General features: G+C 40.7%; 1 protein-coding gene across 1 annotated transcript; it reads left to right on the top strand.

Moving 5' to 3' along the window:
• Window positions 1-32153: 32153 nt before the first annotated feature.
• On the top strand, window positions 32154-89234 carry LOC145394441 ((3R)-3-hydroxyacyl-CoA dehydrogenase-like). Its single transcript, XM_080268303.1, has 6 exons — window positions 32154-32231; window positions 65886-66002; window positions 72146-72333; window positions 72476-72660; window positions 72831-72958; window positions 89073-89234. Exons 1-6 carry the CDS (start codon window positions 32156-32158, stop codon window positions 89162-89164), a joined length of 786 nt encoding a protein of 261 aa, XP_080124429.1. The 5' UTR covers window positions 32154-32155; the 3' UTR covers window positions 89165-89234.
• The last annotated feature ends 54945 nt before the right edge of the window (window positions 89235-144179 follow it).

The following is a 144179-nucleotide window of genomic DNA, read 5'->3' on the forward strand; positions in this document are numbered from 1 at the left end:
AAAGTTGACTGGATCTCTGAAGGATACATTACATACTTTTAGTGCCTCTTAGGTAGTCTGGCTTGATGTAACATTCTAAGATGGTTGAGAAATGTGACTCATTTGTAAATCATATGACTGTATATATATATATATATATATATATATATATATATATATATATAGAGAGAGAGAGAGAGAGAGAGAGAGAGAGAGAGAGAGAGAGAGAGAGAGAGAGAGAGAGAGAGAGAGAGAGAGAGAGAGAGAGAGAGAGAGAGAGAGAGAGAGAGAGAGAAAACTTCATGTCGATTTTCCCTAGAGTTTGACTAGTTTTAACTTTTCTTCCCTTTTTCCCTCTGGGGGTCAGTTTTTCCCTAGAAAAGGGAAATTTCCCTAGACCTGGCAACACTGCTTGCAAGTTACCATGATGGTTTATCGCCGGTTGCCTGAGTGGCTTACCCTAGGGCAGACGGTTCAAGGGCTCGTAATCTTGTCGGTTGAGGAAGGTCCTTAACATTTTCTCCAAAGCGATTTATTTTGTCCTCTTCTGTTTTATATAAATCCTTGCAATATCGCCATACTACCCATCAATAACGCACAAATAGATATTAATCATCCATATTCAGAAATAAATCGTGAAAGGAGGTGGTGTTAGGAATCTTCCTTAGGCGACGAGAATACGTGCCAAGGTCAGTCGGCGTTCAGATAATATACAAGTCTCTTACCAGGTTGACGAATGAAGAAGTGAAGGAACGTTGTGGGGTGGATGTGGATGTGGTTGAGAAGATTAGAAGAAATACACTGAGGTGGTTTGGACATGTGGAGAGAATGGAGAATGAAAGACTGACTAAGAGGGTGTATGTAGGTGAGGTGGAGGGAGGGAGAGGGAGAGGTGGACCGAGGATGAGGTGGAGGGATGGTGTTGAGAGGTGTATGAGGGAAGAGGGAGTGAGTTGGGGGGAAGGTACTCAAATGGTGGGTGACAGAGCGACTTGGAGGCGTTTTGTCTGCGGCCACACTTTGCGGGATTAGGGCGTCGGGCTATAGATAGATAGATAGACTCTTACCAGCCACTGCATGACAAGTTGTTTGAGTCTATTCTTGGTGCTGCCACACGATTGCATTCCACCTGGGAAAGCGCCTTAACACTGAAGGAGTTAATGAATGATATAGCAGACCCTCCGAATCGAAAACTCTTTCGTCAACTCAGTACAATAATGAGACCCATAATATAACAAATTTCTTACTCGGACTGAAGGTGCTAATGATAAAGTCCGTTTGATATTTAGTATAGCTACCGCCAGACGATTTAATATTGCTTCGGGTGATTGAAGGTGATGGATATTCAAACAATGTGCTGATAGGCCCTAGTCTTCTGTTTCCTTGTAGCTGACATTATTTATTGTACAAATTGTTAGATAATTGTATGATGAAAATACCAACACAAGAAGTAAATAATCAGGTGAGAAAGTAGCTTACCAATTAGTGTCTTCAGTAATATGCACTGTTCTGTAGAGTATGAGAAATTGTTCAACAAAATTATATATCTTGAGAGTAACACTGAAAGCTAAAGAATTATATACCAAAGAAAACTAATAATTGGTTAACGTCTTCATGTAAATATAATGTTCGTTTATTACTGTATATGTGACTCATGTATATATATATATATATATATATATATATATATATATATATATATATATATATATATATATATATATGTTGGAAAATATTTCGTAATGAAAATAGTTGAAAATGTTCAATGATTTTAATCCCAGACCCAAAATTATTTAAAAAAAAAAAAAAAGGAAAAATAATAGCAACACTTAAACACGTTTATCATGCTTCCAAAAAGCACTTTTTAGCCTGCCTCTTGTACATGGCGTCAGGTGCATCTCTGCTTGTGGTCCAACAAAGATATGCAAGAAGTGGTGGATTCCGCTTTCCGAGATATAAATATATATATATATATATATATATATATATATATATATATATATATATATATATATATACAATTCTAGACATGTTCTGGTGGAATCTTTCCCCGTGCTCGTCACTTACTATAACACAATTTTCTGGGAAAAAGTTGAGGTGCGAATGTCAGTGTATTTTTAAGGAGCTGCTGCAATCCAATTACCTGTATGCCTGCAACGTGTTTTCGATGAGATGCTGATAGTTTTCATCTCTCTTTGTTTCCCAAGAAGCCTTCAAGAACCAATCGGAAGTCTCCCGATGCTTGTTTTTGCACATCACTCAATATTTCATCAAATCTTTCGTCTCTGAGAAGTCCCCTTATTTATGGTCATACAAACACTCCTGCCTTTATTTTTGCTTCTCTAAGTGTTGTGAATTTCGTTTTTAGATGCCAGAGATCAGCCCTAGTTTTATCCAAGGCTTTGGCGAAAATCTTCGTTAATCCCAGTTTGATAAGCAAAGACGGTAGAAGTATCTTATTAGGATCCACTTGAGGAAGATTCAGCAAGTTTTTCCTTCCAGAATTTAAAGTAATGCAGGGTGGGCAAACCTTCTTGTTCCAGTGAAACCCCCTGTCCCAACTAACTCATTCACAGAGGAAGCAGTAGTATTTAGTGTTGCCAGGTTGCAATACAAGTAAAAGTTAGACAACCTACAAAGCACAATACTGCAGTTAATTATGCTGTCCATATTAATAAAATCCAACAGTTTAAAATTTTCATGTTTCATTCATGCTGACTGCATGTCCTATTAGATTTAACAGTAACTTATTTCCATTGTGCAGTAGAACGGCTTTCAAGCTGTATTTGAAAGAATCAATAAAAAATCTTCAGTCTTCGGCTTTGTGATCATAGTTTCTGTCAGCCCATTTACGTCGTTACATGAAACAAAAGTCCCAACTTTTGTGTAGAATGGAGTAAATTCTTTGTGTCGATTTGTAAATATGGACAAAAGAGTGTAATATTCAGGTTTCAGCCTTGTAGTCATGATCCAAGAATCTCTGCTTTGCATATAGGAAGCTATAGATCTCGAACCAGATCATTCAGTTTACACTATGTGATCATGTGGGTTTCAGTTGTACAGTCAGAAGCATAAGTGGAATCCCCAAATGTAGAAGGCTCAATTATCACGTTGATCTTGCTCATCTTCAGATTCAAACTGTATATAGGTATCTGGTGGCTGTGGAGCAGGAAATTGATCTTCATGGGAAGCTGGGCCTATTGCAGACGGAATATTCTGGTAGTCAAACTGTTTAGTCTTTTTTTTTTTTCTCACATCTGAACACTGACGCACTCGAGACACGAAACAAAAGTAACAATTGCATGAGTGGTCAGTTGGCTCCCTTCAAACTACTGCAATAGCGAAAGGCATCGACTTCCTTTTTTGTTTAGCAATTGTTGGAGGTTTGAAGCACATGCATTGCAACAAACATGCGGTGTCCAGTTCTTGTACTGGTTTCTTACTGCACAGCCGAAATGCTGCATGTTCACCTTCTTGATCATAGGCGTGATTGTCTGCTTCTGTGATTTCAGTGTGACATTGCTACATGTTTTTTTTTTCTTTTATGTGAGGAAGAAGGAACCAAAGGCAACGAGCCTGCAAAACTGTTCCTTGCAAGAGAGAAACAAAATACAAGAGAGAGCCAAATTCAAGATCCGATCATTTCGAAATCCCTGGACACACTGCGTTTGAAAGACTGGAGATCATAGGAAGCAGGAAATACAGACAGAGGGAGACAGTTCCAGAGTTGACCTATTGTATAAATGAAGGACTGGGAGTAACGGTTAACTCTTGCATTAGAGAGTGCGACAGGAAAGGGATGAGAGTTTGCTGCTAGACGGGTGCGTAGCACCCGTCGTAGAGGTGGAGGAATGCATGAAGGCAGTTCAGACGAGCACCTCTGTACCCCCATACCTTCCCTCTAGGCCTCTCCCCCTCAACCCCAACCCACCAACCCCTGTAGTATGTCGTCCACTTACCTCCCTCCGCTCCCCCGCCCGGCTACAGTATTATAAGTCTACTCATGTCCTATGTTATAATTCAATACCAGATTATTGGTTGTGTAACTGCATACACCGATGCACGAAACAATGTGTGGTTTTCATGTTTTTTTAAATGTTTTATTTTCTTTGGGGGGGGGGGAAGCACGTTACTGGCAATATTATGTACCTGCAGAAGGTTTTTTGCATATGCTTATCCTTATAATACTCTTTGTATAGTTTTGAATGGTGAGTTGCTTGAGGAGGTGGAGTGTTTTAAATATTTAGGGTCGCATGTTGCTATGGATGGAAGAATAGATGCAGAAGTGAAGTTTAGAATAAATGAAGTAGGAAAGGTGCTGGGAGGAATGAATAAAGTGTTTAGATGTCGTTCGCTTAGAATGGATGTAAAAAGAAGGCTGTATGAGGGTATTGTGGTACCGACTGCGTTATATGGGGCTGAAACATGGAATATGGGTGTAGCAGAGAGGAAAAGTTTGAATGTAATGGAGATGAGGTGTCTGAGGAGTATGTGTGGAGTGACGCGTATGGATCGAGTGCGAAATGATGAAGTGCGAAGGAGAACTGGAGTTGTTCGGGAGATGGCTGGTAGAGTTGAGCAGAGGGTGTTGCGATGGTTTGGGCATATGGAGAGAATGGATAATGAGCGATTGGTGAAAAAGATAACTAGATCTGATGTGAGAGGTGTAAGGCTGAGAGGGAGATCACGCATAGGATGGATGGACAGTGTGAAGAGAGTGCTGGATGCGAGAGGGATGTCTATTGAGCAAGGAAGAGTGGCTGTGCATGACAGAAATAAATGGAGAGAAATTGTGAATGAATAAATGATGACGCAGCCCTGAGGGGATATTCTCCCGCATTTGGTCTGATTAGCTAGTCAGGTCAGGTGCGAGTAAGGGGATGGGTCTATTATGATGTGGCAGGGATAAACCAGCTCTGCTCTCGGGCCCTGCTGCGGATGTCACTGATTGCACTGCGCAGTTGACCCATTTGTGGTGTGGAGCGGTGAGGAACTGTCCCTTCTCCCCTTTGGGGCTAAGATGTGATTGACTGTGTTTGAATGGATGAGTTAGTGGGGAGTGTGTCGTCCTGTCTCGGCTACCTCCCTTTCCATGGGGGAAGCACCCTAGGTATATAGATAGAATAGATAGATAGATTGTTTATCAAAGCATAAGTCATTGTCTCTGTGGTGTAGAGTTTCAGCTGAGTCTCGGACAATCTTAGCTGTGATTAGCACCGAGGTAATTATCTCCCTTGACCCCGTGACCCCTCCACCGCGTGTGTCAAAAGTTTTACAGCTGTAATTTGCTGTATTTTTTATGTTGAAGTCTATTGGAATACTTTTCCCGGTATTGCCTTGCTAGTTCAAGACAATTTTATTTATTTCCAGCCTCCGAATTGCCCCGTTATCGCTTGTGTGGGAGTGGGCTGTCTTTTGCCGTTACTGTGGCTCACCTCAGGGCTAATTCTCCCATGAGCCGACAATTTGTCCTATGCATTATCCATATATATATATATATATATATATATATATATATATATATATATATATATATATATATATATATATATATATATATATATATATATATATATATATATATATATATATATATATATATGCTTTCCTTTGCAATATCATTGCATTTGCTATATTACATATATGCCATGCGGCCATAGCATATGGCCTGTGTCAATATTGCCGGCTATTTTTAGCCTGACACTGGTGTCCCAGTATTTCGCAATAATGGCTTGTACAGATATGCTAAACTGCTGTTTTTTCATGTCCTTTACAGTGATTGAGGAACACCGACATAATTATTGTGCATGCTATTGTTTGAAAAACACAATGGAGTGGTAAAATTATGAAAGGTGGGGTAGGGGGTAGGGGGTAATGGGGAGGGGAGAAAGAGGGGGGGTGATGGGAGCGGGCGAGGAAGGTCATGGGAGGGGCGGGAAGGAATGAGGGAGGGAGGGGTGGGGGTCCATAGAAAACTGAAGTCGCCTAACTTTTTTCAGTTTTGATGGGCTATAGCTCATGAACCAGTTGGTCTAAAATGCTCTGGTTTGCGGCATAAGGTGTGTAAATTCAAGCTCTAAACCTTGGGCATGAATTTTTTTACTTCTGTAAGAGTTGAAAAAGCGGGTCCATATACTGTACTGGTTTTCAAGGAAGTTCGGTCAATCAAATTGAGTATCCTAGCGGTTAAGCTGTTGCTGTTTTTCCTTCATTTCCCCCATGAAAGCATCTACCTGTCCTTGCATCCTCAGTTGTAATTCTCTCTGTTGCTTCTGTAATGCCTCTTGAAGCTGTTCATTTTATTCTTTTTGTTCTTCACTTTGTGTCTCTAATTGTTCACTCTGTGCCTGCAGTGTTTTGATTTCTTTCGGTCCTTCATTTTGGGCCATTAACTGCACACTTTGTGCATGCAACAGTGTCATTATTGCAGCCAATGACACCTCGTCCTGCCCAGCCTGGCTTCTCGTCTGTACACCTTCTGCCTCCATGTCAAAGGTTTGACTCACTGCAGCACTTTATGATCCACACTCCTGACACCAATGTTACACTGCCACATGTTCCAACAGCAGTAGATTAGTATAAGAAGCTCCAACAGCAGTATATCAGTATAGGGAGGACATTGCCCAGTGAGTTGTTCTTCTTATAGGTAGCCTTTCAGTGTACAACAACACAGCAGCACAGGCACTGAAAATATATATTGGCTTCTAACGTTCACTGTCTTTAATTTCCAGATAATTACACTTAATGCTTGCCATCTACACTTCACTGTTTTCACAAGCACCAAAGAAATACAAACTTCACTAACTGCACTGACACTTAATGCTTCCCAGCAATGCTTCACTATTTTCACAAGTACCGAAGATATACAGAGTTCACTAACTGCACTGCACTGACACTGAACCACATCAACCTGAACTGAAAACTGACTAAAACTGCTCAAGTGTCTTCCCCACCCTTTTATAAGCTCCCTATTTACTAGAATCATTTACTACTCCACAGTTCTCGTGCATTCTCAAGGGAGCAACTGTTACAACCATTACCAAATTGGAGACATCCAAAACATGCCAGAGATTACATACAGTGCATAACACTCAGCTGCATAATTTAAGTCACATAAATAAAACATTACAGAGAAAAGGAGCACAAAAATTATTGTATACCGCACAAAATACTTCCACTCACAAATACAGGCTATCTGGCACTGCGATGCATACCGGAACCACGAGAAACATCGGGAATTCTCCAGCACTACCTAAATAGAGAACCCTGCTTCTTAACAATATATTCTGAAGTATTTCATTCATTACCAAGGGACTCTCCTAAGCTAAAGAAATCGTCTGGAAGCAGTAGCAATGAACTCAAAACAACGTCCTCTATATGAAGTGGTTGATGTTTTAGTCATCATGGCAGAGTTCTCAGTATCACTTGGCCCTGTAAGATGCCATGGCCAGGAGGAAACAGAGGGGTTCGGCCACCATTGTACATTACTGTCCATTACTTCACATTATTGCACTAGCTTTATGTCATACTTCTGTACAGTATTCGAAGGCATTTACAACAGACGCCAACATTACTCTCTCTCTCTCTCTCTCTCTCTCTCTCTGTCTCATGCACAGATTACAGTGCTAAATCATTCCACTAATCCAAAGTTCACGCTGCCCCTTCCTCCCTCCCTAGTGCTGCCACACACACACACACACACACACACACACACACACACACACACACACACACAGACTGGCCTTGTGGCAGTCATGCAGGGTTGCCTGGTTTTCCTTTTAAGGACAGCATCTCTTTGGAAACCTGCCTGCCTTTTTATTTTCCTAAGAAAATGGACAGTGTAAACCTGTCCTTTTTATTCGCTTTCTGCTGTTTACAAATCGACAGTAGATAGTTTAGTATATATTTATGTAGCCAGTGTTGACATGCTGAACTAGCTACTCGTACTAGACGCATCAGAGTGTAGCCATGAATGGCATGTGCAATTAACAGAGTGACGGAGTTGACAAAGTGAGAGAGGCGGGAGTGGAAGGTTGTTGAAGGCATGTTAGGAGGGCATGTTTTCCGCAGGACCTGTTAAGCCATACGATCTGGGGACAAAGGTGTATGATGTCCTCTGTCCCATGCTGGGGAAGTGCAGCTCAACTTATACTTTTAAAACAGGTTATTGCCACTTTTATCTACTGTCTAATTATAATACCTTATACATTCTTCCTCATTTTACAACTTATGTAAATATATTTGCTGAAAGTGTGTGGCAAGACCTACCACCCCCTTTTCTTGTATACTGTACCTGCTTTGCATAATTTTACAGCTAAACCTACCAACCAGCCAATAAACCAACTAGTCATCAACATTCTCTCTCTCTCTCTCTCTCTCTCTCTCTCTCTCTCTCTCTCTCTCTCTCTCTCATACTGTACATACCGTATCTATATTTATCTGTCTATATCTATCCATCTGTCTATATCTATGTCTATCTATATTTATCTGTCTATCTATCTATCTATCCATCTATCTGTATATATATATTTATATATATACACAAGTATATATACATATTATGTGTATAAGCATAAATATAAATACATATGTAAGTCCTTATTTCCCTGAACTTGTCATTTTTTCACCGAGTCCGTCATATTTTGTGCTGCAACGTCTGGCAACCCTGTACTGCCAATATAAGGCTCTCAATGCGGTAGCGTGGCGCAAGTGTGAGCCAGTCGTTATGGAAGCATCAGCAGACACAACCACCATCACTACTTCGCCATGCACACTCACAGGCAGAATAGCTCTCGTCACAGGTAACATTGTATGCACTTCATGTACAGCAGCTTGTCTTCATCTGTTGAATGAAGTGTTGTTAATTCGTTTTTGCTACTTCTTCAAGGCACTGGAGAGGGATGCCTTCATGTGGTGGCACTGATATAACCGTTCGGCTGAATAGCCTGGATATACAAACGTCCCTCAGCTGTATCCTTATCCCTCCGAAGTAGAATGGTGGTCTGTCTGAGAAGGACAAATTCAGCCTTCAGTCCACCAGATTCCCGTTACAGATAAACCTGGGGCTACAATATTTACTACTACTGCTGCTGCTGCCTCAAAATGATTATTTTTAATATGGGAGAGCCAAAATATAGTGATGGGTAATAAAAGTTACATCATACTTCACCATGTCGAAAAATATTCTAAACTTAATGTCTGTAAGTAGCGAGAATATAAGGAAAAGATACGTTATCGGTGTGTACGAAGAAATTCTTCTGGCTTAACCAGCATCATATTTGGGTAAGAGAATTTAACAAATGCCTTGTGCTGGAACTGGTGTAAAATTTATGGTAAGTTCTTCAGTACGAAAAGTCTTCCCTTAAGTGAATAAAATCGTCCATCAGCAGCAAGAATAGTGTCCAAAAACGCCAGCGGATGTAAAGGGTTAATGACTAATTTTTTCATTTACATACTTATTTTTGCAAGCAGTGTCAATATTTTATATTTTAATATTAATCCTTCACTATTATGGCGTATCAATAAATTTATTCTCGCCAACTCTAGATAGTTTAATGCATTTAGGAGAGGCCTTTTGACATGAATGAAGGCTTTATTTCAGACTTATAGTGCGAAAGACCTCGACTAAGAAATTCTTTTAGAAATACAAATAATTTGAAAAATGAGTAAAAAGTATGTTAGTGTAACACGTAAAATAAACTGGTAAGGAAGATGAGGCAGTGAGTGTTGTTGCCAGATCCAGATCTACAACTACCACTAAACATGCATTCACAAACAGCTAGATTCCAAGGAGGCCATGGCAGGATTTTAGGGTGGCTATAGCGGACTAGCGTAAGTAGTAAGTCAGTGTGTATGTGAAATCACACTTGAGTCCTTGCCATTTTCCATAACATATTTACGTGATTCTGCTTTCTCCACCCTTCTACACATAAAAAGTAAAAGCCGAAAGTTGCTGGACGTGGACCCAGATATTAGATGTGCGATGCCAGTGACTTAACCACGAACCAGTCGACTGACTGAAAGCAGTGCCATCCATCCCATTGGTATGTAACAAAATATGTATTCCGATTGATCGCTGTAAGATTTAAAATAATGGAGAACACCATAAGTTTTTTTCTTTTTTTTATAAGGGGCTTGCGAGAAAACTGAAGTGGGGCCACGAGGATGTTACGATCCCCAGAAGTGGGGAATGAAGTGAAAAAGTTTGAAAAACACTGAACAAGAATGACTGTAAATAATAAATAAATCCAGGAAATCTTTAAAGTGCCTACAATCACTGGAATATCGCTGACATTTTGTAGAAATGTCCTGTAGCTAGATTTCATTAATATCTGGATCTAGAATAAAAACGCATAATTGGCAACACCATTGGAGATCTCCGCAGCTGATGATAATACAGGCACTTCTCATTGCCGTATTTGCAAGCAGTGTTGCCAGATATACTCAGTCATATTTCCCTAGATCCACCCTTAATATTTCCCTTTTTGTCGTTAAATTTCTCTAGGTTGCTTTAATTTGCAAAAATTGTGATGATATACTAGTGCATGAATTTACAGAGTAGCAAAAAAGTCACAGCAGAGTACAGTACTTACAATTTAGTGTTTAGGGCCTTAGGTTTTGTAGCCTTTTTGCATCCTCTTAAGATGGCTAGGAAAAATCTTGAAACTGTTACATGAAGCAGGTTCGAAGGTTACTTTTGCATGAAGCAGCCCATTGAGAGTTGATGAGTGTAACTGGTTCCTTGTTTTTGTTTTCATTAAATTAATCTGAGAAAAAAATACTCTCCACCACAGCACTTGCGTGAAGCAAACACATCAGTTTCATCATGAAACTTCCAACCGGGGGAAACAATGGTGAATTATCTCTTTCCTTCATGTTGTTTACTTTCATTCAGAACTTGCACATATTCATATCACTTTCCACACCCAAGTCCGTGTTGCGCAGCAAACGCCATTCAGTGTCAAGTCCATTTATACACCCCACAGGAACCAGGTTAGGAAAGTGAGATGCTAGGGGAACGACAGGCATAACAGTTTTCTTCAGGACGCTTTGAAGGTCCATGGCCTCAAGATTTTGCAGAACTGGGTCAGTTTAAATCTCTTCATTATTTGAGACTCTCCTTCATCATAGAAATCAAGGCATGTTATTCTGAAGTTGTGGACTAGCTGCCTGTGGTCAGGGTTGCCGTAAAGTGACACTGTTACTCGACCACCAAGGTACATTTCCTCCAGTGGGAGAAAGTTGGCTGGATCTCTGAAGCATACATTACATACTGTCAGTGCCTCTTAGGTAGTCTGGCTTGATGTAACATTCTAAGATGGTTGACAAATGTGACTCATTTGTAAATCATATTACTGATTTGTAAATCATATAACTCTATATATATATATATATATATATATATATATATAGATAGATAGATATAGATATATAGATAGATAGATATAGATATATAGATAGATAGATAGAGAGAGAGAGAAAACTTCATGTCGATTTCCCTAGATTTTGACTAGTTTTTACTTTTCTTCCCTTTTTCCCTCTGGGGGTCAGTTTTTCCCTAGAAAAGGGAAATTTCGCTAGACCTGGCAACACTGCTTGCAAGTTACCATGATGATTTATCGCCGGTTGCCTGAGTGGCTTACCCTAGGGCAGACGATTCAAGGGCTCGTATTCTCGTCGGTTGAGGAAGCTCCTTAACATTTTCTCCAAAGCGATTTATTTTGTTTATTACACCTCACTGTCCTCTTCTGTTTCATATAAATCCTTGCAATATCGCCATACTACCCATCAATAACGCACAAATAGATATTAATCATCCATATTCAGAAATAAATCGTAAAAGGAGGTGGTGTTAGGAATCTTCCTTAGGCGACGAGAATACGGGCCAAGATCAGTCGGCGTACAGATAATATACAAGTCTCTTACCAGGTTGACGAATGAAGAAGTGAAGGAACGTTGTGGGGTGGATGTGGATGTGGTTGAGAAGATTAGAAGAAATACACTGAGGTGGTTTGGACATGTGGAGAGAATGGAGAATGAAAGACTGACTAAGAGGGTGTATGTAGGTGAGGTGGAGGGAGGGAGAGGGAGGGGTAGACCGAGGATGAGGTGGAGGGATGGAGTTGAGAGGTATATGAGGGAGGGGGGAGTGAGTTGGGGGGAAGGTAGTCAAATGGTGGGTGACAGAGCGACTTGGAGGCGTTTTCTCTGTGGCCACACTTTGCGGGATTAGGGCGTCGGGCTATAGATAGATAGATAGACTCTTACCAGCCACTGCATGACAAGTTGTTTGAGTCTATTCTTGGTGCTGCCACACGATTGCATTCCACCTGGGAAAGCGCCTTAACACTGAAGGAGTTAATGAATGATATAGCAGACCCTCCGAATCGAAAACTCTTTCGTCAACTCAGTACAATAATGAGACACCCATAATATAAGAAATTCCTTACTCGGACTGAAGGTGCTAATGATAAAGTCCGTTTGATATTTAGTATAGCTACCGCCAGACGATTTAATATTGCTTCGGGTGATTGAAGGTGATGGATATTCAAACAATGTGCTGATAGGCCCTAGTCTTCTGTTTCCTTGTAGCTGACATTATTTATTGTACAAACTGTTAGATAATTGTATGATGAAAATACCAACACAAGAAGTAAATAATCAGGTGAGAAAGTAGCTTACCAATTAGTGTCTTCAGTTACATGCACTGTTCTATAGAGTATGAGAAATTGTTCAACAGAATTATATATCTTGAGAGTAACATTGAAAACTAAACAATAATATACCAAAGACAACTAATAATTAGTTAACGTCTTCATATAAATATAATGTTCGTATATTACATGTGACTCATGTATATATATATTATATGATGGAAAATATTTCGTATTGAAAATAGCTGAAATTTTTCAATGTTTTAATCTCAAGCTTAAAATTAGTTAAAAAAAACAATAGGAATAAAAATAGCAACATTCAAACACGTTTCCCATGCTTCCAAAAAGCACTTTTTAGCCTGCCTCTTGAATATGGCGTCAGGTACATCTCTGCTTGTGGTCCAACAAAGATCTACAAAAAGTGGTGAATTCCAATTTCTTTTATATATATATATATATATATATATATATATATATATATATATATATATATATATATATATATATATAATTGCCCCGTTATCGCTTGTGTGGGAGTGGGCTGTCTTTTGCCGTTACTGTGGCTCACCTCAGGGCTAATTCTCCCATGAGCCGACAATTTGTCCTATTCATTATCCCCATATATATATATATATATATATATATATATATATATATATATATATATATATATATATATATATACATATATATATATATATATATATATATATATATATATATATATATATATATATGCTTTCCTTTACAATATCATTGCATTTGCTATATTACATATATGCCATGCGGCCATATCATATGGCCTGTGTCAATATTGCCGGCTATTTTTAGCCTGACACTGGTGTCCCAGTATTTCGCAATAATGGCTTGTACAGATATGCTAAACTGCTGCTTTTTCATGTCCTTTACAGTGATTGAGGAACACCGACATAATTATTGTGCATGCTATTGTTTGAAAAACACAATGGAGTGGTAAAACTATGAAGGGTGGGGTAGGGGGTAGGGGGTAATGGGGAGGGGAGAAAGAGGGGGATGATGGGAGCGGGCTCGGAAGGTCATGGGAGGGGCGGGAAGGAATGAGGGAGGGAGGGGTGAGCGTGCATAGAAAACTGAAGTCGCCCTGCCTGGAAGGGTAACTTTTCAGTTTTGATGGGCTATAGCTCATGAACCAGTTGGTCTAAAATGCTCTGGTTTGCGGCATAAGGTGTGTAAATTCAAGCTCTAAACCTTGGGCATGAATTTTTACTTCTGTAAGAGCTGAAAAATCGGGTCCATATACTGTACTGGTTTTCATGGAAGCTCGATCAATCGAATTGCGTATCCTAGCGGTTAAGCTGTTGCTGTTTTTCCTTCATTTCCTCCATGAAAGCATCTACCTGTCCTTGCATCCTCAGTTGTAATTCTCTCTGTTGCTTCTGTAATGCCTCTTGAAGCTGTTCATTTTATTCTTTTTGTTCTTCACTTTGTGTCTCTAATTGTTCACTCTGTGCCTGCAGTGTTTTGATTTCTTTCGGTCCTTCATTTTGGGCCTTTAACTGCACACTTTGTGCATGCAACAGTTTCATGATTGCAGCCAATGACACCTCGTCCTGCCCAGCCTGGCTTCTCGTCTGTACACCTTCTGCCTCCATGTCAAAGGTTTGACTCACTGCAGCACTTTATGACCCACACTCCTGACACCACTGTTACACTGCCACATGTTCCAACAGCAGTAGAGTAGTATAAGAAGCTCCAACAGCAATATATCAGTATAGGGAGGACATTGCCCTGTGAGTTGTTCTTCTTATAGGTAGCCTTTCAGTGAACAACAACACAGCAGCACAGGCACTGAAAATAAACATTGGCTTCTAAAGTTCACTGTCTTTAATTTCCAGATAATTACACTTAATGCTTGCCATCTACACTTCACTGTTTTCACAAGCACCAAAGAAATACAAACTTCACTAACTGCACTGACACTTAATGCTTCCCAGCAATGCTTCACTATTTTCACAAGTTCCGAAGATATACAGAGTTCACTAACTGCACTGCACTGACACTGAACCACATCAACCTGAACTGAAAACTGACTAAAACTGCTCCAGTGTCTTTCCCACCCTTTTATAAGCTCCCTATTTAATAGAATCATTTACTGCTCCACAGTTCTCGTGCATTCTCAAGGGAGCAACTGTTACAACCATTACCAAATTGGAGACATCCAAAACATGCCAGAGATTACATACAGTGCATAACACTCAGCTGCATAATTTAAGTCACATAAATAAAACATTACAGAGAAAAGGAGCACAAAAATTATTGTATACCGCACAAAATACTTCCACTCACAAATACAGGCTATCTGGCACTGCGATGCATACCGGAACCACGAGAAACATCGGGAATTCTCCAGCACTACTTAAATAGAGAACCCTGCTTCTTAACAATATATTCTGAAGTATTTCATTCATTACCAAGGGACTCTCCTAAGCTAAAGAAATCGTCTGGAAGCAGTAGCAATGAACTCAAAACAACGTCCCCTATATGAAGTGGTTGATGTTTTAGTCATCATGGCAGAGTTCTCAGTATCACTTGGCCCGGTAAGATGCCATGGCCAGGAGGAAACAGAGGGGTTCGGCCACCATTGTACATTACTGTCCATTACTTCACATTATTGCACTAGCTTTATGTCATAGTTCTGTACAGTATTCGCAGGCATTTACAACAGACGCCAACATCTCTCTCTCTCTCTCTCTCTCTCTCTCTCTCTCTCTCTCTCTCTCATATACAGATTACAGTGGTAAATCATTCCACTAATCCAAAGTTCACGCTGCCCCTTCCTCCCTCCCTAGTGCACACACACACACACACACACACACACACACACACACACACACACACACACACACAGACTGGCCTTGTGCCAGTCATGCAGGGTTGCCTGGTTTTCCTTTTAAGGACAGCGTCCTTTTGGAAACCTGCCTGTCTTTTTATTTTCTTAAGAAAATGGACAGTGTAAACCTGTCCTTTTTATTCGCCTTCTACTGTTTACAAATCGACAGTAGATAGTTTAGTATATATTTATGTAGCCAGTGTTGACATGCTGAACTAGCTACTCGTACTAGACGCATCAGAGTGTAGCCATGAATGGCATGTGCAATTAACAGAGTGACGGAGTTGACAAAGTGAGAGAGGCGGGAGTAGAAGGTTGTTCAAGGCATGTTAGGAGGGCATGTTTTCCGCAGGACCTGTTAAGCCATACGATCTGGGGACAAAGGTGTATGATGTCCTCTGTCCCATGCTGGGGAAGTGCAGCTCAACTTATACTTTTAAAACAGGTTATTGCCACTTTTATCTACTGTCTAATTATAATACCTTATACATTCTTCCTCATTTTACAACTTATGTAAATATATTTGCTGAAAGTGTGTGGCAAGACCTACCACCCCCTTTTCTTGTATACTGTACCTGCTTTGCATAATTTTACAGCTAAACCTACCAACCAGCCAATAAACCAACTAGTCATCAACATTCTCTCTCTCTCTCTCTCTCTCTCTCTCTCTCTCTCTCTCTCTCTCTCTCTCTCATACTGTACATACAGTATCTATATTTATCTGTTTACATCTATCCATCTGTTTATATCTATGTCTATCTATATTCATCTGTCTATCTATCTATCTATCCATCTATCTGTATATATATATATTTATATATATACACAAGTATATATACATATTATGTGTATAAGCATAAATATAAATACATATGTAAGTCCCTATTTCCCTGAACTTGTCATTTTTTCACCGAGTCCGTCATATTTTGTGGTGCAACGTCTGGCAACCCTGTACTGCCAATATAAGGCTCTCAATGCGGTAGCGTGGCGCAAGTGTGAGCCAGTCGTTATGGAAGCATCAGCAGACACAACCACCATCACTATTTCGCCATGCACACTCGCAGGCAGAATAGCTCTCGTCACAGGTAACATTGTATGCACTTCATGTACAGCAGCTTGTCTTCATCTGTTGAATGAAGTGATGTTAATTCGTTTTTGTTACTTCTTCAAGGCACTGGAGAGGGATGCCTTCATGTGGTGGCACTGATATAACCGTTCGGCTGAATAGCCTGGATATACAAACGTCCCTCAGCTGTATCCTTATCCCTCCGAAGTAGAATGGTGGTCTGTCTGAGAAGGACAAATTCAGCCTTCAGTCCACCAGATTCCCGTTACAGATAAACCTGGGGCTACAATATTTACTACTACTGCTGCTGCTGCCTCAAAATGATTATTTTTAATATGGGAGAGCCAAAATATAGTGATGGGTAATAAAAGTTACATCATACTTCACCATGTCGAAAAATATTCTAAACTTAATGTCTGTAAGTAGCGAGAATATAAGGAAAAGATACGTTATCGGTGTGTACGAAGAAATTCTTCTGGCTTAACCAGCATCATATTTGGGTAAGAGAATTTAACAAATGCCTTGTGCTGGAACTGGTGTAAAATTTATGGTAAGTTCTTCAGTACGAAAAGTCTTCCCTTAAGTGAATAAAATCGTCCATCAGCAGCAAGAATAGTGTCCAAAAACGCCAGCGGATGTAAAGGGTTAATGACTAATTTTTTCATTTACATACTTATTTTTGCAAGCAGTGTCAATATTTTATATTTTAATATTAATCCTTCACTATTATGGCGTATCAATAAATTTATTCTCGCCAACTCTAGATAGTTTAATGCATTTAGGAGAGGCCTTTTGACATGAATGAAGGCTTTATTTCAGACTTATAGTGCGAAAGACCTCGACTAAGAAATTCTTTTAGAAATACAAATAATTTGAAAAATGAGTAAAAAGTATGTTAGTGTAACACGTAAAATAAACTGGTAAGGAAGATGAGGCAGTGAGTGTTGTTGCCAGATCCAGATCTACAACTACCACTAAACATGCATTCACAAACAGCTAGATTCCAAGGAGGCCATGGCAGGATTTTAGGGTGGCTATAGCGGACTAGCGTAAGTAGTAAGTCAGTGTGTATGTGAAATCACACTTGAGTCCTTGCCATTTTCCATAACATATTTACGTGATTCTGCTTTCTCCACCCTTCTACACATAAAAAGTAAAAGCCGAAAGTTGCTGGACGTGGACCCAGATATTAGATGTGCGATGCCAGTGACTTAACCACGAACCAGTCGACTGACTGAAAGCAGTGCCATCCATCCCATTGGTATGTAACAAAATATGTATTCCGATTGATCGCTGTAAGATTTAAAATAATGGAGAACACCATAAGTTTTTTTCTTTTTTTTTTATAAGGGACTTGCGAGAAAACTGAAGTGGGGCCACGAGGATGTTACGATCCCCAGAAGTGGGGAATGAAGTGAAAAAGTTTGAAAAACACTGAACAAGAATGACTGTAAATAATAAATAAATCCAGGAAATCTTTAAAGTGCCTACAATCACTGGAATATCGCTGACATTTTGTAGAAATGTCCTGTAGCTAGATTTCATTAATATCTGGATCTAGAATAAAAACGCATAATTGGCAACACCATTGGAGATCTCCGCAGCTGATGATAATACAGGCACTTCTCATTGCCGTATTTGCAAGCAGTGTTGCCAGATATACTCAGTCATATTTCCCTAGATCCACCCTTAATATTTCCCTTTTTGTCGTTAAATTTCTCTAGGTTGCTTTAATTTGCAAAAATTGTGATGATATACTAGTGCATGAATTTACAGAGTAGCAAAAAAGTCACAGCAGAGTACAGTACTTACAATTTAGTGTTTAGGGCCTTAGGTTTTGTAGCCTTTTTGCATCCTCTTAAGATGGCTAGGAAAAATCTTGAAACTGTTACATGAAGCAGGTTCGAAGGTTACTTTTGCATGAAGCAGCCCATTGAGAGTTGATGAGTGTAACTGGTTCCTTGTTTTTGTTTTCATTAAATTAATCTGAGAAAAAAATACTCTCCACCACAGCACTTGCGTGAAGCAAACACATCAGTTTCATCATGAAACTTCCAACCGGGGGAAACAATGGTGAATTATCTCTTTCCTTCATGTTGTTTACTTTCATTCAGAACTTGCACATATTCATATCACTTTCCACACCCAAGTCCGTGTTGCGCAGCAAACGCCATTCAGTGTCAAGTCCATTTATACACCCCACAGGAACCAGGTTAGGAAAGTGAGATGCTAGGGGAACGACAGGCATAACAGTTTTCTTCAGGACGCTTTGAAGGTCCATGGCCTCAAGATTTTGCAGAACTGGGTCAGTTTAAATCTCTTCATTATTTGAGACTCTCCTTCATCATAGAAATCAAGGCATGTTATTCTGAAGTTGTGGACTAGCTGCCTGTGGTCAGGGTTGCCGTAAAGTGACACTGTTACTCGACCACCAAGGTACATTTCCTCCAGTGGGAGAAAGTTGGCTGGATCTCTGAAGCATACATTACATACTGTCAGTGCCTCTTAGGTAGTCTGGCTTGATGTAACATTCTAAGATGGTTGACAAATGTGACTCATTTGTAAATCATATTACTGATTTGTAAATCATATAACTGTATATATATATATATATATATATATATATATATATATATATATATATATAGATAGATAGATAGATATAGATAGATAGATAGATATATAGATAGATAGATAGAGAGAGAGAGAAAACTTCATGTCGATTTCCCTAGATTTTGACTAGTTTTTACTTTTCTTCCCGTTTCCGTCTGGGGTCAGTTTTTCCCTAGAAAATTGAAATTTCGCTAGACCTGGCAACACTGCTTGCAAGTTACCATGATGATTTATCGCCGGTTGCCTGAGTGGCTTACCCTAGGGCAGACGATTCAAGGGCTCGTATTCTCGTCGGTTGAGGAAGCTCCTTAACATTTTCTCCAAAGCGATTTATTTTGTTTATTACACCTCACTGTCCTCTTCTGTTTCATATAAATCCTTGCAATATCGCCATACTACCCATCAATAACGCACAAATAGATATTAATCATCCATATTCAGAAATAAATCGTAAAAGGAGGTGGTGTTAGGAATCTTCCTTAGGCGACGAGAATACGGGCCAAGATCAGTCGGCGTACAGATAATATACAAGTCTCTTACCAGGTTGACGAATGAAGAAGTGAAGGAACGTTGTGGGGTGGATGTGGATGTGGTTGAGAAGATTAGAAGAAATACACTGAGGTGGTTTGGACATGTGGAGAGAATGGAGAATGAAAGACTGACTAAGAGGGTGTATGTAGGTGAGGTGGAGGGAGGGAGAGGGAGGGGTAGACCGAGGATGAGGTGGAGGGATGGAGTTGAGAGGTATATGAGGGAGGGGGGAGTGAGTTGGGGGGAAGGTAGTCAAATGGTGGGTGACAGAGCGACTTGGAGGCGTTTTCTCTGTGGCCACACTTTGCGGGATTAGGGCGTCGGGCTATAGATAGATAGATAGACTCTTACCAGCCACTGCATGACAAGTTGTTTGAGTCTATTCTTGGTGCTGCCACACGATTGCATTCCACCTGGGAAAGCGCCTTAACACTGAAGGAGTTAATGAATGATATAGCAGACCCTCCGAATCGAAAACTCTTTCGTCAACTCAGTACAATAATGAGACACCCATAATATAAGAAATTCCTTACTCGGACTGAAGGTGCTAATGATAAAGTCCGTTTGATATTTAGTATAGCTACCGCCAGACGATTTAATATTGCTTCGGGTGATTGAAGGTGATGGATATTCAAACAATGTGCTGATAGGCCCTAGTCTTCTGTTTCCTTGTAGCTGACATTATTTATTGTACAAACTGTTAGATAATTGTATGATGAAAATACCAACACAAGAAGTAAATAATCAGGTGAGAAAGTAGCTTACCAATTAGTGTCTTCAGTTACATGCACTGTTCTATAGAGTATGAGAAATTGTTCAACAGAATTATATATCTTGAGAGTAACATTGAAAACTAAACAATAATATACCAAAGACAACTAATAATTAGTTAACGTCTTCATATAAATATAATGTTCGTATATTACATGTGACTCATGTATATATATATTATATGATGGAAAATATTTCGTATTGAAAATAGCTGAAATTTTTCAATGTTTTAATCTCAAGCTTAAAATTAGTTAAAAAAAACAATAGGAATAAAAATAGCAACATTCAAACACGTTTCCCATGCTTCCAAAAAGCACTTTTTAGCCTGCCTCTTGAATATGGCGTCAGGTACATCTCTGCTTGTGGTCCAACAAAGATCTACAAAAAGTGGTGAATTCCAATTTCTTATATATATATATATATATATATATATATATATATATATATATATATATATATATATATATATATATATATATATATATATATATATATATATATATATAATTGCCCCGTTATCGCTTGTGTGGGAGTGGGCTGTCTTTTGCCGTTACTGTGGCTCACCTCAGGGCTAATTCTCCCATGAGCCGACAATTTGTCCTATTCATTATCCCCATATATATATATATATATATATATATATATATATATATATATATATATATATATATATATATATATATATATATATATATATATATATATATATATATATATGCTTTCCTTTACAATATCATTGCATTTGCTATATTACATATATGCCATGCGGCCATATCATATGGCCTGTGTCAATATTGCCGGCTATTTTTAGCCTGACACTGGTGTCCCAGTATTTCGCAATAATGGCTTGTACAGATATGCTAAACTGCTGCTTTTTCATGTCCTTTACAGTGATTGAGGAACACCGACATAATTATTGTGCATGCTATTGTTTGAAAAACACAATGGAGTGGTAAAACTATGAAGGGTGGGGTAGGGGGTGGGGGTTATGGGGGAGGGGAGAAAGAGGGGGGATGATGGGAGCGGGCGAGGAAGGTCATGGGAGGGGCGGGAAGGAATGAGGGAGGGAGGGGTGAGCGTGCATAGAAAACTGAAGTCGCCCTGCCTGGAAGGGTAACTTTTTTCAGTTTTGATGGGCTATAGCTCATGAACCAGTTGGTCTAAAATGCTCTGGTTTGCGGCATAAGGTGTGTAAATTCAAGCTCTAAACCTTGGGCATGAATTTTTTTACTTCTGTAAGAGCTGAAAAATCGGGTCCATATACTGTACTGGTTTTCATGGAAGCTCGATCAATCGAATTGCGTATCCTAGCGGTTAAGCTGTTGCTGTTTTTCCTTCATTTCCTCCATGAAAGCATCTACCTGTCCTTGCATCCTCAGTTGTAATTCTCTCTGTTGCTTCTGTAATGCCTCTTGAAGCTGTTCATTTTATTCTTTTTGTTCTTCACTTTGTGTCTCTAATTGTTCACTCTGTGCCTGCAGTGTTTTGATTTCTTTCGGTCCTTCATTTTGGGCCTTTAACTGCACACTTTGTGCATGCAACAGTTTCATGATTGCAGCCAATGACACCTCGTCCTGCCCAGCCTGGCTTCTCGTCTGTACACCTTCTGCCTCCATGTCAAAGGTTTGACTCACTGCAGCACTTTATGACCCACACTCCTGACACCACTGTTACACTGCCACATGTTCCAACAGCAGTAGAGTAGTATAAGAAGCTCCAACAGCAATATATCAGTATAGGGAGGACATTGCCCTGTGAGTTGTTCTTCTTATAGGTAGCCTTTCAGTGAACAACAACACAGCAGCACAGGCACTGAAAATAAACATTGGCTTCTAAAGTTCACTGTCTTTAATTTCCAGATAATTACACTTAATGCTTGCCATCTACACTTCACTGTTTTCACAAGCACCAAAGAAATACAAACTTCACTAACTGCACTGACACTTAATGCTTCCCAGCAATGCTTCACTATTTTCACAAGTTCCGAAGATATACAGAGTTCACTAACTGCACTGCACTGACACTGAACCACATCAACCTGAACTGAAAACTGACTAAAACTGCTCCAGTGTCTTTCCCACCCTTTTATAAGCTCCCTATTTACTAGAATCATTTACTGCTCCACAGTTCTCGTGCATTCTCAAGGGAGCAACTGTTACAACCATTACCAAATTGGAGACATCCAAAACATGCCAGAGATTACATACAGTGCATAACACTCAGCTGCATAATTTAAGTCACATAAATAAAACATTACAGAGAAAAGGAGCACAAAAATTATTGTATACCGCACAAAATACTTCCACTCACAAATACAGGCTATCTGGCACTGCGATGCATACCGGAACCACGAGAAACATCGGGAATTCTCCAGCACTACTTAAATAGAGAACCCTGCTTCTTAACAATATATTCTGAAGTATTTCATTCATTACCAAGGGACTCTCCTAAGCTAAAGAAATCGTCTGGAAGCAGTAGCAATGAACTCAAAACAACGTCCCCTATATGAAGTGGTTGATGTTTTAGTCATCATGGCAGAGTTCTCAGTATCACTTGGCCCGGTAAGATGCCATGGCCAGGAGGAAACAGAGGGGTTCGGCCACCATTGTACATTACTGTCCATTACTTCACGTTATTGCACTAGCTTTATGTCATAGTTCTGTACAGTATTCGCAGGCATTTACAACAGACGCCAACATCTCTCTCTCTCTCTCTCTCTCTCTCTCTCTCTCTCTCTCTCTCATATACAGATTACAGTGGTAAATCATTCCACTAATCCAAAGTTCACGCTGCCCCTTCCTCCCTCCCTAGTGCACACACACACACACACACACACACACACACACACACACACAGACTGGCCTTGTGCCAGTCATGCAGGGTTGCCTGGTTTTCCTTTTAAGGACAGCGTCCTTTTGGAAACCTGCCTGTCTTTTTATTTTCTTAAGAAAATGGACAGTGTAAACCTGTCCTTTTTATTCGCCTTCTACTGTTTACAAATCGACAGTAGATAGTTTAGTATATATTTATGTAGCCAGTGTTGACATGCTGAACTAGCTACTCGTACTAGACGCATCAGAGTGTAGCCATGAATGGCATGTGCAATTAACAGAGTGACGGAGTTGACAAAGTGAGAGAGGCGGGAGTAGAAGGTTGTTCAAGGCATGTTAGGAGGGCATGTTTTCCGCAGGACCTGTTAAGCCATACGATCTGGGGACAAAGGTGTATGATGTCCTCTGTCCCATGCTGGGGAAGTGCAGCTCAACTTATACTTTTAAAACAGGTTATTGCCACTTTTATCTACTGTCTAATTATAATACCTTATACATTCTTCCTCATTTTACAACTTATGTAAATATATTTGCTGAAAGTGTGTGGCAAGACCTACCACCCCCTTTTCTTGTATACTGTACCTGCTTTGCATAATTTTACAGCTAAACCTACCAACCAGCCAATAAACCAACTAGTCATCAACATTCTCTCTCTCTCTCTCTCTCTCTCTCTCTCTCTCTCTCTCTCTCTCTCTCTCTCTCTCTCTCTCTCTCTCATACTGTACATACAGTATCTATATTTATCTGTTTACATCTATCCATCTGTTTATATCTATGTCTATCTATATTCATCTGTCTATCTATCTATCTATCCATCTATCTGTATATATATATATTTATATATATACACAAGTATATATACATATTATGTGTATAAGCATAAATATAAATACATATGTAAGTCCCTATTTCCCTGAACTTGTCATTTTTTCACCGAGTCCGTCATATTTTGTGGTGCAACGTCTGGCAACCCTGTACTGCCAATATAAGGCTCTCAATGCGGTAGCGTGGCGCAAGTGTGAGCCAGTCGTTATGGAAGCATCAGCAGACACAACCACCATCACTATTTCGCCATGCACACTCGCAGGCAGAATAGCTCTCGTCACAGGTAACATTGTATGCACTTCATGTACAGCAGCTTGTCTTCATCTGTTGAATGAAGTGATGTTAATTCGTTTTTGTTACTTCTTCAAGGCACTGGAGAGGGATGCCTTCATGTGGTGGCACTGATATAACCGTTCGGCTGAATAGCCTGGATATACAAACGTCCCTCAGCTGTATCCTTATCCCTCCGAAGTAGAATGGTGGTCTGTCTGAGAAGGACAAATTCAGCCTTCAGTCCACCAGATTCCCGTTACAGATAAACCTGGGGCTACAATATTTACTACTACTGCTGCTGCTGCCTCAAAATGATTATTTTTAATATGGGAGAGCCAAAATATAGTGATGGGTAATAAAAGTTACATCATACTTCACCATGTCGAAAAATATTCTAAACTTAATGTCTGTAAGTAGCGAGAATATAAGGAAAAGATACGTTATCGGTGTGTACGAAGAAATTCTTCTGGCTTAACCAGCATCATATTTGGGTAAGAGAATTTAACAAATGCCTTGTGCTGGAACTGGTGTAAAATTTATGGTAAGTTCTTCAGTACGAAAAGTCTTCCCTTAAGTGAATAAAATCGTCCATCAGCAGCAAGAATAGTGTCCAAAAACGCCAGCGGATGTAAAGGGTTAATGACTAATTTTTTCATTTACATACTTATTTTTGCAAGCAGTGTCAATATTTTATATTTTAATATTAATCCTTCACTATTATGGCGTATCAATAAATTTATTCTCGCCAACTCTAGATAGTTTAATGCATTTAGGAGAGGCCTTTTGACATGAATGAAGGCTTTATTTCAGACTTATAGTGCGAAAGACCTCGACTAAGAAATTCTTTTAGAAATACAAATAATTTGAAAAATGAGTAAAAAGTATGTTAGTGTAACACGTAAAATAAACTGGTAAGGAAGATGAGGCAGTGAGTGTTGTTGCCAGATCCAGATCTACAACTACCACTAAACATGCATTCACAAACAGCTAGATTCCAAGGAGGCCATGGCAGGATTTTAGGGTGGCTATAGCGGACTAGCGTAAGTAGTAAGTCAGTGTGTATGTGAAATCACACTTGAGTCCTTGCCATTTTCCATAACATATTTACGTGATTCTGCTTTCTCCACCCTTCTACACATAAAAAGTAAAAGCCGAAAGTTGCTGGACGTGGACCCAGATATTAGATGTGCGATGCCAGTGACTTAACCACGAACCAGTCGACTGACTGAAAGCAGTGCCATCCATCCCATTGGTATGTAACAAAATATGTATTCCGATTGATCGCTGTAAGATTTAAAATAATGGAGAACACCATAAGTTTTTTTCTTTTTTTTTATAAGGGACTTGCGAGAAAACTGAAGTGGGGCCACGAGGATGTTACGATCCCCAGAAGTGGGGAATGAAGTGAAAAAGTTTGAAAAACACTGAACAAGAATGACTGTAAATAATAAATAAATCCAGGAAATCTTTAAAGTGCCTACAATCACTGGAATATCGCTGACATTTTGTAGAAATGTCCTGTAGCTAGATTTCATTAATATCTGGATCTAGAATAAAAACGCATAATTGGCAACACCATTGGAGATCTCCGCAGCTGATGATAATACAGGCACTTCTCATTGCCGTATTTGCAAGCAGTGTTGCCAGATATACTCAGTCATATTTCCCTAGATCCACCCTTAATATTTCCCTTTTTGTCGTTAAATTTCTCTAGGTTGCTTTAATTTGCAAAAATTGTGATGATATACTAGTGCATGAATTTACAGAGTAGCAAAAAAGTCACAGCAGAGTACAGTACTTACAATTTAGTGTTTAGGGCCTTAGGTTTTGTAGCCTTTTTGCATCCTCTTAAGATGGCTAGGAAAAATCTTGAAACTGTTACATGAAGCAGGTTCGAAGGTTACTTTTGCATGAAGCAGCCCATTGAGAGTTGATGAGTGTAACTGGTTCCTTGTTTTTGTTTTCATTAAATTAATCTGAGAAAAAATACTCTCCACCACAGCACTTGCGTGAAGCAAACACATCAGTTTCATCATGAAACTTCCAACCGGGGGAAACAATGGTGAATTATCTCTTTCCTTCATGTTGTTTACTTTCATTCAGAACTTGCACATATTCATATCACTTTCCACACCCAAGTCCGTGTTGCGCAGCAAACGCCATTCAGTGTCAAGTCCATTTATACACCCCACAGGAACCAGGTTAGGAAAGTGAGATGCTAGGGGAACGACAGGCATAACAGTTTTCTTCAGGACGCTTTGAAGGTCCATGGCCTCAAGATTTTGCAGAACTGGGTCAGTTTAAATCTCTTCATTATTTGAGACTCTCCTTCATCATAGAAATCAAGGCATGTTATTCTGAAGTTGTGGACTAGCTGCCTGTGGTCAGGGTTGCCGTAAAGTGACACTGTTACTCGACCACCAAGGTACATTTCCTCCAGTGGGAGAAAGTTGGCTGGATCTCTGAAGCATACATTACATACTGTCAGTGCCTCTTAGGTAGTCTGGCTTGATGTAACATTCTAAGATGGTTGACAAATGTGACTCATTTGTAAATCATATTACTGATTTGTAAATCATATAACTGTATATATATATATATATATATATATATATATATATATATATATATATATAATATATATAGATAGATAGATAGATATATAGATAGATAGATAGAGAGAGAGAGAAAACTTCATGTCGATTTCCCTAGATTTTGACTAGTTTTTACTTTTCTTCCCGTTTCCGTCTGGGGTCAGTTTTTCCCTAGAAAATTGAAATTTCGCTAGACCTGGCAACACTGCTTGCAAGTTACCATGATGATTTATCGCCGGTTGCCTGAGTGGCTTACCCTAGGGCAGACGATTCAAGGGCTCGTATTCTCGTCGGTTGAGGAAGCTCCTTAACATTTTCTCCAAAGCGATTTATTTTGTTTATTACACCTCACTGTCCTCTTCTGTTTCATATAAATCCTTGCAATATCGCCATACTACCCATCAATAACGCACAAATAGATATTAATCATCCATATTCAGAAATAAATCGTAAAAGGAGGTGGTGTTAGGAATCTTCCTTAGGCGACGAGAATACGGGCCAAGATCAGTCGGCGTACAGATAATATACAAGTCTCTTACCAGGTTGACGAATGAAGAAGTGAAGGAACGTTGTGGGGTGGATGTGGATGTGGTTGAGAAGATTAGAAGAAATACACTGAGGTGGTTTGGACATGTGGAGAGAATGGAGAATGAAAGACTGACTAAGAGGGTGTATGTAGGTGAGGTGGAGGGAGGGAGAGGGAGGGGTAGACCGAGGATGAGGTGGAGGGATGGAGTTGAGAGGTATATGAGGGAGGGGGAGTGAGTTGGGGGAAGGTAGTCAAATGGTGGGTGACAGAGCGACTTGGAGGCGTTTTCTCTGTGGCCACACTTTGCGGGATTAGGGCGTCGGGCTATAGATAGATAGATAGACTCTTACCAGCCACTGCATGACAAGTTGTTTGAGTCTATTCTTGGTGCTGCCACACGATTGCATTCCACCTGGGAAAGCGCCTTAACACTGAAGGAGTTAATGAATGATATAGCAGACCCTCCGAATCGAAAACTCTTTCGTCAACTCAGTACAATAATGAGACACCCATAATATAAGAAATTCCTTACTCGGACTGAAGGTGCTAATGATAAAGTCCGTTTGATATTTAGTATAGCTACCGCCAGACGATTTAATATTGCTTCGGGTGATTGAAGGTGATGGATATTCAAACAATGTGCTGATAGGCCCTAGTCTTCTGTTTCCTTGTAGCTGACATTATTTATTGTACAAACTGTTAGATAATTGTATGATGAAAATACCAACACAAGAAGTAAATAATCAGGTGAGAAAGTAGCTTACCAATTAGTGTCTTCAGTTACATGCACTGTTCTATAGAGTATGAGAAATTGTTCAACAGAATTATATATCTTGAGAGTAACATTGAAAACTAAACAATAATATACCAAAGACAACTAATAATTAGTTAACGTCTTCATATAAATATAATGTTCGTATATTACATGTGACTCATGTATATATATATTATATGATGGAAAATATTTCGTATTGAAAATAGCTGAAATTTTTCAATGTTTTAATCTCAAGCTTAAAATTAGTTAAAAAAAACAATAGGAATAAAAATAGCAACATTCAAACACGTTTCCCATGCTTCCAAAAAGCACTTTTTAGCCTGCCTCTTGAATATGGCGTCAGGTACATCTCTGCTTGTGGTCCAACAAAGATCTACAAAAAGTGGTGAATTCCAATTTCTTTTATATATATGTATATATATATATATATATATATATATATATATATATATATATATATATATATATATATATGTATATAATTGCCCCGTTATCGCTTGTGTGGGAGTGGGCTGTCTTTTGCCGTTACTGTGGCTCACCTCAGGGCTAATTCTCCCATAAGCCGACAATTTGTCCTATTCATTATCCCCATATATATATATATATATATATGTATATATATATATATATATATATATATATATATATATATTTATATATATATATATATATATATATATATATATATATATATATATATGCTTTCCTTTACAATATCATTGCATTTGCTATATTACATATATGCCATGCGGCCATATCATATGGCCTGTGTCAATATTGCCGGCTATTTTTAGCCTGACACTGGTGTCCCAGTATTTCGCAATAATGGCTTGTACAGATATGCTAAACTGCTGCTTTTTCATGTCCTTTACAGTGATTGAGGAACACCGACATAATTATTGTGCATGCTATTGTTTGAAAAACACAATGGAGTGGTAAAACTATGAAGGGTGGGGTAGGGGGTAGGGGGTAATGGGGAGGGGAGAAAGAGGGGGGATGATGGGAGCGGGCGAGGAAGGTCATGGGAGGGGCGGGAAGGAATGAGGGAGGGAGGGGTGAGCGTGCATAGAAAACTGAAGTCGCCCTGCCTGGAAGGGTAACTTTTTTCAGTTTTGATGGGCTATAGCTCATGAACCAGTTGGTCTAAAATGCTCTGGTTTGCGGCATAAGGTGTGTAAATTCAAGCTCTAAACCTTGGGCATGAATTTTTTTACTTCTGTAAGAGCTGAAAAATCGGGTCCATATACTGTACTGGTTTTCATGGAAGCTCGATCAATCGAATTGCGTATCCTAGCGGTTAAGCTGTTGCTGTTTTTCCTTCATTTCCTCCATGAAAGCATCTACCTGTCCTTGCATCCTCAGTTGTAATTCTCTCTGTTGCTTCTGTAATGCCTCTTGAAGCTGTTCATTTTATTCTTTTTGTTCTTCACTTTGTGTCTCTAATTGTTCACTCTGTGCCTGCAGTGTTTTGATTTCTTTCGGTCCTTCATTTTGGGCCTTTAACTGCACACTTTGTGCATGCAACAGTTTCATGATTGCAGCCAATGACACCTCGTCCTGCCCAGCCTGGCTTCTCGTCTGTACACCTTCTGCCTCCATGTCAAAGGTTTGACTCACTGCAGCACTTTATGACCCACACTCCTGACACCACTGTTACACTGCCACATGTTCCAACAGCAGTAGAGTAGTATAAGAAGCTCCAACAGCAATATATCAGTATAGGGAGGACATTGCCCTGTGAGTTGTTCTTCTTATAGGTAGCCTTTCAGTGAACAACAACACAGCAGCACAGGCACTGAAAATAAACATTGGCTTCTAAAGTTCACTGTCTTTAATTTCCAGATAATTACACTTAATGCTTGCCATCTACACTTCACTGTTTTCACAAGCACCAAAGAAATACAAACTTCACTAACTGCACTGACACTTAATGCTTCCCAGCAATGCTTCACTATTTTCACAAGTTCCGAAGATATACAGAGTTCACTAACTGCACTGCACTGACACTGAACCACATCAACCTGAACTGAAAACTGACTAAAACTGCTCCAGTGTCTTTCCCACCCTTTTATAAGCTCCCTATTTACTAGAATCATTTACTGCTCCACAGTTCTCGTGCATTCTCAAGGGAGCAACTGTTACAACCATTACCAAATTGGAGACATCCAAAACATGCCAGAGATTACATACAGTGCATAACACTCAGCTGCATAATTTAAGTCACATAAATAAAACATTACAGAGAAAAGGAGCACAAAAATTATTGTATACCGCACAAAATACTTCCACTCACAAATACAGGCTATCTGGCACTGCGATGCATACCGGAACCACGAGAAACATCGGGAATTCTCCAGCACTACTTAAATAGAGAACCCTGCTTCTTAACAATATATTCTGAAGTATTTCATTCATTACCAAGGGACTCTCCTAAGCTAAAGAAATCGTCTGGAAGCAGTAGCAATGAACTCAAAACAACGTCCCCTATATGAAGTGGTTGATGTTTTAGTCATCATGGCAGAGTTCTCAGTATCACTTGGCCCGGTAAGATGCCATGGCCAGGAGGAAACAGAGGGGTTCGGCCACCATTGTACATTACTGTCCATTACTTCACGTTATTGCACTAGCTTTATGTCATAGTTCTGTACAGTATTCGCAGGCATTTACAACAGACGCCAACATCTCTCTCTCTCTCTCTCTCTCTCTCTCTCTCTCTCTCTCTCTCTCTCATATACAGATTACAGTGGTAAATCATTCCACTAATCCAAAGTTCACGCTGCCCCTTCCTCCCTCCCTAGTGCACACACACACACACACACACACACACACACACACACACACACACACACACACACACACACAGACTGGCCTTGTGCCAGTCATGCAGGGTTGCCTGGTTTTCCTTTTAAGGACAGCGTCCTTTTGGAAACCTGCCTGTCTTTTTATTTTCTTAAGAAAATGGACAGTGTAAACCTGTCCTTTTTATTCGCCTTCTACTGTTTACAAATCGACAGTAGATAGTTTAGTATATATTTATGTAGCCAGTGTTGACATGCTGAACTAGCTACTCGTACTAGACGCATCAGAGTGTAGCCATGAATGGCATGTGCAATTAACAGAGTGACGGAGTTGACAAAGTGAGAGAGGCGGGAGTAGAAGGTTGTTCAAGGCATGTTAGGAGGGCATGTTTTCCGCAGGACCTGTTAAGCCATACGATCTGGGGACAAAGGTGTATGATGTCCTCTGTCCCATGCTGGGGAAGTGCAGCTCAACTTATACTTTTAAAACAGGTTATTGCCACTTTTATCTACTGTCTAATTATAATACCTTATACATTCTTCCTCATTTTACAACTTATGTAAATATATTTGCTGAAAGTGTGTGGCAAGACCTACCACCCCCTTTTCTTGTATACTGTACCTGCTTTGCATAATTTTACAGCTAAACCTACCAACCAGCCAATAAACCAACTAGTCATCAACATTCTCTCTCTCTCTCTCTCTCTCTCTCTCTCTCTCTCTCTCTCTCTCATACTGTACATACAGTATCTATATTTATCTGTTTACATCTATCCATCTGTTTATATCTATGTCTATCTATATTCATCTGTCTATCTATCTATCTATCCATCTATCTGTATATATATATATTTATATATATACACAAGTATATATACATATTATGTGTATAAGCATAAATATAAATACATATGTAAGTCCCTATTTCCCTGAACTTGTCATTTTTTCACCGAGTCCGTCATATTTTGTGGTGCAACGTCTGGCAACCCTGTACTGCCAATATAAGGCTCTCAATGCGGTAGCGTGGCGCAAGTGTGAGCCAGTCGTTATGGAAGCATCAGCAGACACAACCACCATCACTACTTCGCCATGCACACTCGCAGGCAGAATAGCTCTCGTCACAGGTAACATTGTATGCACTTCATGTACAGCAGCTTGTCTTCATCTGTTGAATGAAGTGATGTTAATTCGTTTTTGTTACTTCTTCAAGGCACTGGAGAGGGATGCCTTCATGTGGTGGCACTGATATAACCGTTCGGCTGAATAGCCTGGATATACAAACGTCCCTCAGCTGTATCCTTATCCCTCCGAAGTAGAATGGTGGTCTGTCTGAGAAGGACAAATTCAGCCTTCAGTCCACCAGATTCCCGTTACAGATAAACCTGGGGCTACAATATTTACTACTACTGCTGCTGCTGCCTCAAAATGATTATTTTTAATATGGGAGAGCCAAAATATAGTGATGGGTAATAAAAGTTACATCATACTTCACCATGTCGAAAAATATTCTAAACTTAATGTCTGTAAGTAGCGAGAATATAAGGAAAAGATACGTTATCGGTGTGTACGAAGAAATTCTTCTGGCTTAACCAGCATCATATTTGGGTAAGAGAATTTAACAAATGCCTTGTGCTGGAACTGGTGTAAAATTTATGGTAAGTTCTTCAGTACGAAAAGTCTTCCCTTAAGTGAATAAAATCGTCCATCAGCAGCAAGAATAGTGTCCAAAAACGCCAGCGGATGTAAAGGGTTAATGACTAATTTTTTCATTTACATACTTATTTTTGCAAGCAGTGTCAATATTTTATATTTTAATATTAATCCTTCACTATTATGGCGTATCAATAAATTTATTCTCGCCAACTCTAGATAGTTTAATGCATTTAGGAGAGGCCTTTTGACATGAATGAAGGCTTTATTTCAGACTTATAGTGCGAAAGACCTCGACTAAGAAATTCTTTTAGAAATACAAATAATTTGAAAAATGAGTAAAAAGTATGTTAGTGTAACACGTAAAATAAACTGGTAAGGAAGATGAGGCAGTGAGTGTTGTTGCCAGATCCAGATCTACAACTACCACTAAACATGCATTCACAAACAGCTAGATTCCAAGGAGGCCATGGCAGGATTTTAGGGTGGCTATAGCGGACTAGCGTAAGTAGTAAGTCAGTGTGTATGTGAAATCACACTTGAGTCCTTGCCATTTTCCATAACATATTTACGTGATTCTGCTTTCTCCACCCTTCTACACATAAAAAGTAAAAGCCGAAAGTTGCTGGACGTGGACCCAGATATTAGATGTGCGATGCCAGTGACTTAACCACGAACCAGTCGACTGACTGAAAGCAGTGCCATCCATCCCATTGGTATGTAACAAAATATGTATTCCGATTGATCGCTGTAAGATTTAAAATAATGGAGAACACCATAAGTTTTTTTCTTTTTTTTATAAGGGGCTTGCGAGAAAACTGAAGTGGGGCCACGAGGATGTTACGATCCCCAGAAGTGGGGAATGAAGTGAAAAAGTTTGAAAAACACTGAACAAGAATGACTGTAAATAATAAATAAATCCAGGAAATCTTTAAAGTGCCTACAATCACTGGAATATCGCTGACATTTTGTAGAAATGTCCTGTAGCTAGATTTCATTAATATCTGGATCTAGAATAAAAACGCATAATTGGCAACACCATTGGAGATCTCCGCAGCTGATGATAATACAGGCACTTCTCATTGCCGTATTTGCAAGCAGTGTTGCCAGATATACTCAGTCATATTTCCCTAGATCCACCCTTAATATTTCCCTTTTTGTCGTTAAATTTCTCTAGGTTGCTTTAATTTGCAAAAATTGTGATGATATACTAGTGCATGAATTTACAGAGTAGCAAAAAAGTCACAGCAGAGTACAGTACTTACAATTTAGTGTTTAGGGCCTTAGGTTTTGTAGCCTTTTTGCATCCTCTTAAGATGGCTAGGAAAAATCTTGAAACTGTTACATGAAGCAGGTTCGAAGGTTACTTTTGCATGAAGCAGCCCATTGAGAGTTGATGAGTGTAACTGGTTCCTTGTTTTTGTTTTCATTAAATTAATCTGAGAAAAAATACTCTCCACCACAGCACTTGCGTGAAGCAAACACATCAGTTTCATCATGAAACTTCCAACCGGGGGAAACAATGGTGAATTATCTCTTTCCTTCATGTTGTTTACTTTCATTCAGAACTTGCACATATTCATATCACTTTCCACACCCAAGTCCGTGTTGCGCAGCAAACGCCATTCAGTGTCAAGTCCATTTATACACCCCACAGGAACCAGGTTAGGAAAGTGAGATGCTAGGGGAACGACAGGCATAACAGTTTTCTTCAGGACGCTTTGAAGGTCCATGGCCTCAAGATTTTGCAGAACTGGGTCAGTTTAAATCTCTTCATTATTTGAGACTCTCCTTCATCATAGAAATCAAGGCATGTTATTCTGAAGTTGTGGACTAGCTGCCTGTGGTCAGGGTTGCCGTAAAGTGACACTGTTACTCGACCACCAAGGTACATTTCCTCCAGTGGGAGAAAGTTGGCTGGATCTCTGAAGCATACATTACATACTGTCAGTGCCTCTTAGGTAGTCTGGCTTGATGTAACATTCTAAGATGGTTGACAAATGTGACTCATTTATAAATCATATGACTCATTTGTAAATCATATGACTGTGTATATATATATATATATATATATATATATATATATATAGATAGATAGATATAGAGAGATAGATAGATAGATAGATAGATATATAGAGAGAAAAAACTTCATGTCGATTTCCCTAGATTTTTTACTAGTTTTTACTTTTCTTCCCTTTTCCCTCTGGGGTCAGTTTTTCTCTAGAAAAGGGAAATTTCCCTAGACCTGGCAACACTGCTTGCAAGTTACCATGATGATTTATCGCCGGTTGCCTGAGTGGCTTACCCTAGGGCAGACGATTCAAGGGCTCGTTTTCTCGTCGGTTGAGGAAGCTCCTTAACATTTTCTCCAAAGCGATTTATTTTGTTTATTACACCTCACTGTCCTCATCTCTTTTATATAAATCCTTCCAATATCGCCATACTACCCATCAATAACGCACAAATAGATATTAATCATCCATATTCAGAAATAAATCGTAAAAGGAGGTGGTGTTAGGAATCTTCCTTAGGCGACGAGAATACGGGCCAAGATCAGTCGGCGTACAGATAATATACAAGTCTCTTACCAGGTTGACGAATGAAGAAGTGAAGGAACGTTGTGGGGTGGATGTGGATGTGGTTGAGAAGATTAGAAGAAATACACTGAGGTGGTTTGGACATGTGGAGAGAATGGAGAATGAAAGACTGACTAAGAGGGTGTATGTAGGTGAGGTGGAGGGAGGGAGAGGGAGGGGTAGACCGAGGATGAGGTGGAGGGATGGAGTTGAGAGGTATATGAGGGAGGGGGGAGTGAGTTGGGGGAAGGTAGTCAAATGGTGGGTGACAGAGCGACTTGGAGGCGTTTTCTCTGTGGCCACACTTTGCGGGATTAGGGCGTCGGGCTATAGATAGATAGATAGACTCTTACCAGCCACTGCATGACAAGTTGTTTGAGTCTATTCTTGGTGCTGCCACACGATTGCATTCCACCTGGGAAAGCGCCTTAACACTGAAGGAGTTAATGAATGATATAGCAGACCCTCCGAATCGAAAACTCTTTCGTCAACTCAGTACAATAATGAGACACCCATAATATAAGAAATTCCTTACTCGGACTGAAGGTGCTAATGATAAAGTCCGTTTGATATTTAGTATAGCTACCGCCAGACGATTTAATATTGCTTCGGGTGATTGAAGGTGATGGATATTCAAACAATGTGCTGATAGGCCCTAGTCTTCTGTTTCCTTGTAGCTGACATTATTTATTGTACAAACTGTTAGATAATTGTATGATGAAAATACCAACACAAGAAGTAAATAATCAGGTGAGAAAGTAGCTTACCAATTAGTGTCTTCAGTTACATGCACTGTTCTATAGAGTATGAGAAATTGTTCAACAGAATTATATATCTTGAGAGTAACATTGAAAACTAAACAATAATATACCAAAGACAACTAATAATTAGTTAACGTCTTCATATAAATATAATGTTCGTATATTACATGTGACTCATGTATATATATATTATATGATGGAAAATATTTCGTATTGAAAATAGCTGAAATTTTTCAATGTTTTAATCTCAAGCTTAAAATTAGTTAAAAAAAACAATAGGAATAAAAATAGCAACATTCAAACACGTTTCCCATGCTTCCAAAAAGCACTTTTTAGCCTGCCTCTTGAATATGGCGTCAGGTACATCTCTGCTTGTGGTCCAACAAAGATCTACAAAAAGTGGTGAATTCCAATTTCTTTTATATATATATATATATATATATATATATATATATATATAATTGCCCCGTTATCGCTTGTGTGGGAGTGGGCTGTCTTTTGCCGTTACTGTGGCTCACCTCAGGGCTAATTCTCCCATGAGCCGACAATTTGTCCTATTCATTATCCCCATATATATATATATATATATATATGTATATATATATATATATATATATATATATATATATATATATATATATATATATATATATATATATATATATATATATGCTTTCCTTTACAATATCATTGCATTTGCTATATTACATATATGCCATGCGGCCATATCATATGGCCTGTGTCAATATTGCCGGCTATTTTTAGCCTGACACTGGTGTCCCAGTATTTCGCAATAATGGCTTGTACAGATATGCTAAACTGCTGCTTTTTCATGTCCTTTACAGTGATTGAGGAACACCGACATAATTATTGTGCATGCTATTGTTTGAAAAACACAATGGAGTGGTAAAACTATGAAGGGTGGGGTAGGGGGTAGGGGGTAATGGGGAGGGGAGAAAGAGGGGGGATGATGGGAGCGGGCGAGGAAGGTCATGGGAGGGGCGGGAAGGAATGAGGGAGGGAGGGGTGAGCGTGCATAGAAAACTGAAGTCGCCCTGCCTGGAAGGGTAACTTTTTTCAGTTTTGATGGGCTATAGCTCATGAACCAGTTGGTCTAAAATGCTCTGGTTTGCGGCATAAGGTGTGTAAATTCAAGCTCTAAACCTTGGGCATGAATTTTTTTACTTCTGTAAGAGCTGAAAAATCGGGTCCATATACTGTACTGGTTTTCATGGAAGCTCGATCAATCGAATTGCGTATCCTAGCGGTTAAGCTGTTGCTGTTTTTCCTTCATTTCCTCCATGAAAGCATCTACCTGTCCTTGCATCCTCAGTTGTAATTCTCTCTGTTGCTTCTGTAATGCCTCTTGAAGCTGTTCATTTTATTCTTTTTGTTCTTCACTTTGTGTCTCTAATTGTTCACTCTGTGCCTGCAGTGTTTTGATTTCTTTCGGTCCTTCATTTTGGGCCTTTAACTGCACACTTTGTGCATGCAACAGTTTCATGATTGCAGCCAATGACACCTCGTCCTGCCCAGCCTGGCTTCTCGTCTGTACACCTTCTGCCTCCATGTCAAAGGTTTGACTCACTGCAGCACTTTATGATCCACACTCCTGACACCACTGTTACACTGCCACATGTTCCAACAGCAGTAGATTAGTATAAGAAGCTCCAACAGCAGTATATCAGTATAGGAAGGACATTGCCCAGTGAGTTGTTCTTCCTATAGGCAGCCTTTCAGTGTACAACAACACAGCAGCACAGGCACTGAAAATAAACATTGGCTTCTAAAGTTCACTGTCTTTAATTTCCAGATAATTACACTTAATGCTTGCCATCTACACTTCACTGTTTTCACAAGCACCAAAGAAATACAAACTTCACTAACTGCACTGACACTTAATGCTTCCCAGCAATACTTCACTATTTTCACAAGTACCGAAGATATACAGAGTTCACTAACTGCACTGCACTGACACTGAACCACATCAACCTGAACTGAAAATTGACTAAAACTGCTCCAGTGTCTTTCCCACCCTTTTATAAGCTCCCTATTTACTAGAATCATTTACTACTCCACAGTTCTCCTGCTTTCTCAAGGGAGCAACTGTTACAACCATTACGAAATTGGAGACATCCAAAACATGCCAGAGATTACATACAGTGCATAACACTCAGCTGCATAATTTAAGTCACATAAATAAAACATTAAAGAGAAAAGGAGCACAAAAATTATTGTATACCGCACAAAATACTTCCACTCACAAATACAGGCTATCTGGCACTGCGATGCATAGCGGAACCACGAGAAACATCGGGAATTCTCCAGCACTACCTAAATAGAGAACCCTGCTTCTTAACAATATATTCTGAAGTATTTCATTCATTACCAAGGGACTCTCCTAAGCTAAAGAAATCGTCTGGAAGCAGTAGCAATGAACTCAAAACAACGTCCCCTATATGAAGTGGTTGATGTTTTAGTCATCATGGCAGAGTTCTCAGTATCACTTGGCCCTGTAAGATGCCATGGCCAGGAGGAAACAGAGGGGTTCGGCCACCATTGTACATTACTGTCCATTACTTCACATTATTGCACTAGCTTTATGTCATAGTTCTGTACAGTATTCGCAGGCATTTACAACAGACGCCAACATCTCTCTCTCTCTCTCTCTCTCTCTCTCTCTCTCATATACAGATTACAGTGGTAAATCATTCCACTAATCCAAAGTTCACGCTGCCCCTTCCTCCCTCCCTAGTGCACACACACACACACACACACACACACACACACACACACACACACACACACACACACACAGACTGGCCTTGTGCCAGTCATGCAGGGTTGCCTGGTTTTCCTTTTAAGGACAGCGTCCTTTTGGAAACCTGCCTGTCTTTTTATTTTCTTAAGAAAATGGACAGTGTAAACCTGTCCTTTTTATTCGCCTTCTACTGTTTACAAATCGACAGTAGATAGTTTAGTATATATTTATGTAGCCAGTGTTGACATGCTGAACTAGCTACTCGTACTAGACGCATCAGAGTGTAGCCATGAATGGCATGTGCAATTAACAGAGTGACGGAGTTGACAAAGTGAGAGAGGCGGGAGTGGAAGGTTGTTGAAGGCATGTTAGGAGGGCATGTTTTCCGCAGGACCTGTTAAGCCATACGATCTGGGGACAAAGGTGTATGATGTCCTCTGTCCCATGCTGGGGAAGTGCAGCTCAACTTATACTTTTAAAACAGGTTATTGCCACTTTTATCTACTGTCTAATTATAATACCTTATACATTCTTCCTCATTTTACAACTTATGTAAATATATTTGCTGAAAGTGTGTGGCAAGACCTACCACCCCCTTTTCTTGTATACTGTACCTGCTTTGCATAATTTTACAGCTAAACCTACCAACCAGCCAATAAACCAACTAGTCATCAACATTCTCTCTCTCTCTCTCTCTCTCTCTCTCTCTCTCTCTCTCTCTCTCATACTGTACATACAGTATCTATATTTATCTGTTTACATCTATCCATCTGTTTATATCTATGTCTATCTATATTCATCTGTCTATCTATCTATCTATCCATCTATCTGTATATATATATTTATATATATAAACAAGTATATATACATATTATGTGTATAAGCATAAATATAAATACATATGTAAGTCCTCATTTCACTGAACTTGTCATTTTTTTCACCGAGTCCGTCATATTTTATGGTGCAACGTCTGGCAACCCTGTACTGCCAATATAAGGCTCTCAATGCGGTAGCGTGGCGCAAGTGTGAGCCAGTCGTTGTGGAAGCATCAGCAGACACAACCACCATCACTACTTCGGGATGCACACTCGCAGGCAGAATAGCTCTCGTCACAGGTAACATTGTATGCACTTCATGTACAGCAACTTGTCTTCATCTGTTAAATGAAGTGATGTTAATTCATTTTTGATACTTCTTCAAGGCACTGGAGAGGGATGCCTTTATGTGGTGGCACTGATATAACCGTTCGGCTGAATAGCCTGGATATACAAACGTCCCTCAGCTGTATCCTTATCCCTCCGGAGTAGAATGGTGGTCTGTCTGAGAAGGACAAATTCAGCCTTCAGTCCACCAGATTCCCGTTACAGATAAACCTGGGGCTACAAGATTTACTACTACTGCTGCTGCTGCCTCAAAATGATTATTTTTAATATGGGAGAGCCAATATATAGTGATGGGTAATGAAAGTTACATCATACTTCACCATGTCGAAAAATATTCTAAACTTAATGTCTGTAAGTAACGAGAATATAAGGAAAAGATACGTTATCGGTGTGTACGAAGAAATTCTTCTGGCTTAACCAGCATCATATTTGGGTAAGAGAATTTAACAAATGCCTTGTGCTGGAACTGGTGTAAAATTTATGGTAAGTTCTTCAGTACGAAAAGTCTTCCCTTAAGTGAATAAAATCGTCCATCAGCAGCAAGAATAGTGTCCAAAAACGCCAGCGGATATAAAGGGTTAATGACTGATTTTTTCATTTACATACTTATTTTTGCAAGCAGTGTCAATATTTTATATTTTAATATTAATCCTTCACTATTATGGCGTATCAATAAATTTATTCTCGCCAACTCTAGATAGTTTAATGCATTTAGGAGAGGCCTTTTGACATGAATGAAGGCTTTATTTCAGACTTATAGTGCGAAAGACCTCGACTAAGAAATTCTTTTAGAAATACAAATAAACTGAAAAATGAGTAAAAAGTATGTTAGTGTAACACGTAAAATAAACTGGTAAGGAAGATGAGGCAGTGAGTGGTGTTGCCAGATCCAGAGCTACAACTACCACTAAACATGCATTCACAAACAGCTAGATTCCAAGGAGGCCATGGCAGGATTTTAGGGTGGCTATAGCGGACTAGCGTAAGTAGTAAGTCAGTGTGTATGTGAAATCACACTTGAGTCCTTGCCATTTTCCATAACATATTTACGTGATTCTGCTTTCTCCACCCTTCTACACATAAAAAGTAAAAGCCGAAAGTTGCTGGAGGTGGACCCAGATATTAGATGTGCGATGCCAGTGACTGAACCACGAACCAGTCGACTGACTGAAAGCAGTGCCATCCATCCCATTGGTATGTAACAAAATATACATTCCGATTGATCGCTGTAAGATTTAAAATAATGGAGAACACAATAAGTTTTTTTCTTTTTTTTTATAAGGGGCTTGCGAGAAAACTGAAGTGGGGCCACGAGGATGTTACGATCCCCAGAAGTGGGGAATGAAGTGAAAAAGTTTGAAAAACACTGAACAAGAATGACTGTAAATAATAAATAAATCCAGGAAATCTTTAAAGTGCCTACAATCACTGGAATATCGCTGACATTTTGTAGAAATGTCCTGTAGCTAGATTTCATTAATATCTGGATCTAGAATAAAAACGCATAATTGGCAACACCATTGGAGATCTCCGCAGCTGATGATAATACAGGCACTTCTCATTGCCGTATTTACAAGCAGTGTTGCCAGATATACTCAGTCATATTTCCCTAGATCCACCCTCAATATTTCCCTTTTTGTCGTTAAATTTCTCTAGGTTGCTTTAATTTGCAAAAATTGTGATGATATACTAGTGCAGATGGGAGACGTGGAAGGTGTGTGTAAGATATTTACAGAAGAAATATGTGCAGCATGTGATGTGGTGTGTGGAAGGAAGAGAAGGCGGAGGGGGGTGCAAGGAACAGCGTGGTGGACTGAAGAGGTGAAACAGGCTGTGGCACAAAAGAAGAAAGCATACAATGAATGGGTGAGAAATCGGGGCGTGGAAGAAGTTCAGAGGCAGAAGAGAGAGTTATATGTGGAAAGGAAGAGAGAGGTGAAAAGATTAGTAAGAGAGAGTAAGAAGAGAGTGGATGAGGAATTTGGAAGGAATTTGAGTGTAAAGTGGAGGGACTGTAAGAAAATGTTCTGGAGAGAAGTGAAAAGAGTAAGACAGGGTGGAAGTGAAGTTAGCAGGGGAGTGAAAGATAAAAATGGTAGATTACTAGTGGAGAAGGGAGAAAAAGTGAGCAGATGGAGAGAACACTTTAAGGAATTGTTGAACGTAGAGGATGGAAGTAATGCGAGTATAAGTGGGTGGGGAATGGCTGGGAGAAGGAGGGAGGTGAGAAGACAGGAAGAAATCAGTAGGATAGAAGTTGTGGAAGCAATGAAGAAAGTTAAATCGGGGAAAGCCCCAGGAATTGATGGAGTGTGTGGTGAAATGCTGAAGCATGGGGGAGAGATAGTAGTAGAATTGATGTGGAAGATGTGCAGATTGGCCTGGGAGGAAGGTAGAGTCCCGGAGGATTGGAAGTCAGGTATAATTATTCCCTTGTACAAAGGAAAAGGGGAAAAAGAAGTGTGTGGTAATCATAGGGGCATTTGTCTTCTTAGTACAATAGGAAAAGTGTATGGTAGGATATTTATAGACAGAGTTAGAGAAAGAACAGAGAAATTAGTTGGAGAAGAACAGGGAGGCTTTAGGAAGGGAAGAGGTTGTGTAGATCAGATATTCATTCTTAGATCTTTAGTGGAAAAGTTTCTAGAGAAGGGAAAGAAGTTGTATGCAGCTTTCATGGATTTGGAGAAAGCATATGACAGGGTGGATAGACAAGGATTGTGGAAAGTGTTAAGAATATATGGAGTAGATGGGAAGATGTTGAATGCTGTGAAGAGTATGTACGATGGTGCGAAGGCTGCAGTGCGTGTGGATGGTGAACTAAGTGAATTTTTCTCTTTGAAAGTTGGTTTGAAACAGGGATGTGTCATGTCTCCATGGTTGTTCAATCTGTACATGGATGGGGTAATAAAAGAGGTACAAGGTAGGATAGTGGATGTTGGAGTGGCCCTGGTGAGAGAGGATAGTGTTTGGAAACTCCCTGTACTGTTGTTTGCAGATGATACTGTGTTGTTGAGTGAAGACGAAGGGGAGCTGCAAGGCTTGGTGGATGAGTTTGAGAGAGTGTGTAAGAAACGGAACCTAAAGGAGAATGTAGGGAAGAGTAAAGTGATGGTCTTTGAGAGAGGTGAAGTTAGTGAATGTACAGCGAGGTTAGATGGTGAGGAATTGGAAAATGTGAGTACGTTTAAGTATTTGGGTAGTGTGATGAGTAAGGATGGAGGTTTGGAGGGTGAAGTGCTTGAAAGGGTACAGCATGGAAGAAAGGTTGCTGGTTCCTTGAAAGCAGTGATAAGAAACAGGGAAGTGAGCATGGAAGTGAAAAAGTTACTACATGACAGTATTGTGATACCAACTCTAACGTACGGAAGTGAAGCTTGGACATTGTTGGAAGGACACAAGTCAAGAGTGAGAGCAGTGGAAATGAGTTATTTAAGAGGAGCCTGTGGAGTCACGTGGAGAGACAGGCTGACGAATGAGGATATACAGGAGCGTTGTGGTGTGGATGTGGATGTGATAGGAAGCGTTATGAGGAACACACTGAGGTGGTTTGGCCACATGGAGAGGATGGAGGGTGAAAGACTGACGAAGAGAGTGTATGTGAGTGAGGTGGAGGGGGGAAGAGGGAGGGGGAGGCCGAGGATGAGATTGAGGGATGGGGTGGAGAGGTATAAGAGAGAGGGGGGTGTGAGTTGGGAGCAGGGCAGTGAAATGGCGGGGGACAGGGCGACTTGGAGGCGATTTGTTTGTGGCCACCCCAAACGGGATTGAGGCGTCTGGCAATAGATAGATAGATAGATGAATTTACAGAGTAGCAAAAAAGTCACAGCAGAGTACAGTACTTACAATTTAGGGCCTTCGGTTTTGTAGCCTTTTTGCATCCTCTTAAGATGGCTAGGAAAAATCTTGAAACTGTTACATGAAGCAGGTTCGAAGGTTACTTTTGCATGTAGCAGTCCATTGAGGGTTGATGAGTGTAACTGGTTCCTTGTTTTTGTTTTCATTAAATTGATCTGAGAAAAAAATACTCTCCACCACAGCACTTGCGTGAAGCAAACACATCAGTTTCATCATGAAACTTCCAAGCGGGGGAAACAATGGTGAATTATCTCTTTCCTTCATGTTGTTTACTTTCATTCAAAACTTGCACATATTCATATCACTTTCCACACCCAAGTCCGTGTTGCGCAGCAAACGCCATTCAGTGTCAAGTCCATTTATACACCCCACAGGAACCAGGTTAGGAAAGTGAGATGCTAGGGGAACGACAGACATAATAGCTTTCTTCAGGACACTTTGAAGGTCCATGGCCTCGAGATTTTGCAGAACTGGGTCAGTTTAAATCTCTTCATTATTTGAGACTCTCCTTCATCATAGAAATCAAGGCATCTTATTCTGAAGTTGTTGACTAGCTGCCTGTGGTCAGGGTTGCTGTAAAGTGACACTGTTACTCGACCACCAAGGTACATTTACTCCAGTGGGAGAAAGTTGGCTGGATCTCTGAAGCATACATTACATACTGTTAGTGCCTCTTAGGTAGTCTGGCTTGATGTAACATTCTAAGATGGTTGACAAATATGACTCATTTGTAAATCATATGACTCATTTGTAAATCATATGACTCATTTGTAAATCATATGAATATATATATATATATATATATATATAGAGAGAGAGAGAGAGAGAGAGAGAGAGAGAGAGAGAGAGAGCTATATATATATAGATTAGATAGATATAGATAGATAGATAGATATATAGATAGATAGATAGATAGAGAGAGAAAACTTCATGTCGATTTCCCTAGATTTTGACTAGTTTTTACTTTTCTTCTCTTTTTCCCTCTGGGGGTCAGTTTTTCCCTAGAAAAGGGAAATTTCCCTACACCTGGCAACACTGCTTACAAGTTACCATGATGATTTATCGCCGGTTGCCTGAGTGGCTTACCCTAGGGCAGACAATTCAAGGGCTCGTATTCTCGTCGGTTGAGGAAGCTCCTTAATATTTTCTCCAAAGCGATTTATTTTGTTTATTACACCTCACTGTCCTCTTCTGTTTTATATAAATCCTTCCAATATCGCCATACTACCCATCAATAACGCACAAATAGATATTAATCATCCATATTCAGAAATAAATCGTAAAAGGAGGTGGTGTTAGGAATCTTCCTTAGGCGACGAGAATACGGGCCAAGGTCAGTCGGCGTACAGATAATATACAAGTCTCTTACCAGGTTGACGAATGAAGAAGTGAAGGAACGTTGTGGGGTGGATGTGGATGTGGTTGAGAAAATTAGAAGAAATACACTGAGGTGGTTTGGACATGTGGAGAGAATGGAGAATGAAAGACTGACTAAGAGGGTGTATGTAGGTGAGGTGGAGGGAGGGAGAGGGAGGGGTAGACCGAGGATGAGATGGAGGGATGGAGTTGAGAGGTATATGAGGGAGGGGGGAGTGAGTTGGGGGGAAGGTACTCAAATGGTGGGTGACACAGCGACTTGGAGGCGTTTTCTCTGCGGCCACCCTTTGCGGGATTAGGGCGTCGGGCTATAGATAGATAGATAGACTCTTACCAGCCACTGCATGACAAGTTGTTTGAGTCTATTCTTGCTGCTGCCACACGATTGCATTCCACCTGGGAAAGCGCCTTAACACTGAAGGAGTTAATGAATGATATAGCAGACCCTCCGAATCGAAAACTCTTTCGTCAACTCAGTACAATAATGAGACACCCATAATATAACAAATTCCTTACTCGGACTGAAGGTGCTAATGATAAAGTCCGTTTGATATTTAGTATAGCTACCGCCAGACTATTTAATATTGCTTCGGGTGATTGAATGTGATGGATATTCAAACAATGTGCTGATAGGCCCTAGTCTTCTGTTTCCTTGTAGCTGACATTATTTATTGTACAAACTGTCAGATAATTGTATGATGAAAATACCAACACAAGAAGTAAATAATCAGGTGAGAAAGTAGCTTACCAATTAGTGTCTTTAGTTATATGCACTGTTCTGTAGAGTATGAGAAATTGTTCAACAAAATTATATATCTTGAGAGTAACATTGAAAACTAAACAATAATATACCAAAGAAAACTAATAATTAGTTAACGTCTTCATATAAATATAATGTTCGTATATTATATGTGACTCATGTATATATATATTATATGATGGAAAATATTTCGTATTGAAAATAGCTGAAATTTTTCAATGTTTTAATCCCAAACTCAAAATTAGTTAAAAAAACAATAGGAATAAAAATAGCAACATTCAAACACGTTTCCCATGCTTCCAAAAAGCATTTTTTAGCCTGCCTCTTGAATATGGCGTCAGGTGCATCTCTGCTTGTGGTCCAACAAAGATCTACAAAAAGTGGTGAATTCCAATTTCCTTTATATATATATATATATATATATATATATATATATATATATATATATATATATATATATATATATATATATATATATATATATATATATATATATATATATATATATATATATATATATATATATATATATATATATATATATATATATATATATATATATATATATATATATACATATATATATATATATAGAATATATTATATATATATATATATATATATATATATATATATATATATATATATATATATATATATATATATATATATATATATATATATATATATATATATATATATATATATATATATATATATATATATATATATATATATATATATATATATATATATATATATATATATATATATATATATATATATATATATATATATATATATATATATATATATATATATATATATATAATTCTAGACATGTCCTGGTGGAATCTTTCCCCGTGCTCGTCACTTACTATAACACAATTTTCTGGGAAAAAGTTGAGGTGCGAATGTGAGTGTATTTTTAAGGAGCTGCTGCAATCCAATTACCTGTATGCCTGCAACGTGTTTTCGATGAGATGCTGATAGTTTTCATCTCTCTTTGTTTCCCAAGAAGCCTTCAAGAACCAATCGGAAGTCTCCCCATGCTTGTTTTTGCACATCACTCAATATTTCATCAAATCTTTCATCTCTGAGAAGTCCTCATATTTATGGTCATACAAACACTCCTGCCTTTATTTTTCCCGCTCTGGGTGTTGTGAATTTCGTTTTTAGATGCCAGCGATCAGCACTAGTTTTATCCAAGGCTTTGACGAAAATCTTCGTTAATCCCAGCTTAATAAGCAAAGAGGGTAGAAGTATCTTATTAGGATCCAGTTGAGGAAGATTCAGTTCGTTTTCCTTTCCAGAATTCAAAGTATTGCAGGGTGGGCAATCCTTCTTGTTCCAATGAAACCCCCTGTCCCAACTATCTCATTCACAGAGGAAGCAGCAGTATTTAGTGTTGCCAGGTTGCAATACAGGTAAAACTGAGACAACCTACAAAGCACAGTACTGCAGTTAATTATGCTGTCCATATTAATAAAATGCAACAGTTTAAAATTTTCATGTTTCATTCATGCTGACTGCATGTCCTACTAGATTTAACAGTAACTTATTTCCATTGTGCAGTGGAGCGGCTTTCAAGCTGTATTTTAAAGAATCAATAAAAAATCTTCAGTCTTCGGTTTTGTGATCATAGCTTCTGTCAGCCCATTTACGTCGTTACATGCAACAAAAGTCCCAACTTTTGTGTAGAATGGAGTAAATTCTTTGTGTCGATTTGTAAATATGGACAAAAGAGTGTAAGAAACAGGTTTCAGCCTTGTAGTCATGATCCAAGAAGCTCTGCTTTGCATATAGGAAGCTGTAGATCTCGAACCAGATCATTCAGTTTACACTATGTGATCATGTGGGGTTCAGTTGTACAAGCAGAAGCATAAGTGGAATCCCCAAATGTAGAAGGCTCAATTATCACGTTGATCTTGCTCATCTTCAGATTCAAACTGTATATAGGTATCCGGTGGCTGTGGAGCAGGAAATTGATCTTCATGGGAAGCTGGGCCTATTGCAGACGGAATATTCTGGTAGTAAAACTGTTTAGTCATTTTTTTTTCTCACATTTGGACACTGACGCACTCGAGACACGAAACAAAAGTAACAATTGCAAGAGTGGTCAGTTGGCTCCCTCCAGACTACTGCAATACCGAAAGGCATCGACTTCCTATTTTGTTTAGCCATTGTTGGAGGTTTGAAGCACATGCATTGCAACAAACATGCGGTGTCCAGTTCTTGTACTGGTTTCTTACTGCACAGCCGAAATACTGCATGTTCACCTTCTTGATCATAGGCGTGATTGTCTGCTTCTGTGATTTCAGTGTGACATTGCTACATGTTTTTTTTTTTCTTTTATGTAAGGAAGAAGGAACCAAAGGCAACGAACCCGCAAAACTGTTCCTTGCAAGAGATAAACAAAATACAAGAGAGAGCCAAATTCAAGATCCAATCATTTCGAAATGCCTGGATATACTGCGTTTGTAAGACTGAAGATCATAGGAAACAGTAAATACAGACAGAGGGAGACAGTTCCAGAGTTGACCTGTTGCATAAATGAAGAACTGGGATTAACGGTTAACTCTTGCATTAGAGAGTGCGACAGGAAAGGGATGAGAGTTTGCTGCTAGACGGGTGCGTAGCACCCGTCGTAGAGGTGGAGGAATGCATGAAGGCAGTTCAGACGAGCACCTCTGTACCCCCGTACCTCACCTCTAGGCCTCTCCCCCTCCACCCCAACCCACCAACCACTGTAGTATGTCGTCCACTTACCTCCCTCTCCTCCCTCGCCCACCCACAGTATTATAAGTCATTATTACTATTCATGTCCCGTGTCATCGTTCAATACCAGATTATTGGTTGTGTAACTGCATACACCGATGCACGAAACAATGTGTGGTTTTCATGTTTTTTTAATGTTTTTTTTTTCTTTGGGGGGGGGAAGCACGTTACTGGCACAATTATGTACCTGCAGAAGGTTTTTTGCATATGCTTATCCTTTTAATACTCTTTGTTTATCAAAGCATAAGTCACTCTCTGTGGTGTAGAGTTTCAGCTGAGTCTCGGGCAATCTCAGCTGTGATTAGCACCAAGGTAATTATCTCTCTTGACCTCGTGACCCCTCCACCGCGTGTGTCAAAAGTTTTACACCTTTTCCCAGGCTTTTCCTGTTAGGTCTGTCATAATTTGCTGTATTTTTTATCTTCAAGTCTATTGGAATACTTTTCCCGGTATTGCCTTGCTAGTTCAAGACAATTTTATTTATTTCCAGCCTCCGAATTGCCCCGTTATCGCTTGTGTGGGAGTGGGCTGTCTTTTGCCGTTACTGTGGCTCACCTCAGGGCTAATTCTCCCATGAGCAGACAATTTGTCCTATGCATTATCCATATATATATATATATATATATATATATATATATATATATATATATATATATATATATGCTTTCCTTTGCAATATCATTGCATTTGCTATATTACATATATGCCATGCGGCCATAGCATATGGCCTGTGTCAATATTGCCGGCTATTTTTTGCCTGACACTGGTGTCCCAGTATTTCGCAATAATGGCTTGTACAGATATGCTAAACTGCTGTTTTTTCATGTCCTTTACAGTGATTGAGGAACACCGACATAATTATTGTGCATGCTATTGTTTGAAAAACACAATGGAGTGGTAAAATTATGAAGGGTGGGGTAGGGGGTAGGGGGTAATGGGGAGGGGAGAAAGAGGGGGGGTGATGGGAGCGGGCGAGGAAGGTCATGGGAGGGGCGGGAAGGAAAGAGGGAGGGAGGGGTGGGGGTGCATAGAAAACTGAAGTCGCTCCGCCTGGAAGGGTAACTTTTTTCAGTTTTGATGGGCTATAGCTCATGAACCAGTTGGTCTAAAATGCTCTGGTTTGCGGCATAAGGTGTGTAAATTCAAGCTCTAAACCTTGGGCATGAATTTTTTTTTACTTCTGTAAGAGTTGAAAAATCGGCTCCATATACTGTACTGGTTTTCAGGGAAGTTCGATTAATCGAATTGCATATCCTAGGGGTTAAGCTGTTGCTGTTTTCCCTTCATTTCCCCCATGAAAGCATCTACCTGTCCTTGCATCCTCAGTTGTAATTTTCTCTGTTGCTTCTGTAATGCCTCTTGAAGCTGTTCATTTTATTCTTTTTGTTCTTCACTTTGTGTCTCTAATTGTTCACTCTGTGCCTGCAGTGTTTTGATTTCTTTCTGTCCTTCATTTTGAGCCTTTAACTGAACACTTTGTGCATGCAACAGTTTCATGATTGCAGCCAATGACACCTCGTCCTGCCCAGCCTGGCTTCTCGTCTGTACACCTTCTGCCTCCATGTCAAAGGTTTGACTCACTGCAGCACTTTATGATCTACACTCCTGACACCACTGTTACACTGCCACATGTTCCAACAGCAGTAGATTAGTATAAGATGCTCCAACAGCAGTATATCAGTATAGGAAGGACATTGCCCAGTGAGTTGTTCTTCCTATAGGCAGCCTTTCAGTGTACAACAACACAGCAGCACAGGCACTGAAAATAAACATTGGCTTCTAAAGTTCACTGTCTTTAATTTCCAGATAATTACACTTAATGCTTGCCATCTACACTTCACTGTTTTCACAAGCACCAAAGAAATACAAACTTCACTAACTGCACTGACACTTAATGCTTCCCAGCAATGCTTCACTATTTTCACAAGTACCGAAGATATACAGAGTTCACAAACTGCACTGCACTGAACCACAACAAAATGAACTGAAAACTGACTAAAACTGCTCTAGTGTCTTTCCCACCCTTATATAAGCTCCCTGTTTACTAGAATCATTTACTACTTCTCCACAGTTCTCGTGCATTCTCAAGGGAGCAACTGTTACAACCATTACCAAATTGGAGACATCCAAAACATGCCAGAGTTTACATACACTGCATAACACTCAGCTGCATAATTTAAGTCACATAAATAAAACATTACAGAGAAAAGGAGCACAAAAATTATTGTATACCGCACAAAATACTTCCACTCACAAATACAGGCTATCTGGCACTGCGATGCATAGCGGAACCACGGGAAACATCAGAAATTCTCCAGCACTACCTAACTAGAGGACCCTGCTTCTTAACAATATATTCTGAAGTATTTCATTCATTACCAGGGGACTCTCCTAAGCTAAAGAAATCGTCTGGAAGCAATAGCAATGAACTCAAAACAACGTCCTCTATATGAAGTGGTTGATGTTTTAGTCATCATGGAAGAGTTCTCAGTATCACTTGGCCCTGTAAGATGCCATGGCCAGGAGGAAACAGAGGGGTTCGGCCACCATTGTACATTACTGTCCATTACTTCACAGTCTTGCACTAGCTTTATGTCGTGGTTCTGTACAGTATTCGCAGGCATTTACAACAGATGCCAACATTACTTTCTCTCTCTCTCTCTCTCTCTCTCTCTCTCTCTCTCTCTCTCTCTCTCTCTCTCTCATACACAGATTACAGTGCTAAATCATTCCACTAATCCAAAGTTCACGTTGCCCCTTCCTTCATCCCTAGCTCTCGCGCACACACACACACACACACACACACACACAGACTGGCCTTGTGGCAGTCATGCAGGGTTGCCTGGTTTTCCTTTTAAGGACAGCGTCCTTTTGGAAACCTGCCTGTCTTTTTATTTTCCTAAGGAAATGGACAGCGTAAACCTGTCCTTTTTATTCGCTTTCTGCTGTTTACAAATCGACAATAGATAGTTTAGTATATATTTATGCAGGCAGTGTTGACATGCTGAACTAACAACTCATGGCCTTTGGTTCCTTCTTCCTCGCATAAAAAAAAAAAAAAAAACTCGTACTAGACGTATTAGAGTGTAGCCATGAATGGCATGTGCAATTAACAGAGTGACGGAGTTGACAAAGTGAGAGAGGCGGGAGTGGAAGGTTGTTGAAGCCGTGTTAGGAGGGCATGTTTTCCGCAGGACCTGTTAAGCCATACGATCTGGGGACAAAGGTGTATGATGTCCTCTGTCCCATGCTGGGGAAGTGCAGCTCAACTTATACTTTTAAAACAGGTTATTGCCACTTTTATCTACTGTCTAATTATAATACCGTATACATTCTTCCTCATTTTACAACTTATGTAAATAAATTTGCTGAAAGTGTGTGGCAAGACCTACCACCCCCTTTTCTTGTATACTGTACCTGCTTTGCATAATTTTACAGCTAAACCTACCAACCAGCCAATAAACCAACTAGTCATCAACATTCTCTCTCTCTCTCTCTCTCTCTCTCTCTCTCATACTGTACATACCGTATCAATATTTATCTGTCTATATCTATCCATCTGTCTATATCTATGTCTATATCTATGTCTGTCTATCTACCTATCTATCTAACCATCTATCTGTATATATATATTTATACATATACACAAGTATATATACATATTATGTATATAAGCATAAATATAAATACATATGTAAGTCCCTATTTCCCTGAACTTGTCATTTTTTCACCGAGTCCGTCATATTTTGTGGTGCAACGTCTGGCAACCCTGTACTGCCAATATAAGGCTCTCAATGCGGTAGCGTGGCGCAAGTGTGAGCCAGTCATTATGGAAGCATCAGCAGACACAACCACCATCACTACTTCGGGATGCACACTCACAGGCAGAATAGCTCTCGTCACAGGTAACATTGTATGCACTTCATGTACAGCAGCTTGTCTTCATCCGTTGAATGAGGTGTTGTTAATTCGTTTTTGCTACTTCTTCAAGGCATTGGAGAGGGATGCCTTCATGTGGTGGCACTGATATAACCGTTCGGCTGAATAGCCTGGATATATAAACGTCCCTCAGCTATATCCTTATCCCTCCGAAGTAGAATGGTGGTCTGTCTGAGAAGGACAAATTTAGCCTTCAGTCCACCAGATTCACGTTACAGATAAAGCTGGGGCTACAAGATTTACTACTACTGCTGCTGCTGTCTCAAAATGATTATTTTTAATATAGGAGAGCCTCCCTATAGTGATGGGTAATGAAATTACATCATACTTCTCCATGTCGAAAAATATTCTAAACTTAAGGTCTGTAAGTAGCAAGAATATAAGGGAAAGATACGTTATCGGCGTGTACGGGGTAATTCTTCTGGCTTAACCCCTTAACCGCGGGGCGTCACTTTCGTGACGCTCGGGCGCAATGGGTCATAGTGGTGGGGCATCATTTTTGTTTTTCTGTGTTATTTTGAATTCTCCCAGGCTTACAAGTGGTGGCTTGTATCATCTATCAGTACTGCCAATGTCCAACACTAGTCACCACTCCAAATTTCATCTGTACTCCCATCCATTGTTGACAATTTAGCCATTTTTCCCCCTTCCTGACTCCCCTCCCTACCTCCCCTCCATTACCCTCTCCTCTCGCCTGCCCGGTTGCTCTGCACCAAGCAAATCTTCCCCTGAAATTTCCACTGATTTCATCCATTGAAATAAGCCCTATGCCCTATTCTTATACAAAATATTATATAGCAAAAAAATATAAGGTAAGTGATAGTGCTATACACCTGGAATTGGCTAATTATCACCTGACAACACCTCACGTGCATTTCCCACGGTAATTTCCCCTTTGAAATATGCCGTATAATCTATTCTCATAATAAAAATATATATAAGAAAGGAAGGGAGAAGCTTAAGTGATATTTACATTCACCTGGAACTACCTATTTTTTTATGTATTGTCAAGATTTCCTACCAATCATTTTTTAGCATGTACTGCTAATGTCCAACAATAGTCAGCACTCCTTCTCTCATCTGTACTCCCATCCATTGTTGACAATTTAACCATTTTTCCCCGTTCTTGACTCCCCTCCCTACCTCCCCTTCATTACCCTCTCTCCCCTCCCTACCTCACCTTCATTACCCTCTCCTCTCGCCTGCCCGGCCGTGCTGCGCTAAGCATAGCTTCCCCAGAATTTTCCACTGATTTCATCCGTTGAAATAAGCCCTATGCCCTATTCTTATACAAAATAATATATACGAAAAAGAAAAAAGGTAAGTGATAGTGGTATTCACTTGGAATTGGCTAATTATCACCTGATAACACCTCACGTTCACTATTTTGCTAATTTCCCACGGTAATTTCCCCTTTGAAATATGCCGTATAATATATTCTCGTAATAAAAATATATATAAGAATGGAACGGAGAAGCATAAGTGATATTTACATTCACCATGAACTACCAATTTTTTTATGTATTGTCGAGATTTCCTACCAGTCAATTCTTAGCATGTAAGTTAGCAGCTGTCACCTTGTTGTCACTGTCAACCCTTGCCTGCCCATATTTTCCGCGTCATTCAGTTCCTTGTCGTCCTTTGAGGTCAAACCATGTCGCACTTGGGCCCCGCCATTTCCACCGCTTCTGCACCCATTGCAAAGGGCCCTGTATCCTCTACCCCTAGAAAAACTCGTGGGGGAAGCAGGAAAGAACTAAGTGACTCAGCAGTGGAATGTGAACTGGCTGAATTATCAATGATAATGATGGATAGTGACTTTGATCCTTCAGGTGAATCATGTAATGAGCCGGGGGAGGAAATCATGAGAGAAACTCCTAGTACGAGTGCTTCAGTGTCCCAAGTTATCCCTAGCTCCAAAGGAAAGGAGCCCTTAGTATAGCAAGGGAAGGAATATGGGAAGGGAGTGAAAAGGCGGCAGGTTAGCCTCGGAACAATGTCTACGCATGACCCAGCCAGCCATGAGTCGCGAGATGAATCACCTCCCCGCTCCCCCAGCCCCACTTCACTAATTTCTTTCTCATCTTCAGCGGAATTTTCTCCTGAGTCTTTGTCGTCGGAGTCACCACCAGTACCTACAGTGAAGGCAGGCCGTAGGGGAAGAGGTAAATCCCTGACATGTAAAAGTAGAGTAGCATGTAGAGTAAGGGCTGCTAGTGCTACACAGCAACCTAGGGTCAGTGCAAGTGACCTTGAAACAGCCCAGTCTGCATCACAGCCACCCTCCACCCTCACCCACCCTACACTACCATGACAGGAAATCCGGGACGCCTTCATGTGGACGGAAGGTTCCGATTTCGTCCCTGAACATCTTAATTTTGACGAGAGTTCCTCAGGGACACACCCTGCCTTCACCCTTGACGAGGATGCTGAGTGTGTGGACTTCCTTTTGGCCTTCCTCGATGACGAAGTCATGCAGCACGTATGTGATGAGACAAACAGGTACGAATCACATTGTCCTGCAAGTGGTGCAAGTGCAGCAAAGATGCAACATTGGTCCATGCTGGGAGTGCAGGAGCTGTATGTGTTCTTCGCCCTCAAGCTTCTCATGCCACACTCCAAGAAGCATGAGTTGGAAGAATACTGGTCCATGGACCCCTTACTACCCTCACCCATCTTCAATAAGTACATGGCCAGAGATCGCTTCCGGAACATCAGGGGAAACCTGCACTTTGCCAACAACGATGTACCTTCCCAAACCGACCCACTCTGGAAGATCCGGGAGATTCTGAGCAGAACGAAGGATAAGTTTATGTCATTCTTCCACCTCTTTCAGAAGGTTGTCATAGACGAATCCTTGGTTTTGTTCAGAGGACGTCTTAGGTTTGTACAGTACATTCCAAGCAAACGCCATTGCTTTGGAACCAAGTTCTTTGTACTGTGCGACTGTAAGACGGGGTACATCCTTGACTTCATCATCTATTCAGGCAGCACTGTCGATCTGGACAAAACACACCCCCTTGGCTTCTCAGGCTATGTAGTGAAAGTGCTGCTTGAAAGGTATTTTGGTGGGAATCATGTGCTGTCTACTGACAATTATTATACAGCACCGAAACTTGCTAAATACCTTTCAGAGCATGGCATCGGCTCCTGTGGCACTGTGAAGAGCAATCGTGCCCACTTCCCCAAATTCCCAGATGCAGGAAACTCGCAGTGAGGAGACGTGCACCTACGCAAGTCTGAGAAGATGCTGGCAATACGGTTGCATGACAAGAGGGTCGTGCACATGCTCACCACCGTACACAAGGGTGAAATGAAAGACAGTGGGAAGGTCGACCGCAGGACAGGCGAACCTGTGAGGAAACCTGATGCTGTCATAGACTATAATATCAACTTGCAGCTGGGGGACAAGTCCGACATGATGATTGGAGAGATTGACTGCCTCAGGAAGAACACTAGGTGGTACAGGAAAGTTTTTCTGCATCTCATAGACATGACGATGCTGAACGCCTTCATCCTGTACAAGATCAAGGTAAAGCCACCCAAGTCCTTCTCCCTGAGGTTGTTTGCTAGGACTTGTGTTCAGCAGCTGCTTGAAAGATATGGTAGGGTGACAGCAGCAGGTCCAAGGCGGCATGCAGTAAGACTTCCCGACAGTCTTGAGCAGAGGGCATACATGGATCGGCACAGACTGGTGCAAATGACTGCAACAACCAAGAGGAAGGCTGCACTCCGCAGGTGCCAGTTGTGTGCACATACCACCCGACGCACACCTGAGCACAAACGCACCTCTTGGCAGTGCCCTAAGTGCCAGGTTGCCTTCTGCATTACCTGCTTCTTTGATTACCACAGCCTGAAGCAGTTCTAAAAGTGCAAGTGGAATATGAAAATAATGTGTAAATAATGTGTAAATAGCAAGTGAAAGCAATCAATGTAAATATGATGGAACAGTGTAATATAGTTTTTATAAGTTACTTCAAGTGACAGTGCATTACATAGTGTAAGTAAAATAGAAGTGTAAATATTGAAAATACAATAGAAAATGTAAATAGAAATGTAAATAATTAGTAATATAGGAATATGAGTACAAATACTTGAAGTTATGACAGTGATAGTGAAACACTGTCTCTATATGTATTTTACTGAAAGAGAAATTGAATCCCTGCAGTGACAAAAAACTACTGTTACTGAAGGAAACTTATTGATAAAGACTGAAGATTTATATAAGTGTTATATGGTAATAGGAATATAAAGTGTGAGTGTTTTTATGAATAATAAATGACAGAACACCAGCGGCGAACTAGCGCAGGTGGGAAGGTCATACACATTTGTAATTTTCATTGCTTTCACAGTGTTTTTTTTTTTTTTTTGAGTATGGATTCCAAACTATTTGAAAATCATAGAATAGTGTTTCTAGTGATATCAGGCTGTGGTAATCATATTATGGGTTGTTGGGAAGTGTGAAGTGGAGACTTCGTCACCCAAATTCAGAGGTCTCCACAAGTCCTACGGTACTCGACGAAGGCTCAACAAACATCCCAGGAGAAAGCTGAAGGTATGTGCCATATGCATATGTAATTTTAATATCCTAGGACTAATAACTGATTTTTGGCAAATATTTTTAAAGAGTCTGTCAGAGCGCAAATATGCCCACGGGACATGCAAGTCAAGCCAAAACAACCCCGCGGTTTAGGGGTTAACCCGTCACGTCCCGAGCTATTTTGCACCTCCGACATCCCCCAATCCCGAGCTATTTTGGAAAAAAAAAATTTTGGCTAAAACTTCCGCTTTTAGTGAGAAACATCGAAAATTCATAGAGAAATCACTCACCTGAGGTTTGAAATACTCGAGACAGGTAGCAGTACCTCCTTACCTTAATAGGTTTTCTATCAGGCTGGCTTCAAAGAAATCGAGTTCTATGAGAGGGTAACTATCCCACACCACTCATAAACGGTATTTATTTATTTATTTGGTACGAATTTATATGTAGTATGAGAGTATATTGGTTTTCAAACAGTAATATAGGCATTATAAGCATTGTTTCACTCACTAACTCATCAACATACCTGACCTTTTTTGGCGACATTACCTGATCATCATTTCTGACTGTTTCTTCCTTCAATGCTATATAAACTTTGTCCTCCACAATGTCATCGATTGGGGAATCACTCTGGCCCTGAATGTCTTTGTTGGCCAGGTCACTGGTAACAGGTGAATTGCCGAGACAATGGCGTGCAGGGGGGGGGGGAGAGGTTATGCGGTGTAAGGCATTGTCCCTGCTTGGCATCTTGTAGAGGAATAGAGGAAGGTGTCCCGCATATATGTACCGAAAATCATGCGCGAAAATTGAAAATTGTGCAAATTATGAACCGTGCAATTGCACAATGTATCAGTACATCAATGGGACTAGCTGTGACAGAACGTTTTGATGCACCCATACATCGATGGGATGCCTCGGGTAAACCAGCATCATATTTGGGTAAGAGAATTTAACAAATACCTTGTGCTGCAAGTGGTGCAAAATTTATGGTAAGTTCTTCAGTATGAAAAGTCTTCCCTTAAGTGAATAAAATCGTCCGTCAGCAGCAAGAATAGTGTGCAAAAAGGCCAGCGGATATAAAGGGTTAATGACTGATTTTTTCATTTACATACTTATTTTTGTAAGCAGTGTCAATATTTTATATTTTAATATTAATCCTTCACTATTATGGCTTATCAATAAATTTATTCTCGCCAACTCTAGATAGTTTAATGCATTTAGGACAGGCCTATTGACATGAATGAAGGCTTTATTTCAGACTTATAGTGCGAAAGACCTCGACTAAGAAATTCTTTTAGAAATACAAATAAACTGAAAAATGAGTAAAAAGTATGTTAGTGTAACACGTAAAATAAACTGGTAAGGAAGATGAGGCAGTGAGTGTTGTTGCCAGATCCAGATCTACAACTACCGCTAAACATGCATTCACAAACAGCTAGATTCCAAGGAGGCCATGGCAGGATTTTAGGGTGGCTATAGCGGACTAGCGTAAGTAGTAAGTCAGTGTGTATGTGAAATCACACTTGAGTCCTTGCCATTTTCCATAACATATTTACGTGATTCTGCTTTCTCCACCCTTCTACACATAAAAAGTAAAAGCCGAAAGTTGCTGGAGGTGGACCCAGATATTAGATGTGCGATGCCAGTGACTGAACCACGAACCAGTCGACTGACTGAAAGCAGTGCCATCCATCCCATTGGTATGTAACAAAATATGCATTCCGATTGATCGCTGTAAGATTTAAAATAATGGAGAACACAATAAGTTTTTTTTTTCTGTTTTTTTTCGTTAGGGGGCTTGCGAGAAAACTGAATTGGGGCCACGAGGATGTTACGATCCCCACAAGTGGGGAATAAAGTGAAAAAATTTGAGAAACACTGAACAAGAATGACTGTAAATAATAAATAAATCCAGGAAATTGATAAAGTGCCTATAATCACTGGAATATCGCTGACATTTTGTAGAAATGTCCTATAGCTAGATTTCGTTAATATCTGGATCTAGAATAAAAACGCATAATTGGCAACACCATTGGAGATCTCAGCAGCTGATGATAATACAAGCACTTCTCATTGCCGTACTTGCAAGTCACCATGAAGGCTTATTATCGCCGGTTGCCTGAGTGGCTTACCCTAGGGCAGACGGCTCAAGGGCTCGTATTCTCGTCGGTTGAGGAAGCTCCTTAACATTTTCTCCAAAGCGATTTATTTTGTTTATTACACCTCACTGTCCTCTTCTATCTTATATAAATCCTTCCAATATCGCCATACTACCCATCAATAACGCACAAATAGATATTAATCATCCATATTCAGAAATAAATCGTGAAAGGAGGTGGTGTTAGGAATCATCCTTAGGCGACGAGAATACGGGCCAAGGTCAGTCGGCGTACAGATAATATACAAGTCTCTTACCAGGTTGACGAATGAAGAAGTGAAGGAACGTTGTGGGGTGGATGTGGATGTGGTTGAGAAGATTAGAAGAAATACACTGAGGTGGTTTGGACATGTGGAGAGAATGGAGAATGAAAGACTGACTAAGAGGGTGTATGTAGATGAGGTGGAGGGAGGGAGAGGGAGGGGTAGACCGAGGATGGGGTGGAGGGATGGAGTTGAGAGGTATATGAGGGAGGGGGGAGTGAGTTGGGGGGAAGGAAGTCAAATGGTGGGTGACAGAGCGACTTGGAGGCGTTTTGTCTGCGGCCACCCTTTGCGGGATTAGGGCGTCGGGCTATAGATAGATAGATAGACTCTTACCAGCCACTGCATGACAAGTTATTTGAGTCTATTCTTGCTGCTGCCACACGATTGCATTCCACCTGGGAAAGCGCCTTAACACTGAAGGAGTTAATGAATGATATAGCAGACCCTCCGAATCGAAAACTCTTTCGTCAACTCAGTACAATAATGAGACACCCATAATATAACAAATTCCTTACTCGGACTGAAGGTGCTAATGATAAAGTCCGTTTGATATTTAGTATAGCTACCGCCAGACGATTTAATATTGCTTCGGGTGATTGAATGTGATGGATATTCAAACAATGTGCTGATAGGCCCTAGTCTTCTGTTTCCTTGTAGCTGACATTATTTATTGTACAAACTGTCAGATAATTGTATGATGAAAATACCAACACAAGAAGTAAATAATCAGGTGAGAAAGTAGCTTACCAATTAGTGTCTTCAGTTACATGCACTGTTCTATAGAGTATGAGAAATTGTTCAACAGAATTATATATCTTGAGAGTAACACTGAAAGCTAAACAATAATATACCAAAGAAAACTAATAATTGATTAACGTCTTCATGTAAATAATGTTCGTATATTACATGTGACTCATGTATGTATATATATATGAAGGAAATAATATGGTATTGAAAATAGCTGAAAAATTTCAATGTTTTAATCCCAAACCCAAAATTAGTTAAATAACAATAGGAAAAAATAATAGTAACACTCAAACACGTTTATCATGCTTCCAAAAAGCACTTTTTAGCCTGCCTCTTGGTTATGGCGTCAGGTGTATCTCTGCTTGTGGTGCAACAAAGATCTGCTAGAAGTGGTGGATTCCACTTTCCATCATAACACACACACACACACACACACACACACACACACACACACACACACACACACACACACATATATATATATATATAATTCTAGACATGTTCTGGTGGAATCTTTCCCCGTGCTCGTCACTTACTGGAACACAATTTTCTGGGGAAAAGTTGAGGTGCGAATGTGAGTGTATTTTTAAGGAGCTGCTGCAATCCAATTACCTGTATGCCTGCAACGTGTTTTCGATGAGATGCTGATAGTTTTCATCTCTCTTTGTTTCCCAAGAAGCCTTCAAGAACCAATCGGAAGTCTCCCCATGCTTGTTTTTGCACATCACTCAATATTTCATCAAATCTTTCATCTCTTAGAAGTCCCCTTATTTATGGTCATACAAATACTCCTTCATTTATTTTTGCCTCTCTGAGTGTTGTGAATTTCGTTTTTAGATGCCAGCGATCAGCACTAGTTTTATCCAAGGCTTTGGCGAAAATCTTCGTTAATCCCAGCTTGATAAGCAAAGACGGTAGAAGTATCTTATTAGGATCCACTTGAGGAAGATTCAGCACGTTTTTCTTTCCAGAATTCAAAGTATTGCAGGGTGGGCAATCCTTCTTGTTCCAGTGAAACCCCCTGGCCCAACTATCCCATTCACAGAGGAAGCAGCAGTATTTAGTGTTGCCAGGTTGCAATACAAGTAAAACTGAGACAACCTTCAAAGCACAGTACTGCAGTTAATTATGCTGTCCATATTAATAAAATGCAACAGTTTAAATTTTTCATATGTTTCATTCATGCTGACTGCATGTCCTACTGGATTTAACAGTAACTTATTTCCATTGTGCAGTGGAGCGGCTTTCAAGCTGTATTTTAAAGAATCAATAAAAAAAATCTTCAGTCTTCGGCTTTGTGATCATAGTTTCTGTCAGCCCATTTACGTCGTTACATGAAACAAAAGTCCCAACTTTTGTGTAGAATGGAGTAAATTCTTTGTGTCGATTTGTAAATATGGACAAAAGAGTGTAATAATCAGGTTTCAGCCTTGTAGTCATGATCCAAGAAGCTCTACTTTGCTTATAGGAAGCTGTAGATCTCGAACCAGATCATTCAGTTTACACTATGTGATCATGTGGGGTTCAGTTGTACAGTCAGAAGCATAAGTGGAATCCCCAAATGTAGAAGGCTCAATTATCACGTTGATCTTGCTCATCTTCAGATTCAAACTGTGTATAGGTATCCGGTGGCTGTGGAGCAGGAAATTGATCTTCATGGGAAGCTGGGCCTATTGCAGACGGAATATTCTGGTAGTCAAACTGTTTAGTCTTTTTTTTCTCACATCTGAACACTGACGCACTCGAGACACGAAACAAAAGTAACAATTGCATGAGTGGTCAGTTGGCTTTCTCCAAACTACTGCAATACCGAAAGGCATCGACTTCCTTTTTTGTTTAGCCATTGTTGGAGGTTTGAAGCACATGCATTGCAACAAACATGCGGTGTCCAGTTCTTGTACTGGTTTCTTACTGCACAGCCGAAATACTGCATGTTCACCTTCTTGATCATAGGCGTGATTGTCTGCTTCTGTGATTTCAGTGTGACATTGCTACATATGTAGCAAAAGTTATCTAGAGAATTGAAGCAGTTCCACATATCTAGGCCAGTTTAATCGTACATAGATGAGTCTTCTGAAGTCAAAAACGAAATTAATATCTAATATGAAAAAGTAAGCGTAGTGATTGCATATAGAGTCATTATAGGTGTAAATAATTAATAGAGCCAATATAAGCCCAAACTCGTTGATATAGAAAAAGAAATATGTATGAATTGTATGGAAACTGACGTTGGTGTATTCTTGTTGGAGTACCAACCTTACTATGTAGCAACATACCATATCAAAAACTGCAACTAACTGAGCATTTTAATTATCATTTTCGTAATCAGCAGACCAGTAATACTTGGAATTGAATGCTTTCACCTCAGAAACAATTTCACTGTGGAACAGTGTTATTAAGAAGTCTGGGCAGGTATTTATTAAAGCTCTTAAATCCTTAGGATGACTTGTAAATCCGGAGAGAGTGCCTCAAAACACTGAAATCCTAAGAGCTCATTATGAATACATGTAAGCGCTATGACTTCTCACATCTCGGAGCCCAGTTAGGAATAGTGGGCAGCTGTCACGAGGACTTAGAGTTTCTCACAAGCGCTAAAGGAGGCAAGATGGCCGACTAATAAAAACTCCTAATTCGTAGCCCACGCCACTTTCGCCCTCGCAGAGACATTTGTGATTTGTAGACTGATGGGACACACACACACACATACACACACACACACACACACACACACACACACACACACACACACACACACACACACACACACACACACACACACACACACACACACACACTTTCCATATGGAGTACAGTTATCTCTCAACTAACACGAGTTTAAAAAAGCGTTTTCGTTTTAACACGAGCAAATATTTTAGGAGATATGTTTAACTAACAAGAGTTTCTCGATATAACGCGACTTTACATGCACGTGATGGTTTCAAATTAGCCGCGCGCGCCTTGGACAGTCCCGGGCTATAGACCGTGTGTGGCAGTTTATGCATAAATACAATTTTTTATTTGTCTGTTGCTTAAACTGGTTTTATTCGGACTATAATATTCGAAAATGAAGATTGGCCCCATTCCGAGCAATTTGGCTCATTTTCGGACAAAATTTGGCCAGGAAAGTGATGACAGATCTAAACTGTTACAACTTGATGCTGCACAACAGATAGAAGGAAACCACTCAGACCAAGATAGAGCAGGTTTTTATGAAGAAGACAGAAAACTTAAGGGAGTTATCTTCATCACCAGTATCACGGGAGTCAGAGGAAGAGGAAGAGGTAAGACAGCAGAGCGAGGAAGGACAACAAATTTAGGGTGGGGAGCGGCGGGAGGTGGGGTAGCGGGGTAAGGAGGGACAACAGCAGACGACGAGTGATGCATAGATGAAGTGAGGCTGTGTGTTGTTATTGTTTGTGACCTACTTACTGTAATGAAAATGTTGCTTATACTTTAGTGTTTTTATGCCCTACTAATGCATTAATAATGTTGAAGAACTTTCACAATGCCGTAAATGAAGCAGAATTGAAAGAGAATCCACGTAAAAAACGAAAACAGTGTGTATTTGGGGAGAAGTAAACAACACTTCGGCCCAACTAGGGCTCAAATGTTGTTATTTCTCCCCAGATATGCTGTTTTTGTTTTTTACGTGGATTTTCCTTCAAATTAATACTGTTGCTTTTAAGTTTAGAGTAGCATAACTCCCCAAATGGGTAGACTTTTCCAGAGTCCAGGAACGTAACCCCCAATATTACCATTGTTTCTTATGGGAAAATTATGTTTAAAAAACGCGTTTTTAACTAACGCGACCTCTCCAGGAACCTAACCCTCGCGTTATTTGAGAGGTTACTTATCTTGAGGCAGTGGTGTTACATTCCTTGAGTGTATCTTGTATTTACAGTAGTTTCCAATACTCCTCATGCAAAAGCAGCAGCTGGTTGGTGTTCATACACCCGATGAAGTCAGCAGAGCTAATGGAGGACATACCTTATCAACTCACTTATCGCGGGTAAACTTAAATGTTTTCTGAACAACATAACTATTACTGAACACCCCAGGCTTTTCCGCCATAACTGACTAGCTACTGTATGCCACCTATGGATAGTATATATTTCTTTACTATCTGGTAACCATTTTTATTACTGGTTAGATTTTCTTATGAAAATTTTGATGAGACCAATGTAATGCAGTGATGGATACTGGGCGCTGAACAAATACTTGAGATACAACAGGCAGGCCGTCACAGTGATGACGGCGGCAAGCCATCTACTCCAAGGTGACACTTATTGTGTGGTGATAACACTCCGTCACCACCTACATGACTGGTATATGAAGGTCATAGGCAATGTGGCTGGGGAGAATTCACAAAACGTCTTCCTTCGTAATTCATTCTTCCCATCGCATCTCGGTATCCTCTTGCTTGTTACTGATATATGTCGATATTAAAACGTTATAATTAACACACAAGAGAAAGTCAATGGCCATCACTCAAAATAAATCGCTATGGAATATGTGCTACGAAACATGCCATGTTAGAATATGATGTTAAATCTCAGGGTACATAAACAGTTTGGCGAGACGGCACGCCATTGTAGACTGTACGTCAGCCCAAATCCATGGTAACCAAGCAGTGTGTAGTAGGTTAATGTAAAATTATGCTGGTTAGTAAGATTTCTCAAGACCACATTGTCATACTGTTAGTCTCCTTGTTGTCATCAGATTGCAGGAGTGCTCACCGGTTTCTTATCACTAATCCCTTCAGTCCGATGAATTATTGATAAGTTTATATTTGCTACCTCCAGGCGACATCATTCAGCTTACACGAACTGGAAAGGTTTGATACAGCACTGATGAATTCCTTGATACAAAAGGTCTCTCCCATTTTAAACAAATTTGTATTAGGGCATCAAGAAAAATAATGAATACTCACACTGAATAGACCGAACTGTGATTCTTTAGTGTCTGGTCCTGCTGTATCAGGTGGTGTCATAAGCTTGTATACACAACAGTGATATGTGGATGCTTGTACAATTGCTGAAGAAAAAACGATTTACTTCTTTATGATTAATTCTGTGACTGTGAGCAATGACTTTCAAAGAACAGTGATGCCATCGTTGGAACCCAATATTCTTTTGAGAGAATTGTTTGAGAATTTGATAATTGTTCAATAAAAACAGTGATATTACTCTCCACCACTGTACAGTACATAGTATCGAAAGAAAAACTATAATACTGAAGAAGGAGCACTGAGTACTGACTGGCAGTACAGTGAAACAAGGGAGGGCACTGAGCTCTGACTGAGAATATTATAAAGAGTTAGTGAAGAAAGCACTGGGTACTGAGAGAGAAAAATGTTCAGTGAGATAGCAAAGCACTCACTATAGTTAAGGGTTTATATTTAAAGACTAAAGTTTACTTGAACTTATTACTGCCTGTCACTTCAGGCGGCGGGAGCGGCATTGGGCGTGCATGCTGTCAAGTGCTGGCCAGGGAGGGCGCCCGATTGGTGGTCACAGATATCAACCTTCAGGCGGCCAAACACACCCTCACTCTCTTGCCTGGTGAGTCACTCTCATATCCATTGCATCACAGAGTAGCCAGAGGTAACTTTATGTTTGTGTGATGCACCATTGTGTTCAGTGTAATAGCCTACCAAGGAGAAAATGTTCAACATTCTCTCTCTCTCTCTCTCTCTCTCTCTCCATCAAAATGGCAACATGTGTCCGGTCATTCTCTTAGTGGCATGGATTTGAAAACAATATGAACACTTTTGCTCGAATCTCGTGTTTGCTTTGTTTATTATCATTAGTTTTTGGGTTTATGGAAGTGACATTGCCGAAAAAAATTTATGATTTGACGAAACAAGGGGGGTGAAATTGTACTGAGTTTCCAACCAGTAATGGGTTAAATGTAATATGGTGAGGAGGTCTTCCCTGGAGGAGTTCTTAGTCCAGAACCTGCAGGTATACAACAATGTGGTATTTTTGGTGAGGGAAGGTGCAAGGGATTCTGGTGCTTTAGAAGAATGCAATCGTTATTGATTACAGATGAGTACACAGGAAAATGCCTGAACAGGGAGCTGCATGTGACAGCGATGTGCTGGGGGAAGAACTTTCATTCCTGAGTAGGGTGAACTATGCCTGGAGAACATATAGTTGAGGTCGTCCTTTACAGGGTGTCTCATTAGGCGATTGGTTTAAAGTTGTTTAGCCTATTTCTGGTTGACACATAAACTTACATCCTCCCCAGTTTGTCACCTGTTTGTCTAGATGTAAATTTACGGTCTCCCCTGTCTGTCGCCTGTTGGTGAGGATGAAAATTTACTTTCCCCTTATTTTGTCTAAGGTTGGTCAAGATGTAAGTTTACACTCCCCTTATTTTGTTGAAAGTTGGATAAGATGTAAATTTATATTCTCTACTCCGTCCCCTGTTGGACAATACGTAAATTTACCTCATGAAGTATTTGGAAATTGGTTTATAACACGTAGATGAAGGTACCATGTTTGAGATTCTCACGCATCAGGCCACGTTGTTTGGACGTCAGTGCACCCTCCTGATGTCTCTCTACTTCCCTGCTCCTCCCTGCCTGTGACTCTCTCTCTCTCTCTCTCTCTCTCTCCATCAAATCCTGTCTGAATTATGCTAACCTAACAAACTTTAATAAATACAAGGTCCTTACAACGCCACTTCACGTTCTTTAAGGGCTCTCTGACAATAACATGATAATAAATATTGGTTTCCTTACCTTACTGCCTGCATAAGATGGCAGTTATTCAGCACCAGTAAAAGTAGTCTGTTACTTTTATGAGCGATCTTTAAATATCCTCCATAGTTGCTTCACCTTAGCTTGGTCCAGATTTTCGACCTTTTGCAAGTTATTTTTTGTGGCTCAGTGGCAGAAAAAGACAGTCCTGCGTCTCCATCTCCTTTCCACAGCAATTCCACGTGGCTAGCAGCAGTTTCTACTGTTAATCTATAGTATTGTTACAGATCTGCATTCAAGAGGGACAGCGACAATTTTAGGCCAAATTAGAGCAAAAAGAGTTTCGTTTCTCTAGCAATATCTCTTTCCCTAACTTGTGGCTAGAGATGCAAATTACTAATTTAAAAGAAAGTTCATTAAATAATCACATTCTTACATGTAGTTATGTTATTGTTTTTATTGGCATAAGTTTGATAAATAAAATAACGCTGTTACATACTATACTATATAGTGTTAGCCCCACATCCCATGTTTAGAACTGCTTCATATTATTTCATGATGCGGGTTGCCAATCACCAAGTTCTTAAAATTAATGCACTCCAACACCACAGAATGAGAAATATAACACTATCAATTAATCCTTCATAATCGTATGAAATAATTTACAAAATATTTACAGTCTTATAACCAACAGTAGGCCTACAGTGTTAGGTGCAGTAGTATTTAAGTCTATGGGTTCATTAGACAGCCAGTCATTTGTCACAAATCAACAACTGTTTCACAGATTTTACAAAGCACCTGAAATTGAAATCTTTGAATTGTGGCACATCTCTACATTTACAATAGTAATAATATAATCGTCTAAAAAAAAAAAAAATCACTAAACATCACCGGCCTGTTCATTGCACCAAACAATACATGCAGTATTCACAGATGGAGAATAAAACAAATTGCATTGCATATTGATTTATATTGTATATTTATACCTAGTATTCCCACCCATGGCTTCTAGTACAACTATGGAATTATTGTGCATGGCACCAGATAGCATTTTCCTTTTTTTCCCAACATACGCAAAGTGAGCATTGGTGGTGTTCTTGTTTAACGATAGTTTGTCAGCTAACAACTTCTCTTGCATTTGCACAGTTTTTGAGACATTGACAGACGAGGTTAACATACCAATCTTTTCTTCCATCTGGAGCCCAGGAAGATCCTAGTATGACAAATGGGGTGGGGGACGGAGATGAAATCTGGAAGATTTTTTTTTTAAACTGAAGATGAACTAAAGAAGGAAATAGAAATAAAAAAAAATAGTTCATTCACCAAGTTATAGGTGACCTTAATTAAAAATCTGTAACAGTTGGACTTGAACTGCTGTAGGTTGAAGTTTGGGGGGAAACTATTCTGGGGAAGCGAGTTCCAAAGAGATGCAGTTTGGGGAAAAAATAGAATTCTGATCGGCAGAAATTCTGCAATATGGCACAGTGTGACAGTCCAGTCATGAGTGCTACCAGATGCCCGTGTAGCACAGGGGAATGCGTGGAGATGTGGCACAACTGATGCAACTTCGTCTGGGCATTTGCCTTAAAAGTATCTGTAAGATAATGCAAGTGAGGCAGCATTCCTTCTTACTTGCGGGGAAGGTAGTTCAATTGTAATTGCAGGGTTATTAGTAATTCCTATAGTTTTGTTCTGAATTTTGTCCAGTTGTTTTAGGGCAACCTCTCCGCGTCCACACCACAAGGATGAGCATTATTCCAACTGAGAGTGCATATGACTTGTGTAAATTATGGCTGACCGCTCATCAGTGATGAATGGGTTCTGTACAATAATTCAAGTTTCTTTGAAGCAGATTTTATTAGGTGACTGTGTTTCTTAGTATACTATATTTTTGGTTTTCCTAGCATTAAATGAGATCGTATTGTTTTCTCCCTACTCAGTGATCTTAGATAAGTGTTGATTTATGGAGATTGTTGTACTGAGTTGTGAGTTAGAGATATTAAACACTGTGAATGGGTGTTAAAGTGTGAAGGAACTGTGTAGTGTTGAGTCATGTGCATATGAGTGAATGGGATTATGGTGATAGATAAGAGATCATTAACATGAATTAGGAACAGGGTTGGAACCAGGACTGATCCTTGTGACACGCCAGCGTTAATCGAATAGAAATTGGAATATACATCATCTAATTTTACTCTCACCTTTCTGTCGCTGAGATATGGGGAATTCAGTGGAACAAAAGATGATAGGCCTTAGCAGGGGAGTTTGGACAGTAGGGATTGGTGCCACATTCTGTCAAAAGCTTTAAGAATATCAAGGGCTTCTGCGTGGTTTTCTCCATGTTGGTCAATAGACTGATGGATGGTATGAGTCAGCATATTGAGAAGATCAACTGTGGATCATTCGTAGCAAAAAAAAAACGCACTGTCTGCCGCTAATTGAATTGTTAGATTCAAGATGTTTAACTATACGCTTAATACAATCTCAAATACATTACAAAGAGAAGATGTGATAGCTATTGACTTGTAATCAGAGGAGTCAGAGGAACATCCTTTCTTCGGAAATGGCTGGGCATTGGCTTCTTTCCACGAAGTAGAGAATGAAAAAGTACTTCTGCATAGTCTGAATAATTTAGCTAGGACAGGAGCAAGTTCAGGGGAATAATTTTTCAAAATGATTGGAAGAGTTCCATCTGGACCTGGAGCTTTGTTAAATAGTAAATTGTTTGAGATGGATTTTACGAACAGTATCTAGTCAGTATCTTAAGTGGAGCACTATCAGAAGAGTCAGTTCTAGTACAGGGACGTTGTGACTGACTTACTCTAAGGTAGTATTTCTGATAAACGTAGTAGCAAGCATGTTCTCTTTTCAACGTGGGTCAGTTATGTTTCAATTTGATGATTTTAGTGGGGGAATGGGTGATGGCTTGTTAAACTTATTATTGAAAGAACTAAGAGTTGACCAGAATATTCTGTTGTCATTATGATTATTTAATAGTTCTGATGCTTGGTTGTAAAGAAAGTTTGATTTAGCGAGATTTATTATTTCTCATGGTTTCTAGCAATTTTAAATTGAGGGATTCAGACTTATTTTATATTAAGTAAAAGATTTATGCTAAGGACTTTATGATTGATGTTCTGGCACAATTGCTGTCAAACCATTTTGGGGAATCCGATCCACGAACAATTCCATACCAGCATGATTTAGTCATGAATAGGGACTGGGTAGAATTGATATCAGTGGAAAAGAAAGACTGCTATGGAATATCAGGAAGATCATTTCTAAATCCACCTCAGTCTTCCCTATCAAAGTGCCCTCTGGCCACGCTGACTGGTTCAGAACGGGAAGGTTTGGGCCAACTGCCTAGTGAGGCTTCGATGAGACTAAGATTGAAGGATCTAACCAGTGACAGTACTTCTGTCCTGTACTTATCGGGGCTATATGTCGGGAATAGGTCCAAGAGACAGACGCCATCGGCAGGATTATCTGGTATTTTCGCAGGTTGTTGTACCAATTGTATGAAAGTAAACGATTCTGCAAACAGCTCGCATTCTAGACCATTATCGTCAGTGCTGGCAGAATGCAAAAACCATTCTACATTATGAACGTTAAAATCACCCCAAACGATAATTTCAGTGGCAGGAGTGAGATTAAGGTATGTCAACTGTGTGGATATGGAGTCCAATACGCTGAGTTCTGAGGAAGCATTGGGGAAGCAATAAACAATAATATATATATATATATATATATATATATATATATATATATATATATATATATATATATATATATATATATATATATATATATATATAAGAAAAAGTTGCTGTATTACCCTGGAATGTGCAACCTTCCCCTGCGACCACCCTGCATTAATCGTCCCTTCTTGGGAATAAGATCATTGGTTATATATATATATATTATGGTGGACGGTTTATTTTTCTCAGCTTTTATCTCCTCCCGTCCTTATCGTAGTTTGGATATACTAGGCGACAAATGGAAGAAGAGCGAGGTAATTATCTTCGTCCGTGAGTGATTCAATTAATATGAAAATGAAAGAAAAATTTTTGAAGATCACAAACGGCCGTTAGATGAGTAAAAATCCATCACTGTATATTTTGCACACACACACACACACACACACACACACACACACGATAGATATAAAGATAGATAGGCTAGATAGACAGATACACCAGTATGATCTCTGGTAGCAGGCCAAACCGCTGAATAGTTGTACTGAAGGCTATGGATGGGACGACCAAGTACTAATGGACAAACACAGTGGTATTTTGAAATGCTTTTGTTTCATTCTCCTTCTACAAATTATATATTGCACGCGTTGCTTGGGGCAATGAACAGGCTGACAGTGTTTACTTTGCTGTCTCGACGATTTTTTTTTTTTTTTTCAGTGAGTATGTAAAACCCACGAACGCTGTTCCTATCTCAGGAGTGCTCAGAACAAGTGGATAGTTCTTTCTCTCTCTCTCTCTCTCATAATTCCCCTAGGGCTGTGGCTTAGGCTGCTTAATCTGTAGCTCTTTCAAAATATGAAAACAGCATCTCAGAAGTGGTGGAACACGCTCATTTCTGCTTTCTTTGGTGTTGGCGTGTCCACACTTCCACTTGAAAGACAGGATGGCACAGTTACTTACTGCCTGAAGGTGAAGAGTGCCGTTCTCTCTGATGTATTTGACAGTATGCAATATAATGAATTTCTTATTGTGCCCCATTCCCGCAGTCCTGAGGTAAAACTTTCTTGTTTTGCATTTAGGTCTGTTCGGGTGACATCCATTTAACTTCCTAATTGGATTTAAATATCATTAAGTACCTGACAACACAAACATATTTTCTGGCTTGACGCTGCGCAAAACATTTCTTTTTACTGCTATTTGCACATGAGAATTTTCTGGTTGGCGGATTTTTGGAGTAATTATTTACAAAAAAATTTGTAATATATCCTAATAAAGAACATATGTATTATTTCCCTGTCTCTGGCAGGGGGGCAGCAGCACGTGGCTGTGGCCATGGACGTGAGTGACAGAAGGAGTGTGGAGGACACCATGAAGTCAGCCCAGGACCAATGTGGCGCCCCGCCCTCACTGCTCGTCAACTGTGCCGGCGTGTCCACCTTCGCTTCCATCTTAGATGATGACTCCTGGCAGAAAATTATTGCTGTCAACCTGACGGTCAGTTCCAAGTTTTGATGATCATTTCACTGAATAATAGTACATGACAAAAAGTAGTAGACTATGGTCAAACTATAATGAAATTAGTATTGATACTCAGGCAACAAGGAATCTGATATTATTATCTTCTTGTACTCTGCAGGGAGTTTTCTTGGTAACCCAGGCTTTTGCAAGGTCACTGCTGGAAAATGGGAGAGATTCCAAGGGTGCAGTAGTGAATATTGCAAGCATTTTGGGGAAAACTGGCTTTGCCGAAATGAGTGGCTATACTGCCAGCAAAGGAGGAGTTATTTCACTCACCAAAACGTGTGCTGCGGAACTGGCGAGGTAACTAAACCATTTATGTACCCAGACAATGGCCTGATCTTGGCTTCCATGTACCGTACTGTATTTGCTTTAATGCTGGTAATTATTTTCCCCATATATAAAGAACGATATTTTGTAATATGCTTCATCCACACTGAAGTGCAAGTTGCTGAAACTCCTTACCATTGCAGCAAAGCCATACGTGTAAACTGTGTGCTGCCTGGATTGATTGACACACCAATGACAGCAGCCGTAAGCGAGGAGAATATTAAGAAAGTCATGCCCCTTATAACTTTGGGTAGAAGTGGTCGCCCTGAAGGTTAGTGGAGGCAGTGAGTTGGTTGGTAGGGGGATGTAGTGAGATGAATGGTGGCTGGATTTGTGAGGTGATAATACTTCATTAGCCAGGTGTAGACATCTGACACCATGAGGAAGAGTGGTTGGCAGGGCGAGGTGTCATTTTTGCCTCAGGTTTCACCAGGCTATAAGCACAGATTCTTTTCTCCATAGTTCTGCTGTTACACATACTAAATAATTTCACATTATAGAAATGGACACAGATAGTTTGGGAATAGAAGTGCATTATCAAATATTATATCTAATCATAAGTAAATGATATGAAGAGAATGATGACGAATGACTAGAAGTTCCTATGCAACTATTTTTTTTCTTCTACTTTTGTTATGAGTATTAAATCAGACTATTAAAAGGTAGGAAAGTATTGTAAAGAATTCACGTGAATCCAACAGTTTTATTAGATTTAAGGTAAACTAGGATATACAAGAAATCTGGTACTTCTATTTTTTTTCTCTCTACCAAGATGAAGGAGTCTGATGGCACCAAGTCAGTTGTGAGGAATCCAGTAATTGTTTCGTGTGTGTGACCGAAATTTCCTCTGCATTTTTTTTTTTTTTTTTGCATTGTATACTAATAAAAACAGTGATTAAAAAGAACTAACTAAAAAAGCAAATAAAGCGCCTCGGACCCGGACGGACCATACGTTGACGACTAAGGACCGGACAAAGGACATTCTGAGGGTGGGAACATGGAATGTGAGAGGAGTGAATGATGAAGTGAAAGAGAGAGAGATTGTTCAGGTGCTTGAGGATGGAAAAGTGGATATATGTGGATTGACTGAAACTAAATGGTTAGGTGAAAGGGTGAGAGAATGGGAATATGGTGTAGGTATATGTGCGGGAGTCAGTGAGAATGAGAGGGCAAAAGAGGGAGTATGTCTGATGATAAGCAAGAAGTGGATGGAGAATATAAGAGAGTATGGAACAGTGGGTGCAAGGATTGTATGGGTGAGGATGAAAGTAGGTATACAAGCATGGGCGATTGTATGTGTGTATGCTCCAACAGAGGATCGAGTGGCAAGAGTGAAAGATGAGTTTTGGGCGAGAGTAGAAGCATGTATGGACAAGTTTGAGAGGAGCGAGAGAGTGCTGTTGATTGGAGACATGAATGGCAAAGTTGGGAATGTATGAGTGGACGGAGTGGTTGGCCAGTGGGGTGTGCCAGCTGAAGTAGATGGGAATGGTAGTGCTTTGATGGACATCTGTGCTGGTAAGGGGTTGGCAATAGCCAACACCTACTTTCGTCATAAGATGATCCACCGGTATACCTGGAGAGTAATAAGGAGGATGGATGGTGAACTTGTTGAAAGAAAGGCAATGATAGACTACGTGTGTGTGGATGAGCGAATGAGAAGACAAGTATTGGATGCAAGAGTGTGGAGAGGGTGGGGGAATGGAGTCTCGGACCATCACTTAGTGATGACCAAGGTAGAGCTGCAAAGAAAGTGGTTGAGGAGACGAAGGGGAAGACAGGAGGAAGCAGCTCCTGTGAGAAGAGTGGAGAAACTGCAAGATAGTGAGAAAATGACAGAGTATAAGAGCATAGTGGAAGAAAGATTGGGAAGGTATGAGCTAGAGCAGATGGAAGGGGTGGAAGACGTATGTAAGATATTCATGGAAGAGATAGGCGCAGCGTGTGAGGCGGTTTGTGGAGTGAGGAGGAGATGCAAGGGTGTGCAAGGGACAGCATGGTGGAATGATGAGGTGAAACGAGCTGTGGAGCAAAAGAAGAAGGCATATGGTGAATGGTTGGCGAGTAGAGGTAGGGGAGAAGATGAGAGAGAGAAGAGAGAGGTATATGTGAGCAGGAGAAGGGAGGTTAAGAGACTGGTGAAGGAGAGTAAGAAGAAAGTGGATGAAGAGTTTGGGAAGAATCTGAGTGTGAAATGGAGGGAGAGTAAGAAATTGTTTTGGAAGGAGGTAAAGAAAGTAAGGCAGTGTGAAAAGGGAAATAGTAGGGGAGTGAAAGATAGGAATAATAGATTGTTGGTGGAGAAGAGAGAGAAATTGAGGAGATGGAAGGAGCACTTTGAGGATTTGTTGAATGTAGAGAGTGAGAGCAGTGTGAGTATAAGTGGTTGGGGAATGGCTGGGAGAAGAAGAGATGAGAGGAGGGAGGAAGAGATCAGTAGGTCGGAAGTAGAGGAAGCGATGAAGAAGATTAAGCTGGGAAAGGCCCCAGGAATTGATGGAGTGTGTGGTGAAATGCTTAGGTATGGGGGTGAGATTGTTTTGGAGTGGATATGGAAGTTGCGTAGATTGGCTTGGGAAGAGGGAAGGGTTCCAGAGGACTGGAAATCAGGTATAATTGTTCCTCTGTACAAAGGAAAAGGGGAGAGAGAAGTATGTGGTAACCATAGGGGTATTTGCCTTCTTAGTGTGACTGGTAAAATATATGGTAGAATAGTCATTGATAGGGTTAGGCATATGACAGAGGAGCTAGTTGGAGAAGAACAAGGGGGATTTAGGAAGGGAAAAGGGTGTGTAGATCAGATATTTGTTCTAAGATGTTTAGTGGAGAAGTATCCAGAGAAGGGAAGGAAAGTGTATGCTGCCTTCATGGACTTGGAGAAAGCTTATGACAGAATAGATAGGCAAGGTATGTGGAAGGTATTAAGAATATATGGAGTGGAGGGGAAATTGTTGAGTGCTGTGAAGAGTATGTACGAAGGAGTTAGGGCTACGGTGCGAGTGGATGGTGAGCTGAGTGAGTTCTTTAATCTCAATGTGGGACTGAAACAGGGGTGTGTGATGTCTCCATGGCTGTTTAATATATATATGGATGGGGTTGTAAAGGAGATGCAAGGTAGGGCAGTGGATGTGGGGCTGGCCCTAATGAATGAGGGTGAGATTTGGAAGCTTCCGGTGTTGCTGTTTGCTGATGATACAGTATTGTTGAGTGAAGATGAATGTGAGTTGCAAGGTTTGGTGAATGAATTTGGGACAGTGTGTAGGACGAGGAAGCTGAAAGTTAATGTAAACAAAAGTAAAGTTATGGTGTTCGAGAGGAATGAAGTCACAGAGTGTGCAGTGAGGTTGGATGGTGAGGATATGGAGAATGTGAGTGCATTCAAGTACTTGGGTAGTGTGATGAGTAAGGATGGAACTTTGGGGGCTGAAGTACGTGAAAGGGTACGCAGGGAAGAAAGGTTGTTGGTACACTGAAAGCCGTGATGAGAAATAGGGAGGTGAGTATGGAAGTTAAAAAGTCACTGGATGATGGTATTGTGATCCCTACCCTGACGTATGGAAGCGAGGCGTGGACCTTGCAAGAGGGGAACAAGTCAAGAGTGAGAGCAGTGGAAATGAGTTACTTGAGAGGAGCATGTGGAGTGACGTGGAGGGACAGGTTGACGAATGAAGAAGTGAAGGAACGTTGTGGGGTAGATGTGGATGTGGTTGAAAAGATTAGGAGAAATACACTGAGGTGGTTTGGACATGTGGAGAGAATGGAGAATGAAAGACTGACTAAGAGGGTGTATGTAGGTGAGGTGGAGGGAGGGAGAGGGAGGGGTAGACCGAGGATGAGGTGGAGGGATGGAGTTGAGAGGTTTATGAGGGAGGGGGGAGTGAGTTGGGGGGAGGGTAGTCAATTGGTGGGTGACAGAGTGACTTGGAGGCGTTTTGTCTGCGGCCACCCTTTGCGGGATTAGGGCGTCGGGCTATAGATAGATAGATAGATAGATTACCATGCATAGCACTGTCAAAACACAGCATCTGTAAAAAAGAAACTGCTATTATGAGAATAATTAACAATGACTATTTTCATTTTCTATGCTGTGTTATAAGTTGTACATATATTACACTCAATATGACATCTCTCATTGTTCAGCAATCTGTTTACTAGACAGTGATGTCCTATGCCTCCCCGGCATGGCCCCATCCTATTAATCACACACTACAGCACCTTGCAGGCCAAATATAACAAAGTCCCACACATCATTAATGGCTGCACTAAAATCACTCCCACAGCTCACTTACTCTTTGAAATGGAAGTCCTCGCTGTTAGAGAATATCTTCATATGAGAAGCATACAGTTCTACACAGCAGCCTACGCTAACACACAGTACCCCTGTCATTATATAACAGGGACACACAAAACAACTAGGCATATAAAACTATCACGCACAAACATTACCAGACCCTCCTCAACAATATCCCACCTTCAAACATCCCAACACTAGCAATGAAGAAACCTACATACTCCTTTCCCGTGCAAGACGATACACCTCAATAACAGCACTGTATTAAAATCCGTCCTCTCAAAATTCACCACAAATAGAGGCATCCTAAAATAGAATTGATCTAGTACAACTAGCTAGATTTAGATCAGAACTTCGCCTAATACTCAACAGTTACCAGCTTTGATTCAGGTTGGGTGGAACTAAAGACTAAAACGATCCGCTTCTAGAACTGACCCACCCAATATAGCACACATAATGGAGCACTGCACAGCATATAACACACTAAGGCGCAGACACAGCATAAATGGGATAGAGAATCCGCGGGACGAACCCAATGGGACAGTTGCTTGCCCGTGATTGACGGGTCTGCTTGGTCAGGCAGACTGGGGTTGTGCAAAACAACAACAAAAAATGATATCTTATGCGGTAAGTCCTCATGCAGACAATTATGTTATGAGACTGTATAAAATAAGACAAATGGAGTAACAAGTAAAATAGCAAGGTCTGTGTCCTGGTAAGGCTTACTCCTGAATTACTGAAAAGACTGCGGCAGGCCAGGGGGAAGGTTAACAAAACACAGTTAGACCTTCCATATTCTGTGGTGACAGCGTTAACATGAATGAGCACCAAGAGAGGATGCAATACCTGTGTCTTACAAATGGTGTAAGGGAGAAATATTTGCCTTGGTCTAATGACGTGAACCTTCGACTGATTGATCTCAACATCGAATCACATCATTCATGCCTAACTCTACCCTTTCACTAAGTTTAGTCCTAGCTGAATCAAAATTGATTTGTTTTTATCTGTTTCCCAGACTTTTTATTTTTATTTTTCTCAAAATCAAATCTCTTCATCCTTGGTTTACATCTCAATTCATCCACAAACTTTGGTCCAAACTGTAATCTAAACTGTCGGAGTCATTGGGTGGAACATTTTACCTTGCCCTCTGGCCTTGACCTTTGACTGAAAGTTCTTAAAACCTAATATTTTCGTCCTTGTCTTACCTTCAACCTTTCCGCCAAATTTGCTCTAAATTGGATTTAAACAGTTTAGGCTGACCTTGCCATCTGCCCTTGACCTTTGGTGTTTCTCTGTGGCCTTTGTCTTTGGATGATTGTTCTCAAAATCAAATTCCTCATTCTTGCCTTTCCCTGAACCATTGTAGAAAGTTTGGTGTAAACTGGACAATAACCTCGTAAGTACATCTTTCTATGAGACACGGACCTTTATCTTACTGTTATAAAACAAGATCAACCTACTGGCTGATCCTCAACCGTTGTACTAAGGATGTTCTAAATCAGATGAAATTTGTTGTTATTTTTTTTTCTCACACAGACACACACGGGTAGAACCTTGACAATCGTGTGAGACTTTGACCTTTGAATTATCCCTCTAAAAAAACTTATTCCTTCAATCTGGTCTTACCCTCATCCCTTCCACCAAGTTTGTTCTAAAAACAAAATCTGTTGAGGTTAACCTTGCCATGTGACCTTAATTTTTGTCTTGTTGGACTACAAATGAATTGGCCTACCGTTTGACTGATCCTCAACCCTTCCATAGAGTTGTTTAAAATCAGATCTAAGAAGAGTTACTGTGGTATCATTTCACAGACAAACACACAGACTGAGGCACACACACACACACATGCACATACGTGCAAGGAAAAGCATTACATCTGCTGTAGTGTTGCCCTTGCAGGTGTAAAAATCTCTAATGCCATAATCTTATAAAATATAATTTTATCATCCAATCCTTCTGTGTTTCACAGGATCATAAGAGGTTCGGGCCCAGAATGATCATTCCCGTCATGTAAGGCAAGGGTCCTCATGTAAGCAATGTACCCCAACCATCCCTCAGATGGAACTCTTTATGAGACCCATCACACTGGCGTGCCTTAACCTACTAGACCACCACGCGTCCATTTCGCTGTATGGTTATCACCCAGTGTGTTAAGTGGTTTCCTGGGTGTTATACATACAACACGTACTTGCGGTGCTCAGAATGCCATATCTGAATTCTGGTGCATTGCTTACCGTGATGTTGAGACGCTGGATCTCGAGCATAATTTCTCAAAACCCGATATTTTTTTCCGACACTTCATGTCCATAACTTTTGGTCTTGTAAAGCACCTTTGGCAGCAGTTAACACCATGTCTCCCATCAGCCAATCGCAGGCGCTGTCAGAACCGACTCTTGAGGATCAGCAGCCATATACAAGATGGTGACAGTACAAACATAAAACAATGTGTTTGGCTGCCGTAGCTGAGTTAAAACATATTTGCCTGCAACAGACGTGTCTTTCTTCGGATCTTTCATAAAGAAATACGTGAATAATAAACGTATTGCAGCCAAATAAGGTGCACCAAACTAGTACTGTATCATAGGACCATCACACATAAGTACCAGAACTGCGGATGCCCTAAGAACAGAATGTGTATATTGCTCGTCTTTTCTCGCCCTGTGTGTTATGCATTATGTGGTGCCAGCACCACACAGAGGGGAAGATTGTCATGGCATAGAAATAAATAGCATGGTAAGAGGTATTCATTACTGATTTCCAGAGGATGTAGTAGATCTCTGTATCTCATTTCATGTCTTCTACACAGTAGACTAGGGAGATAAACTGTCACTAGCTCAATTATTTGCACTGAAACATGACTTGGGGTATAGTAAGTTTTACTTTCAACTCCACCTGAACTGTTAATAATTTGGTGGTGGCGTTCATTTCATCATGCTGTGGCAGATTTCTTCTGTAACAAGGGTTGGCACCAAAGTGGTTAACCCGGTTTTACCCACCCGGGATTTTTCAGTAAAACCCACTTGAAAAAAAAAAAAAAAAAAAAACACTTTACTGTTTTTTTGTTTTTTTTTTCAACCACAACCAGCTGTGTGAGGCATATTTCTGATCTCTGAAGTAAACAAGAAATTTTGCACTCAATTTCTTAATTCTTACTAATACCTTGGTCACTTTTTTCTACAAAATGAGTGTAAACATGACACCTGTGCTTAAGATTGGGTTAAAGAATCCTAAAAGTAACTAGCTTCAATTCAAGGTAAGTTTCCTTGATCTTCATCTGGTGAATACAAACTTTACAGCCAGCACTACCTGTCTCTAATTTTGAAAGTTATAAATTAAAAGTAAAATTGTTTTTCATAGATATGGTTTTTCGTTTGATTAAGGAGGGGGGTAAATTTGTTATATAGCAGTAATAATTACTGGAGTTAACTTATACTATATGTTGTCTCATATCATTACCAAATATCAATAATTCTATAGAAATATAAACATTCCTTTCTGTTTAAAATAGTTGTATTATATAAGCTTAGATATTTGGTTACCAAAAGCTATTATTACTGTTAAGATAATGTGTGAAATCACTTATGCAACAGAACTTTCAATAATAACTATTTGGAAGACTGAGAAATGCAAGTATATAATTACCAAAAAGAAAAGGAGAATAGCAAGGCAAATGACTCCTTCTCCTACTGTTGTATAATGTGGACTGATCTTTGCCAGCTCATGAGTTGTGCAGTGCGCTCAAGCCTCTCATGTTTGAAGAATGTTTTGGTGTGTTGCAGGCAGGCCAAGGATGACAGCCAAACAGGTCAAAACATGACTGTGTTCATTTCCCTCATTCAAATAACTGTGTGAAAAATAAGATTTTATTGGACTATTCATAATTATGTATAGCAGAAACATTATTTTATTTAAATTTAAGGTAAACTTTGAAAAAAAAACACTTTTGCCTGGGTATTGGGGGTATTTTGTGGAAAAACCAGAAAAAAAAACAGGTGGGTTGGGCTTAAAAAAAAAAGGTGGATTTTTTTTTGCCAACCCTGTCTGTAACACTTATCAGTTTCACCCCAAACAGCAGTTAAGCGTTGTGCTACACCAAAACCTTTAATTTTAACTAATTTATATAGTTAAAGGGAAGACATCAAACCAAGAGAAATAGCCTTACCATTCTGGAATGACACAAACGTTGAACCTAACCATTCTGGAGCGACACAAACGTAGGAACTGTGCATAAAATATTTCTAAGTATCTTCTTCTTCCACATAAATACAACAATCCCCCTAAGACAGAATACAGAGGCGGCTATGATATTGGCTGGTATCACCAGTTTATTATACGGCCATAGCACACTGAGATATTAATATGCGTGTCGTCGGACAGGAGACTCCTTTGCATTTTTGCGCATACTATTTCATAAGTATAATGCTGTACAAGGACTGTAACTGTATATCTTCCTTGCTTGAAGTAAGTGTGGTGAACACATGTAGTTATTATTTTTACTAGTAAAACGGGACCAGCCTTTGCACTTCCTTATTAGTTATAATATCATGCCAACTGGATAACATTGCTTCTTAATACATAATAGAAACCTTTAAGAAGCTATGCCAAAAAAGGAAGACTATTGATGTAATTAAAAAGAAAAGAGAAAACGCCAGTGCTCAAACAAATGATGATAATACAAGACATGCATCTGTCCCCAACTCAGCCAAACCTTTGGACATCAGTGAGTACTTACAGAAAGCAGGCCTTCGGATCGCAGCATCCTTAGAACGTAAAATAGGAGAAATAGTCAAAACAAAAGTGCAAGGAAGTAGAAATGACAGCAGTGTAGTTTACAGAAAACCTTGCAGTGTGTGCTCAAATACGTACATAGGAAAAACAGGACGAGGAATGGGTACAAGGATTGCAGAACACAAAGCAGATGTCCAGTGTAACAGAGTATTAACTCCCTAGTGCTGCACATAGATCAGCACAACCATTTGGCCAAGTGGGAAGAAGCTACTTACATTGAGAATTATCTGAATAAACAAATTATAGAAATGCTGGCAGCAGCACACACTTGCGTGAAAAATATAATTATCCATAGTGAAGGATTTTCAGCCTTTGTAGATGTACAACAAGGACAGCACTCGTGTCCTAACCAGGCATTTGAGTAGGACGACGTAATTTTCCTACGAGTATAGGTAGCCAATCAGGCTGTGACACGAGAAATGAGAGGGAATTTCCAGGGGTATAAATGCCACGGCTGTATGACCTCTTGTTTAGAGGGACTTTGAAGCGTGGTTGTTGAGGGTACGGACGTGCGTGTTTTGCTCTCCTTTAGCTGCAGTTCAGACCCACAGGCATTAGCATTTTGTTCACCATGGACTTGTTAAGTTAAGGTAGCTAGTACTTATTCTCCTCCCTTTCTTGTCTAGAGTGTCATTAGGTGTTTGTATCTGTTTCTTGAGATTGCCTTTCCTTACTCCTCTGGAGTGACCCCTTCACTGATCAGTCTTAGTTGTCTTATTATGGGTATTTTGTCCCTTGCCCTTTTTTTTTTTTCTTTTTCTTCCTACTTCCCCCTATGGGGGAGAGGTGGCTACTATGGTGAACATCTCTGCTGCCACTCCCATCTTCAGGGGGGGAGATTGTCCATACGGATTCCTGAATGTGCCACATACTGACAGGCCCCAGACTAGTTTCTGTAAATACATTTACATTTCTGTAAATAATGCTTTCTACATGCTGTCGGTTCCATTTCCTTGACTGATCTGACTGATCTGAATCCTGTAATTATTAAGAGAGTAACTGACAACTATGCAAGCAGGTCAAACAACTGATAACACTTGCTAGTGGACTTTCTGGTTAAGGCTGTTACTTCCTCTCAGGTAAAGGACTTGTCAAGCTGCATTAGTTTCATTGTTATGATGCTGAACCGAGGATCCTGGTTCCATGAATTCCTGCAAGGGTGTTATCACCTGTAAGAACCTCATATCTATGGAAGAGGACGACATCATACGTGATTTTGCTCAGCAGCATGTACTTGATGTTAGATTTATAACTAGATTCTCGAAAGGTAAGAGGACTAAGACTGCCACCAGTATCTTGACCTTTGGCTAAGTTTCTCTCCCTGTGCATGTCAAAGTTGGTTGCTAAATTGTTAACGTCAAGCCATATATCCCTAACCCTCTTTGTTGTTTAAGATCTCAATTGTATGTACTTAAAGACAAGTTTTGTCGGGCTTCTCAGCCAGTGTATGGCAAGTGTGCAGTTCAGGGTCATGATGCTGAACACTGCACTCCGAGTCTGTAAGTTGCTTTCACTGCAAGCGTCGTCACTCCACTTCCTTGAGGAAGTGTCCCACCTATAAGGAGGAGAAGAAAGTCTGCACAGTGAAGGCAATGGAGGTCATATCCTATTATGCTGCTAGGAAGGTGAGGGAGTTGCATGCGACTCCCAAACCTAATGTCTCCTCTGCATCGGCAGTTGTGTGCCGTCCTGTTCTTTGCACAGTGGAGACACAAACTGACCCTGTCCCCAGTACTCTTGTCACTCGTTCTGCCTCTTGGTCTGATATTCCTGTACGTTCCAGCTCTTATTGTTATTCCTGTTGCAGCTTCTTACTTTCAGGCTGCTGCAACTTCTCAGTCAGTACCACCTTAATCGAAGTCTGACAAGCCTTACAAGATTAATCTGATCACCCATACCAAGTAGTCACGTCTTCATGTACCTCCTACTCCTGCTCCAAGGAGGGAGGAAATTGTTAGCTCTTTCTCAAGAGAGTCTGGGAGCCTTGTTATCGATGATAATATGGAGGTTTCCATCAGCAGGCACTGAGATACGTCCTTCTGTAATCTCTCACCCGTTGCCAGGCGACATAAAAGACGAAGCACAATGGCCCACCCCGTAAATCTTAAACACTGGCATTCACTGTATTGGAGTGGAACCATAGGATTCTCAGGAATAAATTACACGCTAAAGAAATCTTGCTATCCATACCATACAGAGGCCAGACATTATTTATTTACAGGAGTTGCATTTGGAAGATCACCCTAATCTCTGCAGTTCAAATATTACCATTCGTATCAAAGACATGATGGTCAAGACATTGCCATACATACAGGCATATCACACTCACAAACAGAAGTGGTTATAAATTCTTCACATGCCTGTTTATTTGCTCTCTCTGCTGTCCTCCACATTTGTAGTGATGCATGATTTTGACCACCTTCCCCGAAATTAGCTAGTGTTGGGCCACTTTAATGCCCATCTCTATCAGTCAGGTTGCTTAAAGATGGATGGATAGTCATGGAGAACAAGGAGCTGACCTAATAATACAGTCCAGCCACTGTCTTCTGAGTGGTGGTAAAGCGATTTGTGCAGATGATCGTACTGGATTTTTTTTCGGCCATAGACTTATCCCTGGCCTCCCCAGTTATACAAGATTTTTAGTGGGAACCTTATGACTGCTCCTCAGGAATTGATCCATTACCCATCTGACATTCTTATTCAGTCGACGATTTTTAGATCCTCCTTTTCCAGAATTAAATATTAAGAAATCCATAAGGGATCCTTCTCAAGGATCACCAATTTATATATATCTGAAGAGCCCATATATGTAAAGCCCAAAATTTAATTAATTCTACATTGCACATAGCTGGTGTTGTTTTGTGTCCATGGTAAATCGCTTAACCCCAGTGACGAAAGTCTAGTCCATTATTAACATACTAAATAATAAACTTCTTTATAACCCCATGACCACTCTGCAGGTGGCCAACAACATATATGACAATCCTAAGGACATCACTAACATCCTTGCCAGGAGTTTTTCTCATATAAGTACCTTAGCCAGTTATGACCAGCGTTTTCAAGACCATAAACGCCTGGCTGAGCTACGAGTAAGAGACCTTGCTACAGAAGATGTAAACTCCCCATACAACCATAAACATCTCCTTGCCCAAGAATCCCATAAAGACACCAGTCCTGGACCAGATACCATCACGTATGGCATAATCCAGCATCCCAATCAAGACAATTTGATTAAGCTGTTAGCACTGTACAAGCAGCTTTGGGTGTCCTGAATTTTCCCAAACTCATGGCATTTTGTGCACGTTATACTGATACCCAAACAGGCTGGTCGTCTTATGAAGCCCATTTCATTTCGTCTTATAGTGCTGTTTTCTTGTCTATGTAAAGTCATGGAATGCATGGTTGATGATAGGCCTCATTTTGTTGTAGAGTGAAGACTGTTAGATGATCGACAATGTGGCTTCTGTAAATACAGAAGTTCACTAGATCATTTAACGAATTTGTAGCATTGCATTTTGGAGGCATTTGCCAATAAAGAATCCATGATACGGATGCTCTTGGATATCCATAAAGCCTACGACATGACATTGCCACACAGCATATTAACCCCTTAACCCTTTAACCACAGGCATTGTTTTGACCCAACTGCCCCCCCCCCACGGGGGTTCCAGCCAAAATGTAAACAAACTTTAAACCTTTATAACTCTGCACAGAATAAATCTAGAGCGAAAAATAAGTTACCATTAGAAAGTACTAACCTTCGGCTTTGCAATGATGTAGGTTTCATGATTTCTTTGACTATCACTGGATGGGCAGTGAAGTGAGCGATCTAAAATCACTATTTTTCGCTCACACACCATTACCAAATGCCAACCTCATTCTTATAATAATACTATAAACACATGTGAACACTGCACATACGATAAACACCCACTCTGTGTTCACTGAGACAGGTAAAAGGCACTGTAATTGCCTGCACTTCACTGCCATATCAGCGGTGTTGTCACTCACACAGCTGGACAGATACTGATGCGTGTTTGGTCAGGGGTGGGGTGGGGGGCCCGGGGGGTGGGAGGTGGGAGCCCGGGGGGTGGGAGGAGGGAGGTGGGGGTCGCCTGGAGTGAAAGAACTTAATAGCTACTCTCCCTTGAAACAGTTGGCGCGCGGAAAAAACGCGCGGTATTCAAAATATTCACAAACATTCCAGAATAACACCCGCGGTTTGGTCCAGTTTTTGCAATGTCATTCTGGGATGACACCCGCAGTTAAAGGGTTAACCATGGGGCGTCACTTTCGTGATGCTTGGGAGCAAGGGATCATACTGCAGGGCGTCACTTTTGTGATTCTGTGTTATTTTGAATTCTCCCAGGCTTTCAAGTGGTGGCTTGTATCATCTATCAGTACTACCAGTGTCCAGCTATACTCAGTTCTGCTAATGTCATCTGCACTCCCATCCACTGTTGACAATATAGCCATTTTTCCCCCTGTCCTTGACTCCCCTCCTTACCTCCCCTCTATTACCCTCTCCTCCCACCTGCCCAGCTGCTATGCAAATCCTGGACAGATTTTTCCATTCATTTTATCCATTGAGATGTGCCCTATGCCCTATTCTTATACATAATAATACATAAAGAGAAGAGGTAATTGATACTGCCATATGTTTGAAATGGGATAATAATCACCTGGAAACACCCCACGTGCGCTTGTTCGCTAATTTTCTCTGTTTATTTACCCTTGAAATATGTCGTATGACCTATTCTCGTAACAAAAATACATATAAAAAAGGAAGGGGAGAAGCTTAAGTGATATTTACATTCACCTGGAACTAAGTAATTTATTATGTATTGTCTAGATTTCCTGCCAATCATTATATAGCATATAAAATAGCAGCTGTCACCATGCTGACATTGTCAACTCTTCCGTGCCCCTAGGCCACATCATTCAGTTTACTGTCGTCTTTCAAGGTGAAACCACTTCCTATTCGTGCCTGTCCTTACCCCCCTGCACAGGGCCTTGTGACATCTACCCCTACAAAACCTCGTGTGGGAAGGGATAAAGGGCTAAGTGACTCTGCTGTGGAACATGAACTGCCTAATTTATCAATGATAATGATGGACAGTGACAACGATCTTTCTGGTGACTCTAAAACAGTGCAAATGGAAATGTAAATAATGTGTAAATAGTAAGTGAAAGCAATGAATGTAAATATAACTGAACAGTGGAAAATAGATTTATAAGTTACTGCAAGTGACAGTGCATAACATAGTGTAAATAAAATAGAAATGTAAATAATGTAAATAAAATAGAGAATGTAAATAGAAACGTAAATAGTTAGTAATATAAGAATATAAGTATAAATACTTGGAGAAATGAATGTGAAAGTGAATATCATGCTTTGCTCTAGCGTGTATAAATACTTGGAGTAATGAAAGTGAAAGTGAAAACTTTCACTCTCTACGCCAGTTTACTGAACGAGAAAATGAGTGCCCGTAGTGAAAATAAACTACTAGTGCTGTGAGAAACTTATGGATAAATACTGTATATATAAATAAGTGTAATAAAGTACTAGGAATATAAAGTGTGAGTGTGTTTATGAATAATAAATGACAGCTCCGCCTCAGAATACCATTGGGGAACAAGTGTGGGTGGAAAGCTCATATCCGCTCGTAATTTACGCTGCTTTCACAGTGTTTTTTTTTTTTAATGAATTCCAAACTACTTGAATTCATAGAATAGTGTTTGTAGTTATAATATCAGGCAGTGGTAACCATATTACAGGGTATCGGGAAGTGTAAAGTGGAGACTTCGTTACCCAACTTCAGAAGTCTCCATAAGTCTTACGGTAGTCGACGAAAGCTCAACAAAAATCACAGGAGAAAGTTGAAGGTATGTGCCATATGCTTATATAATTATAATATTCTAGGACTAATAACTCATTTTTGGGAAATAATTTTAGAAAGTCAGTCAGAGCGCGATTATCCCCGCGGGACGTGCACGGCACACTTCTGACAACCCTGCGGTTAAGGGGTTAATGAAGACTCTGTGCTCCTGGTTTAAGAGGTAACTTCCTTTTTTTTTCCATTTTTTTAAGTGACAAAACTGTCTGTCAAATTGCCCTGGAAGATAACATTTTTTTTTTTTTCAAGAAAATGGGGTACCTCAGGAAAGTACGGGATGCTTATTCATACATTGTTTAGTATAATGTAACATGATATTCCGTCTTCAGCCCCCATCCAGAAATCTTAAATACTGTACTCTTTCTATGCTGATGATTGTGCAGTATGGCACTTTCACTGTAATGCATATTTTGTCTTTGGACAAACCTCCCAAATATACTCCAGACACACCCAAAACACAAAACACCCACACCTCAGATACACTCCAGGCACCTTTAATACTCCGACCCTTCAACACACTATCCCCCATTTGACACCCATATATTTCTGTGGTTGCAGCTTACCAGAGTTCATCATTTAAAATCGTACAGTGACTCGATAAATGAGTGATGCAGCTAGGGACACTCAATGAATTTGGCCATCCATGTGTGTGTGTGCATGTGCGGGGAGATGAAAGAACCGTGTCTACCTTATTATTACTTGTAAAAGAAGTTAAAAATATGTACGTTCCTAAACTGGCCTTTGACTTGTAACCAGTTTATCTCATAAAGTTAAAGTTCAATCAAATGCCTGAAAATGCAGTGCTGCTGTAGAACCTTTCTATTGTTCATATTTGGAAACCGCAGTTATGTATAACTGATGGGAGGTAGGGGATGAGGGCTGGATGTATGATGAGAGGCATTTTGGGAGGTTGGTCTGAGGGGGAAAAAAAATAAGTAAGCAAAGAGAATCAAATTACAAGACTGATGAATCATGGGTTCAGCCACAAAGCTCCATTATTATCGTATCACAGTCAAGTTTTCAGGCCAGCTTTCTAACGAGGATACAGCCTATGTGACGGAAAAGGAAAGAACCAGATGTTACTGGCAAACCACCAAATCGGTAGAAAAGAGGGGGACAGAGGAAGAATTAGTTGGTCAGGAAGTGAATTTCAGTGGAAGGAACAAGACTAGTGTCACGGCTCAATCCAACATGCGCAGGCAGTATTTAGTGGCAAGAAACAATCACAAACACATACAAGTGTGACAGAGAAGGAAAGCACCCATACATTTCCCCATAATACGTTACACAACCATCGATTTACATCCAGGTCCCTATTTTCACTTTTAGGCAACGGACAAACATAACGAATTTAACAAACTTGCTCAGTTTTAAATTGTTCATACCATATTTTTTCTCGCCAAATACAGAAGTGGCTGAAGTGGTGGCGTTTCTGCTGAGCGAGCGGAGCAGCTACATGGTGGGGGCCTGTGTTGAGGTGACGGGAGGATACGCCATGTGATCGCCATACACATCTTTCTCCTCCCCAGTCAAAGACCTTGTGGAGAGATTAAAAATGATTTTATCTGTACTGACTGAACGATTGATTTTAGTTCGATGTTTTTTTTCGTTATGCCTGGAATTTGCTGTCCTTCTTATTCGCTTAACTATGTTAAGTTCTTCTTACCTTTTGAGAGATTATGTTCAGGTTTAAAGAAATACAACATCTTCAAGCAAGACTGGACTTACGTGTGGTAAAATGAATCTGCTTTAGCTGAAACTACTTTTAAACAGTACTGTACACATGGAAAGAAACGGAGGACTACGGATTTCGTAAGGTTTTGAAATCATTCAGAAATGATGATGAAATGATTATTATTCGTCCCGACAAGGAAGGGACGTAGTTATCTAGAATAAGGATGATTATGAATTAAAACCTAATTACATTCTGAGTGACTCCTCTGAATTTAAGATCATCAATTCTGATATTCCTTGTACCATCCCTGTGCATGAAGATAAACTAAACAGATTACTAAGAAGTATTAATAATGAATTGGTGACAGTACGACTATTAGTCGGTGCTTCTATAATGTGCTTTCTATTGGGACATTTACATTATAGCGTGGGGTCTACTGGGGAACTTTAGGATAGAGTAGGTTAAGTTAGGATAGGACAGGTTAGGTTAGGATAGCTTAGGTTAGGTTAGGTTAGGCTAAGTTACATTAGCCTAGGACAAGACAGAACTTAACCCAACCTAACCTATCCTATCCAATCCTATCCTGTCCTGTCCTGTCCTAAACTAACCTAACCTAACCTAACCTATTATATCCTATCCTATCCCAGACTGATCTGACCTATCCTAAATTACCCTAACGTAACATTACCTATCCTATCCTAACCGCAAGCTCTAGAATAACTGTCTCAGTAGATCGCACACTATAGTAACAATTGTTAGTATGTATCTTTCTAGTTCTGTTCCTGGTGATCTCTATGGTCTACCAAGAAGTACACAAGCCTAACATACCTTAAACACCCATCATTTCATTTATAGGTACTTTCAAGTGTAATACAGCAAAATTTTTGGTTCCCCTGATCCGTTTCCTATAAATCAATATATAGTTCAGAATTTCTGCAGTGTTTGTCAAGGAGGTCACTTCTCTGAAATTTTATCACCCAGTCAATCTGGCTGGCTTTGATGTAGAAACCCTGTTTACAACTGTTCCCCTGCATGAAACGACTCGCCTCATCGCACATAACACCAGTATTTCTATTTTCATGTCATTTGACTTGAACAGGAAATCATTGTACAGCTTCTTGGAAGAAGCTACCCCACCAATCCCTGTTTACACATAATGATAAACTTTTTGCTCAAATGGGTGGAGTGGTGATGGGGTCACCACTGAGTCCTTCACATGCGAATGCTTTTCTTTGCCACAATGAACCAACCTGGCTTGTTAATTATCCCCGTGATTTCAGGCCAATTTTTTTTTTTCTACCGAAGGTACATGGACGACACTTTTCTCATTGAACAACCCTGCTCACATTCAATTTTGGGGGGTTATGATGACTCCCAACATCCCAACATAAATTTTACTCATGAAGTTGAAAAAATTAAAAGTTCTCCATTCATTGACATTCTCTTTACCAATCACTCCACTCACTTATCTACAAGTGTTTGCCGCAAACCTACTTTCACCGCCCTAAGAACAAACTTTCTCAGTTACATCCTGTTCAGTTTAAGATTAACAGTATAACTACTTTGTTCAAGAAGGTGAACAATTTATGCTTCTTATGACTCATTTTCCACTCCGAAATTTTATTCTTGAGTCAATTTTGCCAGTAATAAATATCCCGACCATTTTTTTGGGAAACTAGTGAGCAGGTTTCTAAATTCAAAGTTTTCCCCAAACAAGCCAGTTCACACTGTCGATAAAGGGTGTATGTAAACATAGTTCCAATACATAGATTCTTTAACCTACGGAATTAGAACACTAAACAAACTTCTCCGTGACTGTTATCCACAAATTAATTTTTAAGATAATCATTACCAACAAGAGTACTATTGGCAGCTTTCCTAAACATACCCTTTTAGTTCCCATTAACCTCCGGTCCAATGTGGGTTATTTATTTTCATGTTCTAGCTGTCCAGGTAGATATGTGGGATCGACCTCATGTTGGCTGCTCCACCAAATTCTTGAGCACCAAGGTGAATCCATTGAGACTGGAAGGCACCTTTCTAAGCTCTCTTATTCTTCTTTCAGAAAGCAATCTCACCCTTATGATCACCTTTTATCTTCCGCTGATTTGCATATACTAACTTCATTCTAGTCTTACTCAGAGCTCATCACTGCCGAATCAATTCGGATTTGTAGAATTCGACCTAGTCTTAGTAGTTCAGTTAGAGCTACTCCACTATTCACGCAATACTACTTGAAGAGGCCAACTCCTGCTTTGTACTTTTCATATCCAGCATAGCTAGCCAGCCTTTAACCTGTTATTCTGATTTTGCAAAGAGTAAGCGTGTTGCTTTTATACGGTACCCGTGTTGTATAATTTCTCCCTATATAATTTTCTTATGTTAACTCATCTAATGTATCTTCAAATAAAAAGCAGGTTTTATATATTTTTTTAATGACATTGTTGTATTTTAAACTCTTAGATCCACTGATGATGTTGACTGTCTCCGAAATGTCTGAAATAACAGAGATGCTCTTCATATCAATATTGGAATGTAAGAAGATCTCTACCAGTTTATTGTAGCTGCATTTGTGGGACGATAGATACACAACCAGGAACCCAGATTATAAGAAAGCTTCCACGGGGTTATTTATTAGAAGTGATTCGCCCTGTCCTCCTGGAGTCAAGTTGATACCTCTCTCTCACTAGTTCCCTTGGGAGAGAGGTGAGGAGGACATCAAGTTTACCCAATGCCATCACGTTATGCTGAGTGAAGAAATTCCTTGATCGATACATATGAAAAGGTCTTCCCAGCCTTCTCTTCCTTACCCTGCATTCTGCAATAGGAAACTGTCAGCCAAGTCAGCACATTCAAGCTAAAGGCTAGATCATAATAACACATTGGCAGCGGAAAGTATTGCACCACACAACAGTTACATAATTGTACATATTACAGGTATTCCTTTTCCTGGCAAAACTAAGGCTCCCATGACGAAGATCTGTGATTCAGATATATATATATATATATATATATATATATATATATATATATATATATATATATATATATATATATATATATATATATATATATATATACTGTATGTGTGTGTGTGTGTGTGTGTGTGTGTGTGTGTGTATGTGTGTGTGTGTGTGTGTGTGTGTTTAATAATATCCAGCTCAATCCTGCATCATCCTTGAACATGCCTGGGGTTCCATTCACTTGGGACTTATCTTGGAAAGATCATATTTCATTTCTTGTAAAATCTGCTTCCAAGAGATTGGGTGTGCTAAGCCGACTCCGTACCTTCTTTACCCCTGCACAGTTGTTGACTTTATACACGGGTTTTACTCACCCCTGTTTAGAGTATAACTCTCATGTGTGGGGAGGCTTCCCACATACAGCTGTTCTCAATAGGGTGGAGTCAGAGGCCTTTCGTCTCACCAACTCTCCTCCTCTTACTGGCTCCCTTCAACCTCTGTCTCTTCGCCGCACTGTTGCATCTTTATCTCTTTTCTATCGCTACTTCAATGGTCACTGCTCCTCTGAACCATCTGCATGCATCCCTCCACCTCTACGACGGGCGTGTAGCACCCGTCTAGCAACAAATTCTCATCCCTTTTCTGGCCAATTCTCTAATGCAAGAGTTAACTGTTACTCCCAGTCCTTCGTTTATGCAGCAGGTCAACTCTGGAACTGTCTTCCTCTGTCTGTATTTCCTACTTCCTACTATCTCCAGTCTTTCAAACGCAGTGTGTTCAGGCATCTCGAAATGAACGGATCTTGAATTTGGCTGTCATTTGTATTGTTTTTGTCTTTTTCTTGGAAGGAACGGTTTGCGGGCTCCTGGCCTTTGGTTCCTTCTTTATTGCATAATTAAAATATATATATATATATATATATATATATATATATATATATTATATATATATATATATATATATATATATATATATATATATATATATATATATATATATATAAGAATTTGTTCAGCAAACAGTGAGTCGTAGGGGTCTGAGACTGTTAATATCAACAGACTCATGCTTCATTTTATCAGCAGAACATTTTGCCACACATAGCTTTCCTCTTCACTGGTGATGTGGAATTGGGGCACAGTGCTTCGATTCACCGTCGACATAATATTTTAGGAAAAGTTTAGAATAATGGACAATACGTTATAAGCTTTATTGAACGCAGCTATTAGATACACTTGATTACTATGTGATATTGTTGTGGATCAACCCATCTGTCTGGCCAACGCATACCCAACAACCACAGACAATCAATATCCCGTACAAGGCCACCCCTTGTAGTACACTGACGTTCCCTTGCTGTTGATGTTGTGTCGCAACTGCGAGGTGTGGGGAAACTTGGGAGTTTGATTTCTGGATTGACGTCGTGTTTTAACAACACCCAGTTAGTATGGGCACTAAATCATGCTCCACGGCACCCTATTATCTGATTATAAGGTTACATCTCAGCGCTGTGAATGGTTTCCTGAGTTACAGGAAACAGATTTGTCACTTAGTGTAGAGCTGCCTGAAGTGAAAGGAAGAGTCATAAAAAGTAACAAGAAGGAGAGGGAAAAACAGGAAGAGACGAGGACAGACACAGGGACAAAATGATAAGGGTCAAGGAAGAATTAGGCAGCATTAAAACAAATGTGTGAATGATGGTCGCCACCACCTACCACCAATAAGAGATATGAGTTAGTAGTAAAGGATAACACATTACAACTGAAAACAATGGTTCTTTCTATGAACTATACGTTGGCATGGGAGACTTAGTAACATCTCTGCCATAATGGTTCAGCTGGCTTAGCGTAATTTAATAATCTCTTGTATTTATATGAATGGAAGAGTAGGCACTGGTCCTGAGGATGATATAATGGGTTGTTATGGAGCACCAGGAGAAAATTATAATGGGAAGCGGCTAAAGAATATATGTCAGGAGAGGAGGTTGTACATTTGCAACTCGTATTTCAAACACAAAGATGCACATAAATATACATGGTATAGATGGAACAGGGATCGTCTTGAAAGAAGCCTGATTGATTACGTGCTCGTAGAGAAGTCGATGATGGGAATGGTTGCTGATACGAGGGCCGTGAGAGGACAATGTGGAGGTCTGTCAGATCATTGTTATGACTGTGGTACACAAGATCAAGCTGCTAGGAGTGAGGTGGATCAGGAGAAAGAGAAGCAGTCAGGGAGAAAGACTGAAAGTTGAGAAGCTGAAGATAAAAAAAATGGCAGATTCCTACAGGACCAAAGTAGAGGAGGAGTTAGAATCAGTTAATTGGAATGAAATGGATCTAGACAGCCTGTGGAATGCATATAGGGATTGCTTAGTTAGGAATGCTAAAGCGGTATGTTGTGTGACAAGAGTAACAAAAAGGAAGAAAGGTACGACATGGTAGGATGAGGAGGTTAAGAGAGCGGTGGAGGAAAAGAGGAAGAAGTGGCTAAAGCGGTTACAGGACAGGGGTTAAGTTGAAATAAAATATTTTGAGAGCAAGAAGCACGCTAATAGACTAGTGAAGAGGAAAAAAAAAGAGGTAAATAATGATCTAGGAAGAAAAATGAATGCGAACTACTCTGAAAATAGGAAGTTATTCTGGAAAGAGGTGCGGAAATGTAGAAGTGAAAGCTTAAAGAAATGTGATGGTGTGAAGGATGTAGGTGATAGGTTATTAACCCATGGGGATGAAGTAAGGACCAGATGGAAAGAATATTTTGAAAGCCTGATGAATGGGAATAGAGAGCAGAGCGGCTGTAAACATGGTTGGATTTGGGGGTGTGCAGCGGAGGAATGCAGTACCAGTAGATGTGACACTCGCACAGGTGGAGAGTGCTGTGAAGTGGCTGAAAAATGGGAGAGCAGCTGGGGATGATGAGGTGTATGCAGAGATGCTTAAGTGTAGTGAAGAGATTGGAATGAAGTGCTTGTTGGAGATATGTAAGAAACCATGGATGAGTGAAACTGTGCCTGCAGAGTGGAAAAAGGCTGTGATTGTACCCCTGTACAAAAATAAAGGTGAGCGAAATGAGTGCAAGAATTATCGCGGCATAAGATTTTTGAGTGAGGTAGGGAAGGTATATGGAAGAATTATTATAGAGGAAGTAAAAGAGGTATCCGAAGTTCTAGTGAGTGATGAACAGGGCGGCTTTAGGAGTGGCAGAGGATGTGTGGATCAAATATTTCCAGTGAGACAGATAGCAGAGAAGGCTTGTGAGAAAGACCATAAGGTGTTTATGGCATTAATGGATCTAGAAAAAGAAAACGACAAAGTGGAGAGAGAAGGATTTTGGAAAGTTTTGCACATGTACGGTGTAGATGGTCAGCTGCTAGGTGCCGTCAAGAGTTTTTATGATGGTAGTGATGCATGTGTAAGAATTAATGGGCATCTAAGTGAATGGTTCACGATCGGTGTGGGCGTGCAACAAGGTTGTTCAGTATATATATGGATGGGGTGACGAGACAAGTAAAAACACGAGTAATGGAGAGAGGGAGGTCGTTAGTAATGAACGGTAATGGATGAAATATCTCAAATTTGGGTATGCTGATGATGCAGTATTGCTTGCAAGTATCGGACAAGAACTTGGTAGGCTAGTGCAGTTTTGCTGATGTCTGTGAGCGTCGTGCCTTGAGAGTAAATGTAGAAAAGAGAAAAGTGATGGTTATCGGGAGAGAAGGTGACTCCCAGTGTGATGTTACAGTGAATGGAGAGAGACTGGAATTGGTGAGAGAGTTCAAATACCTGGGTACAGTGACAGAAAAGAGAGGAAAATGTGCAAAAGAAGTGGAAAGTTGAGTGACACAATGAAGGAAGGTAGCTGCAGCTATGAAAGCCTTGATAAGAATCATAGGCTTGAGTGTTGCCGTTGCACGAGGCTTACATGATGGACTGTTACTGCCAACTTTAGCATTTGGATGTGAGTATGGTGTGGCATGAAAATGAAAAGTCAAGAGTGAGACCAGTGGAGATGGGACTGCTGAGGAATGTATGTGGAGCACAGAGAGTGGATAGGATACGAAATAATGTGATTCGTGGTGGATGCGGAGTGAGGACACCAGAATCAAAGAGAATGTACTGTTATGGCATGGTCATGTAGAGAGAATGGATAACAGTATTGATGAAAAAGGTATATCTGAGCAAATTTGAAGGAGGGATAAGGTGGATGAGTGTGTGAGAAAGAGTGGTATGGAAGTCGGTGAGGCTAGGGAACTGACGAGATCTAACTGGCTGGATGGATGTTGTGAGAAGTGCATGATCAGGGATTTGGCACTCCTTTATAACGTGACAGCGTCTTGATTGACTCTATCGGATACGTTTATGTGAAGCTACAGAATGTGATGAAAGTTTTTGACGTATCAGATAAAGCCAGGATTCCAGGGTTTGAATGATGAGTGAATGGAAGCGTGGCCCATTGAACTGGGCAAACTTAGGCAGTCTGGACATAGGTTCTCCTCACCCTGCCTTAGGGTGGGAAAGGAGGTCCAGATATACAGTATATATAGATAGATAGATAGATAGATATAGATATACAGTATTTTTATATCATCATCATCATCATCATCATCATCAGCCATAACTAGTCGACTGCTGAACAAAGGCCTCCCCCAACCTTTTCCACTAATTCCTTGACTTAGCCAATCTTTGCCACGTTCTCCCTGCAAATTTCTCTATCTCATCTCTCCACCTCCTGACTGGCCTTTTTCTGCAATACTTACAATCTCTTGGTGTCCAGTCAGTCAGCCTCTTGCTCCATCGGTTATCCCTTATTCTTGCTATATGGCCTGCCCACCTGCATTTCTGTTCTTTTATAACTTCTATAATATCTTTGACGTTAGTCTGCTCTCTCACCCAAGTTGATCTTTTCCTGTCTCTTAAAGATATTCCCAACATTGGCTTTTCCATTGTCCTCTGAGAACGGATTAATTTATTTTCCATTGATTTTGTCAGTTTCCAGGTCTCACAACCGTACGTCATAGCTGGAATTATACATTCGTTATATACTTTTCGTTTCATACAAACTGGCAAGCTACTTTTCATAATGTCTCAATGTTTACCGAAAGCTTTCCATCCAATTGTAATGCGTCTTTTTATTTCGCTATCATGATCTTTCGTTAATTTTAGCATTTGTCCCAAGTAGTTGTACTCCTCAACTTCTTCAATAATTTCACCGCCCATTCTGATGACGCTCTTTGGTGTTTGTGGATTAAACATTAGTTTTACTCCGATTCATTTTTAACCCTACTTTGAGACTTTCTCTGTTCAGGTCATTTAACATTTCTTGCAATGCCTCCGCTGTTTCTGAGATTAGGACGATGTCATCTGCAAATCTTAAATGGTTTAGCTTTTCTCCAGCTATGTTCACTCCTTTGTTTTCCCAGTCTAGCTTTCTGTAAAAAAAAAAAAAAAAAAATATATATATATATATATATATATCTATATAGTATACATATATATATATATATATATATATATATATATATATATATATATATATATAATATATATATATATATATATATATATATACAGTATAAATATTTATATATATATATATATATATATATATATATATATATATATATATATATATATATATATATATATATATATATATATATATATATATCACTTCCTGTGGCACCCCACGGGATGCATAGGGCCTCAATGAACTCTCTCCACCAATATTTGTCTCTTGCCATCTCCTTCAGGTCCCACCAACACTCCTCTCCTGCTTCTTTTTTCATTGTCCTCAACCAGGTTTCCCTCGGCCTACCTCTACCTCTTCTTCCTCTAGCAGTCCACTCTGGCACATCCTGTATTAAACTACCTTCTTTTCTGTATATGTGCCTCAGCCACTTCCAGCGAGACAGTCTCACATATTCATTAACTGGTTCCACTCTCGTAATATCCCTTACTATTGCATTTGTAACTCTGTCTTGCCACTTTACCCCAAGAATCCTTCTCAGTATTTTATTCTCAAATCCTAATACTTTCTGATCTGTTGCAATTGTACTGTACCATGACTCATGCCCGTAAATTAAAATTGGTCTAACCATGGACTTGTAAATTTTCATTTTAGTATGTACCGAAAGCATATTATTATTCCAAACACATTTCAACATTCCAACAGCTCGCCAAGCCTGTCTAATCCTCTCCTCAATTTCATCGTTTAATGATCCATTAGATGATACAATCGTTCCCAGATATTTAAAGTTTTCTACATTCTTCACCACATTATTCCCAATTACACAATCAATTTGGTTCTCCACATTCATATTAATAATTTCAGTCTTTCCACAATTTATTACCAATCCCACTTTTTCTCCTTCCTCCACCAGACAATCAAGTAGATGATGTATATTCGAATTTCCACTCAATTAACGCCGGCGTGCCGCAGGGATCAGTTCTGGCGCCAACCCTATTTTTGGTTCATATTAATGATCTCTTATCTGTCACTCACAATCCCATTCACTCATATGCACATGACTCAACACTACATAGTTCATTCACACTCAGACATCCATTTACAAAGTCTAATATCTCTACCTCTCAACTCAGTACAGCTATCTCCATAAATCAAGATCTATCTACAATCAGTGAATGGGGACAAAACAACCTGGTCTCTTTTAATGCTAGTAAAACTAAATATATACAGTTTACTAATAGACATATATTGCCAGATTCGTACATTACCTTCAGTGCTACTAATATTCCCATCTCCAAAAATATTGAAATTCTTGGTGTCTCACTTAACAGTGCCCTCAGCTGGACCTCTCATGTCAGATCACTTGCTAAAACCGCCTCAGAGAAACTTGGATTATTGTACAGAGTCCGTAACTTCTTCGCCGATGAGCAGTTAGCTATAATTTATAAGAGCCATGTGCGCTCTCAGCTTGAATATTGCTCACCCTTGTGGAATGGTTGTGGAGAGGTTGCATTAAGACAACTTGACAAAATTCAGAATAAAGCTGTTAGAATCATTAACAACCCTGCCATTACATATAAACTACCTCCCCTGCAAATAAGAAGGAATGTTGCCTCCCTTGCATTATTTTACAGATAATTTTTTGGCAAATGCTCAGACGAAGTTGCGTCCATGGTGCCACCTCTCCATGCCTTCCCTCGTGCTACACGGGCATCTGGTAGCGCTCATGACTGGAATGTCACTCAACCATATTGCGGAACTTCTGCCTATCAGAATTCTTTCATTCCCCGAACTGCATCTCTCTGGAACTCCCTTCCCCAGAGTTGTTTTCCTCCAAATTTCAACCTACAACTGTTCAAGTCTAACTGTTACAGATATTTTATGAACAGAGGACACCAGTAATCTGGTGTATGGATTTTTTTTTTTCCCATTTGTTTTTCCTTCCTCCGTTCTGTTATTTAAAAAAAAAAAAAAAAAAAAGCACCCTCTGCATCTCGTAAATACTTCCGCAAATCAGTACAATATCATCAGCATTGTCCAAATCCTTCAGCTTCTTATTTTCTTTCCAGTTAATTCCTGCACCTGTTCTCCTTACAACCTTTTTCATAACATAATCCATAACCAAAACAAACAACTATGGCGAAAGAACTCCTCCTTGAATCACTCCTGACCTAACTTGAAATGGATCACTCAAAAACCACCCACCATTACCTTACAAAAAGTACCTTCATGCTGGCTTCTAATAATATTTACAAATTTTTCTGGTATACCATAGAATCTCATAATTTTCAACATAGCTCCACGTGAAACACTATCAAACGCCTTTTCAAAATCCACAAAACACATACTAAGTGGCATTTTCATCTCATTAGCTTGTTGCATTAGATGCCTTACAATAAAAATCTGATCATTACAACCTCGACCTTTTCTAAATCCCGCTTGTTCTTCTCTTAAAATTTTATCAATTACTGGCTCTATTCTGTTCAACCAGATTTTGGAAAAGACTTTTGCAACTACAGGTGTCAAAGTTATCCCCCTCCAATTGCCACACACACTTAAATCTCCCATTTTTGGTATTTTTATAATCACTCCATTTTTCCACTCTTCTGGAATTCCACCATTATCCCAAGCCACATTAAAAAGTTTCAAAAGCGCATTCATCAACTCGTCATTTTCCACCTTAAGCATTTCAGGGCATATTCCATCCTCTCCTGGAGCCTTAAAATTCTTTAAGTCCTTTATAGATTTTGCTGCCTCTTCCAAGGTTATATCCCCTATTTCTATCTCCAAATCTCTCTCGGCTGGCAAAATGTCCTCTTCAGCTGGGATTGGTCTATTTAGAACAGATTCAAAGTGCTCTTTCCACCTTCCTTTTATATCCAAATCTTTAGTCATCAAATTACCATTTCAATCTGGTACAGGTAATTCCTTCCTTCTCTTTTCAGTCCCAGTTAACTCCTTTATGGCCTGATACGCTGCTCTTGTGCTCTGACCGTCATTTTTACTTAATTTAATTTCTGTCTCTGTCGCCTTTTCATCATATAGTCTCCTCTTATCACGTCTAACGAGTCTTTTTACTTCAGAATGTAAACTCCAGTACTTTGCTCTAAGTACTTCAACTACCTGGCCATCAACATGTTGTTCTTCACTTCTTAACATAGCCTCTTTCCTTTTCTGAAATGCATTCCATGTTTCATCTGATATCCACTTTTTCCTTCTCTCTTTTCCCTTTTTCTTAACCCGCGCCGTCCCAAGGACGTACTTCCACGTCCTCACGTTTTGTCATAGCCAGTCCCGAGGACGTACTTCAACGTCCTGCAATTGCAAGGTTCATAATTTCCACAAATTTCAAAATTCGCGGGAGATTTTCGTTTCGCCCGGGTACCCAAGCCTCCCCTACCTGCCGCCAGGCGGGCAGCGTCCTAGACCCCACGTGACCCGCGCTCGCCCTTGTCTCGGTCACTCACCTGCCAGCAGTGACCCAGGTCAGACATGGCGCGGAAAGGTCTCTCAGATGAGCAAATTGCATCCGTCCTGGAAGCCTTCACTGGAGACAGTGATTCTCCACTCGATGATGATGTGGTGGATCGCGATTACGTCCAGCCAGAGGAAGAAATAAGTAGCAGTGATGAGGAGGTCCCTTCGCCCCGAAAAACGCGGTATGTGATATACCGTAAGGCAAGGGAAGGCCAGGCTGCTCCCCAACCACGTGCACAGCTATCTCTCCATCACGATTCTGATGAGGACGAGGATGAGGACGATGAGGATGACGGAGGGCTAGGACGTGATATCGCCGAGTGGTTGGGAAAGGAAAAAATATCACCACGTGGATCAGAAGGTGGGGCGAGACGACACCTAAGGTATGGTTCAAGTACTTTGTCTGGGGAAGTAGCAAGTGGTGTGGTGGGATTGCTGGGAGAAAGGGAAAGTGTTGTGGCGGCAGCGCGGGGTGAAAGTGAGAGTGGTGTGGGGGTAGTGCGGGGTGAAGGGGCCATTGGTGGGAGGGAGGCAGCACGAGCACGTGGTGCTCGTAGGCCTAGGGGAGAGGAGGTTGAGTCACTCCCCAGCACTTCTTTCGCCCCTGAATATTCCCAAACTTCCTCCCCACAGCCCCAGGATGTGGGGAAAGGAAAGAAAGGGAAGGGAAAGGGTAAAGGAAAAGGGAGAGGGAAGAGAAGTGCGAGTGATGAGAGGCGCCGCTCTCCACCACCCCAACCAACCCCACCACCCTCACCTCCCCACCCTGACGAAGGGGACGATGGTGACGTGGCTGGAGACGGTGGTGTCACGTGGAACTGGGAGGATGGGAGTAATTTTACTCCCATCATTCACCAGTTCACTGAGGAGTGGCGGTCAGGTTGCACGGCTCCAGGTGTAAATGCTGGGTGGTCACGTTTAGATTTTTTCAATTTGTTTTTTGATGAGGCGTTTGTTGGGCGCATAGTAGAACAGACGAATATATTTTCACAATCCCAGCGCCTTGAAAGTGAACGCCTAGGAACCACAAGCAAGCATGCAGAACAGTATGACTTTCCCGTGACTATATCAGAGATGTTCCTATTTTTGGCCCTGGTAATCTTGATGGGTGTGGTGAAGAAAAATCAAATTCCTGCCTATTGGACAACGGACCCAATCATCCTAACACCTTTCTTTGAAAAGGTGATGGGTCGTAATAGATTTCAGTTTATTCTCGGCCACCTCCACTTTTTTGATGCAGATGATCCAGCCAATGCAAATAACACCGATAAAATGAGGAGAATTAGGCTGGTATTTGATCATTTACGGGAAATGTTCCGCTCCTCATTTTATCCCTACAGAGACCTCGTCATAGACGAGAGTCTTGTGTTGTGGAGAGGCAATATTTCCTTTAGGCAGTATATACCCAGCAAGAGACACCGTTTCGGGTTCAAGATCTTTGTTATGTGTGACTGTAAGACTGGTTATGTGCAAGACATAGTCTTGTACACGGGCGCACAGAACAGATATAATAGAAGATCGGAGTATAGGACTCTCTGGGGCCGTGGTGAAGACAATGATAGAAGAGTACCTTCATCGTGGTCATGTTTTGTACCTGGACAACTGGTACACTAGCCCTCTTCTCGCTAGGTTCCTCCACCAACACGACACCGGAGTCTGTGGTACAGTCAAGAGAAACCGTCGCCATATGGTCAAGATAGGGAGGAAACTTGACAAGAATGAGGTGGTTTTCTTCCAGGCCAATAACATCCTTGCAACCCTGTGGAACCACAACAGGGAAGTTTGCCTCCTATCAACTGTTCACAGCCCCCTGATGCACCGCACAGACTCCGTGGATCACCGTAGCGAGAGGAGGCGTAACGTATGGAAACCAGAGTCTGTACTTGCCTATAATCTGAACATGAGGCAAGTTGATCAGTCAGACTCGATGATTTCAAGTGTTGACTGTGCCAGGACAACGATGAAGTGGTACAAGAAACTCTTTTTCCACTTGCTCGACATCACGGTCCTGAACGCCCACTACCTGCACGCAATGACCACCGGAGTATCCGAGACCTTTGAGGGGTTTGTGAGGGAGCTGGCACGTGAAATAATCGCCAAGCATGCCCAGGAAAGACCCCCACACCGCCCCCGCGCCCCCGTGCTGCTCAGACTCCCTACGTCTTGCAGCCCGCCACTACCCCAGCGCAATCCCTTCCGAACCAAACCGTCGTAAACCCCAGCGTCGCTGCCATGTATGTAAGCACTCGACAGTCAGACCATCAACGCAGAGAAAAGACACAAGATACGAGTGTGTCGAGTGCAATGTTGCGTTGTGCCTTCAGCCTTGTTTCAAGGAATACCATAATCTCGTACACTTCTGAAACTGTGTGGGAAGGCGAAATGACGCTCATGATAATGGTAAGGCCAGTCAGTAGGTGCTAAGTCAAATATAAAGTTGAAACGGGTGTTATTTTTTCAGAAAAGTAATGTATAAGATGAGAATTAGTGTAAGTGGAAAGAATTGTTATCAAAACTACACCCACTGTGTAAATCTGGTCAGTAAATATGTGATAGCAAGGAAATAAAGTGGAAACGGGTGTAATGTTAGCATGAATAAAACGTATAAGTTGAACATTACTGTAAGTTGTCTTAATTGATGTCACGATTACACCCACATTCTGGTCAGTAAGTATGTGATAGGAATTATATACAGTGGATGATGTTGTAATGTTAGTAGTAAGGTATTTTATAAGTTGATTACTTGTGTAAGATGAAACAAATGATATCGCGATAACACTCCCAGTGTAAGTACGCGCAAATATGACGCTAAGTTCCATCTAACGTTCAGAAATGATGTGATATCAATTATATCAAGTGTTTACATGTGCAATGTTAGTGGAGAATTATTATATAAGTAAAAAAATAGGTTGTAAGTTGAAATAGTTGTCATAGCGACTTCACCGTGTGTGTTATTATGCGCTATTATTAAGCTATATATTTACGTAAGGCCTGAAATAATCTCAAAACAGTTCTATAAAGTTGAAAAGTGTATAATAATATTAGAAAGGTATTATGTTAGTAGAAAAAGCACAATACGAGTTGAAACATCAGTCACAGCGAGTTCACTCACTACGTAAATTAGCGCTAGCATTACGCTAAATGTTATCAAAAGGCCTGTGAATACGTAAAAACAGTTCAATAAAATGTAAAATGGTATAATGTTATTGTAGAAGTATTATGTAAGTAAAAAAAATTATATGTATCATGATTTTAGAATGTTAGCGATTCATGGGAACCAAGTTGGCCGATTTTGCTCGTTTCTCACGATGGTACAATGGTTATTTCTGCTCTATTTTTGTATAAAATCCAATATACTCTTTTATCACATGTTTTTATGTTTGTAATAAATTCATTTCTACTTACTTTCATTGGTTTCCCAAACTTATAGTACCATAGAAAACGTTTGATGCTCACACCGCATAGGGAGAACACGGGGCCAGGTGGGACCATCGCATACCTGGTTAAGCTAATTAGGGACCCCAGGGACCACTTTCTTTGCCACCGGCCATTGTTTCTGACCAAAAGCGAAAGTTTAAGCAAAAAAAAAAAAAAAGGTCGAAAATTGCCCGGGACTGGGGGGTACCAGTGGTCGAAAAGTTGCCGGGACGGGGCGGGTTAATAGTAACCTTAGCACTTTCATGCAAAACCTCTTTTGCCTCTCTTCACATTTGATTAATATCATTGTCTTCAGATTCCATCAAAGTCTGCAGGACTAGAAACCTGTTCCTACATTCCCACCGAAACTTTTCCCTCGTGCTCTCATCACTTCTCAGTTCATCCAAATCATAATTATTACCTCCTGTACAGTTACCATTAACGTCTCTCTTAAGTTTTATATTAATCTTTGACACAACAGGTTGATGATCACTACCTATATCTGCCCCCTTCCTTACGCAAACATCTTGCAAATAACTCCTTTGCCTTCTGCTAATTGCAATGTGGTCAATCTGGTTACAATATTTACCACATGGTGAAATCCAAGTAGTTTTATGTATTTTTCTATGCTCAAATATAGTTCCACCATTTATAAGGTCATTTGCCAAACAAAAGCTTCCAAGTCGCACTCCGTTTTCGTTCCTTATACCAACACCTTCCTTACCCATACAATCTTCAAAGCCATCCCTAATACTGCCAACAATCGCATTAAAATCACCAATGCAAACTAACACATCATGTCTTGCCACTCTATTCACTACATCCTGCAGCTTCTCGTAAAAGTCATCCTTCATTTCATCAGCAGGCTCATTTGTCGGAGCGTACCCTACAACTATACTGATATTACCATGGTCAGATTTTAAACGAGCATAAAGCAAGTGCTCATTAATTGGTTCAAACTCACATACTGCCTTACAAGCATGTCTACTCAGCAGTAAGCCTACTCCTTAGTAATGATTTCCATCACTCCTACCAGAAACCAACATAGTAATACCATCTTCCAAATGGCATATATATATATATATATATATATATATATATATATATATATATATATATATATATACAGTATATATATATATATATATATATATATATATATATATATATATATATATATACAGTATATATATATATATATATATATATATATATATATATATATATATACAGTATATATATATATATATATATATATATATATATATATATATATATATATATATATATATATATATCCATACATCATCCAATCCTACATTGCCCCATGAGGAGCGTAGGAGCCCTGGGCTAGGCAGTTGGTCCCGACATTTAAGATGAGAGTGACCAGCCTCACTCATCCCTGAGTGGCATTACATGAGCAATCAACCCCAACCACCCTTGGATATAAACCTTCACCGGCTCAATCCGATTGGAGCGCAATAATTACCCACTAAACAACCAGGTGCCAAAATTTGATTATATGGTTACCACCCAGCGTAGTAAATGGTTTCCTGGTGCACAGCAAACCATTTGGATAGTCACTCAGTGTAGAGTCACCCACAGGCTGAAGGAAGTGGAAAGAATGAAGGAAAGAAAGGCAGGAGAGGGAGTGTAAAGTCATCCATAGGCAGAAAGACAAGGAAAGAATGAAGGATATATATATATATATATATATATATATATATATATATATATATATATATATATATATATATATATACAGTATATATATATATATATATATATATATATATATATATATATAATGTGTGTGTGTGTGTGTGTGTGTGAGTGTATATGTTTTTATATATATATATATATATCTATATATATATATATATATTGCCAGACGCCTGAATCCCGTTTGGGGTGGTCACAAACAAATCGCCTCCAAGTCGCCCTGTTCCCCTCCATTTCACTGCCCTGCTCCCAACTCACACCCCCCTCTCTCATATACCTCTCCACCCCATCCCTCCATCTCATCCTCTGCCTCCCCCTCCCTCTTCCCCCCTCCACCTCACTCACATACACTCTCTTCGTCAGTCTTTCACCCTCCATTCTCTCCACATGGCCAAACCACCTCAGTGTGTTCCTCATAACGCTTCCTTTCACATCCACATCCACACCACAACGCTCCTTTATATGCTCATTCGTCAGCCTGTCTCTCCATGTGACTCCACAGCCTCCTCTTAAATAACTCATTTCCACTGCTATCACTCTTGACTTGTGTCCTTCCAACAACGTCCAAGCTTCACTTCCATACGTTAGAGTTGGTATCACAATACTGTCATGTAGTAACTTTTTCACTTCCATGCTCACTTCCCTGTTTCTTATCACTGCTTTCAAGCTGTACATTCACTGACTTCACCCCTCTCAAAGACCATCACTTTACTCTTCCCTACATTCTTCTTTAGATTCCGTTTCTTACACACTCTCCCAAACTCATCCACCAAGCCTTGCAGCTCCCCTTCGTCTTCACTCAACAACACAGTATCATCTGCAAACAACAGTACAGGGAGTTTCCAAACACTATCCTCTCTCACAAGGGCCACTCCAACATCCACTACCCTACATTGTACCTCTTTTATTACCCCATCCATGTACAGATTGAACAACCATGGAGACATGACACATCCCTGTTTCAACCCAACTTTCAAAGAGAAAAATTCACTTAGTTCACCATCCACACGCACTGCAGCCTTCGCACCATCGTACATACTCTTCACAGCATTCAACAACTTCCCATCTACTCCATATATTCTTAATACTTTCCACAATCCTTGTCTATCCACCCTGTCATATGCTTTCTCCAAATCCATGAAAGCCGCATACAACTTCTTTCCCATCCCTAGAAACTTTTCCACTAAAGATCAAAGAATGAATATCTGATCTACACAACCTCTTCCCTTCCTAAAGCTTCCCTGTTCTTCTCCAACTAATTTCTCTGTTCTTTCTCTAACTCTGTCAATAAGTATCCTACCATGCACTTTTCCTATTATACTAAGAAGACAAATGCCCGTATGATTACCACACACTTCTTTTTCCCTTTTTCCTTTGTAGAAGGGAATAATTATACCTGACTTCCAATCCTCCGGGACTCTACCTTCCTCCCCGGCCAATCTGCACATCTTCCACTCCATTCTACTACTATCTCTCCCCCATGCTTCAGCATTTCACCACACACTCCATCAATTCCTTGGGCTTTCCCCGATTTAACTTTCTTCATTGCTTCCTCAACTTCTATCCTACTGATTTCTTCCTGTCTTCTCACCTCCCTCCTTCTCGCAGCCATTCCTCAGCCACTTATGCTCGCATTACTTCCATCCTCTATGTTCAACAATTCCTTAAAGTGTTCTCTCCATCTACTCACTTTTTCTCCCTTCTCCACTAGTAATCTACCATTTTTATCTTTCACTCCCCTGCTAACTTCACTTCCACCCTGTCTTACTCTTTTCACCTCTTTCCAGAACATTTTCTTACAGTCCCTCCACTTTACACTCAAATTCCTTCCAAATTCCTCATCCATTCTCTTCTTTCTCTTACTAATCTTTTCACCTCTCGCTTTCTTTCTACATATAACTCTCCCTTCCACCTCTCATCTTCTTCCACGCCCCTATTTCTCATCCATTCATTGTATGCTTTCTTCTTTTGTGCCACAGCCTGTCTCACCTCTTCAGTCCACCATGCTGTTCCTTGCACCCCCCTCCGTCTTCTCTTCCTTCCACACACCACATCACATGCTGCACATATTTCTTCTGTAAATATCCTACACACAGCTTGCACGTCTCCCATCTGCTCTAATTCATATTTGCCCAATCGTTCCTCCACTTCTCTCTTATACTCTGCCTTTTTCTCATCCTCTTGTAACCTTTCCATTCTCCTTGCAACTACTCCTTCCTCTCGTCTTTTCCTTCTTCTATTCCTCCATCTTACTCGAATCCTAATTCTGGCCACCACCAAGTAGTGGTCAGAAAGTTCACTCCCCCAACCTCTATAAGCTCTTGCATCAATTGCACATCTTCGCATCCTTTCATCCACACACACATAATCACTGCCTTCCTTTCATTCAGTTCACCACCCACCCTTCTCATCACTCGCCATGTATACCTGTGGATCATTTTATGCCTGAAGAGGGTATTGGCTAAAACCAACCCCCTCCCAGCACAAATGTCCACTAACGCACTCCCATTCTCATCTATCTCAGCAGGCACACCCCACTCACCAACTATTCCATCCACCTTCACATTCCCAACTTTACCATTCATATCACCGATCAAAAACACTCTCTCATTCCTTCCAAACTTTTCCATGCACACTTCTACATATATATATATATATATATATATATATATATATATATATATATATATATATATATATATATATCTTGAATCCAACAACTTAATTAGTGACAGACAATATGGTTTTTGCCAAGAAAGATCCACCATTGACATACTCAATCTCCTGACTCAAACCATCCATCAATGAGTGTACCTACATGGTGAAACTCATCCAGTAGCCCTGGATATTTCTAAAGCTTTCAACAGAGTTTGGCACTTTTCCCTGTTGTCCAAACTCCATTGCTATGGACTAAACTCTTTTGTTCCTTTGATTTCCTCATATCTCAGCAATAGAAAAATAAGAGTAAAAGTAGATGATGTATATTCTACTTTCCACTCAGTTAATGCCGGCGTGCCGCAGGGATCAGTTCTGGCGCCAACCCTGTTCCTTGTTCATATTAATGATCTCTTATGTGTTACCCACAATCCCATCCATTCATATGCATATGACTCAACACTTCATAGTTCATTCATACTCAGACATCCATTTACAAAGTCCGATATCTCTAACTCTGAACTCAGTACAGCCATCTCTTTAAATCAAGATTTATCCATGATCAGTGAATGGGGACAAAATAACCTTGTCTCATTTAATGCTAGTAAAACTAAATATATACAATTTACTAATAGGCAGGTATTGCCAGAATCGTATATTACCTTCAATGCTACAAATATTCCCATTTCCAAAAGTATTGAAATTCTCAGCATCTCGCTTAACAATGCCCTCAGCAGTACCTCTCATGTTAGATCATTTGCTAAAACCGCCTCAGAGAAACTTGGATTATTGTACAGAGTCCGTAACTTCTTCACTGACTAGCAGTTAATTATAATTTATAAGAGTCATGTGTGCTCTCAGCTTGAATACTGCTCACCCTTGTGGAGTGGATGTGGAGAGGTTGGATTAAAACAAGTAGACAAAATTCAGAACAAAGCTGTTAGAATTATTAATAACCCTGCCATTACCAGTAAATTACCTCCCCTACAAGTAAGAAGGAATGTTGCCTCCCTTGCGTTATTTTACAGATACTTCTATAGCAAATGCTCAGATGAAGTTGTGTTCATGGTGCCACCTCTCCGTGCCTTCCCTTGTGCTACACGGGCAGCTGACAGCACTCATGACTGGAATGTCACTCAGCCATACTGCAGAACTTCTGCCTATCAGAATTCTTTCATTCCCCGAACTGCATCTCTCTGGAACTCGCTTCCCCAGAGTTGTTTTCCTCCAAACTTCAACCCACAGCTGTTCAAGTCTAACTGTTACAGATATTTTATGAACAGAGGACACCAGTAATCTGGTGCATGTTTTGTTTTTGTTTTTATTCATATGTTTTTCCTTCCTCTGTTCTGTCATTTAAATATATATATATATATATATATATATATATATATATATATATATATATATATATATATATATATATATATATATATATATATATATATATATATATATATATATATATATATATATATATATATATATATATATATATATATATGAATATATATATATATGAATATATATATATATATATATATATATATATATATATGAATATATATTGTGGGTGTTTGTGAGTGCATATGGGCCTGGTAGTGAAAGGGATGAACAAGAGAGGGAGTCTTTCTGGAATGATGTTGATGAGTGACTGCAGAGTTTTGGAGCGAATGTGAATGTGATAATGATGGGAGATCTGAATGCTAGAGTGGGAAATGTAGCAGTTGAAGGCGTAGTTGGTATGCATGGTGTGCCTGGAAGAAACGAAAATGGGGAACAAATGATAGCAATGTGTGTTGAGCGAGAGATGGTGATTGGGAATACGCTGTTTGAGAAGAAAGATATTTATAAGTATACATGGGTGAGACAAGAGGGTGGAAGGGTTGTTGATAGAGCTTTGATGGACTATGTGGTTGTGTCTAGGAATGTAATAGGAAGATTGTTGGATGTGAGAGTTCTGAGAGTGGAGGGTGGAGGTATATCTGACCACTACCTGGTGGAGGGAAAGTTAAGAGTAGGTAAGAGATGGGTGAGAGCTAGGAGGGTTAGGTGTGGCAGGGAGGTTTTGAAAGTGAGTGAGTTGGATAAGAGAGAGAAAAAGATAGAGTACCAGGAGAAATTGAAAGATGAGTGGAACACAGTGAAAGATCGGGAAAATGGCAGTGTGGAGGAGGAATGGCAGTTGTTTAAGAGTGCTGTGGTGGGGCATGCAGAAGAGGTGTGTGGTGTGAGACGTGTGGGTGGTGGTGTAAGAAAAGGAAGTGAATGGTGGTGCGAGGAAGTAAGTATGGCTGTGGCTGAGAAGAGACGTGCATATGAAGTGTGGCTGCAGAGGAAGGATGAGATGTCATATGAAAGGTATAAGGAAAAGAGGAATAGAGCGAGAAGGGCTATGCGTGATGCTAAAGTGGCAGCAGATGAGAGGTGGGGTAGGCGGCTGACAGAGAATTTTCAACAGAATAAGAAAATGTTTTGGAAGGAGGTGAAAAGGGTGCGAAAGGGAGAGTCTGGGAAGGAAGAACGAGTAAAATCAGAGGATGGAAGGATGTTAATTGAAATGGATGCAGTAAGGAAGAGATGGGCAGAGTATTTTGAAAGATTGTTAAATGTAGAGGAGGAAAGGGTGGCTGAGATTGTGGCGGATAGAAGGGTGCAAGGAATAAATGTGTTGGGAGAGTTAAATGATTCTTTGATCACGAAGGAGGAATGGAGAAGGCAGTAATCTATCTATCTATATACCTAGGCTACTTCCCCCAAGGAAAGGGAGGTAGCCGAGACAGGACGACACACTCCCCATTTACTCATCCATTCAAACACATTCATTCGCATCTTAGCCCCAAAGGGGAGAACGGACAGATCCTCACCGCACCACACTGCACAAGGGTCAACTGCGCAATGCAATCAGTGACATCCGCAGCAGGGCCCAACAGCAGAGCTGGTTTACCCCTACCACATCATAACAGACTCATCCCCTTACCCGCACCTGACCTGAAATAGCTGATCAGACCAAATGCGGGAGAATATCCCCTCAGGGCTGCGTCATCACTTATTCATTCTCTCCACCCATTTCTGTCACGCACAGCCACTCTTCCTTGCTCGACAGACATCCCTCTCGCATCCAGCGCTCTCTTCACACTGTCCATCCATCCTATTCGTGGTCTTCCTCTCAGCCTTACACCTCTCACATCAGATCTAGTTATCTTTTTCACCAATCGCTCATTATCCATTCTCTCCATATGCCCAAACCATCGCAAGGAGATGAAAACAGGGAAAGCTGCAGGTATGGATGGGTGTGCTGTGGATTGCCTGAAGGGTGGTGGAGTGACTATTGTTGACTGGTTAGTAAGATTGTTGAATGTGTGCTTTGAGAAAGGTATGGTGCCAATTGACTGGGCAAGTGCTTGTGTGGTCCCGTTGTATAAAGGCAAGGGTGATAAGTATGAATGTACTAGCTTTAGGGGTATAAGTCTGTTGAGTGTTGTAGGTAAGGTGTATGGTAGAGTGTTAATTGTGAGGGTTAGAGAGGGTACAGAGGGAGTGATTGGTGATGAGCAGTGTGGGTTTAGGAGAGGGAGGGGATGCGTTGATCAGGTGTTTGCTGTGAGACAAGTGTGTGAAAAGTATTTAGCGAAAGGCAAGGATGTGTTTTGGGCATTTATGGATTTAGAGAAAGCGTATGATAGAATTGATAGGGAGGCTTTGTGGACTGTTTTAAGATTGTATGGACTTGATGGTAGGTTACTAAAAGGGGTGAAAAGTTTTTACGTAAATAGTAGAGCGTGTGTAAGAGTGGGAAATGCTGTGAGTGATTGGTTTCCCGTGAGAGTGGGGCTGCGACAGGGATGTGTGATGTCGCCTTGGTTGTTTAATATTTACATGGATGGTGTTGTAAGGGAGGTGAATGCAAGAGTTTTAGGTGGAGGTCTGAGTCTGGTGAATGTTGATGGTGGAGAGTGGAATCTGAAGCAGCTGCTGTTTGCAGATGATACTGCACTGGTGACTGATTCAGAGGAGAGATTGAGACAGTTGGTAGAGGAGGTTGGAAGGGTGTGTAAAAGGAGGAAATTGAAAGTAAATGAGAGTAAGAGTAAAGTGATGAAGTGTACGAGATTGATAGATGGTAGGGGGATGAATATAGTTTTGAATGGTGAGTTGCTTGAGGAGGTAGATTGTTTTAAACATCTAGGGTCACATGTTGCTGTGGATGGAAGAATAGATGCAGAAGTGAAGTTTAGAATAAATGAAGTAGGAAAGGTGCTGGGAAGAATGAAAAAAGTGTTTAAATGTCGTTCGCTTAGAATGGATGTAAAGAGAAGGCTGTATGAGGGTGTTGTGGTACCAGTTGCATTATATGGGGCTGAAACATGGAATATAGGTGTAGCAGAGAGGAAAAGTTTGAATGTAATGGAGATGAGGTGTCTGAGGAGTATGTGTGGAGTGACGCATATGGATCGGGTGCGAAATGATGAAGTGCGAAGGAGAACTGGAGTTGTTCGGGAGATGGCTGGTAGAGTTGAGCAGAGGGTGTTGCGATGGTCTGGGCATATGGAGAGAACGGATAATGAGCGTTTGGTGAAAAAGATAACTAGATCTGATGTGAGAGGTGTAAGGCTGAGAGGAAGACCACGAATAGGATGGATGGACAGTGTGAAGAGAGCGTTGGATGCGAGAGGGATGTCTGTTGAGCAAGGAAGAGTGGCTGTGCATGACAGAAATAAATGGAGAGGAATTGTGAATGAATAAGTGATGACGCAGCCCTGAGGGAATATTCTCCCGCATTTGGTCTGATCAGCTAGTCAGGTCAGGTGCGGGTAAGGGGATGGGTCTGTTATGATGTGGCGGGGTAAACCAGTTTTGCTGTCGGGCCCTGCTGTGGATGTCACTGATTGCATTGCGCAGTTGACCCTTGTGCGGTGTGGTGCGGTGAGGATCTGTCCGTTCTCCCCTTTGGGGCTAAGATTCGAATGAATGTGTTTGAATGGATGAGTAAATCGGGAGTGTGTCGTCCTGTCTCGGCTACCTCCCTTTCCTTGGGGGAAGCAGCCTAGGTATATATATATATATCAGGGTGGCCCTTATTTTCGAACTTTCGAATTTTTAGGACAATACTCCCTTAAAACTCTCCAAATATCGCAAAAACATGGCTTGTGAAATATATAAAAAAAAAAAAACTAATATTTACAGGTCGCTCATCGACCTTTCATTGTATTGCATAATAGCACATTTGGGCGTGTCGCACAGTTATCATGTGAAAGTTTTTCACACAATTACTGTTTAGTGAAACTGCTAGAATCTACACTGTACAAACACTGAAATTCAAAGCACTTAGACAGACCATAGCTACCTATTGTGAACCGGGCACGGCATTTTGACAGCTGTCGTTTGACCTATGGACTTTCTTACTCTGTTAACATTCGCGGTGATGGTTATTGACTAGGTTTCAAAAGTCAGTTGCTTCCCTAGTACATTGTGGTGTCGCTCTCGTGCATTTGATGGCATACAGTCACAATCTCATTGCATCTTCTAATTGCATGCTTTCATATATCACAGATAATTTTTCATAAACACTAATCACTGACTGATCTGTGTGGACTCTGGATGAATATGGCTTTGACGAGTGGGAGCACCAATGCTAAAGCAAGAAATCCCTCTTGCACTCAGTCTAATGTCTAGTTGCTCGACAAGTTGAAAGATGATATCAAAGGATCTATATTGCCTCAAACCGTCAAGCCGTTGGATACCTTTTGTACCTCCACATGAAGCAGAACAAGCTAATTAAAACAGCAGTGACTGCTACAGTAAAAAAAGTGGAATGGTTCTGGGAGCATGCCCTTATTCCAGTTCACCAAACATACAATTCCAAGAAAAAAATTGGAGAAGGTTTTCCATCAATGGCAGGCCCTTAAGAAAAACAAGGGCAGGACAACACCAGCACAGGTCCAAGGTGAGCGAACTTTCAAGGAAACTTTGGATGACCTGTTCAATATCGCACATGCTGACGCCCTGAAACTGATCAAAATAGAAGAGGACAAGCAGTTTCTCATCAGTCAGCATATGAAAGGTCGTCTGGGCAAAGTGGCAGGAACTGACAAAACCTTCAGTATCAAAGAGGCAAAGAAGTATCACAGGGTGTGTATGGAGCTCAACTGACGAGAAAGGCCGCCACTGCTATTGCAAAGTCTTAAGAAATCGCTGAATTAGAGAGCAGCGCAGCAGTGATTTGTCATCTAAGGAAGAGTCCAGTGGTAAAAGTATGACTCCTACAAACAAAGAATCGAGTGTGATTCTTCCTTCATCATCCATGCTTGGTCAGACAATAGTGCTGAGTGAAAAGTTGTCAGCCACTCTGGACCGATATCAATTGTCTGATCGGCATATGAAAGGTCGTGTGGGCAAAGTGGCAGGAACTGACAAAACCTTCAGTATCAAAGAGGCAAAGAAGTATCACAGGGTGTGTATGGAGCTCAACTGACGAGAAAGGCCGCCACTGCTATTGCAAAGTCTTAAGAAATCGCTGAATTAGAGAGCAGCGCAGCAGTGATTTGTCATCTAAGGAAGAGTCCTGTGGTAAAAGTATGACTCCTACAAACAAAGAATCGAGTGTGATTCTTCCTTCATCATCCATGCTTGGTCAGACAATAGTGCTGAGTGAAAAGTTGTCGGCCACTCTGGATCGATATCAATTGTCTGATCGTGCTGCTCTAATGATTCTCGGAGTGTCAACACAAGAACTGGGTTATGATCTAGGTTCGTTGATATTGAACCGCAGCAGCATCAGGTGACAGCAATAGGAGTGGCGCAAAGCGACAGTGATGACCATAATGGATGAGTTCACTCCCGACGACGTAATCATAGTACATTGGGATGGAAAGCTTCTCCCAGACCTCACCAACAGCAAAAAAGTGGACCAACTGCCGATCATCATCTCGTCAAGGGGTAATTCTCAGCTTTTGGAGGTTCCCAAATTGGAATCAGAGACTGGTTTGCAGCAAGCACAAGCCATGGTCAGTGCATTGAAGAGCTGGGGAGTTGCAGAAAGGGTCCAAAGCATTTACTTCGACATGACGAGCGCAAACACTGGCCGCCGCAAGGGAGCGTGCATCATGGTGGAACAGCTACTGGATCATGAACTCCTGTACCTCGCCTGCCAGCATCATATCTTAGAACTGGTTGCAGGAACTGCTTTCAAGGCAGCAATGGATGTTTCACCTGCACCAGAAGTACTGTTCTTCAGGTGTTTCCAGTCCAAGGTAATGTACACATTCAAAGTATGGATGTTTTGCTCGCAGTTTACCATGACCACCAATGAAGAACGTGGGCTCCATGACTTGAATGTGTTTTTCACACGATTCTATGTCAAGGCCTGGATAACAGCCCCACTCACAGTGAACACTCCACAGAATGACCTGCATCTGCTACAGGGTCTGGTCGACTATGCCACCATCAACAATGAGATTTCCAGAGTAGCAGCTCAGAAGATTGCCTCTCATCTGTGGTACTTGAATGAAGAGCTAATTGGTTTGTCTGTTTGACGATAATGTCGATCAAGAAGTCAATAAACAGATGGTGCAAACCATGACTTCCACTGATGGCACAGAGGATCCTCCCATGCGAGTGACTGTTTCGATTGGTGATGTTAGAGGGAAAACTGTCACTGATTTCGCCACGAAACAGACGAAGAACCTCTTCATGAGACTGAGCATCGCTGATGACTTCTTGCAGTGACTGGTCAAGCATTGGTATGAAGACCATATATACCAGAAGGCACTGGCGTGTGTGCAAAAACTCACAGAAACAAAAGATTATGCAGAACGCACTGTTGTACTTGCTGAGGTCTTCTTTGGTCGTCTGACCAAGAATGAAGACCAGCTACAGTACATACTACAAGTTGTGGCCGACCACAGACGCAGAGTTCCTCATGTCATTGAGCAAAGCTTGCAACAATGAATCGTCAATGGTCTGGTTGGTGATACGTTGGTCATTTCCTATTGCACCATTTATCATATTGACTGAAATAATTCTAAGATGCTGAATCAACATTGAAGATACCTGATCTGCATTTTTCGTGGATCAACCTTTAGTCACCTTGTGTATGCTAATATCTCTGAAAATTTCAGAAAAAAAAAAAACTTTGAGAATACCCGTATTAACTCCTGTATGATGATATTCTAGGGCAATGAGTGACCTCTAAACATGAATTATTTTCAGAAATATTTCGCATACAGTTTTTTTTTACCTATTTGGGGACTTTTGATTGGGTAAGGAATTTGAATGTTCCAAATCGAGTTTTGACCCAATAATATAAGGATCACCTAATATATATATATATATATATATATATATATATATATATATATATATATATATATATATATATATATATATATATATATATATATTATATATATGTGGTAGGTGGGGGAGCTCACCATCCACTCACTCGATGTAGTGCTGCTCTCGGGTGTCTGCTCTTTCCTCTCCATCCTTCTTTCCTTCCATTCTCTTCTGTCATTCTTTCTTTCATTTTTTCCTTGTCCTTCTGCCTACGGGTGACTTTACACTCCCTCTTCTGTCTTTCTTTCCTTCATTCTTTCCACTTCCTTCAGCCTGTGGGTGACTCTCCACTGAGTGACAAGCCAAATGGTTTCCTGTGCACCAGGAAACGGAGGGTGGTGGGAGAGGTCAGGTGAAAGGAGTCGCTATTAAGAGAGAGAGAGAGAGAGAGAGAGAGAGAGAGAGAGAGAGAGAGAGAGAGAGAGAGAATTTTGACGAAAGCAAACAAAAAAACTCAGAGAGATTAATCAGATGACCAAGGACGTCAAAATGTTAGGAAAAGCAAATGCAATAATGACGTAGTTTGGAGGCAGAAGTAGAGTATACTGTATGAGATTTTCTCTGCAAAGATTTTTATTTTTTAAGGTTGTTAAAAGACAGAGAAATGCTGGAACAAATAATATGGATACATGAAAGAAGCAAACGGATAACGAACAAAAATGATAAGGAAATCAGAAGCAAGTGAAAAAAGATAAAGCTGACAAAGAGAAACTGAAACACAGAGCCCAGGTACAAGGACATACGCTGAAAGGTCTGTCTATCTATTGCCAGATGCCCCAATCCCGTAAGGGGTGGCCATTAACAAATCGACTCCATGTCGCCCTCACTCCCACCATTTCACTGCCCTTCTCCCAGCTTTCACACCCCTCTCATATACAGTACCTCTGCACTCCATCCCTCCATCTCATCCTTGGCCTCCCCCTCCATCCCCCCACCCTTCATTTTACTCACATACACTCTCCTCATCAGTCTCTCGCTCTCCATCCTCTCCACATGGCCAGACCACCTTAGAGTATTTCTCCTAACGCTTCCTATCACAGCCACATCCACATCCACACAACAACGCTCCTTCACATCCTCATTTGTCAGCCTCTCTCTCGCCATATGACTCCACATGTTCTTCTCAAATAACTCATTTCCACTGCTGTCACTCTTGACTTCCGTCCCTCCAACAAGGTCCAAACTTCACTTCCATACGTTAGAGTTGGAATCACAATACTGTCATGCAGTAACTTTTTCACTTCCGTGCTTACTTCCCTGTTTCTTATCACTACTTTCAAGGAACCAGCAACCTTTCTTCCTTGTTGTACCCTATCAAGCACTTCACCATCTAAACTTCCATCCTTACTCATCACACTACCCAAGTACTTAAACTCACTCACATTTTCCATTTCTTCCTCATCCAACTTCACTGTACATTCACTGACTTAATTTCTCTCGAAAACCATAACTTTACTGTTCCCTACATTCACCTTTAGATTCCGTTTCTGACACACTCTCCCAAACTCATCCACCAAGCATTGCAGCTCCCCATCGTCTTCACTAAACAAGACAGTATCATCTGCAAGAACAGTAGATGGAGTTTTCACACGCTGCCCTCTCTCATTAGGGCCACTCCAACACCCACTGTCTTACCTTGTATCTCTTTTATAACCCCATCCATCTACAGATGGAACAACTATGGAGACATGACACATCCCTGTTTCAATCCAACCTTCAAATAGAAAAATTCACCCAGTCAACTATCCACACGCACTGCAGCCTTAGCACCCTCATACATTCAACAACTTCCCATTTACTCAATATATTCTTAATACTTTCCACATGCCTTGTCTATCCATCCTGTCATATGTTTTCTCCAAGTCCGTGAAGGCCGCATGCAACTTCTTTCACTTCTCTAGAAACTTTTCCACTAAAGATCTAAGAATGAATATCTGATCTACACAACCTCTTCCCTTCCTAAAACTTCCTTGTTCTTCTTCAACTACTTCCTCTGCTATTTCCCTAGCTCTATCAATAAGTATCCTACCTTATACTTTTCCTATTATATTAAGAAGATAAATGCCCGTATGATTACCACACACTTCTCTTTCCTCATTTCCTTTGTACAGAGGAATAACTATGCCTGACTTCTAATCCTCCGGGACTCAGACCTCCTCCCAGGCCAATCTGCACATTCTCTACATCCATTCTACTACTATCTCTCCTTCATGCTTCAGCATTTCACCACACGCTCCATCAATTCCTGGGCCTTTCCTCATTTTGACTTTCTTCATTGCTTCCACAACTTTCATCCTACAGATGTTCCTCTCTTCTCACATCCTTCCGTCTGCCAGCCATCCCCCAGCCACTTATACTTGCATGACTTCATTCTCTATGTTCAACAATTCCTTAAAGTGTTCTCTCCATCTGCTCACTCTTTCCCTCTTCTCCACTAATACTCTACCATTTTTATCTTTCACTCCCAGACTAACTTCTTTGACACTGTCTAACTCACTTTCCCTCTTTCCAGAACATTTTCTTACATTCCCTCAACTGAAAGGTGAACGAACAAATAATCAAATCCTAAGAATACATCAAGAGTCACTCTTAATTCCGCTGGTTCATATGGCTCAGGTGAATGAAATCATTTGAGTGTCTCCTGTATATTGTGTTGCATTAGGAATCCTCACATAATCACATTATTCAACCCCTTGAATCAGATGACATGTTTTGGATCAGTATTACCTGTAGTACATCCATGCGATTACAATTGTATCGAACTCTAGGGAAACCTTTTGTTGTATTATAATACCAGTGAAATCAAATTATCTTTGCTTTAAAGAGTGTCTCCAATGCTGAGTAAAATTGTCTTGAGGAGGGACACCTTCGTGCAGCTATATCGATATAACCTCCCAGGTTATACGAACATCCCTTAGTTCCCTCCCAGTCCCCCTGAATGAGTATGGTGGAGTGCAGGAGGACAGTTTCATCTTTAAAAGCCCACAAGGTTACGGCCTCCATGATCCTGGAACAACAACTGCTACTGTTATCACAATTACAAAGAAGATCGTTTTCGAGCATAACGATCTAACGAGATTTTGTGAGTGTTTTCGCTTAATTCTTTGACATGAAGTGGTCACCACAGCTAACTACGAATGGTTACCTTTTATATCAGTTTTTTGGTGTTATTTAAGTTCCTGTTTTTCATTTTCTTTCACAGCTTCGCAGGAGTCATAAAAATAAACTATAAGGGATAAGTAAAATTTATAGTAAAAGACTTCGAATCTTGTATATAATTGTTCTGTCGTTGTTGCTGACAAAAATGTAACTTCAGAACAACTAGCACATGAAAAAAGAAATCACGTTCAGACAACTATTCAACAATAATTTAAATTCGCTTTTTTTAATGCAGCTGAAATATGTGTGGTAATCATAGGGGCATTTGTCTTCTTAGTATAATAGAGAAAGTGTATGGTAGGATACTTATTGACAGAGTTAGAGAAAGAACAGAAGAATAAGTTGGAGAAAAACAGGGAGGCTTTAGGAAGGGAAGAGGTTGCGTAGATCAGATATTCATTCTTAGATCTTTAGTGGAAAAGTTTCTAGAGAAGGGAAAGAAGTTGTATGCGGCTTTCATGGATTTGGAGAAAGCATATGACAGGGTGGATAGACAAGGATTGTGGAAAGTACTAAGAATATATGGAGTAGATGGGAATTTGTTGAATGCTGTGAAGAGTATGTATGATGGTACTAAGGCTGCAGTGCGTGTGGATGGTGAACTGAGTGAATTTTTCTCTTTGAAGGTTGGGTTGAAACAGGGATGTGTCATGTCTCCATGGTTGTTCAGTCTGTACACGGATGGGTAATAAAAGAGGTACAAGGTAGGGTAGTGGATGTTGGAGTGGCCCTTGTGAGAGAGGGTAGTGTTTGAAACTCCCTGTACTGTTGTTTGCAGATGATACTGTGTTGTTGATTGAAGACAAAGAGGAGCTGCAAGGCTTGGTGGATGAGTTTGGGAGAGTGTGTAAGAAATGGAATCTAAAGGTGAATGTAGGGAAGAGTAAAGTGATGGTCTTTGAGAGAGGTGAAGTTAGTGAATGTACAGCGAGGTTGGATGGTGAGGAAATGGAAAATGTGGGTACGTTTAAGTACCTGGGTAGTATGATGAGTAAGGATGGAGGTTTGGAGGGTGAAGTGCTTGAAAGCGTACAGCAAGGAAGAAAGGTTGCTGGTTTCTTGAAAGCAGTGATAAGAAACAGGGAAGTAAGCATGGAAGTGAAAAAGCTAGTACATGACAGTATTGTGATACCAACTCTAACGTATGGAAGTGAAGCTTGGACGTTGTTGGAAGGACATACGTCAAGAGTGAGCAGTGGAAAGGAGTTATTTAAGAGGAGCCTGTGGAGTCACATGGAGAGACAGGCTGACGAATGAGCATATAAAAGAGCGTTGTGGTGTGGATGTGGATGTGATAGGAAGCGTTAAGAGGAATACACTGAGGCGGTTTGGCCATGTAGAGAGGATGGAGGGTGAAAGACTTACGAAGAGAGTGTATGTGAGTAAGGTGGAGGGGGGGAGAGGGAGGGGTTGGCCGAGGATGAGATGGAGGGATGGGGTGGAGAGGTATATGAGAGAGGGGGGTGTGAGTTGGGAGCAGGGCAGTGAAATGGCGGGGGACAGGGCGACGTGTAGGCGATTTGTTCGTGGCCACCCCGAACGGGATTGAGGCGTCTGGCAATAGATAGATATATAGAAATATTCACAGTCTTTAAAAAACAAAAATCATCCAAACTGCAACAATGGTTTGGTGAATTATAGAATACAAAATTGAAATTATTTGTCTAGCATCTAGAGGGAAAAAAATAAATGTACTTGCTTTCTTAGGTAAAAATATAATAGACTCTGAAGAGCATGATGATTGGGTCGGCCTGACAAGGCCAGGCCGCTCATTGTAAATTTCTGCCCAAACACCAGCAGTAAAGCTCGTCCCCTCACGTGTGATAATACACCACTGAATTGAAATATTTACTGTACACTTGAGTTGAGAGATACTTCCAGTGGTGCTGAATATCACATGTCTTGTTGCTGTGTTACACAGTAATGGTAAATGAGATATGGAGTTGAGAATAACAGTATGTTAATGAAGAAATGTGGGTGGTGCTGTGATTGTCTCATTAGGAACAGATAATTGAGCAGAAAGACTGCAAAGCGACTGTGATAGAAACTCTTGCTGCACTGATTACTCGTATCATATCACAGCCAGAGATTGGTGTGTTCTGCTTATGAAAAGTGGCTACTAGAGGAACATAAATGCTTATGGAAGAATTATATCCATTTACTGAAATTATGATTATCTTGTGGATGCAGAAATGTCGCCCTGACTTTGACTAAAAATTTTATGTGTTGAAGATAAATCCAGTAAAATTATCTTAGCGTAATTTTTCTAGCTGAATAAGTCACGGCCTTGTGAACAATACAGAAGAGAAGGGAAGAAAAATATTGGCACCTGTGAAATATACGTGAAAAATCAACTGATCAGTGATTAAGGGATTGTACCGTGTGCTTAAATGGTACGCCCATGGAGACAGACAGGGATTGCTTAGAGTAAAAAAGATTTGTATGAGTGCGCTCAAATGAAGAAACAACATCGCAGTAGCACCAGCAGCACCAGCAGTAGTTAGCAGTAGTAGTAGTAGTAGTAGTAGTTGTTGTAGTGGATATAAACCTAGGTCATCTGAATGTAAACCCGGTGGACTGCAGGGCATCTTCCTCTGCCCCGGGTATAGGGGTTGGACTGTGGGTCGTATGTATAACCGCGCAACTCCATTGTCCAATTATCTCGGTACCATCACTCGATGACTTTCCTCTCGTACATCAAAGCGGCACTGTATACCTGGAAATGTTGATATATAAGAAATCAGTGTGTGATAAACAAAATATATCAGTGAGTGCTGTTCAGAATATTAACAGTCTTGGGGCTTTTGTGACTTACTCTCTGCTGATTTAAATTGCTTGAAGTTAGTGAAATAGAAAATTACTGTTGCTTTGACCAAGATAGTGTTAATGGTGAAATTATTAACGCTATGACGTTCATGGTTTCCTCTTGACTGACTAATATCATTTGATTCATGACAGTAGAGGCTTTTACGATCACTAGAATACTAGGTGAAAGAAGAAAATGCGTCCTCCTCTCTGGTATTTACGACTGAACCATATTGTTCATGGCTTTACTTCTATGGGATAAAAACTGCTAATTTACTCTCTGCAAACCGATGACATTCAATATTGCACTCTTGATACCTTCAGACCATTTTATTCAGCTTATGAGAGCCTTTCCAATTCCGGGTGTTATAAATTTTCATCGATGTCTTCACTACAAAAGGCGATTTTATTCATTTCAGAAGATGAATGAAACTGTGTGGATGGCAAAAAATACCAGAGGAAATTATCACCTAATTCTAAGGGTTAAGGGCTTGCCTGGAGTAAACAAAAGACTATATTATTCATTTGACCCCTTTAGTTAGTGCAGCGATGTCGTATCATAGTAACTCTCTCAACCACAAGACGGCTTTATTCGACTTAAGGGACACCTTTTGAGCTGGAGGGGTTAGGAAAAGCTTTTATTAAACCTTGACTACCAGGGAGCTCATCTAAACTAAATAAGACGCTTGGGAGCAGCAAGAATATATTACATTATTAGCAAAGCAAAGCTGTGCCTTGACTCTGACCCTGACCCACACCTTTGGTTCATCTGCAATAAAATCGAACATTTTCTGTCCTTACCAATACATTGTACGGGTACGTGTCCAGTGTCATTAAAGTTGGAGACATATCGTTCTCACACACACACACACACACACACACACACACACACACACACACACACACACACACACACATAAAGTGAGAGAGAGAGAGAGAGAGAGAGAGAGAGAGAGAGGGCGCTCACCATCCACTCACTCGATGTAGTGCTGCTCTCGGGTGTCTGCCCTTTCCTCTCCTCCAGTCTTCTCTCCTTCCATCCTCTTCTGTCTTACTTTCCTTCATTCTTTCCTCGTCCTTCTGCCTACGGGTGACTTTACTCTCCCTCTTCCGTCTTTCTTTCCTTCAATCTTTCCTCTTCCTTCTGCCTGCGGATGACTCTGCATTGAGTGACAGGCCAAATAGTTTCCCGTACACCAAGAAACCATTTACTGCGCTGGGTGGTGATCATATAACCAAGTTTTGGCACCTGCTTGTTTAGTTGTTAAGTGGGTAATTACGGCGCTCCAATCGGATTGAGCCGGTGAAAGTTTATATCCAAGAAGTGGTTGGGGTTTATTGCTCACGTAATGCCACTCAGGGATGAGTGAGGCTGGTCACTCTCATCATTAATGTCAGGACTAACTTGCCTAGCCCCGGGCTCCTACGTGCCTCATGGGGCAACGTAGGACTGGATGATGGATGGATATATATATATATATATATATATATATATATATATATATATTATATATATATATATATGTATATATATATATATATATATATATATATATATATATATATATATATATATATTATTACATAGCCTATGATTTCATCATCCTTTGTATAATTCTAACGTACAGTATGCTGCATGTTTGATCACGATTCGCCTCGTGGCTTCCATAGTGACCAGGCTTGCGTGTTCTACCTCACTCCCCCCTTCTCCCCTTATAGTAAAGTCGTTCTTTCTGTTGTTCAGAGCAGGAGTGTCAACTCTTCGTCCTCTGTGCCCTCATTTGTGCGTCCTTCTTGCAAGTTGAATCAAGCTCTGCCGGCCCCTATATAATGAGCTCAGTCTCTGCATTATTGCCACTTAGATCTACTCCTCATTTTGTTCACATCTCTGTCCTCCCGTGTATAGGGTATTATTATTTTTGTGAGCGCTCAGGAAGTCTCCAGCCATCTAGCTGCTGTATAATTTGAGTATAAGTGTTGTTACCATTTTTCTTATACTGTGTGGCCTGGGGCGTTGGTTCGTGGGCCTGGTGGGGTTTTTGTGATTCATGTAGAGTTTTTGGTGTCAGCCAATATTAATATTTTGTATCTGTAATATAATATCTTGCTTTAACTGAACATTATCCGGTTTTCTCATTTATCAGGGCTGACTTAGATAAATTTGCTCTTGCTAAATTCATGTTAATAGAGGCTATTGCAGTTAACCATATATGTAACCTGTTTTGCCATTACATTATCCTTATGAGTCCTGAATGTTTAGTTGTTAGTTTGTGCATTAAACTTTAACTTGTAATTTTACCTAACTCTTTTGTTTTGAACCTGGAACTTTGTGGGACAGTAGTGATTTTAGTATTCTCACTTGAAGTGTTCATTATCTCTCTCTGTTCCGTAACATAAATTTGGCGACCTCTTATCAGGATATTCAGGATATTATCATAAGGATATTGCTTGATATTTTGTGACTGTGATTTATTCATGATGTCTACTATTACTACTCTTGATGAGGCCAAAGATTTTTTGTCAAATGTGAAAACAGTGTGTGATGTAAAAACAGAACAAAGAATGAACTTAAGCTTGTTGCTCAACAATTGGGAATTGCTGTTCGCTCTCATCAGTCTAAAGATCAAATTGTTGACATGATTAATAAAAGCTTGTTTAATGTAACTCCTCCAGATGAGCAAACGCAGATTGAAATAGCTAAGTTACAGCTAGCCCTGCAGGAGGCTCGTGCTAAGGAGACTGAGTCTCAGGCTTGTATTCAGGAGGCACAGGCACAAATTGAAATTGCTAAGATTCAGGCAGACCATGAGTATCGCATGAAACAAAGTGGAACTGGATCATCTAGCTCTGATGATTTTGATGTGGCTAAAAATGTTAAACTTGTCCCTCCTTTTAATGAATCTGATTTAACAAAGTATTTTCAATTGTTTGAGAGGGTAGCTACAGGTTTTAATTGGCCCAAAAAATATTGGCCAGTATTCCTATAGAGTGTTCTCACCGGTAAAGCTCAAGTAACTTATGCATCTTTGCCTCAGGATCAATCTGATAATTATGATGTAGGTAAGAGCTTGATTCTTAAGGCCTATGAGCTTGGTCCTGAAGCCTATAGAGTAAAATTTAGGACAACTTATAAGCAAGATAAGCAATCCCATGTTGAGTATGCAAAAATCAAAGAAGATCTGTTAGAGCAGTGGTTAAATTCTAAGAATGTAAATTCTGATTTTGATAAATTTAAGCAGGTGATTTTGCTGGAGGACTTCAAAAGGTGTATTACTAAAGATGTAAGCCTATATCTTGATGAGAAATGAATAGATAATTTGTCTGATGCTGCAGTTTTAGCTGATGAATATGTTCTCACCCACAAGAGATATTCTAAAGAAAAAAGGAAAGCTGAGAGTAAGTACGTTGCCTCTACTCAGAGTACAGGTAACAGGAAAGAGATGATGTTTCTCAGGAAGTAAATACCAGCTTCACCTCTAGATTTCAGAAAAGTAAATGTACTTATTGTAGTAAGCTTGGTCATACTACGGAGAAATGTTTCAGGAGACAGCGTGATGTGAACAAAAAGGAGTCTTTAAATATTAAGTCTAGTGTCCACCCTTGAGAGTTCCCAGAATTCTTTAACTGAGTTAACTGAACCTGCTTTGAGGGGTAAATTAAATCCTCATGATGAAGCTCCACTTTTGAGCAGTAACGTGGGTGACTCTCAAGAGTTCATGTGCTAATTTCCTGTCTGATGGTTTTGTCAGTCCTCTGGACAATAATGACAGGAAATCAGTTAAAATATACCGTGATACAGGTGCTTGCCAATCCCTTATGCTGACCAGTGTTCTAGGCTCTAATGTTAATTCCTCTGATGAAACTGTAATCTTACAAGGTGTACGGAATAATTACTTCTCTGTCCCTCTGTGCAGAGTGAATTTAGAGTCTGGTTTTGTTAATGGTTCCGTTATGGTTGGGTTGGTTGAGACACTCCCAATGTCAGGTGTAACGTTCTTACTTGGAAATGATATTGGTGGAAATCAAGTGTGTCCAGCTCCTCAGTTGTCTAGTGAATCAGTGACTGCGACCCAGGATTGTGATATCCCTGATGTGTTCTCTGCATGTGCTGTCACTAGGGCTAAGTCTAAAGTTACTGGTGACTTAGAGGATAATGATGATGATGATGTTATCCTAGCTGACACTTTTCTTCCTAATTTGGACGCCTTACCAGATGAGGCAGTACCCCGTAGTGTTGATAATTTGTCTCGTCAAGAGTTGGTTGAGTTGCAGGTTGCTGACCCTGAGTTGAAAGGTCTAGCTAACTCTGCTTGCAGTGAGGAAGAGTCAGCTGGTGCTTCTACTTGTTATTATATAAAGTCAGGAGTACGTATGAGAAAGTGGAGACCCCCAACAGCATCAGCCGACTGTGAATGGGAGGTTGTACATCAAGTTGTCATCCCTCGTGTTTGTAGGCAGGATATCATTAGAGTGGCTCATGATTCCAGTTTGGCAGGACACCTTGGAGTGAGGAAGACTGTGGCAGCATTTTGAAACACTTCTACTGGCCAGGTATCTTAAGAAATGTTTCCTGGTATTGTAAGTCTTGTCACACCTGTCAAGTTGTGGGGAAGTGTAATAAGACCGAAAAGGTTGCACCTCTAGTTCCCATTCCACCTTTTGAGGCTCCTTTCACCCGTGTGTTGGTGGATATTGTGGGCCCTCTTCCTAAGACTTCTTCAGGATTTTCGTATGTGTTGACCCTGATTGATATGGCTACTCGTTATCCTGAAGCCATTCCACTTAGAAATATCTCAGCAAAGAACGTGGTTAAGGAAATGCTGGGGTTCTTCACCAAGTTTGGTCTGCCCAAGGAGGTACAGTCAGACCGGGGAAGTAATTTCATGTTAAATTTTTTCAAGCAGTCTCTGAAAGAGTTGGGCATCACCCAGATCACGTCTTCAGCTTACCATCCCCAGACCCAAGGAGCATTGGAGAGATATCATCAAACACTCAAATCGATGCTCAGGAAATACTGTTTGGAACATCAGAAAGACTGGGATAAAGGTCTTCCATTTGTTGTATTTGCCGCAAGAGAATCTCCAAATGAATCACTGGGCTTCTCACCCTTTGAACCACTGTTTGGCCATGAAGTAAGAGGACCCCTTAAGCTACTCAAGGAATGCTGGCTGTCGGAGGAAGATGATGTCATCCTGCTGGAGTATGTGATGAAGTTCAAAGAACGGCTGTCCACTGCTTTACAGCTGGCGAGAGAGAATTTAGGAGCTGCTCAGGAGAAGATGAAGACTTGGTATGATAAGAAGTCCAGGTTACACCACTTTCAGCCAGGAGATCTGGTTTTGATTCTGCTACCAGTGCATGGGCAACCTCTTCAAGCCATGTTTAGTGGTCCTTATTTCGTGGAGAAGAAACTCAGTGATGTCAACTATGTCATCGCCACACCAGAACGTAGAAAGAACAAGCAACTTTGCCACATTAACATGCTAAAGTTATATCACAGGCGGGATGAAAATAACCCAGTCTGCACTGTAGCTTTTCCACCCGAGTCTGCAAGTGAAGTTCTCCCATGCAGTATGAACATGAGTGATAGTTTGGGGAAGAATCCTGATATCATGAATGATCTCCAGACTAAGCTTTCTCAGCTAGCTCCCGAGGAAAGGCAGGAGTTTTCGGCATTACTGCAGGAGTACCCGCAAGTGTTCCATGCCACTCCAGGAAGAACCACTGTGTTGATGCATGATGTCGATGTTGGAGACGCAAAGCCAATTAAACTGCCTCCTTACCGTGTGAACCCAGTGAAAGTTCCTCTCATCCAGAAGGAGCTTGGCTACCTTTTTGACCATAAGATGATTGAGCCCTGTCAGAGCGAGTGGAGTTCTCCTGTCACTCTAGTCCCTAAGCCAGGTGGGTCACAGCGGCTTTGCATCGACTACAGACGTGTTAATCAGATAACCAAAACAGACACTTACCCTCTCCCTCGCATGGAAGATTGCATAGACAAGATCGGAAAGGCTAGGTACAGAAGTAAGTTTGATTTGTTAAAGGGATACTGGCAAGTACCTAATGACTGAACGTGCTAGGGAGATCTCATGTTTTGTGACACTAGGAAAGACTTTTGCATGTTCTGTAATGCCATATGGTATGAAGAATGCACCAGCCACTTTTCAGAAGCTCATGAATGTTGTAACATAGGGTTTGGCAGGGTGTGTTGTTAATATTGATGATGTATTAATCTTCAGTGACAACTGGAAAGATCACCTATGCCATGTCAATAAATTTCTTGAAGGTTTGGTTCAGGCTAATCTTGTAGCTGATTTATCAAAGTGTGAGTTTGGTCAAGCTAAAGTTCAGAGTCTTGGGTACGTAATTGGTGATGGACACGTTGCACCACCAGGAGCTAAGGTTCAGGTTATAAGTGATCTTCCCAGACCTAAAAGTAGGAAAGAGCTACAAAGATTTTTGGGAATGGTAGGTTATGACAGGAGATTTGTTCTTAACTTTTCAATTTTTGTATCACCACTTACAGACCTACTGAAAAAGGGAGTTAAATTTGTCTGGACCGATAACTGTGAATCCTCTTTCAGCAAACTTAAAGCTATCCTATTAAGTCAGCCAGTGCTCGCTACTCCAAATTTTGCTAAGCCTTTTAAGATGGCTGTTGATGCAAGTGATACAGGAGCTGGGGCTGTTTTGCTGCAAGAGGATGATCAGGGTATTGAACACCCTGTATCTTATTACAGTAAGAAGTTCACTCCACCTCAAAAGAACTACTCAACTATTGAGAAAGAGCTCTTGGCCTTGATTTTGGGTTTACAGCATTTTTCAATTTATTTGTGTTCTGGTTTTGACCCCATACTCATTTATACCGATCATAACCCACTGAAATCCCTTAGTAAGTTTAAAGATAAAAATCAGAGGTTGACAAGATGGAGTCTACATCTTCAGGAGTATTCATTAGACATACAACCTGTCAAGGGGAAAGAAAATGTTATTGCAGATTGCTTATCTAGACTTTAGACAGATTGTTATAGATTAATAAGAAATTTTCTTTGTAAATTTCTTTTTTCTTTGTGGGAAGGTGTTACATAGCCTGTGATTTCATCATCCTTTGTATAATTCTAACGTACAGTATGCTGTATGTTTGATCACGATTCGCCTCGTGGCTTCCATAGTGACCAGGCTTGCGTGTTCTACCCCACTGTCCCCTTCTCCCCTTATAGTAGAGTAAGTCGTTCTTTCTGTTGTTCAGAGCAGGAGTGTCAACTCTTCGTCCTCTGTGCCCTCATTTGCGCGTCCTTCTTGCAAGTTGAATCAAGCTCTGCCGGCCCCTATATAATGAGCTCAGTCTCTGCATTATTGCCATTTAGATCTACTCCTCATTTTGTTCACATCTCTGTCCTCCCCTGTATAGTGTATTATTATTTTTGTAGGTGCTCAGGAAGTCTCCAGCCATCTAGCTGGTGTATAATTTGAGTATAAGTGTTCTTACCATTTTTCTCGTACTGTGTGGCCTGGGGCGTTGGTTCGTGGGCCTGGTGGGGTTTTTGTGATTCATGAAGAGTTTTTGGTGTCAGCCAGTATGAGTAATATTTTGTATCTGTAATAATATATCTTGCTTTAACTGAGCATTATCCGGTTTTCTCATTTATCAGGGCTGACTTAGATAAATTTGCTCTTGCTAAATTCATGTTAATAGAGGCTATTGCAGTTAACCATATATGTAACCTGTTTTGCCATTACATTATTCTTATGAGTCCTGAATGTTTAGTTGTTAGTTTGTGCATTAAACTTTAACTTGTAATTTTACCTAATTCTTTTGTTTTGAACCTGGAACTTTGCGGGACAGTAGTGATTTTAGTATTCTGACTTGTAGTGTTCATTATCTCTCTGTGTTCCATAACAATATATATATATATATATATATATATATATATATATATATATATATATATATATATATATATATATATATATATATATATATATATATATATATAAATGCGTTTTGTGGTAATTGGGAGCACTCACCATCCACTCAATCGATATAGTGCTGCTGTCGGGTGTCTGCCCTTTCCTGTCCTCCATCCTTCTTCTCTTCCATCCCCTTCTGTCTTACTTTCCTTCATTCTTTCCTAGTCCTTCTGCCTGCGGGTAACTTTACACACCCTCTTCTGTCTTTCTCTCCTTCATTCTTTCCTCTTCCTTCTGCCTGTGGATGACTCTACACTGAGTGACAAGCCAAATGCTTTCCTGTACACCAGGAAGCCATTTACTACGCTGAGTGGTAACCATATAACTAAATTTTTGCGCCTGGTGGTTCATTGGGTAATTATTGCGTTCCAGTAGGATTGAGCCTATGAAGGTTTATATTCAAGGGGTGGTTGGTGTTGATTGCTCATGTAATGTCACTCAGGGATGAGTGAGGCTGGTCACTCTCATATTAAATGTCGAGACCAACTGCCTAGCCCCGGGCTCCTGTGCTCCTCATGGAGCAATGTAGGATTGGATGATGGATGGATGGATAAATAAATAAATATATAAATAAATATATATATACATAGAGAGAGAGAGAGAGTATATATATATATATATATATATATATATATATATATATATATATATTGTAATGCTAGGTGTTTTAGATTCGGCTTCTCGTCCCGTAAATGCCTAGCGAATAGCGGGGCTCTCTTTTGAGACCGGGGCTTAGACAAATAGAAGAGAGGCAGGACACAAAAACTCCAGGCAACAACCTTACACGTGTATTACTCAGCTGGACAGGGGAACGAGTAGATGTTACAGACACAAGTACACTGGGCAATTACAAACTCTCATGTCTAAATATGGTTAGCAGTATCACGCAGGATACTGTTTGGATCACAGTGGGAGCACTTGAGGCAGAGTGTCCTTATTTAGGGTAAGTCCAGGTTTTCTATACTCGTTTAGTTACCAAAGTTATTTCTTACTGGGGAGTGTTGCTTTTGGCACTGGGGTCTAATTATGGTCTTGGTATCAGGAGATATTTTTTGATGGTATCGTATTTACCCCGTTAGACTCGACTCTCACTGGGTGGCCGTATTTGTGTTTAAACAGTTACTGTCACTCACTCCACCACTTTGGTATTATCATTGGCTCCTATCAGAGGGGTAGCTCACTACTCTGTCTTTTATACCCCTTGGTCACATACACTGTTCACTGTAGTTGTTATTCACTCCACCACTTTGGTATTATTACTGACTTCCGTTAAAGAGTTAGTTCACTATTCTGCCTTTGCATCATTTGATCACTAACACTGCACTATTACTGTCACTCCTGTCGGATCTGGCGTCGTGGCGGTCAGGTGCAAGGGCGGAGGGGCGTCACAGCTCTGTTACTGATGGGGCTGGGCACCACCGGGGGCCCTCTGTATCCAGAGGCCACAGGATCACGCGCAGGGGCGTCCATTCTCTTCCATGGCTGGGGGTGGCGAAGGGTCCCGTGCTCTCAGGGCTGGGGACAGGAGTGTGTCCCTCAGGGCTGGGGCCAAACAATTGCCTTAATCGGTCGTTCAGGCTCCTGATGGAGGATGAAGATCTCCGACGTCGATTTGTGGGTACCTCCTGCCTGGGAGTCCTGGGGGCAGTCTGGGGTTCCTGAGGGCTGTGGTCCTCAGGGCTTGGCGGCGCCAACAGGAAGGGGCTGTGGCACTGGTCTGTGTCAGGGTCCGTCAGGTGGGTCTCCTCCAGATCCAGTTGTAGGAAGCAGAGGCCAGGGGAGACTATGGGGCCTCTCCAATACTCCTCTAGGCCTGAGACTCCCTCTGTGTCGTGGGTCGTGGAACAGGCATCAGCTTCAGACGGAGGAGCGGCTACAGGCCATCTTCTGTCGTAGGGCCCGGCTACTGGCCGTGGCTTCCTGGGGGCGCGGCTACAGGCTTTCGCCAAGGCCAGGCTACTGGCTGTGGCCTGAGGGATTGGGCAGCTGCCAGCAGACCCAAAGGCACCTTTGCAGCAGCTACAGGGTGTCTCCTGACGAAGGCAGGAGCAGCTACAAACCATCTCCTTCAGGAGGGCTGAGCGGCTACAGGCCGTCTCAGGGGGAACACCTTCGGAGTGGCTACAGGCCGTGTCTTGACGAAGGCGGGAACGGCTACAGGCCGTCTCCTTCAGGAAGGTGAGCGGCTACAGGCCATCTCAGGGAGGGCACCTTCGGAGCGGCTACAGGCTGTCTCCTGACAAAGGCGGGAGTGGCTACAGGCCATCTCAGGAAGAACACCTTTGGAGCAGCTACAGGCCATCTCAGGAAGAACACCTTTGGAGCAGCTACAGGCCATCTCAGGAAGAACACCTTTGGAGCAGCTACAGGCCATCTCAGGAAGAACACCTTTGGAGCAGCTACAGGCCGTCTCCTTTTTACCCTCAGAGCGGCTACAGTCTGTCTCCTTAGCGAGGGGCGAGCAGCTATAGGCCATCTCAAGGAAGATACCTTCAGAGTGGCTACAGGCCATCTCTTGATGAAGGCAGGAGCGGCTACAGGCCGAAATCCTCATAGCAGCTACAGACCATCTCCTTAGCGAGGGGTGAGCGGCTACAGGCCGTCTCTGGGGTTCTGGCAGGAGCTAGATAGGCAGCTCCACCCTTTAGCTGGTTGGGGACAGCTCGCCCGGAAGGTAGTCTAGTATTCCTGCTATGGTGGCAGCGGGCGAGTTCCGGGTCATAGGGGCGTGCGGCCTGGGTGGACTTATGCCGTTGTCGTTCTGAGTCCCTGTGCACTGTCATTGCTCCTCTGCGGGCTCCTTGTTTGGGTGTCTGGGCGCTTTCGGGGGCGCTATACTGCATTTTACCACAGTCTGCTGGGAAAAAGTCATGTCCCTGTGACTGGAGGTGGTAAACTTTGGTGTCGTAGGTGGTGTAGACTGGCTGTTCGTGTTGGAGGAGGGTGTGCCAGCCTGTGGTGGCGGAATTTTCGTCTTGTTGCTCATTGCAGGTGAGGAAGAGGGTGGATGAGGTGGTGGAGGAGCCGATGAGTTGCAGGAGGTGGTGGGGGCTGTGGACTCGGTGCCTGCATCTGAAGGGCGACGCCCATGTTGCACGTCGAACTCTCATGCTTTGGGGTGTTGCTGGTGTTCGTGTGTTGGGGGTCTGAGTGGAGGAAGGAGTAGGGTTTGGTGGTGAGGCGGGAGGGGTGGGGGTGGCGATGCATTTTGAGGGTGGTGCCCCAAGCAGGTGATGGAGGTCTTGAGGGTGGGTGTGGGCGGTGAGTCGGGCATGTGGCATCGTGTTGCTGAGGCGATGCGGGCTGTAGGTGTTGTGGCGGCATGCTGAGGCGGTGGTGTGACTGCAGGTTTGGGGGAGGTGGCAGGGGTGGAAGGTGAGGAAGGGTGGGCATGGGGAAGGTGGCTGAGATGGCAGGTGAGGAGGTTGGGAACGGGGTGGTAGGCAGAAGGGATGGGGAGGGCGGTTGTGAGGGTGTGGTTGAGGAGTCAGGAGTACGCAATGTCAGCGGACCGTCAGGTGAGATGTGATGCGGTATGGTGGATGGCGGGGTGGGGGATGGTGGGGAGGGGGAGGCAGGTAGAGAAAGCTAGGGTGAAATGTAACCGTCACAGGAATCAGGGGGAGAGTTGGCGGCGGTGGTTGGCAGTGGGGAAGGCAGATTTGGGGTTGGGGAGGTGGTGGTGTATCTTGCGGGCGGGGGTGGAAGGTGGCAAGAGCGGGTGATTGCAGGTTTTAGGGTGGGAGTAGGTGGTGAGGTGAGTGTGTGGCCCTTTGGTGCTGTGGCTGCATATGGCGTGGCGGTGGAGGTGGTGCACTGGGGGGGGGGGGTTAGTTTTGGGCGGTGCTCCGATGGTGGTCATGGGCGAGGCATTGGGGCTTGAGGTGGGTGGTGTGTAGGGGTGTGAGGAAGGTCTGGCACCAGAGGTCGATAGTGGTGGTGAGGTGGCAGGTGAGGTAGCTTGTGGTGTGGGTGGTGAGGAGGGAGAGCAGTCTTGTGCAGCCATCCCGGTGGTTGGTGGTGGGTTGGTTTGGATGGTGGCAGGGTTCTGTGTTCGCGATGTGGGGTGGGTGGTGGGTGTGAAACCAGGGGATGGTGCGGGTGTGGGGGTGGTGGCGGGTGGTGTGTGGTGTTGGAACCGTGGTGGCTTGGTTGGAGGTGGTTGTATTGGCGGCTGTGGTGGGGTGGCAGGGGCTGAGGAGTGGGGTGTGGCGGGTGGTGTGTGCCGTCAGAGGCAAGGTAAGGCAGGGTGAGGTGTGGGCAGTGAAGAAGCTGGTGGTAGTGGGGAGGTGCAGCCTCGCGGTGTTGTCTGGACGATTGGTGATGGGGCGGTGCAGGTGGCAGCAGGGGGCTGAGCTCGTGATGGAGTGGTGGGTGATGAGGTGCATGGTGTGGTGGGCGATGAGGCATCTGGTGAGGCTATTGGAGACGAGCTGCGGGTCCATGGGGATGGTGAGGTTGAGGGTGGGGTAGGGAGGTGAACGAGAAAGAGGAGGTGGGTGAGGGTGGGTCAGAGAAAGAGGAGGGTATAGAGAGGAGATAGAGGGAGGAGAGTGGAAGGAAATGTGCTGTTTCCCCCTGTCGTAGACTGAGGGGGGATGTGAGGTGGCTCCCACTAGGATAGGGGGGTGCAGGGGCAGTGGTGGGCGCCTTCTGTGCTTTTTATTCCAGTTTTTGTTTCCCCTAAGCTCGGGGCAATTGGCGTGTGGTGGGGCTGCTTGTAGGCGCCCTTGGGTTGTTCTGCTGCACCAGGCAGCTTTGAGCTGTTTGCGGATGTCGTGAATGGGGCATCCGTGGCTGCATGCAGAAAATTCCCACGGGTCAATCACGATGATGCCCGTGGGAAACTGGTCGATTGCGCCGATGTGTTGAGGGGTGGAGTAGATGGCTAGAAGGCGCCTCGTTACTTAGATATCTTTCTCCAGGTCCCCCATAGGGTCATATATGATAAAATGTTCTTTGGTGAAACTGGGGAGGATTGTGATAAGTGTGTGAAACATGATTTGTTCCCGGGTTTCATCATCTGCCTACACCTAGCGATTATATTAAGCTTTTGAAAGATATTCCAACCTCGAGGTTGGTATCATACATTTCCAGGTAGAAAAATCTCCCTTCCACCAGCTCTGAATGAGATCATTTGGAGATTGCAAATAATCTAAACGGGAAAATCATCAGCAGATTTCGTGAGTTAGTGAATACAAAAAAGAAAATTATCATCATCATCATCATTATTTGTGGATTAATATATATATATATATATATATATATATATATATATATATATATATATATATATATATATATATAAAGAAAAACGTCAGCAGTTTCAATGGGCTACCGGATAGAAAAAAGTATATTATCATCATCTCTACAGTCATCATAATCTATATCATTACCAACATCATCATCACATCCCAGTTTCTCACAGTGTGCAGTCAGAATCCCGAGTTCCTTAGACCGTCTCAAAACTCCCTAAATCAAAAATTTATTGCTGCTAAACTGTGACTCAGTACTGCCATTTAGTGTCAGTAAACAATTAAAGTCTAAAGGTAATGCCACGAATGAAATGGAACTTGTTATCTGTCAAGTCACTGAAGGTCAAAGATCATGGTGCCAAATGAAATTCCATAAGAAACTTCTTTTATCTTGAAAATAGTAATTATATGTTCAACCAGTTTTGAGTTTTAGCCCCCTGAATATCAGTGACCATGAGTTTGACCTTTCACGGTCACTTAAAATCAAAGGTCATGGGCCCAATCAAAAGCCCATGTGGGACTTCCTGTATGTTGCTAATAATAAATATTTATCTGCAACCTGTTTTGAGTTATAGCCCCCTTACTATCCATGACCTTGAGTTTGACCTTTCAAGGTCAGTCATGGTCAAAGATCTTGGTGCCAAATGAAGGCACATATGGGAGTTCCTGTATGTTGATATTCGTAAATATCTGTCTTCTACCGGTTTCAAGTTATAGCCCTCTGAAAATCCGTGACCTTGATTTTGACCTTTTGGTGTCACTCAGTTAGCTCCAAAATTTAATCACCTTCTTTTCGGACCAGTGTCCACATATCCTGAATGTTTCAGGGAATTTTATTCAGCCTTTTTTTTTTTTTTTCCGTAATGTTCCTAACAAACAAAGAAAAGAAGAAAAAAAAAAAGAAACGACCAAAACAATACTCGCCGGCTTCCAAACGGGCGAGGTAATTACTGTATTTTAACGGCTGGAATAGGATGACATATTATTCTTGTCTAGTCTACCTGGGTCTATGGCATTTTGTTCAAATTATGTAAAATCTAAGTTATCAAAGAGATGAAATACTTCACTACAATGACTTTAATTTTACTTGTGATAACTTCATAATATTTTAGTCAAATCAGGGTGTGAATGGCGCTGCCAACCACTAAACTGGACATGGACGTGTCAAGCCTACCTCTGACCGTGCGCAGTCTATTTTGGGTGAACGCAACTGCCCTGACCACTAATTTAGGTATAACCATATGAAGTGACAGTGCTATGTCGTCTTATTTTGGCTAGCCCTGGCTCAGGTTTTCATCAATGCTGATTCAGCTGAGACCCAGGTTGGGGCACGGTATATCAGCAATGATAAAGGTCAGCTTTATCGGATTACAAGGAAAGAAAGGAGGCAGAGCCAAACCAAAGTGACGAGGACCGCCCTCCATAGGCTGCACTATACCAGCCAACCCTAGCTGAATAACGTGGTGTGACCACCTTCACGACGAGGTTATTGGAAACAGATATGATGGTACTGCTAAGACTGGTCTGTGAAGGAAAAGAAGACTGGCTCCTCTAAGTCATTCTCTTAATTTAGTGATATAGTGTAAGAAGTGCTCCATAACGCCGAACTGTATGTTAAGAACTTAAATTTAATTTGTACATGGCAGCCTAGTAATGTAACTGTTCCCATTTAGTACTCTATTAGCTGAAGTGTCTGATTGATCCTGTCTGAGTAGGCTTGTAAGTAATTCTAATTACATTAAAAATGTTCCACAGTGAACATTTTTATTATATAAAAGAACCTACTTTTATGACAGTGCTGTGTAGTGATTTTGTAAAAAAAAAAAAAAAAAAATGAAGTGCCTGACTGATCCTGTCTGAGTAGGTTTGTAAGTAATTCTGATTACAATAGAAGTGTTCCACAGTGAACATTTTTGTTATATAAAGACCCTATTTTTGTGATAGTGCTGTGTAGAGATTTTGTAAAAAAAAAAAAAAAAAGGGTAATGACTATTTGTTAAAGTGTCATTGCCCTTAATTTGACCTCCAGAGTCGGGAATCTCCCTGCACTATTAGTATAAAGGGAAGACTGTTGAAGTAAATGGATACTGTTGATTATATCTTACTCAGTGAGTTCGAAAAGTATATCGTCAGCTGAGTAGAAATTGTCGGAGGCCAGCAAGAATGAGGAGAAAAGTATGACATCGATGCTGAATGAGTTTATTAAGGTTATATCTACCCTTTTCAGTTCGAAAAGACACTGAAAGTTAATAAAAGCGGTTGAATACAGCAACGGCACCGAGATTGTGCCATCGACCCCAAGGGGATAACTAACAGAAATCTACTGACCTGGAAATTTCACTCATTCCTTCACTACGAAGACGTTTAATTATATATTGCTCGTGCCGCCTCCAGACATAGTTTGGCTCCGATACGTTGATGGTATCCTGTGTTTCTGGCCAAACAGTCTTCCCATTGATGAATTTCTCCTGCAACTAAATTCGTTAGTTCCATCGATTAAGTTTACTCATGAAATGGAAATGGAAAATGAATTGCCATTTTTTGGATGTAAAGGTTATCAGGGACCAAAATGTTTTGAAGGCTAAGGTACACAGAAAACCTACAAATATTATGTCATATGTTCATTACCATTCAAACCATCATATTAATGTAAAAAGATCTGTGTTCATATCCATGTACCTAAGAGCATATAGAATTTCAGACCCGGAATTTTTAGATGATGAACTAAAAATGATTCAGAGTATTGGCAAGAAGCTAAAATATCCACAAAGCATACTAACTCAGTGCCACAATACAGCCAAGAAACGATTCCTTGAAGGGAAAACTAATAAGCCAGATCGCCAGAACATTCAAAGAACCCTTGTCCTCCCCTTCCATGAAAATTTTCTTCATGTTGTTCACATACTGAGGAAACTCAATGTACAAGTAGTATTCAAATATGAGAACACCATCAAAAAAACCCTCATCAAGAACAGCCCTTTCAGTAATTCAGGCGTTGTTTACAAAATCCCGTGTAAAAGCTGTAACAAATTTTACATAGGACAATATGGAAAAGATTTGGAAACTAGAATCTCTCAACATAAAAACAATGGAAGGACAGCCCAACAGAGTAGTGGTTTATTTCAACACAAAGCATTCAGTGATCACCATACTGACTGGACAGGCTCCAAGATTCTAGCAAGATCAAAAAGCTTAGATGAAAGAAATGTAATAGAATCTTGTCTAATTTCTGGCACATATGAAAAGAATGAAAACATGAGCTATGGTCATTTTAAGTGTGATAGATTGTTAACTGAATTAATTTTTTAAAGCAGTATCCCCCAGACTAACAAGTATTTGTTCCCTCTCATCTCCTGGTGGTGTAGTCACACCTGTGCGGGACACACCTAGCATTAATCCTTTAGGTCTTAAGTTAAACAGCAGTATTTATCCCCTCCTCCCTCCCCCCTCTCCCATTCCCCATTCCCCTCCTCCCCTCCCCTTCCCCCTCCCTCCCACTCCCCATACCTCCCCTCCTACTCCCTCCTCCTTTGTCACGTGCATTTTTAGATTCAGGTCATCCTTTGTTGTGTTCCACTCCCAGCTGCAGGTGACCATATGTTAGGCCACAGGTAAAAATTCAGGTCATCCATTGTTCTGTGTGCCACTACCTGCTGCGGGTGTGCATAAAAGACCTCTACCCTTTACGTTTCTGTCTCACTCTGTCTGAAGATGTAATATACGAAAGCACTCACTGTTGCTCCTTTCATTTCTCCTGTGGTTAGTTTGCATATGTGTATATATATATATATATATATATATATATATATATATATATATATATATATATATATATATATATATATATATATATATATATATTTTGTTATGGAACAGAGAAAGATAATGTACACTTTAACCCCTACACCGTGGGCATGTTTACCGATGTTTGCGTATGCCGCGGGGTTATTCGGGCTCCGACAGACTCTCAAAAAATATTTGCCAAAAATCAGTTATTAGTCCTAGAATATTAAAATTATATATGCTTATGGCACATACCTTCAGCTTTCTCCTGGAATGTTTGTTGAGCCTTCGTCAGTTACCGTAGGACTTGTGGAGACCTCTGAAGTTGGGTAACGAAGTCTCCACTTTACACTTCCCGACAACCCGTAATATGATTACCACAGCCAGATATTAAAACCATAAACACTACTCTATGATTTTCAAGTAGTTTGGGATCCATACTCCAAAAAAAAACCCCACTGTGAAAGCAATGAAAATTATGAGCGCGTCTGACCGCCGCACTTGCGCTAGTTCGCTCTTGGTACTCTGTCATTAATTATTCATAAAACCCCTCACACTTTATATTTCTATTACTATATAACACTTATATATATATACAGTTTTTATCCATAAGTTTCCTTCAGTAGTATTAGTTTATTGTCACTGTAGGGATTCAATTTCTTTCAGTAAAATACGTAGCATTCACTTTCTCGTCCTGCATACTGGCATTGAGAGTGAATATCACTTTCATCTTCACTCTCATAACTCATAGTATTCAGACATGCTATAGTGAAACTTTCACTTTCATTACTCCTAGGGTATATACTCGTATTCTTATAATACTACTCATTTACATTTCTATTTACGTTCTCTATTTTATTTAGGTTATTTACATTTCTATTTTACTTACACTGTGTTATGCACTGTCACTTGAAGTAACTTATAAAACTATTTTCCATTGTTCACGTATATTTACATTCACTACTTTCACTTGCTGTTTACACATTATTTACACATTATTTACAATTCCACTTGCACTGTTTTACTCAATAGAAAGATCGTAGTCACTCTTTTATCAATTGTCAGCCCTTTACCTCTTTCCACACAAGGTTTAGTAGGGGGTAAAGGTCACAGGGCCCTTTGCATGGGGGTGAAAAAAGGCCCTGAAGTCAGCAAGAGGATGAGCCGTACCTCCTCTTCGGAAGCTGAGAGAGAACTGATAAAGGAGGGCCAGCCCGGGTTGAGGCCTACTTGGGGGTTATTCAGTACTACCAACGTAGCTCTTGAAACAGCTATGTATTTCACTGAAATGATTGGCAGGAAATCTAGACAATACATTATAAATTAGGTAGTTCCAGGTGAATGTAAATATCACTTAGGCTTCTCCCTTCCCTCCTTATATGTATATTTATTACGAAAATAGATTATATGGCATATTTCAAGGGAAAAAAAACAGCGAAAATTAGCGAACCAGTGCACGTGAGGTGTTGTCAGGTGATAATTAGCCAATTCCAGGTGTATGGCACTCTCACTTACCTTATTTCTTTCTTGTATATATTATTTGGTATAAGAATAGGGCATAGGGCTTATTTCAATGGATGAAATCAGTGAAAAATTCCAGGGAAGATTTACTTAGCGTAGCATGGCCGGGCAGGCGAGAGGATAGTGTAATGGAGGGGGGGTAGGGAGGGGAGTCAAGAACGGGGAGAAATGGCTAAATTGTCAACAATGGATGGGAGTACAGATGAGATTAGGAGTACTGACTAGTGTTGGACATTGGCAGTACTGATAGATGATACAAGCCTCCACTTGGAAGCCCGGGTGAATTCAAAATAACAGAATCACAAAAGCGACGCCCCGCGGTATGATCACTTGCTCCCAAGCGTCACGAAAGTGACGCCCTGCGGTTAAGGGGTTAAGTGAGAATACTAAAAATCACTACTGTCCCGTAAAGTTCCAGGTTCAAAACAAAAGAGTTAGGTAAAATTACAAGTTAAAGTTTAATGCTCAAACTAACAACAAAACATTCAGGACTCATAAGGATAATGTAATGGCAAAAAACAGGTTAAATATATGGTTAACTGAAATAGCCTCTATTAACACGAAATTAGCATGAGTAAATTTATCTAAGTCAGCCCTGATGAAATGAGAAAGCAGGCTAATACTCAGTGAATGCAAGATATATTATTACAGATACAAAATATTATCAATGATGGCTGACAATAAGAACCTTACATAAATTACAAAAACCTTACTAGGCCTAAGAATTAACCTTATGCTACACAGTACAAGAAAAAATGCAATAACTCTTATACTCAAATTACACACCTGCTAGATGGTTGGAGAAATCCTGAGCACTCACAATAATAACAACTGTACAGGAGAGGACAGAGATGTGAACAAAATGAGGAGTAGATCTAAGTGGCAATAATGCAGAGACTGAGCTCATTATATAGGGGCCGGCAGAGCTTGATACAACTTGTAAGAAGGACGCGCAAATGAAGCCATGGGGACAAAGAGTTGACAATCCTGCTCTGAACAACAGAAAGAATGACTTACTCTACTATAAGGGTGGAAGGGGGGAGTGAGGTAGAACACGCTCGTGATCAAACATGCAGCAACTGTACGTTAGAATTACACAAAGGATGATGAAATCATAGGCTATGTAACACCTCCCCACAAGGAAAAAGAAATTTACAAAGGAAATTTCTTATTACTCTAAAACAATCTGTCTAAAGTCTAGATAAGCAATCTGCAATAACATTTTCCCCTTGACATGTTGTATGTCTAATGAATACTCCTGAAGAAGTAGACTCCATCTTGTCAATCTCTGATTTTTATCTTTAAACTTACTAAGGAATTTCAGTGGGTTATGATCCGTATAAATGACTATGGGGTCAAAACCAGAACACAAATAAAATGAAAAATGCTGTAAACCCAAAATCAAGGCCAAAAGCTCTTTCTCAATAGTTGAGTAGTTCTTTTGAGGTGGAGTGAACTTCTTACTGTAATAAGATACAGGGTGTTCAATACCCTGATCATCCTCTTGCAGCAAAACAGCCCCAGCTCCTGTATCACTTGCATCAACAGCCATCTTAAAAGGCTTAGCAAAATTTGGAGTAGCGAGCACTGGCTGACTTAATAGGATAGCTTTAAGTTTGTTGAAAGAGGATTCACAGTTATCGGTCCAGACAAATTTAACTCCCTTTTTCAGTAGGTCTGTAAATAGTGATACAAGAATTGAAAAGTTAAGAACAAATCTCCTGTAATAACCTTCCATTCCCAAAAATCTTTGTAGCTCTTTCCTACTTTTAGGTCTGGGAAGATCACTTATAACCTGAACCTTAGCTGCTGGTGGTGCAACATGTCCATCACCAATTACGTACCCAAGGTACTGAACTTTAGCTTGACCAAACTCACACTTTGATAAATTAGCTACAAGATTAGCCTGAACCAAACGCTCAAGAAATTTACTGACATGGCATAGGTGATCTTTCCAGTTGTCACTGAAGATTAATACATCATCAATATAAACAACACACCCTGCCAAACCCTCTGTTACAACATTCATGAGCTTCTGAAATGTGGCTGGTGCATTCTTCATACCATATGGCATTACAGAACATGCAAAAGTCTTTCCTAGTGTTACAAAACATGAGATCTCCCTAGCACGTTCAGTCATAGGTACTTGCCAGTATCCCTTTAACAAATCAAACTTACTTATGTACCTAGCCTTTCCGATCTTGTCTATGCAATCTTCCATGCGAGGGAGAGGGTAAGTGTCTGTTTTGGTTATCTGATTAACACGTCTGTAGTCGATGCAAAGTCGCTGTGACCCCCCTGGCTTAGGGA

Source organism: Coenobita brevimanus, chromosome 27 (genome assembly GCF_032717465.1).
Source record: "Coenobita brevimanus isolate Jiangsu-jjx chromosome 27, ASM3271746v2, whole genome shotgun sequence".
NCBI lineage: Eukaryota > Metazoa > Arthropoda > Malacostraca > Decapoda > Coenobitidae > Coenobita > Coenobita brevimanus.

Coding starts and splice junctions, on each gene's coding strand:
- LOC145394441 (XM_080268303.1), top strand. CDS start 32,156: ATGGAAGCATCAGCAGACACAACCACCATCACTACTTCGCCATGCACA. Junction 32,232..65,885: donor CAGAATAGCTCTCGTCACAG/GTAACATTGTAT, acceptor CTGTCACTTCAG/GCGGCGGGAGCGGCATTGGG. Junction 72,334..72,475: donor TTATTGCTGTCAACCTGACG/GTCAGTTCCAAG, acceptor TGTACTCTGCAG/GGAGTTTTCTTGGTAACCCA.